The sequence below is a fragment of the Lonchura striata genome, chromosome 4 (assembly GCF_046129695.1).
Source record: "Lonchura striata isolate bLonStr1 chromosome 4, bLonStr1.mat, whole genome shotgun sequence".
NCBI classification, from domain to species: Eukaryota; Metazoa; Chordata; class Aves; order Passeriformes; family Estrildidae; genus Lonchura; species Lonchura striata.
Genome location: NC_134606.1, coordinates 3,230,604 through 3,374,782, shown reverse-complemented (window position 1 = coordinate 3,374,782; position 144,179 = coordinate 3,230,604). Strand labels below are relative to the sequence as shown.

Below are 144,179 nucleotides of genomic sequence, written 5' to 3'. Positions count from 1 at the left end.
GCTGTTAGCACCTGATTCATCCATCACTACCTCATTAACCACTCTGATTAGCGTGAGCTGTGAGAAAACCCTCTGATCTGTGCCTAAATGCAGCCATCATTGTGGTGGTTCCATATTGGAGCCACATGGATCATGCAATTGTTTCCTAAGAGAAAGGAAAGGGCAGCAGTGTCACCTCCTGCAGCATGAGCCAGGTTAGAGACACAGCAGCAAATAAACAGCCTGGGGGAGCTTTTATTAGCACTACTTCTAAATATCATAGAACCAAAGAATTATGGAATGGTTTTGGTTGGGAAGGACATTAAAGATCATCCAATTCCAACCCTCCTGGGCAAGGACACATCCCACTGTCCCAGGCTGCTCCAAGCCCTGTCCAGCCTGGCATTGGGCACTTCCAGGGATCCAGGGACAGCCACAGCTTCTCTGGGCACCTTGTGCCAGGACCTCACCACCCTCATATGGAAGAATTTCTTCCTAACATCCCATCTAAACCTACTCTCTTTCAGTTTGAACCCATTCCTCCTTGTCCCTCCTTGTCCCTGCTCTTGGAAGAAGTCCCTCTCCATATATGTATAGTTACATCTGCTGCAGCTGTAAACTGGGTGACACATCCCAGAAACAAGCTGCTCTTTGTCTTGGGAATATTTAGTGTTCCCAAAATGTGATGTGGCTGCCAGATTTCTTGATCTCAGTGAATTCTGGTTCCTCTTCTGCCTTTTTGGTTCAGAGTCTCTAAAAAAAAATATTTTGCTTGAAGCAACCTATTGCAAATCAATCAACCCGAACCAATATTTTATTTCTTTTCAATGCACACGTAAATATATATAGGTCTGTACATAAATCCTCCTTATATGCTTTGCTGCGATTTTCAGCACAGTGGTGGAGAGCAGGAATGATTCGTACTGAATTCAGGTTCTGCCAAGTTTTCATTATATTTTCTGGATCCCTGGATTGGAAATAGATCTATGTATGTGGTTCTTGACCAACTCTCTCTGAATCCCAGGCACAAAATTTTCAATAACCATGGAGAAACCTATAAAAAAACCAAGACAAAAAATTGCTTAAAATACTTTTAAATTGTTTGTGGACCAAAAACTATTTCAGACCACTCAGGTTGCTTCATCTCCTTTAAAATCCAGAGTATTTATTCCTTTAGCAATAGCATTTTTTTTCCCCTGCTGGACAGCTGATGTGTGTGATTTGTGTATCTGGGTTAAGTTGGTTTATCTGAGAATTTTAGAGGGAATCAAAGGGCAAAATGTGTTCTGACGCCTAGTTTTACAAGTACATTTGTCCTGCCAAACAATTAATTCTTTAAATTCTTCCAAATGGGAAATCATGCTTTCTGGCCCACGAGCAGACTCGTTATTTCTGACCATAGAGTATGAAAAATAACAGCCTTTTTTTGCAGCTATCAGTCCATGTGACACCTATAATTTACAGCATTTGTAACTACAAATGGAATTCATGCCAGGTGAGGTTTCCAAAGGGCCTGGGAATCGGATAGGCTTGCTGCTGAGCAAGGATCACAGACAAATCTGTTTAAGGGACTCACCTGGCACAGGGTCTTGAAAACTTTTCCTCACTGAGGTAGCGGAGCTGGACTCAGCAGTTTCACATGTCTGGGTAAGAGCTGGCAGGATTCACCCCTCCTTAAATTCCTGCGTTTTTACGGAGCTGTCTGGACATGTAGGAACAAGATCTAACTATAGCTGACTTCGTTCTGCTGTTCGTGCCAATCAAAACAGTCAAGGACTTGGGACATTAGCACCCTGTTATCGCTTTGTCCGTACATATTGAAATCTGCACAAAAATTGAAATCTGCACAAAAGGGGGAATTAACTCTTTCCCTCTTGCTTCCCATCCTTTTCTCTTTTCTTTCTTTTTTTTCTTTAATTATTCTGTGCTTGCAATTCATTCCCTTCAGCATCTTTAGCTTGTATCATTTGAATTTTTGGCTTTGAGGATTATCATAGGATCAAAATTATCTCGATATTCACCCCTTCACCCCCTCTAAAAAACCACTGGGAAAACAGTTGATAAAAGCAATTATCTTTCCATGAAGTTGTTCCAGAGCCATCTGGGCATGGCCCTGAACAACCTGGTCTAATGAAACCTGTTTTGAGCAGGGTGTTGGATTGGGTGATCTCTGGAGGCTCCTTCCAAACTAAAACTTGAAGTTGTGGTTCCATGAAATTCTGGTTGAACTCTCACAGCCAATTCCAGAGTGTTGGCCAGACATCCTCATTCCCAGGGGAGTGACTGGGACCTAAGAAATGTGGTCAAATGAATGTGGCACAGTGCCTAAATTCTAAATCCTTCTTCACCTGGAGTTTTCTGTGGTCCCCTTTGTTAGAAAAGTGGCACCACCCAGAGTCTAGGAGAGCCTCTGGCCAGCCAAAAATTTCTCGTGCGTTACCCATTACCATCAACAACCCTCTGTCATCTCCTTTCTTAATTAACAGAAGAGCTCATCACAAACAAGAAAGGAGTTCTGTGACAAAACCAACCATATCAGTAGAAAATCTTCCCATTGTCTCTCTATGCTCCTTCTTTTTGTTACTATCCAAATTAAACATGTAATAAGAGGTAATAACAATACACAAAACTCTGAAAAATCATAGAATGTGGAAATATTAAAATAATTTCCAGTAGATTTGCAGCAATATGATTACACACATTTTAAGAGTGTTATGTCATATTAAAAGGGTTTAAGAGAGAAAAATAGTTGTTATGAAGTTGATTGATTTTTATTTATACCCTGATGGATTCCCATCTCTGCAGGGCACTTTCCTCTTTCACAGCAGTGAGAATTCCTGACAAATGTTCCTCCTGTGCTGCTGTCATTCATCCATTCTGCTGCATCACCCAGCTGATTATTCCATCTGGGGCTGGAATTTTACATTTGGCCTAATTGAACATGACTTTATTTTTTTCCAGATGATTTTCCCAATCCAGACAATTTTGGATTTCAGTCTTGTCTTTCTGCATGTGCACATGGGTTGCAAATGTGATCAGTCTGCAGAATTTCTAACTCATTAATAAAAATTGATGACTGGTGCTTGCCCTATGGAGATTTATGTTTTTGTTTCTTAATACATCATTGTGGTCTGATACTTCTCAGAGAACAGTTATGAATGCTTTGCTGTTTTTCAGACAAATTCCAGTACAACAAATAGCAGCATTATCTAATCTTTAATTCTCAAAATTGCTTAGGACACTATTTAGTAAATAAAGTCCAGACCTTAAGTCATATCTAATATCTATGGGATTTTTTTTCCAAATCCTCCAGGCCTACTGTTTTGTCAAAAAAAAAAAAAAAAAGAAATCAAAATTCTTCAGCATAGGTTCTCCTTAAAAAAAAAAAATTAAATTTTGGCTGTTATTCATCCCTCTCTTGTCTTCTTCACACTTACCGATTGAGGATTTATTTCAAGATTATTCTGAAAACTGAAATGATGCTGACTCACTGTATTCTTCTTTCCAAAGACTGGCACCCTGTAACTCTTCTCCCACATCAGCCCCACCCCAAGTTTCCAAATATCATTTCCATAACTCTGTGGGATATTCCAGTTACCATCAATAACACACACAGGTGAATGGTGTCAAGTGCAGATGCTTTGAAACACCTTCTTAATACAAATTTTTTTCTCCCATTTAAGTTTGACTTATTGTTTCTTTTCAGTAATGCTAATTCTTAAGTAAGTTAAGTAAGTTTCTTACAACTTCCTTGAGCTGTTTTCCATGTTGCAATAGTCTGTATATTTTACTTTAACAGAAATTTCCTAAGGCATTGCCAGTTCTCCACAATTTTTCAGCTTAAAAATTTCTGTTCTGGGTCTTAAGTCCTTCCATTTGAGCAAATGCATTTTTCTGAAGACCATCATCAATATCTTGCCCTTTCTTTCCTAAGGCTCATTCATACTGATTTAGTTTCACATAGACTCTCCTCTTTTTTCATGTTCTCAGTCTGTTTCTACCTATTATTTTAAAAGTCATAACATCTTTTTTCTTTGCTTAGATTTGTTTGGCTAGTTGGGGTTATTTTGTTAGCTGCCCATCAAAAATTAGGGCTTATAAACATCCAGACTTTTCCAGCTTCTTTACACACCCTGCTGCACTCTCCTTTCCAGACATGTCAAAGAATTCCTTTCATTAGGTATCACTGTGATTAATTCAGCTAATTTTTCAGAAATGGATTCAAAGCTACATTTCACACAGAGTTGGAAGACGGTTTTGGCACTTGATGAAGATGTCCTAGAAACACAGAAAGGTTTGTGCTGGAGAAGACTTTAAAAATCATCCAATCCCACTCCCTGCCATGGCAGGGACACCTTCCACCAGCCCAGGTTGCTCCAAGCTCCATCCAACTTGGCCTTGGACACTTTCAGGGCAGCCACATCTTCTCTGGGCATCCTGTGGCTTTACCATCAGTTTTTGTTAAGCAAAGAGTCACTGCCTGTGAATTTTGATAAAATCCTGCAGTTTTTTGAGTGTTTTAGGTGAACCATGCTCCTTTCTTCACCTTGATTTGAGTGCATCTAGTTAAAATAATATTCCTTGAATGGGGTACAACACAAATGTACAAAATTAATAAGCCAGCTTGTGTAAGAGCATTTGGATGAACATCCCAGTAATCTGAATTTGTATCACACCCTGCTTTGGTTACACATCTCAATTCCATGACCATCACTGGGATCTGCCACTGAGGAGCCAACCCAGTTTCTGGAAAGAAGCTCCAATTAAGCAAATCCCTCAGTGATGTAGTTTTTCCTAATAGGAGCAGGCTGCTTTGAGCACATTGTTTGGAAGGATATAACTTTGCTTTGCTGACTTTGGGAAAGTCACTAAGTGCAAGAATCCACCCAGGCTGTCCAGCAGATACTTAGGAATTAAGCATGTCATGTCAGAAGGAAACAACACATTTTCTAATCTTTGCCAACCACAGGGAGATTCATCTCTCTTACATTTCTTGTCCTGAGATGATGACCACGATAAGAACTGACTTAAATCCCACAGACCTTGTTTTTGCCTGCAAATTGGCTTAAGCTCATCCCCTAATCAGGTAATTGAACCGTTTATGTGTCTTGGCTGAATCCCAGTCTGGGTTCATCTCTTATGAAATTATTCCAGGTCATTAACCAGTCTGGTGATCCTGAACCAGTCATTATGGGAAAATACAATGCTCAGGGCCAGAAAAGCGAAGAGGACCAAGGCAGACTTCAGTTAAGAGCTTCAGGCCCTTTTTCACAGTCTTGGGACAGATCTGTCAGTCTGCTTTCCAGAAGAATGTCCCAGATTCCCCTCCCCTCCTTCAGCCTGGCTTACAGAGCTGAGCACCCACTGAGCCTGCCATGGGGTCAGGAGTTGGACCAGGACTCATCCCATGGCAGGGCCACCTCCCTTCCTGCCAGTCCTGGCACCCACTGAGCCCATCACTCTTGTCCTAGACTATTGTTTGGGGTAGATCAGGGCATAGAAGGGGCAGCACAACCTTGTGACACACATCAGCCCTATCCTCAGACCAAAGTTCAGCTCTCTCAGACTTCACAACCTGCAGCCTTGAGGAGCAACTGAGCCTGGCTCAACAGGGACCATGGTGGCCCAGGAAATCTAAATATAGAAGCAAAAAATTTGGCTCCTTTCTCTGAAGGATCCTGGTTAATACCTTTGTTTCTTTGTCTTTAACTGTGGGAAAATATGCAAAATATTTCTGAAATTCTTTACAACTCCTTCCTTCCACGTGCCACCACGTGGCAGGGAGGCATCAAATATGTGCATTTTGTTGGGAAGGGCTCTCCATTGGTGATGTTCCTGGAGCTGACTTTAAAATTGTCTGCCTTGTACAGAGTCAGGGAGAGCCAGAACATGGCATGAAAACATGACACATCCTCCAGCCCATTCCCTCAGTCTACCATTGCTTTCAACTCAGAATTTCCTGATTTATGGAGTGCCACAATAGTCTGTGTTTGCTTTTCCACTGCTAACTTTTGTGGGGTTGTTATTTTACCCTATTGAGCCTATTGAGCTCTAGGCTGGTTCATAGAAATCCAATGTATTTATGGAATTACCTGTTACAGCTAAGAGTTTGTGGCATTTTTAGGTGTCCTGTGTGACAGGAGATAATTCCTTCAGTCCTGAAATTACACACCTGAAGGCATTGCTCCAGCTGGATGTATCACACCATTCTCACCACATTCAGCTTCACCTCTTCAAGCTGCTGTAAAAAAAAATCCAGATTAGGTTCTCTTTCATGAATCCAGCTCATTGCTTTTAAAGAATTAGCCAATGCCCATGGAACTGTTCAAAAACACTTACCTGAACTATGAACATGAAGGGATTTTTTACACTAAATTTTGCCATCAAGTCCCTTTTTTGTCAGTTCCATATGTTTTTAAGCTTCATTTCACCAATACCATAAAAAGAAGATAAATTTAGGAAGAATTTCTTCCCAGAGAGGGTAGAACAGGCTGCCCAGGGAGGGGGTGGCTCCTTTCAGCATCCATGGAAGTGTTTGAGAAACAAGCAGCGGCACGCAGTGCCCCGGTCTGATTGGCAAGGTGGTGTTTGCTCAAAGCTTGGAGACTTTTTCCAACCTTTAAGATTCTATGAAGCCTGATGGAAACTCAGAAGACCTGAAATCTGCTCTACATGTTATCTGAGTCCTGCTGCTTGGCTTGTAGCTGGTTGTGGTATCTCTGGTTTTCATTCAATAATTTCATTATTCTGTTTTCATGGGAAATTCTGGGGGGATGAGATTAGTGAATCATCACATGCAACAGCCTCGCTCCTCCTCTTTCCCCAGTATGAACATGAAGAGTGGCCTTGCTGGGATGACAAAAAAGTCTGGGGAATTTTCTCTGGCAGGGGCAACAGCCTAGGAAAGAACCAAGGAGCAGAGCAGGTATGTGGTCACACACCTGTATGCTCTGCTGAGTATTTACCACCTAAACTCTCACCAGAACATCCAAGTGCATGCTCTTCCTGCAGCTGGAGGCAGAGTTGATATCACAGAATCACGGAATCATAGAAAAGTTTGGTTTGGAAGGATCCTTAAAGATCACCTCATTCCACACCCCTGCCATGGGCAGGGAAACCTTCCACTAGACCAGGCTGCTCCAAAGCCCAGCCTGGCCTAGAACACTTCCAAGGATGGATCATCCACAACTTCTCCTGTTATTTATCTCTGTCTTTGGCATCCTCACCAGCCCTTTTGCCCTCCTTTAATACATTACTTGGCAATTTTGACTGAATTTTGCTTTAACAGCTAATCTGCAGCCAAAATAATATCCAACCTTAGATAATCATAATTTGGCAGCTGTGCCACAGCCATCATTGTCAAAATGTGTCCACTGTGCAGGAAAATCCATAATTTCTCACTAGTACGGTGCTGCACCCAACTGTTTCATAAAACAAGAAGTGATCAGAGGTGAGCCACTGTTCCACAAAGAGATTTTCATGTATTGTTGTGCTGAAAATACTCACCTGGGGGTTAGAGCTCTCCTAAACAAGTTATTTTCCCCCTCAGCACTCTGCTAATGTCACCCAAATACATGGAATTATCTGGAATGAGGAAGCATTCCTGGATGGTGAGGAGCTGAATTCTGGTCAGTGTTGGCTCTAGGAATTGGCTGTTATATTCTCCATAAACAAATAGAACTTAAGGCAAACATTTGCTCCTCACACTTTCTCCAGCAAACACAGCTTCAAACATCAGGAGGGAAAAACAAACTCCATGACCAGCCTCTCAGCTTTCCATAACATCTGTGTTCATTTTTCCTGTTTTATTTTCCCTCATCCTGGAAGCAAAGCAAAGCAGGAGAAAGCATTAGCATCTAACCACAATAATTTCCTGAATTCCAGAGAACTGCTGTCAAAACCAAGGATTCACTCACTGCTGGGACATCTGTATCAGATTATTGCACTTCCCTGTTCATTCCTGCATTGTGGAAATCAGCTGCTGCTCCAACCCAGAAGCTGGGAAAAAATGTGTAGGGTTCCTACTGTTTTTCAGCATATTCTAACTAATGTCCCTCTTCCTCACTTCCCAGGTTTCTGCCTCTAATCTGTACCATTTTCTCCCACTGGTTGTCAAGCTGCTGATAACACACACTTTTCCAGAAATCTATTTTAATTCTTTTCCTCTCTGTATATTTTTATTCTAGTCCCTTCCAAAAATGATGATGATATTTTTAATGATGACTGATTCTTTGGCCTGATTCAGCTCTTTACATAGCTGATGCAAGCAGATAATTCACTGTCTTCTCCAAAGCATTTTCCAGGAGTCTTTGGGAGTCACATCTTTCGTCTGATTGATTCATTAGATCTCAAGATCCCTGACCACCAAGATCAGGACTCGTTTCAATAGGTCCTTCTGGGAGTTCACTCCTGATCTACATATCAGGCCTGGATTTCTCTTGAGAAACCCTATGAATTAATAACCAGAAAAAAATCATGACCCTACCAAATGCCCTGAGATCATTTTTAATGTCCCTTCCAACCCAAACCTCTATGACTTCCAAGGAAATGCTTGACAGGGAAAAAGAGGGAGGTACGTGGGACACCTCCAGGCAAAGTTGGCCTCTGTTAAATGGTGGCTCTTTGCACATTGGTGTTGTCAAAATATCTTCAGACCAAAGTTCAGTTCTTTCAGACTTCACAACCTGCAGCCTAGAGAGGCAACTGAGCCTGGCTCAACAAGGACCATGCTGGCCCAGGAAATCTAGATGTAGAGAAACAAAATTTGGCTCCTTTCCCTGAAGGATCCTGGTTAATACCTTTGTTTCTTTGTCTTTAACTGTGGGAAAATATGCAAAATATTTCTGAAATTTCATTCTGACCCCTTCCTTCCATGTGGAATGTATCATTTGAAAGGCATTGGTAAATGAGGTTACTTCCTCACTGGTGTGAGATCTGATCCCACTTTTGGGGTTTGGATCTACCTGGTAAGTCAGGAAATAAGGTGTATGCTACAATCACTGTGTGGTTGCTCAAAAACTTTCAGCTTTGTGTTTAAAAATTCACCCAACAGTGCTGCCCAAGGCCCCTTGGAGCAGCAAAAAAGAGGAAGAGGTGACAATCTCCCCTTCTCAGCAGCCATTGGTAAGGCTGCTGCACTTCCATGGGATTTGGGAACCATGTGGATGCTTTCCAAATCCCAAAGTTCATTTGCAGAAACAGGACTTGTACCAAAATGCAAAACCACCTGTGAAGGAATTTGGAAGCTGCAGCTCCGTAACCTTTCCCACCTGAACAGCCATCCTTACACTGGTGAGTCTGACTCAAGGCATCTCATTTAAGCTTTGCAAGCCTTGCTACATCCTTGGAAGGGCATTCACCTGGAAAATAAATCTGCATACAGCCCCTGGCTCCCAAAGCAGCTGCTCTTCTGAGCTCTGGAGCCCCAGGCAAGTTTTTCATTAAGCACTGCCCGTTCTCCCCTCTCCAGCAGAGAGCCCTGCCCTGAAAGGCCAAGTTCATGGGCTGCAAGGACAGAGCAGCCCAGGATCACTGGAGAACAGCGCATAAGAAACTGATGCTGCCATCCAAATAGCAGAGCCACTGCAATAAGGTCATTCCTTCAGCAAAACGTCTCGTAATGGGCCCTCTCTGACCCGTTCACCTCCAGACCAGGGAGCTCTCAGTAATGTGGTTTTGCTTTTACTGGCCAGGACAAATCAGTTGTGCCCTTCTGGCTTCTAAAGCTGAAAATGCAGCCCTGCAGTAACTCGAGAGCCAGGGGAAAGAGAGCAAGGCAATCCCACATGTGCCCTGCTTAAAAACAAACATCTGGCTAATGCCTTCACATGGCCATTGCTATGCCTGGTGCTAAATTCATTGCTCTTTTAGCTCCGTGGGTTGCATCAGATTCAATATTCAGGCCAGCAGCTAGAGATATTATTCAAATACATCTCAAATCTGGATATTTACTCAGGTGCAATCTCTTTGTTGGAAATAATATTCCCAGACTAAGCATTAGCATCACTCAAGGGGACATTTCTTGTTGGATTAATAGGGAGATTTGCAGGACATGAGGGTTCAAGTGAAAAAAATCCACAAATGCATTTCTGACTTCCATGGGAACATCAGGGGAGGCTGAGCTATCAACAAGGTGCTGAAACAGGGATGAGAAGATGTTCTCCTGCTGCTGTCAGTGCTTCCATAGGATTCCACTTTGCAATGGAATTCATTTGATCAGAAATAAAAAGCCAGGCATTAGAGAAGAAATGGAACTCTCTCAACCCCTCACTGCCCATGTTACAGAGCCAAAGAGGCCCTGAAGATTCTGATGCAAAGAGATGGCTGAGCTCAGTCCAAATATTTCTGTAAAAAGAAAACAGAGAAACCACCACCAGGAAGTAGCAGACACACAAAGCTGGTGACTGAAGACATCAGTGCAAGAGAAATCATCTTGTAGGTGAAGTTTTCACAGGGAGACAACCTCATGTGCCTCCACCATGTGTCCTTGCCCTCAGGTCACCAGCTTCAAGCACACATTTTATTGACTCTAACCCAAGGTGGACATGAGGTGAGGAGCCCAGTCAGGGGGTGACCTTCCTTAATGCCACAGAAATAAATTAGTCTGAAATTTATGCCTCATCCTCTAGTGTTTTAGGTGGCTTGTTAAAAGCAACCCAAAGCCTCACACACACTGAACCCAGATCTTTTTAGTCTGTCACGAGGTAGCTCCTAAAGTAACTTTGGTTAATTCCAACTGAAGACAAAATTGAGGAACACCACCCAGTTTGCAGTCTAATTTTAGTCTGAGCCTGTGCCATTCATTTTTTTGTGCCATGTTTTAATATTTGCTGTTACTTACTTGTGTTAAATTGAAGCATGGAAGCCTGCAAGCTCCTTGTGTTCCCTTAAGAAAGCAAACAAGCTCCTGGGAAAAATTACAATGTGACTTGAACTTATAGAAATAGTACATATTTATTTATCTTTTTATTTATGCGTCATAAAAAGAGAATTACAAAAAGGCTTCAGTCTGTGGGGCTTTATCAGAATCAAGATCATGACTTTGTTTCTAAAGCACTCTCCTGGCCTAGACTAAAACTTGTGTCACCTTTTTGCCCCACCTCTGCCAGCAGAGCAACCCCTTGGCCACCCAGCATCACCCTGCAAGTGTCCTCTGCTTCTGATTGCTAAAGGCAAGCCCTCAAGCCAAACACTCAGGATCCTCTTTGCAAATCCTCCTCTCCTCCCAACACTTCCATTTCTCTAACTCCCTGTCCACCAAAACATCAGCTGTTGGGACAATCAATGGCTTTTTTGAGTTTTCTCGTTATCTTATGACTGACAGGATGGAACGATGCTTCTTTGTGGGCCATACAAGGAGGATATAAAGCTCTTAGAGAGTGTCCAAAAGAGGGATGTGAAGATGGTGAAGGGTCTGGAGGGGCCATGTGAGGAGTGGCTGAGGTCCCTTGCTTGGTTTAGCCTGGAGAAGAGGAGACTAAGGGTACACTCATCAGAGTCTGCAGCTCCTCCCCAGGGTCTGCTTTGATCTCTACTGTGACAATGACAGAACCCAAGGGAACACCTGGAGCTGTCCCAGGGAAGGTTTAGGTTGGATTTTAGGAAAAGGTTCTTCCCCCAGAGGGTGCAGGGCACTGCCCAGGCTCCCCAGGGAATGGACACGGCCCCAAGGCTGCCAGAGCTCCCGGAGAATTTGGACAACATTCCCAGGGATGCACAGGGTGGGATTTTAGGGGTGTCTCTGCAGGGTCAGGGGTTGAACTGAATGATGCTTGTGTGTCCCTTCCAGCTCAGGATATTCTCTGATTCTATGAAGTCCTAATTTGGTGTCCATTTCCAAAAAAACATTTCTTGGGCTTTTATTTATGAGACAAAGAATTAACCATGAGAGGCATGACAGAGGGGTGACAACTCAGAGGGGCTTTGGTTCAGGGCTCACTCCACACCTGCCACTTGAAGCAGCTGCTGGCCTGGATTTGTTATTGGTAGGAAAATGCAGAGCAATGGCAAATAAACGCTGGCATTTCGGTGAAGCGAAATTTCGCAAAGAAATAAAACTGCCAACAGAAATATTTTTGTGCGATAACAGAGCAATTCTTTGTTGCAATTTTTGACCTTTTGTAGCATTTTTATTTATATCTTTGGTTCTGCTGTGATTTATCTCTTGTGCTGTTATTTATTTCATTCTATACATCAGTGGCGGCTTTTTTTACACGGTCATTAGCCATTTTTCTGCTAATTGCTAATTCTTCCAGTAATTCTGAAGTAATTTGCCTTATGTTTTGCTCATTCCTCCCTGAAAAAAAAAAAGTGTTTTTCAACGTGGGTCTAAAATGCTCTGCCTGGTATTGGAGTGTTTTATTATATGGCTTTTAACAGAGCAAAAGGCAAAAAAAAAAAGAACATCCCTGAGGAATGCTTCATTTTGAGCACATCAACATTCCCACTGAAATAACAAACATGTCCCACCAGCCCTATAAACCACACTTATCTGCTTGTTCTATCTGCCCACCCCACCTGCCATGGCCTCCCAGGCAGCAGCAGGGCTCTCAGAGCTCGTCCTCCTGCACACAGCAGCTCCAGCCTCTCTCCTCAGCTCCTGCCCTCTGGATCAGGCTGGGGCTGAGACATGGGGTGGAGGCTGCACCTCCTGAAACCCACATTCCTTCTCGTCCATAGACACTCGTGGTCTGGAAGATGCTTTACCACCTCACTTTATGCCCTGAAAGGTGCTTTGTCACCTCACTTCATCCCCCTTTTTTTTTTTATTTTTGGAGTTCGGAAGGGCTCCAATTTGCCTCAGCCTCCCTCCTCCACTTGCCCTGTCAGCTCCTACATCCAGGAAGCCAAAATAATTTCTGGTTCTCAGAGAGCTCACTGTAAATCACAGCAGGGACCTGCCAAAGCACCTGCCCTGCACTAAGAGCTCGGAAAGGAGTTCAGGAGTTTGGCAATTCTTTTCCCAAGGGAGGGCAGCGAGGCCCTGCCTGCACAGAAAGATGTGGATGTGGTGGAGGGGGTCCAAAGAAGGCCATGGAGATTCTCCAAGGGCTGGACCACCCCTGCAATGGAAACAGCCTGAGAGATTTGGGATTGTTCAGCCTGGAGAGGCTTAGGGACCCTCACAGTGCCTCCAGGAGAGCTGGAGAGGGACTGGGGACAAGGGATGGAGGGACAGGACACAGGGAATGGCTCCCACTGCCAGAGGGCAGCAATGGATGGGATATTGGGAAGGAATTGTTCCCTGGGAGGGTGCTGAGCCCTGGCACAGGGTGCCCAGAGAAGCTGTGGCTGCTCCTGGATCCCTGGAAGTGCCCAAGGCCAGGCTGGACAGGGCTTGGAGCCATCTGGACTAGTGGAAGGTGTCCCTGCCCATGGCAGGGGGTTGGAAAGAGACAGTCTTTGATGTCCCTTCCAACCCAAACCATTCTGTTATTATTTTTCCATTTTTCTTTCCTATTCAGTTGCTCCAAAATTAAATTAAAAACCTGCAAGAGGAAGGTAATAAAATGCTCTCTTCATCAGTTGGCAAGGAGCAAAGAAAGTTTAGACTAGACCAGAAACCTTCCAGCCCAGAGGACAGGGAGTCTTCTGAAGGAGGAGAAAGCCACCATGAAGGGAGGCTTTGGAAAAGACAAATCCATCTTCAGGAAAGGGGCTTGGACCAGATCTCCACTGTCTGCTCTGGGATCACAGCACTCGAGTAGGGGAGCAAACAGTTAAAAACAAAACCATACCCAGAGCAGCCACATTCACATGAAAAGGAGAAAACTGGGAAAAAATAGTAAATGTAGTGAGATGTGATAGTGACTGGGATGGGTTGTGGGAGCAGGAAGGAAAGGGAATTGTAATCCATATCTGAGAAGGTTCAGGTAAATATCATTAGAGGATGCTCAAAGTTTCTTTTCCCCCACCTTTATCATTCAGTTAACAAAAGCTATTTGCTTCTCCTTCCTGCCTCATTAATTAAGCCATAAACATTCACAGCATTGCTTTCTTTTTCCTAGACTTAAATAAAACTGCAAGAATACAAAAATACGAACAAAACATGCATTAATCACAAGGACTTCACTTACATTGACAAAAAGAATCCACCCCAACAAAGTCAAAATAACTTCTTAGAATCATTTAGGTTGAAAAAGAGTAACATCACAACACCAACAAAGGTGGCCAATTTATCCACACCCTACCCCTCATTCATAATAAAATCAAAATTCCCCACATTTCTAATGCTCTGCAGCAATTGCCCCGTCCAGGTTTTGCTCATTACATCTCCCAGTTATTGTCCTGATCTCAAATTTCTCCAGATCCCCCATGTTTGGAAACAAAAGGCGCAGCAGAACAGGTTTGAACCATCCCTTGCAATCACTTTTAGCTCATTTTTAATGTGCCTGAAGACCTGGGAGCAGCCCAGGAGCCAGCAGAGCTGGACAGGACCTCAGAGGGACAAGCAGTGAAGATTGATCCTGGCTTTCCAGAGGATTTTTGGATGCTCTGCCCAAGGCAAGGCAACCCCACCTTTACAAACACTTAAATATTTTATAAATTTGCCTCTGCTCTGCATTGGCTGTGAGCAGGATCCATTTCTCCCAGCTCTGGATCCAGGAGATGGTGCAGGCAGATAAGGATAATCTTCCTTTGCAGAACAAGGGCAGAGTCACAGAATCATGGTTTGGGTTGGAAAGGACCTTAAAGATCATTTATTTCCAACTCCCTGCCATGGGCAGCAACACCTTCCACCCACACTACCACTCTCCCTGGTATAAAGCCCAGAGTGTTTGCAAATGTTGATCAAAATCCTTTAAGCTCTGGTGCTTGGAACCAAAAAATTGCCTTTCCTTTCTAAGATTTGGGCATGACATGTAATTACAGCGTGACAAACACTGTTCATCAGGAGCGTGCGTGTCTTTTTATCTAGCTAAAGAGCCCTGTTCACATCACTAAATGGCACTACCTCAATCCCAGCATAGCCTCTTCCCCAAAAAGGGTAAAAAAAGAGGGAGGAAAGGGATGAAAGCATTAAGAGGGAAGAGCTGTATCCCCTGACTGGCAAGATCCCAGGTGCTCACACACCCCTGCATGTGTTTACCTCCAATTCCTCCATGCAGACCTACCCCAACACTTTTATTTGGTTTAAGTGCATCAACACAAACCTGTTCCTCATTAGTTTAAATTAACCATAATGGCCCTGATTTGGAGAGAAACAGATGAAAAGCAGGGAGGTGACAGGATGGCAGTGAGCTCTGATGTGCTTTAGCTGAGCTGCACTGACAGCACAGGCTGTGATCTCTCCCTGCCCTGGTGGGGAGGGCAAAGGCATCAGTGCAACCTCCAGGCTTTTCTGTGTGGTTGGGGCAGATGTGACAGTCCCCAGGCTCTTAACCCCACCAAAAATTGCTCCTTGCTCTCTCCCATCCCATCCTTGCACCCCATTCTAACCCTGCAGTCAGTCCATACCAGCCCCAGCCTCTCAGCAGCAGGGACAAGTTGTGTTTGGAGATGTCAGGAGAGGAGGAGAGCTCACCCAGGGAGGGCAGGTGAGGATTTTTTTGCTTCTTTTTTGCCAGGGTCAGGATTAGATGTGTGAGATGGTATTTCCTGTTCAGACTCGGATGTTTGTTAGTTCTTGTCTCTGTTACAGTCTCACAAACCCTGAGTTCTGCAGCCCTTCACTCTGACAAGCTAAAAATGGAGCCCCATCTCTCTCTCTACAAGGCCTTTTAAGGATAAACTGTCCAATTAAGAAATGTCACCTAAATTATTTTTATTTTTAACCCAATAACCAACCACCTGTGTCCATGGCCTGCAATGTGGACTTTTTATCCAATTACACAAAACCACCCAAAACCATGGAGAAGGAGAAGGAGAAGGAGAAGGAGAAGGAGAAGGAGAAGGAGAAGGAGAAGGAGAAGGAGAAGGACCAGTCTCTGCCCTAAAACCTCCATTTTGCTTTATATATATGACTATATTCTAAAAGCTTAAACTCTAGGTTTTCCACCCTGTGATATTACACATTTCTATCCAAACTCCACACCCACAATCCCAGTTCCATCATTCAATTTTGGAAGCCTTCTCCACAGCCTGAGGCCAAATGCAGAGGTCTCCTGGGGGTCAGTGCCTGTCAGCACAGAAAGCCTAAAATTCTCATTCACCAGGGTTCCAACAGGCAGGATCAGGGCAGACACAAAATCTTCACCTCAGTGAACCTCTCTTTTCTTCCTACGTGGTTAAAATCCTGCTGTACATGAGAAGCTTCAGTCAAGCCTTCACTTTGGAGTGAGGCTCATGTTTTCTTTATCTCTGGGTGTCACTGGATAGATTAGATGAGATAAATATATCTCCACAGCAATCTGTGTTGTTGCAAAGATAGGGCTGCAAAATTCCATGGATGAGATCTTCCCATGCTGAGTTTAGCATCCCAGTAAGAAACAATCCTTCATTTTGGTGGCTGACATGTTTTCATCAAAATATAAGGAAAATTAATTTGACCTCATGTGTTGGGTGTTTGGTTTTTTGTTTGTTTTTTTTTTGGTTTTTTTTTAATTCACATTAAAAAAACTGTTAAGTGTTTGCCGGGTGTGTTATTTTGAGCAAAAGCATCCTTATAAACACTTTCCTTTTAAAGTATTTGCTCCTATTTTCTTGTATTTTCAAGTTCTCTTGTTCTCGGCAAGGCCAAAAACCCAGCTCAAGGAAGTTGGGTGAAATAATAAGGAAGAAAAAAGTGCATGAAAGAAACTAGGAAAATCAAAAATGTGTCATTTCCTGCAATGATTATCAAGGGAAATAAAGGAATAAAGAATCTATAATATTTTTTGTCCACTCTCATACTCAGTGAATCTACAGATCTCCCATGCTCTGACAGCACCAGTTAAATCATCCCACTCTCCACTTGGCCTGTCCTATAAAGCAACTATTTTTTTAAGAAAAATAAAGTTGAAAAATCATGGATAAACACACTCCAAAGAAATATTTCCTGTGTACAGTAGCAAGAAGCTGAGGGAGAGCCCCTGTTCACCAGCAGGGTCAGTCCCCATCACAATGTATGGAGGCAGGTCACTGGGAGGAAACCAGTGTAAACAGGATCTGCTTTTATCAGTGGGAAAAACCCTCAGCCCTGTTTAAATTAGCCAGAAACATGTTCCTATATATTATACTTCTATGTTATAGTCACAAGCTGCTGCATCCAAGCTTTGCTGCAGGGTTCAGTCATGGTAGGGAGCTGTCCCCAAATGCAAGACCATGACTGTCCCTTCTGCTTTGGGAAGGAGCTCATGATGGGATGTTTGCACCCCGGGGAGGATTCCTGGGCTGAGGGGTCAGGATTGGTTTGGCATGGGAGGGATGCTGGATGCAGGACCACAAAGAAAACCTGCCAAGGCATCCTTCTGCTGGGATGCTGGGGGTGAACTGCCAGGCTGGCAGGGCATTCTCCTGGTGGGGTGCTGGGCCTGAGGAAAGACAGGATAGCTGTTCACAGCATCCTCCTGGTGGGATGTTGGGGCTGGCAGGGACTTGCCAGCCATATAGAGGACATCCTTGTGGTGAGGTGCTGGGAGAGGGGCACTTCAGACTGGCAGGGCATCCTCCTGCTGGGATGCTGGGACTAAGGGAGGGCATGCCAGCCTGGCAGGGCATGCTGCTGCTGGGATGCAGTGCCGGGGATGCCGGCACGGCTGTTTTCCAGCGGGATGCTGTTTTCCAGCGGGATGCTGTTTCCAGTGGGATGCTGTTTTCCAGTGGGATGCTGTTTTCCAGCGGGATGCTGTTTCCAGTGGGATGCTGTTTCCAGCGGGATGCTGTTTTCCAGCGGGATGCTGTTTTCCAGCGGGATTCTGTTTCCAGCGGGATGCTGTTTTCCAGCGGGATGCTGTTTTCCAGCGGGATGCTGTTTCCAGTGGGATGCTGTTTTCCAGTGGGATGCTGTTTTCCAGTGGGATGCTGTTTTCCAGTGGGATGCTGTTTTCCAGTGGGATGCTGTTTTCCAGTGGGATGCTGTTTGTTTTCCAGCGGGACCCGCGGGCGGGCGGGACCCGGGCCCGCCGGGCAAACCCTGCGCTCTGCTGCCCCCCGGCGGTGACGGGCGGGAGCGCCGCACCCCGGTGCTGAGCGATGCTCCTGGGGGCTGCACTCCAGTTCTGGGTGCTCCTCCTGGGGGCTGCACCCCAGTTCTGAGTGCTCCTCCTGGGGCTGCACCCCAGTTCTGAGTGCTCCTCCTGGGGCTGCACCCCAGTTCTGAGTGCTCCTCCTGGGGGCTGCACCCCACTGCTGAGTGATCCTCCTGAAACTGTACCCCACTGCTGAGTGGCCCCTCCCGGGGCTGCATCCCAATTCTGAGTGCTCTTCCTGGGGCTAAACTCCAGTTCTGAGTGATCTTTCTGGTGGCTAAACCCCAGTGCTGAGTGATCCTTCTAGTGGCCAAACCCCAGTGCTGAGTGCTCCTCCTGAGGCTGATCTTTCTGGGGGCTAAACCCCAGTGCTGAGTGATCCTCCTGGGACTGCACCCCAGTTCTGATTGCTCCTCCTGGGGCTGCACCCCGGTATGAGTGCTCCTTCTGGAACTGCACCCTGGTACTGAATGATCCTTCTGGGGGCTGCACCCCACTGCTGAGTGATCCCTCTCGGGGCTGCACCCCAGTTCTGAGTGATCCTCCTGGGGGCTGCACCCCAGTGCTGCGAGACACTTTCTGGGGCTGCACCCTACTGCTGATTGATCCTCCTGAGGATGCACCCCAGTGCTGCGAGACTCTCCGGGGGGCTGCCTCCTCCCAGAGCGTGCCGGAACCCCCTCCATCATCATCTGGCTTGACCCCCTCCATCATCTCCCCTGCACCCCCTCCATCATCTCCCCCGGACCCCCTCCATCATCTCCCCTCTCCCCGCCTGCTCTGCTGCCGGTTTCACTCTGCCCCGGGCTCGCCTCGTCCTGCAGAGCAGCGCTGCCTCCTCCTCCTCCTCCTCCTCCTCCTCCTCCTCCCCGGCGGCACCTGACGCGCGGGGCTCCCGCCCGCCCCCGGCCCGTCCGGCCCCTCCCGCCGCTCCGGTCCGAGCGCGGAGCCGCCGGGCGCTGCCGGCCGTGCCCAGCGCTGCCCCCGGAGCATGCCAGGGCGGCGGGGGGGCTCTGACCGCCCAGCCGCCCCCCCGGGGCTGAGCGCCGGGCACCGCGGGCACGGGGGGCAGCGCGCACGGACGGCGTGAAGCGGGCGGGGGGCGACGGGCAGCGCGTCCTGCCCTCCCTCGCTCCGTCTGTCTCCATCCCTCCCTCCCTCCATCCCTGCATCCCGGCCGGGGGAGCGAGGTGCGGAGCGCGTCTTGGCGGGGGCTGCCAGCCGGGGATCATGCTGGGGGAGCTGCGCCTCGGCACCGCTTTCTCCTCGCCCTCAATGGAGCCCGGACTTTTTCTACAATGACTTTCCCCGAGCTGAGCAATGGCAGCTTGAGTGGGAACCGGACGGGACAAGGCAGCCAGAGCGCTGCCAACCGGTCCTGGGGGCTGCAAGGGGAGGAGACCCCCGAGGGCAACGGCACCACGCTGACTTTCGCCTTGGATGTGCAGGCGGTGGGCGTCGGGGTCTTTCTGGCCGTCTTCATCCTCTCGGCCATCGTGGGGAACATCCTGGTCATCCTCTCAGTGGCTTGCAACCGGCACCTGCAGACGGTCACCAACTACTTCATCGTCAACCTGGCCATCGCCGACCTGCTGCTCAGCACCACCGTGCTGCCCTTCTCGGCCACCCTGGAGGTGTTGGGCTTCTGGGTGTTCGGGCGCATCTTCTGCAACATCTGGGCAGCGGTGGACGTGCTGTGCTGCTCTGCCTCCATCATGAGCCTGTGCATCATCTCCGTGGACAGGTACATCGGCGTCAAGTACTCCCTCAAGTACCCCACCATCATGACCGAGAGGAAGGCGGGGGTCATCCTCGTGGTGGTCTGGCTCTCCTCCATGGTCATCTCCATCGGGCCGCTGCTGGGCTGGAAGGAGCCGCCGCCGCCGGACGAGAGCATCTGCAGCATCACGGAGGAGCCGGGCTATGCCCTGTTCTCCTCGCTCTTCTCCTTCTACCTGCCCCTCATGGTCATCCTGGTGATGTACTTCAGGATTTACGTGGTGGCCAGGCGGACCACCCGGAGCCTGGAGGCAGGGGTCAAGAAGGAGAGGAACAAGTCCATGGAGGTGGTGCTGCGCATCCACTGCCGCAGCGTGCTGGAGGAGCCTCTCTCCAGCACCCGGAGCAAGGGGCACAACTTCAGGAGCTCCCTCTCCGTGCGGCTCCTCAAGTTCTCCCGGGAGAAAAAGGCAGCCAAGACTCTCGCCATCGTCGTGGGTGTTTTCATCCTCTGCTGGTTCCCCTTCTTCTTCATCCTGCCTTTTGGTAAGTGACCCCATCCCAGCTCCGCTGCCTGGGGCTGAGCCCCTGGGGACCTGCTCCTTGGGACAAACTTTTCAGGACACAGCTCATGCATGGCAATGAGGGATAGGTGATTGACAGGTGAATAAACCAACGATGAATTAATTCAATTAATTAGCACTTATTCAATATTTATTAAGCAAAGCCATATAATCAATCAAAGATAGCAAGTGAATAAAATAGCAGCATAATAAGTGTTTTAATTAATTCATTCTGCGTTCAGCATTTTAACTAACGAAGTTTAGGCTAAGGAGGAAGCAGCTCTGTTCCAAACAGGCTGTTTCTTTGACACAGTGGTCTCCAACAACAGTTTTGTTATCTTCTCATTCTCCCAGTTTGGGAGCTGCCCCTGTGGGTCCAGGGCTCCCACCTCGGTTGCAGATGAGTGAGGTTTTATCCCTTCAAGGAGTGCATCAGAGCCTGAAGCACAAATATTTACTTCCCACTTGCTGTTGTTGTGCAGGGACCTGGAGCAGGACTGGGTGTTATCCATAAGGGTGATGGGTGAAGATCCCTTGTGGTTTTCCAGGACTGATCCACCACCCCCAGGAGCTGTGGCCCTGCTATAGTGCCCGTGTGCTCATTTAGGGCTGGCTCTCATGTTGTGCTCTAAAGTTTTGGCAAGTTGGATGTGAAAAGGACGCTCCCCCCTGCGTGCAGGGGAGGCTGAGCAGGCACAGAGCCCACCAGGGACCTGTGATGTCCAAAGCAATGTCCCCTTCCAGCACCAGGGACCCAGGATGTGCAAGGGAAGCCAGTGCTCCTCATCCTGACAGCAGGCACCCAGCTCAGGGGACCTGATTAACCCTCTGGAATGCTGTAGCTAAGCCTGGAGCTGGGAAGAGAGAGATTAAAATAATTCCTGAGTGTCAGCAGCAGCCTTTGCAGAGAGCTCAGCAAAGCAGGGAGGTCTGTCATTCCATCTGCCAGCTGGGACCCACGTGTCCCACAGCCCACGGGGGACTCGTGTCCCACCAACCCTGCAGCCACAGGAACACTCATCACAGCTGGGGCTGCACTTTTTCTCAGGGTTTTGCAAATCCTCTTGCTCAGGGCTGCCTCTCAAGTCAGAGCAGCATCTGTGACTGCAGGACAGATTTGGACCTGCTGAGGATCTGAGCTCCCTCCAGCACTGGGGCTGTTTCCCTGGGCTGTGTCCCCAGGGCTGTGGGATCCCTCCAGTGGGATAATCCCTGGGATCCGTGGTGCCTGGAGAGCTGAGGTGTCCCTGGAGTGGTGAATCAGGGCTGTGCATGTCTGCTCTCACCGTGCTGCTGCCTGGTGCCTCTGCTCCAGGGTCTCCTGTGGGTGTGGGTGGTGTTAGGGGGGTTTGGCTCTGCTCTCCATGGGGGTGAAATCATTGCAGTGAGAAATTTTCACCCCGTGGGAGCATTGCAGTTGATGGTATAACTCAGGCAAAGAGCAGTAAAACTGCACTGAACTCCTCTCCCTGCAAGACCAAGGATGAATTTTCCCATTTGACCGTGCCTCAGTTTCCCTTTCAGCAATCAGGTGTATTAGGGGGAATGGAGGGGAGGTGGTGTAACCTGCAAATAAACATTTTGGGATTCGTGGGGCTCAGGGAAATACCAGTCCTTGAAGACTGAGCTCCCTGAGCAGCCCCATTCTGATATTCCCTTTCTTGGCCAACCAGGGCAGGAACCAGCTCCAAACCTCATTTGCACCTTTACACCTTAAAATCATGAAATCAGGGAATGATTTGGGATGGAAGGGACTTTAAAGATTGTCTAGATCCAACCACCTGACAACCTTCCAGCTAATGAAGCTGGAAATCAGGATCCTGTTCCTCTGAGTTACTCCCGGTACTTTAAAATAGAGAAGGAACCTCAGGCAAATACTTTTCAGTAGAAAAAATTAATTTTATTTTGTTTTACCATATCTGTTCTGCCATGAGACCCTTGTGCTAGCTTCTCTGCTGATGTAAATCAGACAAGTCAAAGGAGGCACACTGATTTCCACAGCTAAAAATCCAAACTTCATTCTTTAGGTGCCTCCCACGAACCCATTTGCTTCCTCCGAGCTCACAACTGGCCAAGTCCTTTATAAACATGGCTTTGATCTTTACTTCCTGCCATATTATATGTATAATATAAACACGGCAAAAGTTCATTTATTTTATGACTACAAAATATGCTGCCTCTGATTTCCCCTCCCTCCCCTTTATTAATGGCAGTTTCCTATTCAAATCCGAGAATCGTTCAATGCTGTCAAGAAGGGAACAGAAACTTCTAATCTTGGATTTTACAGCTCAGGAGACAGGTCTGAAACTCGCAGAAATCAGTAAATTTTACAGTGAATCCACAAGATGAAACATGCTGGGACCAACTCTGCTAAAAAAAGAAAGTTGTAAGTGGTAAAGTAGAATGGATTTTATTTATTTCATAAGACAAAATTAGTTGTAATAACTCAGGACCAACTGAAAATGGTATTGATACACACTTTAAATGAAAGTGAAACTCCCCTGAAAAACAAAATAACTTTGAATTGAAGAGCAATGTATTGTTTCAACTTCAGAGTAAATTGGAAATTATTAAAATTCAGAGACATTTAAAATTGTGCCTTCAAATTGCATCAAAGTAAAATGAATAAGTGATCTATTTTCTTCTGAAAATATCCAAATGTTTTGACTTATTTTTTTGTCTCTTTGACACGAATTTGCAGGAAGTCATCATTGAGTCACACTGTTCACTGAGGTCTGATTATAATTTCTAGTAAAATTAAATTTTCCAAGTGACAAAATACTCTCAACTCCACTTTAAAGTCCTTCAGCACTCGGAAACTTCCGCACTCGCGCCGTCCTCGGTGTCTGAGTCTGCACACATCCTTGCCACTCTGCAGAGTAGCTCCCACATTTATTACACAGGAGCAATATTCATCACATTGGTGTCAAAAAGCTGAAATAACCCAAAATTTCAAATAGCAAGAGCCACGTGTGTGCCAAATGCTGTCAGCCATTTCTCCATGCTCAAACAATCTACAATGATTTTTCTTTAAATCAGCTCAAACTCCCCGATACTGCCACAGTCTATTTATCAGCTGAGTAATTTAACTCCCTGTTGGATGTGTGATCACAGTCCCTGAGCATGTTATCACCAGGAGTTTAAATACAATTAACAGCTTCTGTGGCTAATGAGGATCTTTAGCAGCGAGTTGTTCAACCCAAGATGAAATCCTGGTTTGTGGTTTGTGTTTGGGTCCTGTCTTTGCCGAGTGAGGAGAGCAGTGGAGCTCTCCTGGGCTGCTGCCTGGGTTTGCTGGGAGGTGCTTCTGGGGTTTGTGGCAGGGTTCCTGCTCCCTGAGCAAACACCTGCCGGGAGAATTTACCTGGAGACTTTTCAGAGATGTAGGGCCAGCAGTTTAGGGCTGGTTTGTAGCACAGAGTTCATCTCCCTTTGGTTGTCTCAGGCCATGGAGATGCTCCAAGGGCTGGGTCTGTGCTCTGCAGCCAGGCTGGGAGAGCTGGGGGTGCTCACTGGGAGAGGAGAAGGCTCCAGGGAGAGCTCAGAGCCTAAAGGAGGCTGATAAAGGGAGGCAGAACAACTTATATGGGCAGGAAGTAACAGGACAAGGGGCAGTGGTTTTAAAGGGCAGGGTTAGATGGGGTATGGGGAAGAAATTCATCCCTGTGAGGGTGGGGAGGCCCTGGCACAGGATGCCCAGTGAAGCTGTGGCTGCCCCTGCATTTCTGGAAGTGTCCAAGGCCAGGCTGGAGCAATCTGGGATAGTGGGATTTGTCCCTGCCCATGGCAGGGCTGGTGTTGCTGGTCCCTTCCAACCCAAACCATTCTGTGACTACAAAAACATGCAGGCACAGCTAATGAGCTGATGGTGTCTGCACTGCAGGTATTTGCAGAAAATGTGGGATATAGCCTAGTCTGGATTTTTTACTCTATGATCTCTGAGGGCTTTTTCAACTTGAACAATTCCGTGGCTTTATAGAGGTTTCACTGGTTCTTCTGCTAATGGAAAATCCTGTTAAAAGTTAGGTTCTGGATCTGTCCTTGCAGTAGGACCTCTATGCCAGGTGATCAGGGAACCAGAACCCCCTATAGGTGGAGAGTACCCTGCTTTCTGAAACCTGATCTAGGAGGACATCAGTAAGAGTGGGAGGAGGGATGGAGGCCTGATTCCCACCACTCTTCAGCTGGGGGGCACCTGAAGCTCAATGTGAGTTCCCAGACAGGACCATCCCAGGAGTGGAGGTCAAGACCTTCTCCATCAGCACCTCAGAAGGTTCTAGGAGGAACCAGCCATCCCTTGGGATCAAGGATGGACTAGCTGGTACCCAGGATGGTGATTTATGTACCTCAGTGCCTGTGTTTTTAAGCATGGTCTCCTCTGGACTCCCATAGTGGGCTCCCATGTTTGTTATCCTTTAGATTTGGTCAGAAATCAAGACTGGTGTGAGAAAGAAAGACACGTAGTGAGAAATGAGGAAACACCATAGTTAGTGCCACACAAGGGTGAAGGCCACAACCCGAGGCTCCCTTCACCCTGTCCATCCACAAGCAGCAGGTTACCCAGACCAGGAATACCTGGGCATGGATAAAACCCTCCAGACTAGCAGTCTAATCTTTCCCTTGGGTTGGTGACCTGCTGTGTTTGCAGTGGAAGCTGCTGCTCATTTCCAGGTACGTTTCAGAAGAACAGTGAACTGGCTTTTCCACCTGCACCCTGAAGGAAAGGCAGCTGCTACACCAGCCAGGCTCTGAAAGGTCTCCTTCAAGTCAAAATATAAATATATTTTTAGTTGCTGTTTGACATAGAGCAGGAGACCTTTCACAAAGCATTTTGCAGAGCCACTTGTAAAATAAATGATGGGGAAAACGCTGTGAAAGCATGTTTCATGTGATGTGAGACCATGTTCTGGTAGAAATTGAGAATCTAATTCTACTCTGATAAAAGAGCATTTAGCATGGTTTACTAATAGGAAAAGGGCTTATGTTATCATTCTGTGCCTGTGAGGAACTCACCATCTGATGAACTCTTTTGTGATACAATCACAGAATGGTTTGGGTCGGGAGGGACCTGAAAGTTCACCTCATTCCACCCGCTGCCATGGGCAGGGACATCCTCCAGCAAAGCAGGTGGCTCCAAGCCCCATCCTCTCTTCTGACCTGGTCACACTGCTCTGGGTGGAGCCCATCATCAACCCCAGCTGCATTTCAAAAAGTGCTAGAAGTGCTCTAGTATCCCAAGTTCCTATAAAAATGGACAGATGGGTGAAGGACTGAAAACTCCTATACTCTCCCTCACAGAAGGAAAGTTCAGAGCGAGCTCAGCACCTGGTTAGATATCAGAAAATACTGAAAATCTACCACAAGACGCAATCCCAGGAAAAACACAAATTTCTTTAGTGTTGTTGTGCACAGGACCTGATAAAAAAAAAAAGGTGATTTGAAAGAAGGATAAAAGATAAAAGGTCATTTAATTACTTTGACTGTCAGGGCATTTATTTGTATCTCCTGAAATTTTCAGAGTTATGGTGGAAGTCAGAACTGATGTAGAGAAAGGAATGTAAATTTCTCTGGAATAATTATCTATGGCCAAGAGCATCAGATCAAACTGGAACACGAGCAATTGGGATGAACCTTGCCATCTGCCACATGTCCCCTGTTGGTCCTGGTTCACAGGAACAATACCTTGATGAAAAACACCAGCAAAGACACTGGTGGAGTCAAAATCTGCTGGTACCAAGCTCTGGTTGCATTTATTGAGCATCATCCAGTCAAGAGGCACCACAGGATGTTCCCATCAAAGGGAACATCCAAATTACCATGCCAAAGTACCATAAATGTGTTAAATTACAGGGGATGGATGGATGGATGGATGGATGGATGGATGGATGGATGGATGGATGGATGGATGGATCTTCCAGCCCATCTCCCTTTCTCAAGAAGAGAACACTTGGCCCCAAACCATTCCTGAACCATTTCAGGACTATTCTTAAAGCATTAAATGAGGGGAAATCCATTGTTTTCCCTGACAAATTTTGGCTTTGCTTCAGCAGCCCTCAAATGTGATTTCTGCTTCTCTTTTTCCCACGCAATAGCATCAGGGCTGTGTAGCAGCCTGCCAGAGTGTCATTCCTGGGGCATGACAGGAGGGATGTGTGCAGTGGGAAAGGCACAGGGACACGTGGGGATGTGCAGCCCTCTGGAATAGCACTGGGGGAACAGTGGATTCACCTGGGGAATACAATAAACACAGGGATTGTGTCTGTCTAGAGAAACTCTGTGAAAAAGCAACCTGGGAGCTGGGTTTCCCTCCAGGGAAAACACATTTCCATCCTGCAGGAGGGGTACAGGAGACAATTCCAAGTAGGCACATGGATAAGGAGCCTATGAATAAATTATGCAGCCAAAGCATTAGACAGTGTTGATTCCCTCCACGTGCCTGAGAAGACACCAGGGTGCAGAAAAACAGGGAAACACTTCATGTTTGTTTGGAAATAATCAGCCAAAAACAATTATTTGGACCCCAAGTGTTTCCTACCTGTGTGGGAAGCCAGGGGTGGACAGAGGGGCTCAGTGCAGTTTCTGCTGTTATAACAGATGCCTTATTCTGGACCTCAGTTAAGGATTTGGACACCCAAATTTGAACATCTGCTCTGCTTCTGCCTGACCAAAGCAAGGCAGTGATTGGAAGCAGGACCCAAATATTCCATGACTTGTGCAAGGGATTATTCTGCTTCCAGCCCACCCACTACACCACCAAATAAAACTATTTAAAGCCAAATGTCCATTTTTATATGGCAGAGTCCTGACGCATCTCGAGGCAGTTGCTATAAGGAGTGTACCACAAACAGGGAAAAAATAGACCCTGAAAAAATTGAAACTACTGGGATTCAGTGAGCAAAATGTTACAAAATCTCTCAACAGGAGTTTTGGAGCCAGTACCAGAATACACCACATAACCATAAATTCATCTATATTAAGCTGGGTTTGATGGCTTCATTATATTTGACAAAACAAGTGTATTTCCTTGGGAAAACAACATGAATTATCTTCTGATGGATCAATAGGAGTTTCGCCTGCTGTGATTATTGTGCTGTATTCTAGGTAGGGCTGATAGCTCCTTTTAAGATTATGGGACCCTTCTGAGATAAAGTCTCAGTTTCTGGTGCTAAACATTATCTATCAGGTGAAATTTTCCATTCTCTGTGTCTGTAACAAACTGAGTTTGTTCTGCTAAATGTGAGACAACTTGAGATGAACAAACCTGTGAAAGATGACAGGCAAAACATGGATTTTGGTTCTTGGGGTCTCTATCCTTGCAGGTACAAAGGAGATTAATTTCCATCATTCCTTATGGGATAACTTGCTGTATTGATTCTATGACTGAGTGAATCAGCTTTTTTCACTGATTAGGATTTTTTCACTGATATTTAGGAAGAATTCCTTCATGGAAAGGGTTGTCAAACACCAGCAAAGGCTGCTTGGGCAGTTGTGGAATCCCCACCCTTGGAGGGATTTAAAAGCCATGTGGATGTGGCACTTGGAATGGTTGGATTTTGTGATCTTAGAGGGCTTTTCCAACTTTAATGGCTCTGTGATTCCCTGATTCTGCTTCTGCCTGCCCTGTGTTCTCTGTTTTGGTGCTCTTTGAACTGTCACATGGAAACAGAAGGCTGCACTTCTCCCTGCACCATAATTTATGGGTGAGAACAGCCCAGGGATGGATTAACTGGAGTGGCTGGAACAGGAGATGGTTTTGAGCTGCTCCTAATGAATAGCCTTTCTCCAAGAGGGCTCCTAGCTGATGCCTTTGGAGCCAAGCCCAAGAACCACCAGATCTGGTGGCAGAAAACCAACTGCCAGCTTGATCAAGAGAGGGCATTTCCTCCTCCTGGGCCGTTTCCAACCCAAGGCAATTCACAGCTCAGTCATTAAGGCCCTTGAAATGCATCTTTAATTTTACCCCCTCCAGTAGCTGGGCAAAAAAAAAAAAAAAAAAAAAAAAAAAAAAAAAAAAAAGAAAAGAAAAGAAAAAAAAAGAAAAAAAGAAAAGGAAAAAAAATGGGAAAAAATTTAAAAAATTACAAGGGATTCCTGCTGGGAGAAATCCATGCATTGGATAAATCCAAGCAGCCTTTCCTGTTTTACATAGTGAGCACATTGATGTCATTCATTTAAGGAAGATCAACAGGACTGGCCCCAGGCAGCTCTTTCCAACACAAATCTGCCCAAAAAGTGTGCCTGGAGCTGTAGGCACCTGAGATTGTTGCTGCCACTTGGTTTCAGGACCTGGAATCAAACTTGCTCCTCTTGTGTCCAGGTGTTTGCTTATTTGTTGTGGTTTATGGGATTTCCCCCAGTGAGTCAGAGGCTGGAGCAAATCACAGGGGCTTCCCTGTCTGATCTCCTGAATTAAAGAACTCCTGGCTGTATTCCCCTGCAAGGCTCTTGCAATGCAGGACTGAAAGTGCTGAGAAACCCAAGAACAAAGCTACAAACCTTCCAAAAAAATGTCCATGATGGGGGGGAAAAAATAGCCATAACACAGCCCTGCAAGAGCTCTCCAATTAAAAATTTGCATCAATTATGCAAACACTGAGCAGGGAACAGACCCCACTGCACAAAAATCCGGCCCCAGACTTTGCTGTGCCAGAGCTCAGTCTAGGAGACAGAGGCAAGACCTTGGTGAAAGCATTTAAGTGGGGAAAAGATAAAAGAGAAACTTGTTTGGAACTGGGGGAAATCATATCCTAAGCCTAAAACTGGTGGTTTGTAGCATAGAGACAGTGAGAAATGGGGGTGTCTTTGTGGCAATGAGGCAAGAGGGGGTTAGGGCAGCAGGACCAGGAAAGGGACAGGAATCCAGAAAAGAGACAGGCATTGCTGAGGGGAGGATGTCACCAGCACTTTGGGCTTGTGTCACATCTCATCCCTGGCTGTTTTCCAGCTCATGTTTTCCCCACAGCAGCTCCACAAATCACTGAGAAACAGCTCACAAGTAAGGATAGGGATCATGGAGGGCACTGACCCCCAAATCCAGGGACTCAGTTTTGAGCCCCCAGGTCAGCAGAAGAAGCTGGAAATGGTGTTATTTCCTGCCCTCTCACCTGAGTGCCCAGCAGGAGATCTGACATCTGTATTCCTTCCCCAGATGTGTCCTCAGGCAATTTGGAAGGGCGTGGGGCACACAGAAAACACAGCAGTGGTGGCACCACCAGCTGCCCCTGGTTCTGGTTTGAGAGCAGAGGACTTGGGTTCAGAGCAGCTTCCAGCTTTTGATCCTCAGCCTTTGAAGCCAAGTTCTCTCAGAGACACTTTCCAAACTGCACCAAAACAGTTTTTCAGCTGTGGGGTCTTTTTGTTCCCAGGGCTCCTTCCGTAGGAATTATCTGGAAAGTTGTGAGGATGCAGTGTGAAGTCCAGCTGGCAGCCAGCCACAGGCTTGTGGGGATTTGGGGAAACAAAGCAGAGTGACTTTACATCACAGGTTTTGTTTTCTGAGTATTCCTCACTTGGAGATTATCATACAATCACAGGTTGGTTTGGGTTGGATCCCAAATACCATCCAATTCCAGCCCCTGCCAAGGGCAGGGACACTTTCCACTATCCCAGGTTGCTCCAATCCATGTCCAATCTGTCCTTCCAGGGATCCAGGGACAGCCACAGCTTCTCTGGGCACCCTGTGCCAGGGCCTCACAACCTTCTCAGTAATGAGAAAGAGAAAGAGAAAAGTGGAGGATTTTCCAAATATTGCATCTCTCCCTCTCCTCTTCCTTGTAAAAGCTGGATTATTTGGGATTAAATCTTACTGTGCTTCACTTCCAGTGGCACCCCAGAGTGGCAGCACTCCTGGGCTCTTTGCAGACTGATGTATCTGAGATCCTTCATGATGCACAAGCCCATTAGTTAAGTGCTTCAGCCTCTTCTGTGCCAGGGGCTGTTCAAACAGTGTTATTTCTAGACTGGAGCAGCTCACACTAGGGGATCCAGATGGATGTGGGAGGCAGCACAGCACCCTGTAGTATCTGCGTGCAGGCAGATTGCAGTTTTGCCAGCATTTAGGCAAAGGAGCGGTGCAGATACTGGCAGAGAGCTTCTGCTCTCCTGGGAAAGCCACCCAGGAGAAAGGAACAATTCCCATTGCATCTGATGACCTCCTTGCCACCACCCTCCCTTCCTGAGTCCCCTTCCTGAACACCTCCTTAATCAGTGCTTCCCTTCTCATCCATGGCTCTGGTAGACAAGGAATGTGATCATTTCTGGTGTGCAGGTAGACAGAGGAATTGGGACCAGACCCACAGGTGAAAATTTCTGTGGAGAGTTTCTATGAGCAGGTGGATGTCTCATCTCCCATTATTGTCCATGCCTACCAAGCTTTGATTGCTCACCAGGCTTGGATTGCAATTTCCTTCCCTAAAATATTCCCAGTGCCATCCCTAAGGTAAATGAGGAAACCATGTGAGGTTTTGCTTGCAAAGCAGGATGGAGGGAAGCTCCATGCTCTTCTAGAAGGACAGTCAGGATCCAGGAGGGACATCCCAGGGCATTTATCTCCAGTGGTACAAGACACATGGGCAACCTCAGTGTCTGCTTTCAGATGACTGGATTGCACCCTGGATTGCTTTCCCAAAAAAAATTAAAAAGAAAACCAGACACCCTCATGGGAAATACATCCAGTAACCTCCCCACACTAACATTTCATTCTCTGTCCCAAAAACTGGAGTTTAGGATCAACCCTGCAGCTCGGCACCTTGGCATGTCAGCACCTTTCCCTCAGATGCACCTTTCCACAGCCAGATTCTGAAGCTGTGCCCTGAAAATTAAAATAAAGGGGTCACTGCTGCCTGCTCAGATGGCCTGAGAGGAGCCAGCCTGGCTTCCTTCACACTGCTGCCAAGCATTGAAGGGATCACCTTTGCTTCGGTGTAGGAAATATATATAAAATCTCTGAAGGAAGGGCTTAATTTTTGCTGATGGGCAGAAATAGAGAAGAAAAGTAATTTGTGTGATTTTACTGGTCTGACCTGACCGTTTCTTCTGTAGTTTCCATCACCTGGCTGTGCTCCAGGAAAGCAGGATCCCACTGACTTTCTCAGCAGATGGAAAACCTGGATTTGTCTGCCAGTTTGGCCTCTCCATTTAGGGCAGGTAATGACAGTAAGGTCTTGGACAGGGCGGTGGTGCACACAAAGTTTATCCTATCACAGCTTTAGGTCTTTGCCCACCTGCTCCTGCTGAGATGTGAGAACCAGAAACACACAAGGCCAGGCTGGATGGTGCTCAGAGGAACCTGGGAGGTGTCCCTGTCCATGGCAGGGGGCTGGAACTCAATGATATTAAGGTCCCTCCAACCCAAAGCACTCTGCAATTCCATGATTTTCTAACCCACGATGCTCAGACTCTTCCTGGGATTCATTAGGGACCCCAGTGGGCAGCATGGCTGCTGCTCTCCTACGGGAAGGATCCATGAACTTCCCCCAGAGGTCAGGGGAACGGGGACGTGGGCGGCTTTGCTCTCCTGCTGCAAGGACAGGGCAAGGGAAAGTGTTTACATTCAAAACAAAACTTTCCCAGTCTGTGGCTGCTCCAGTCAAAGGCAGCGAGGGAAGGGGGCTGAGTGGAGAGTGTTTACATTAAATGGGGCCATCAGCCTGTCAGGATGAATTCCACACGTTCAGCTGGAAAAGGTCTGTTCCTTCCCTGTGTACTCTCGCTGCACACCCCTCAGAGAAACCACAGGTGATTAAATTTAGAGCTTAATGTATGGAACAAAAATAATTTGCTCCAAAACCGAGCGTTTACTGCTCAAAGCAGAGCTGAGTGACTCACAGCAGAATTCAGATCAGCCATTGGAGAACAACACTGCAGAAATATGATCACGTCTGCCAGCCCACCAAGTGCATTGGCAAACCCTCAGGTGCCTTCTTCCTTTGTAGCTCTTCATCTTCTTCTCCCTTTTCCCGATTCTCCTCCTTTCTGCACCCCTCTGTGGCTCTGGTGGCAAATACCATGGGCAGTTGTCACATTTGGAGAAAGGATTGTCTGTCTCTGCAGTTCCCCATGGATCAGCCATATGTGTCCCAGTCCCTGAACCTCTGCTGTGTGCCTTGGGAGAGGCAATTCTGGATCTCACTGCATCCAGTTCTTGGAAATTTTATTCTTTGCAGTGGGAACATATCCGTGTCTCCTTGCAAATTGATTAGTTCTGTGTCCATGTCATCTTCTTTAAGTAATTGAATTCTTTCCTTGGATTTCACCCTTCTGGCAAACAACTTCTTAGAGGTCTTCTCCTCCTGTAGCCTCTTTTTGTTGAATCCATCCCACCTAATGAGTTGCTCCTGCCTTTACCATCCATATTCCCCCACTGATCCATCTGGATTTACTCCCCTTTAGATCACTGATGGTTTGGGTGCTTTGGAAGACCAGCCTTGTACTTTACACTCAAACTCTCGAAGATACAGCAGAAAAATGGGTGTCTGGGCAAGCAGTTCTGTGTGATAATAACCCTGATGTCCCTGTTAAGCAGTTCTGTGTGATAATAACCCTGATGTCCCTGTTAGCAGTGGTCCTGGCAGATCACGCTTCCCACCTGGAGAAGAGATGGGGAAGAGGACCACACACCTGGATTGTGTTGGTGGGTGTCCCCTGTGGCTGCCTCTGTCCAGGCTTTGCAGTTTGGTGCTCTGCCTTTGAAGCTGGAACTGGGTTTGGACAATTCTGGGTCATGCCACAGAGATCTCCAAGGGAAAATGTCCAAAAAATAAATGGTTGCTCCCTGCCATGTCCAAGCTCATGCTCAGGGCTGTACCAAAGGGTTAATTTCATTAGCCCATCTTTTTCACTGCTGTTTTGCTCCATAAGGGATTTTCCATAGGATCCTTCTTGCAAGCTCAGCTGGAAACATCTCCCCAGGTCACTGGAGGAGTCACACCTTGAAGCCCTGAGGTGCCCATCTGGCAGTGCTGAAATGGGGATGCAGAAATGCTGCTTGCCTGCCAGATGTGAGTCATCCTCACTCTCCAACACTGCCTGATGCTCACCATGGGGACAAGCCAACCACCTCAGCAAAATGGTCTGAGAAAGTCCATTTTTCTGTCTCCCTATTTATTTCTTGACACTTCTAAACACCTTCCTGTCACTCTTCTCCAGCCCAGGAGTGACTGCATTTCAGGTTCACAGGGGACTAAGGAAACTTTATTTTATTCCAGACTGCATTATCAAGGAGGTAGCACTACCACACACGTTTGGAAAAGGTGTCAGAGACTGTGAGAAATCACTTTGCTTGTGAAGATACAGAGGTACTGAGCCAGTTGTAGGTGAGGAAACCTTCTTCAGGGTCTGGCAGGCACCCAGGCAATGCTGTGGGCACTTTTAAGGACTCTGCAAAGCAAAACACTGAATTTAGGTGTCTGCACTGGGGTCACCACTATTGTCACCCTGGTACCTGTAGAGATCCTTGTACCCAGAGGTTATTTTCTTCCTTTTCAAGGAAGAAATCCTTAACTCCTTCCTCCTTGAGTGGTTGTTGGTCTCCACCCCACTCTGAATGTCTTTATTGTCCCATTCTGCTGGTGCTAGTCTGGTCACTCAGAAAAGTTTCAGTGCTAGCAGGTTTTTCCTTGTTTTCATCCTCTCCTTGGTTATCCCTATTGTTTGTTGCTCCATTTGATTCCCTGCAGGAAACAGAAACACTATGGCAGGTTTTGACAGGTAAACTGGAGTTTGGGCCCTGCAGGTTTCAGCAGAAACCACCAAGTTTGACGTCAGTCCTAAGCCATCATTCCCCCAAATACTGGCACGGAGTAAAACCAATCCCACTGGACAGATGCTTCCATTAAATTTGGGAATGTCCACAAAACCACTCAGAAAAGGCCTACAAATGAAAAGCAAATTGAGCTGTTTATTGCCATTAACAAGCAGGAAAAAAAAAAAAAACACCAAAAAACAAACAACAACAAAACCACCCAAACAAACAGCAAAACAACAAAGAATTCAAGAATGTGATCATTTGGGAACAATTCATTATTTGTTATTCCTACTAATAAAATCTATTTAGACTGCAGTTGCGTACAGGAACATGAGTGTGGAGCTGGAATTCCTATTGTAAAATGATGATTCCTTGCTCCAAAGACTTCACTGCTTTGTTTTTGTGAGTTTAATTGTGCAAATCAATGACCTCTGGGTACTATTAGGTTGTGGGGCTACCTCGAGTGCTCCACAGCAGATGCACAGAAGAATATCAAGCATTAAAATGTCGATATTTTCAATGAAAAGTTGGAAAATGAGGATGTGGAAGCACCCAGGGGAGATCCAGAAGGCTCATAATGGTCCTTTATCAACAGATTTAGAATCTACTGAGGGGACAGTTGGGCCAAAAGAAAATTAAACTCTCTTTTTCAAAATTACCCATAATGTCCTATTTCCTCTTGAGTTTTGATTAGGTTGGTTTGGTTTGTAAACTTAAATACAAGAAAATTTTAATATCAAGTACTTTGACATGTGTGTTCCTCCCTACCCCAAAAAGAAAAGTTTTGCATAGAAAAGTTCCAATATTGAAACTTTGCCTATGTTTTCCAAATTCTTTCTTTCTCTCTCATCTGCTTTGGCAAAAATAATTCAATGAGTTTTCTGCACATGAAAATTTGTTTTTGCCTCCTCCAATATGTGAAGGAGAGAGGCCACCAATAAATTTATGGCACTGAGTCAGGATCAGGCACAGGGACAAATCCTTCCCAGTGTGACCTCCCAATCCCTCTCTGGTGCTCTGGGCATGGATGGTATCACCCAAACCTCCTCAAGCTGGCCAGAGCTGGGACAGCAGCACCCCAGAAGAGCAGGAACAAGGGCAGGTTCATGACCTGGGAGATTCCCAGGCTGCAGGGCCAGTCCGTAACTTGGGCTGTTTCCTCTCTCTCAGTGGGAACTTCCAGGGATTTCTCAGTGCCAGGACATCAAAGAGGAGATTATAACCAGCTGTCTCACAGCCCTAATTGATAGCAGGCCTCTTTCTTCCATCAGGAGGTCCAAAAGAACAACAAAGGACCATGGATGTTCCAGGAGGACGTGTGAGGAGGGCACAGACCACATTCACCCCAGGGTCTCCTCCAGGGAGCAACCTCCCAGCTGGTCCAACACATCTTCTTTCCCTGAGGGCAGAGTTCTTTAGTGGACTCTGGATTGATTTGTCACCCAGGGGAATATTTTATGTCACCCAACTCCTTCATCTTGTGGCAGGGCAGGGCAGGATGTCAGTACAGGCTGGGGGATGGAGGGAGAGCAGCCCTTGGGGTGCTGCTGGAGGAACCAGTGGACACGAGCCAGCAATGTGTGTCCACAGCCTGGGAAGCCAGTGGCATCCTGGGCTGATCCCCCAGCGTGGGCAGCAGGGGAGGGGGATTCTGCAGGTGAGACCCCACCAACAGAGATGTTCCAGCCTTGGGGCCAACAGCAGGAAGATGTGGAGATGCTGGAGCAAATCCAGAGGAGGCCATGGAGCTGCTCCAAGGGCTGGAGCCAGGCTGGAAGAGCTGCGGGTACTCACCTGGAGAAAGGAAAGCTCCAGAAAGGCCCCAGAGCCTCTTCCAGTGCCTAAAGGGGGCTTTTAAGAAATATGGAGAAAGGCTCTTTACCAGGGCCTGTAATGACAGGACAAGGGGCAATAGTTTTAAACTAAAAAAGAATAGGCTAAGATTGGATTTAAAGACAAAATTTTTTACAGTGAGGGTGGTGAGGCCCTGGCACAGGCAGCCCAGAGAAGCTGTGGTTTCCCCATCCCTGGAAGCATCCATTTTCCCAGGCATTATTTGACCATCTCCAATAACTAAAAGAACTTCCTTCCAACAGAAGGTGAAATTGTCTGAGTGGAAATATTTTGTCCTCCGTTCTCATTAGAGACTAAAAAAATAAAAGACTCAATTTGCCATTGCTTGCAGCATTCCTGTTCTTCCAAATCAGTGGCCAATTTGGTGCTCTCCATGCAGCCTGGCTGGGGAGGGAAGTGTTGGCTTTTCCAGCAGCCAGGAGTGCAGGGCTGAAATGTCTGGTGGCATCCACGCTGCTGCAAAGCACAAACCTGCCTCTATTTGCATTTTCAAACCCTGAAAATGGCTATTCCAGCTCCAAAATTGGTGGTTTAGCTGCCTGCTAGGTGATTGATTGCATCTCTTGCATGAAATTGCTGGGAAGTGATGTGTTATATATGTAAAAAAGGAAAAAAAAAGAAAATTCATTAAGCAGATGTTAAAGTGGGAATTAAGCAGAGGTTAAAGTAGGAATGGAGAACAGATCCATCTGTGCAATCTCTCCCTTTCTCCTTCATTGATGAGTTATTCCAGAAGGTCCAGTGTCAATCCAGAGCCAGCAATAAATGCAAACCGGTCACTTTTGATCTTCTTGCTGTAATATCTGGGGCATGGACTCATCCTTCTGCACATCTGCAAAGCACTTGCCACTCTCCTGAGTGCAGTGGCCCAAAGTGGGTGAAACATTTATGCAGAATTTACGAGATTCCCACGTAGCTGGTCTGGATGCTGGCCAGCCAAGGAGGATTCCGTTGGGAAGCGCCAGTTGGAAAACCGAGCGGAAACATCCCAGGTTGAACAGCCTCCACTTCAATCACTCCTCGTAGCTCCAGGGCAGCCCTTCCATGCCAAGTTTCCATGGCTTTCTTACCATGCAGCCATCAGAGTGAAACCTTGGCAGCTCCGGGCTAACCCGGGATTGACTCCTGGATCCAACGCCAGGAACCTGGAAGCCCTGAGCATCCTGGCTCCAGAAAGGATTTTCTCCTGCTTCAAGGCTTCCGGCTACAAGTATGGTAATTTGGAGGACTTTAGGACACTCCAGATAGCCAGATCCACAAATTCCAAGGACTGCAGGATTTCCATTGCCTGAGCTCCTGTGTGGCTCAGTCCAGGGAAAGCCCAGGGGATGTGCTTTGCCAAGGACTTTGCATTTTCTGTACTCGGTGGCTATGGAAGCTTGGGAAAGAAGAGACAGCAGGCTGTCCCACAGTGCAGATCCATCTAGTGGTGGTGGACTGTTGCCATGGTTTTGTCCATGGATTTACAAGTGTTTCCATGTCAGCTGGTAGCTGTCAGGTTCCCATGAATCCCTTTTAGACAACAGCATGCACTGCAGGTTCTATGAATTATTTTTTTTTAATTCATAATTCCTCAGAAATTTTCATAGATTTTTTTTTATTGTTGCTGGGTTGTTTTTTGAGTTTTTTCTTTGAAAATAGACAAATATCAAACATTGAAATTCCCCCCAAACCACGCATCTGGATGTCCAGGTTGCTCTGTTCCTGAGCATGGGTTGACACATTCTGCAAAAGAACCAAGTCTTAACAATTCCATCTCATTCCATCTCTTAACAATTCCGTCACATTAAAATCACAAGGATTTGGGCCACTGGCTTTGTGGAAATGTAGATTATTGGGGATGGGAACTGTGTTAAAAGATTATCTTGTCCCTCCCTTGACCACAGGTCAATGAGCATGTGGTGGAGTATTTCTGTTACGTGGGGGTTTCTGGCTGTCCTGATGTTAGAAAACCGATTGCAGTGTGCAAATCTGCTTTTGCTGCTTCGTGTAATCCAGGCAGAATCTGCATCACTACAAGTCAGTTCTGAATGGGTTCTCACTGAGGGAAAAGTTTTTCCATCCTACAGCAGTGCAAGTATAGAGTGTGTAACATAAATTCACCCAAATTTCAATTCCTGATTAATACTTCAGCCCTTGCTGCCTCCTCTTTCCCAACAGCCCCATTGCCCCAACCTCATAAGTGACTTTTTTTATCCCAGATTCCCATACACACAACACACACCTTTCATCCTTCCAGCATCCTCACCCTTCCAACTCTCTGAGAACACAGCTGGCATCCCTAGAGCCTGTCCCTGTTTTAAATGGGTGTTTGTTATCAAGGAAGGACTCTGAGCTGACATTCCCAGTCCTTCACCAGGTCAGGACTGACATGTCAGCCTTTCATCTGTCCATGTTCTCCCCTGTGCATGGATAAGGCCACATCTGTTCAACAGCTTGCAGCTTTGCTTTGCAGAAGAGATTTTATTTGGGTCCAGGATGACTCCAGGCTCAATTTCAGACCTGACAAGGAGCTCCTCCTTTTCTCCTCAGATGTGGGTTTAATGGAATTGGGCAGGGTACTGATATTTTGTAGCCACTTTTAAGAGGTATTAAAGATGTTATCAGACATGGGCAAGCACAGCTCAGCTAATCTGAGCCTTTGAGCTGAGAGGAGAGTAGAAAAAAAGAAATCCACCTGGAAACACTCATCCCTAGAAATTCATCACTGGGCAGCCACATGGCTGTGTGCAGTTTGGAACAAAATAAGCCCCATGTTTGTGGAAAATTCGTCTGTGGAGTGAAGGGATTTGGGCCTTCCACGTGTAACAGGAGGATCCAAAAACACTCAGGGGTTCAAGGGAAAGCATCACCTCAAGATATCCAAGGTTAAAGGCAGAGGTGCCAAGCCTCAAATGCTCTCTGATTTGGGCTCATATCCAGGAACAGGAGCCCAGACACCTTTTTTTTCACCCCAACACACACAGAGGCACAGACAGGTTTTACGAGCTTGGTTCAGTGAGAAAAGCAATGGGGTTTTTATACAGCAGAAGAGATGTGTGCCTGCAAGCAGTAATTCCTACCCTGGTCCTCACCTCCTTGGGTCATGCACTCTGGAATTCAGACCACAGCATCCCCCTGATGCTGTGTGGACTGATAAATAATTGGGAGTGGCATCCATTGGCATGTGCAAGTGGAAGAGCTGGGATCAGGGCACTTGTGTGCTCTCCTCTGGAGGCAGATGGCAGAAGGTGGCTCTGCGTGCCATCAGGCTTAGCCCAACATCCAGGTGCACTGATAAAATAAATAAACTGCATTTATTAAAGGCATCCCCAGCATGGTGGCTTGGAGACAGCAGGACACATGGCCAGATGAGGCTTTGCAAAGCCCCTCAGAGCTGCAGCTGGCTCCTCAGCTCAGCAATCTGTTGTTGATTAGCTCTTATCTCTGTCACAGCCTCACAAACCCTGAGTTCTACAGCACTTCACTCTAACAAACTAAAAATGGAGCCCTATCTCTCTCTCTCTACAAGACCTTTTAAGGATAAACTGTCCAATTAAGAAATGACACCTAAATTATTTTTACTTTTAACCCAACCACCCGTGCCCACAATGTGGACTTTTTTTATCCAATTACACAAAACCACCCAAACCCATGGAGAAGAAGGTGAAGGACCAGCTTCTTCCCTGAAACCTCCATCTTGCTTTATATATATTACTATATTCTAAAACTTTAAACTGTAAGTTTTTCACCCTGTTACACACTTGTAATCAAACTCCACACCCACAATCCCAGTTCTATCATTCCATTTTGGAAGCTTCTCCACGGCCTCAGGTCAATGCAGAGTTCTCCTGGGGTCAGTGCCTGTCAGCACAGAAAGTCTGAAATTCTCAGCATCCCGAACTCCAACAATCTGTGTGGTTTCTGAGGGCTTTCTGTATCCCCTTTCCAGCCATCCAGGATGAGTCTGGCACTGCAGCTCCAGCTGGAGAGCTGGCACCGAGGAATGTTTGCTGGCCTGCAGTGCTTGTGAAGATATTTCCTGAAAAAGAGCCATCTCTTTTTCTCCTAGCCTTGTGCTGACCTGCTTCCCAGGCACTGCTTTTCCACCTTCACATTCAGGCTTTTAGCCCATCTCTTCTATATCTCATAATTGGCATCCTGGCCAATCTGTCAGGGTTACCTTTGTATTTTAATTCTTTCTGAATATTAATTTTGTTTTGGAAAGAAAGAACCATCCCTCAAGGATTTCCTTTACACCTTGCAGGGAGAGGCCCAGGGGATGTTCACCCCACCCAAGTCACAGGGGGGAACACCTCAGGGAGAGGAATCCTGTGGAGGGAATGGAGAAACAAGGTGATCCCCCTACCTATCAGAAGAAGTACTGGGATGGAAAAGCTCCCAGCCCCCAGTGCTGGAACTTGCAGGGCTCAATGCCACTGGCAGAGTTTTCCAGCTGCTTGCAGGCAGGGCTGCCCCGAAGTTGGTTTTCTTCTTTGGGGCATGGCCAGGGATGAGCTCGTGCCCTTTGGCATCTGTCCCTGAGAGGGAGATGTCACCACAGGGAGGAAAGCACAGGGGTGAGTCACTGGCAGGTGATGTTCCCTTGCCCCGACAGGGAGCAGAGAATATTCTGATGGGGATCTTCAAAGAGTGTCCCCAGAAAAAGCATTAGGTTTGAGAAGAAGGGAAATGTTTATTTATAATAAGTCTTCTGCTTGTTTGAGGGTTTTTACTTCTCTCGATCTTGGTTATCCATATTCTGCTGGATTGAGAGGGGAGAGCTCACACATCAGGAGAAAGGCATGTTGACAGAAAAGCTCTTTTTCAATATGTTTTCCATTAATACATCTACTTTTCCATCTCCTTGGAGGGTCCTTAGAACTATTCCCAGGTGAGCTGTGTGTCCCACAGCTACAAGGAGTCAGACATCCAACACCATGGGGACAGCCCAGGCTGCTCCCCACAGCTGTCCCCAGAGCTGCAGGACACTTTTAGCATCTCACAGAATCACCACAGAATGGTTTGGGTTGGAAAGGACCTCAAACATCATCCAGTTCCACCCTCTGCCACCATGAGCAGGAACACCTTCCACTAGCCCAGGGTGCTTCAAGCCCCATCCAACCTGTCCGTGGGCACTTCCAGGGATCCAGAGGCAGCCACAGCTTCTCTGGGCAACCTGTGCCAAGGCCTCACCACCAACAAAGAGAGAAATTTCTTCCAAATATCCAGTGCTCTAAATGTCACACATTGATTTCCTCAGCAGAACAAAAAAAAAAAAAAAAAAAAAAAAAAAAAAAAAAAAGAGCTTTGACATTGCTGGGACCTGAACCACTGCTCCCAGCTGGCTCAGGGCCCTGCTCGTGGCATTCACAAGGTCCTTGCAGTTCTTGACACCTCTGTCAGTGAGTGGCAGCAGCTTTCTTTGTGAGGAAGGGCCCAGAAAGCCCCTGCAGTGCTTGTTTCTTCCCAGCTTTGCTTGCTCTGGGTAATTATTGGCACACCAAAGGATATTAAGTCTGGACGTGAGAGCACTGCTCTCAAATACCAACAGTGCAGTTCAGTATCATTAATTAAATGCTGACATGATCCCCCAACAAGCAAAACCTTCATTATGCTCAAATTAAACCCCCTGACACAGATGCTTGACTCACTGTCAGTGCCTCCAAGTGCAATGAAGTGCACAGAAATGCAGACATCACAGCACACGTGTGGAACACCAGGAAAGATCTTACAGCAGGGAATAAAGGTCACTGCTATTCCTAATTAAAGACATTTCTGGAGCAGAAAAGCAGTTTCTTAAATAGTTCTTGCCCTTATCATGTCTGAAGTTCTCTGTGTCAGGATAATTTTTACAACTCTTTTATATTCAAGACCCACCACGCTTTGGGATGGAGTTCCAAGGTTTGGAAGGACTGCTCTGACTGCCTGCAGTGATTCACAGACACCTGCTGCCCTAAGCACCTCATTCAGTAATTTTTTCAACTCCTCCATAACTCAAAGACAATTTTCCTCCCTGAAGAGACACTCAGCATTAACTCAGGACTGCAAATAATGGAGAATCCCTGCCTCCAATTATGTTTTTCCCAATTGTTTTATATCCTTGCTATTACAAATGGCTGCTTTCTTCCCAGAGTAAATTTATCAGCTAGAACTTCAAGCCATTAAATTTTTCTACCGTTGGCCAGATTAAAGACAAGTTTGCTGTCAGGAACAGCTTTTCCTGTATTTCACCATGAAGTGTGAGCAAATCACTTCAGTTTCTCCTGTGTAATACAAATATACCAAAACCCTTTAACCTCATAGTCTAAGTTGAGTTTTCCAGACCTTTGTGTTTCTTTGTAGAGCTCCTCTGAGCATTTTCTGTCTCCTTGGCTCCTTTTCTGCTCTGTGGGCACAGAAAAGGGACATGATTTTCCATATGAGTAACCTCCATTTTTCAGTCTTTCTTGGTCTGGTTCACCTGCTCTCGTTCTTGGCATTTTCTGATCTGAGCGTGAGTTATTATTATAAATTCTCTGTGACATGTTGCTCCTAGGTGAATCACACCTGTGTTTTTGCCAACAGCCCTGACAGCCATTCTGTAAGGGAGGTGAGTGTAAGAGCAAGTCATCAGCTTGTTCCTGGAAGGAAAAAAACATTCCTCCAATGAATCATTTAACCAAAATATTTGAAACGTGCTGCTGTTCACATTGAGCACAAATACTGATCCAGAACAGACATTATTGCTAATGTATGGAGTTGATCCTGGGAACTCTCATGTTCAGAAGATATTTTCATGATTAATGCTCGTGAGTTTAATGAGAGTTCAGTGTGTAACAACCTCTGAAATCTGTGCCACAACCTTTGTGCTAGGGATCATCACACGGCTCAGCTTCACACAGTAGTACAGGATATTTAATTATGAACAGGTTGATAATATTGAAGTAGCAGGTCAGCAGTGTTGTCTGAGCCAGATGGCTTCAGTTACTAGGGAATTTGCTCTTTTCAGTGTTTTGGGTATCTGGAGGAAATTTGTAGGGGATCTGCATTGAAGGCAAGCTCAGTCCTGCCTCACAGCAAGAGTAGAGTCTCCTTACCCAGCCTTAAATGCATCACACAAAGAGGGGACTGAACAGAGATCTTCCGACCAAGACACCCTGGGGACCCCCCCCAGTGCCCCCCAGTATCCCCCAGGATCCCCCCAGATTTTAGACAGCACTGCTGGGGGAAGTGCACAAGCAGAGCCAGTCATATATGGCATGGGTTTTTTGTTCCCTTGAAATCAGAACACACCAAAGTGACCAAAGAGGGAGGTGGCAATTCAAGGAACTAGTTGGTGATGATGGAAAAAAGAGAAGTTAATAATTTCCTGGGATGATTCCTTTCTTTATAAGGGCTACCCACAAAAGCAGCACTTTATAAAAGGAGAGTTTGGAAACCTACCTAGAGTCTCTTGCCTGGAATGAGAAGTAAACACGCAAAATTTGAATATCCAAGAGCTAATTAAGAATCAAGGCTATATCAAGGCAGGGAGAGTACCCCACGTGCCATGTCTGATATTTCTGAGCAGTGAGTGAGGAGCATGGGAGCAAAGAGAATTGTTTATCCAAGGAAAAGGTGAAAGAGAGGCAGACAGAATCTCATGGGCAGTACCCAAAGTGCCATGAAAATGGAATGCAAATCTTCATCCTTTTCTTTCAAATTCAGAAATTAAAAAATAAATAGGGATAAGGCTGAGATGGAGCAGGGAGCATGTCAGTGGAGAGAGAGCCTCAGTATCATAATGAGACACTTTGAGACACTCTTCTCTCCTCAGCAGAGATCCCATCACCCTGTGCAGGAATTTAAACCAGGCAAATGCAGCCTGGTTTTTGCATTCCCTCTCCTGAAATACCTCCTTAAAACTCCCTGTGGCTGTAAAGCTTGTACAAAACCACTGTGATGGGATGGTTTGTCTGCTTCCACATTTCTTGGTCCTTCCCAGCATCATCTCTGTGCTTGTCCCAGGCTCATCTCTATGGAAAAGACAACCAGGCAGACAATTTTTGCCTCTTGTGCCAAAATACATGGCTTAAGTGCATCACTGCTGAATAACCAGAGAAGAGCAACCTGCTCTAGTGGTGGCATCCCTGCCCATGGCAGGGGGTTGGAATGAGATGATCTTTAAGGTCCCTCCAAACCCAAACCATTCCACGATTCTGTGGTCACACAGACAGGTGTGACCTTCCCTGTGGAGATGAGGGAAAGGACCAAGTCAGAGGGGTCCCCCACAGGCAATCAGTGCAGCATTTAACAAGAGAATTTATCCCTTCAAGTTAAGGGCTTCAGGAACTGTTGGGAGTGATGAGGATGTTGTTATCTCACCACTCCTGATGTATTTTTGGAGCTCAGTTCCACTGACCCATTGTTTTCTGAGAGGGGGAAAAATGTCTCTTTTTGAAGTGCAGTGTGATTAGAGCTTCATATCAGCTGACAAATGTCTTTCAGGGCTGGGGAGAGACAGAACAACTCTTTCCTATCTCCCCTGATATTTCCAGGTTGGGGGCCAAAGACGGAAATATGGTTTGGGGTTTTAGTTTCCCTTCTTATCACAGGAAAAAACATCAAGAAAGAGAAAGTGAATGATGAGAAACCATGGATTTTTCCATGCAAGCTAAATCCAAAAGGGCTGTGCCTTGGAGCCGTGTGCGGAAACAGGGCAGGCGTTGGAGGATTTTCCCCTCCAAGCCTGAAAAGAAATAAGAAGTTGGCTGACTGGTCTTGAATGACCCCTCCTGAGCCTGCGAAACCAGCCACAATTTTTTGTCAGAGCTGAAAATATCCACCTCCCCCATCCTTTTTTTTCCCCCCACCCTTTCCTCCGTGACGCCACAGTGCGTCTCTCTGGAGGATGCTGTCCAGCATCCATCAGAGCTGGCGATGTTGGGAGGGGACACGGGCTGCAGCCAGGCTCCACGGCCGGTGACGTCCTGTCTGCCCAGCTCTGGTACAAACAGAAAAGCCCTCGGGGCTGGCACGGTGGAAATGTGCCGAGGAAGCTCCCACACTTCCTCTCGATATCGTGTTTTCCCAACGCTGACATCCCGACGTTCTCCACAGCATTCCCAGCCATCAGCCACCACCGTGGCCCACTCTTTGGTCCTTCCAGACTAGAGGTGTCACCTGTGTTGGGGTGCTGGCCACACTCACCTGCCCCAGTGAGTTCTGCTCACCCCGAGCTTCAAATTGTAGTCGGGATTTGCACGTTTTGCGTTGGGTACAATTTTTTTTTTTCCCCTGAGCTGGGTTGGTCCCAATGAAAAATTGCCTTTTTCCTCTGTGCAGTGCAGATCTGGCCTCGCTGTACATAAAATGCCATGTGTTCCCAGCAGGATTCAGCCCTTCCAAGGCCTACCCTGCAGCCAAATCTGATCTACATATTTACGAGCTTGTAAACAGGACGGGGCGGGTGAGTTCACATTCTTAGAAAACCAAGTGCAGAGAAAAGAACTTCTGAGTTGGAAAAACAAAGAGTAGTCTTGGGTCCAACCCAGCAAACACAGTGGTTTTTCCAAGACTTGAATGGCTTGCTTGAGAATCATTCCCCTCCATTCCTTTTCCACAGGGTTTCCCAAGCTTACCTTTTCATTTGGGAAAAAAATACACATTCCCAATGTTTCTGAGCAGAATGTAGGAGGCAGTTTGATAGAAAAGAGATATTTTATCCTGGAGGTGAGTGAAAGCCAGACTTGTATTTGCAGAAACCACCAAAGAACCACAGTTCCTTGCAAAGGGAAGTTTAAGGAAGGTGTTAAAAAGGAGTTGAACAGCAGAAGGCAACTGGAGGGCTCACCACAAAGTACCACTGTCAATAAATGCAAGGAGTAGTCTGGAATGGTGATTCCAAAACTGTGCTCTCCAGATCCTGACAGTCCATGAAGGCCTGGTAAATGGTTCAAGGAAAACTAGAGTAGACGAGATCCAGACAGCAAAAAATTTGAGGTTTAATAGTTTGTCAGAATCACAGAACAGGTTGGGTTGGAAAGGACCTGAAAGTTCTTATTCTAGTCCTGGCCATGGGCAGGGACACCTTTCACTGTCCCAGGTTGCTCCAAGCCCCATCCAACCTCGCCTTGGACACTTCCAGGGAAGGAGCAGCCCACAGCTTCTCTGGGCAAGTGGTTCCAGAGCCTCCCCACCTTCTGAGCAAAGAATTTCTTCCTGGTAACTCATCTAAATCGCTCCTCTTTCAGTTCAAGAACATTTCCCCTCATCTCATCATTGTCCCTGTAAAGTCAATGCCTATTGTTGGACTTTAGCCCATGAGACATTCTACCTGTGGCTTATTCCTGCTGAGAAGGCAGCGAGTCAGCTTGTCTGTAAATGTTTTCCTTCTCCAGCCTGGTCATCCTGGCTGTGCTTCCCCACAGTGTGCTCAGGGAAGAGATTCCCAGGCTTGGGCACAGCACATGCTCAGGATGCTCCAGTTTGGAGAACGGAGAGCCCTGGGAATGCTCCTCTCAGAGCAAGCTCTGCACTGCCCTGGAGGGAGCTTAGCAACCCCACAAGGCCATTGTGTTCATTCAGGTCCAGAGCCAGATGGAAATTTTCTTTTTAAAGGCTGCCCCAAGCGTGTTTCCTCTGGTGAACCATCCCAGCACGGATCTCAGCCGTGCTCAATCCAACATCAGCACATGGATTCCAGTCTCCTTCCTGCTCAGACAGCAGGACAAGAGCTCTTGACATGCAACTCGGTTTCCCTGACTTTTTCCTTCTCTCAGGAGACTCTTTTTTTTCCTTTTTTCTTCATTTGCATCTGGTAAATAAGAACCTTCCTGACATCTCCCTTTGGATTTGCCAGACTGGACAATTTTGTCCTTTTTTTTTTTTAATTTTATTTATGTCCTTTTGCTGAGTCTCATGATTCTAATATTTGTTTTAAGCTCCCCTCTGGGGCTGGAGTCAGGCTATTATTTGTGAATCAAGGAGCAGGGAGTTGGACACACATCTATCTTTCCCAAGCATAAGGAACGCTGCAAAAAATATTACCTTTAAGGGAGTCTACTAAAAGTCAGATGTCAAACGCCTACATCTTTGTCTCCCTTTTAATTTTGTGATTAATTTCAAAGTCCATTTTCCTGTTGACCATGCTTTATTCAGCACTATCTGTGCCCTGAATCTTCTGCCCAGGCCTTCTTCTTGGAGGATGAAACAAGCAGCTAAAAAGGCTATTTCAGGACAGTGCTGAAGTGAATTAACAAGGCAGCATGATTTGAGGGTATGGGTTGGAATTAGATGGTCTTCAAGGTCCCTACCAACCCAAACCATTCTGTGATTCTACCATGAAAGCATTGCCTTAACAATTTAAAAGATTTAATAAAGAGTTTGGTTTGCAGTACCCAAGCCCAGGTCTGGTTTCAGAATTTCTCTCCCTTCCCTCTGCCTCATACTGCCTGGGTAGAGTCCACAGAGTTCCTGTTAAAAATCAAGAAGCAGGAAAAACTTGTGGAATCACAGAATATTGGGTTAGAAGGGACCCGAATGACCATCTGGTCCAACTTTTCTTGGCAAAAGCTCAATCTGCACAAGATGGTCCAGCATCATGTCCAGCTGAATCTTAAAAGTGGAATCCATCACTTCCCTGGGCAAATTATTCTGATGGATGTCATGGCAAAAAATTGTGTGCAATAGGGATATCCCTAGGGATAACTTGCACTCATGACTCCTCATCTTTTCCAGGTGACTCCTTCTAAAAAAAGAGCCACAATTTCTTGGTAGCTACACAGTGATAAAACCACCCCCTCAGCCTTCTTTTCTCAAGAACTTAGCAAGCTTAGTTCTCTCAGCTTTTCCTCTCATGGCAGCTCCCCAGTGCTTGGATCATCTTCCTGGCCACTCTCTGGACTCTGTCCTGCCTGCCCACATCTCTTTTGCCTGGTGGGGACCAAAACTGAACACACTGAGAAGAGTGGCACAATTCCTTCTTCATCTCTGCTGGTGATGCTCATGTTGATGCAGGTCTTCCTGCAGGGTGGCCCCCGCTCCTGAAGTGTCCATTTCCTCATTCTCTTTGGTATTGATGCCTCAGGTTTTGGCTTTTCTATTTTTCAGATTCTGTGCTGCTTTACTGTGCAGTTCTGAGCTTCATATCAGGGGATGGTGAGGTCTTTTCACAGAGTAGGGAGACAAAACAATTCCTTCTCCAGCTGGGGACCAAGGACAAATGATCCAAATCTCAGCCCCAAGAGCACAAACAACGTGGAATGAAGAGAGAAAAACAAGAAGGATGGGACTTCATAACCTAAAACTGGAATTGGACAATGAACTCCAAGATGCAAATGTATCAGAACTGATCCCAGTGAGAGACCCCGTGAGCAGTCGTGCATTTTGCGACCATTTTGGTTCATCCTGGCTGGGCTCTTGTGCTGCTCAAGATGGATCCATGGAGGAGATCCTTCTAATAAATCCCTACTTTATTCTTTAACTCCATCTAGTCTCAGTTCTAGGTCAGCCTTCACAAGGCATCAGTATCGTCAGGAAAATTCATCAGGATACACCTGATCCCATCATCCAGCTCACTTACAGAGATGCTGAACAGCGTTGGGAGTGATATTGATCCCACTGGTGACAGGTCTCCTGTTTGGGAAGAAGCTTTTTACCACCTCTCCCTGGGTGTCCCCTGTCAGCCAATTCCCCACCCACTGCACAGACCACTTTTCCAGACCAATATGCATCCATTTCTCCAGGAGACTGTGGAAAACCATATGGAAAACCTTGGAGAAATCCAGTCAGACAATCACTCAGAGCTTCTTTTGGTGGTATCCACTCTGTGTCACAGGTAATTTCTCTGTACAGACCTTGGTATCAACCCCTCTGCAGTACCAGACCACAATTCCAGAGTTATTCCTTTGTTTAAAACATGACTTTCTTCTTTAGAGATCCCTCATGAAAGATGGAATGTATTCCTTGCAGGGCAAGAAGGTTTTGTGCATGGGACATCCAGGTCTTTGGAAGGAGGATGCAATGGATGAAATGACATTCCGGGGATTTGCTGAGGATGATTTCAGCTGTGAGTCCCCAGGTGAAGGGTCAGTGCCCTCCCAAGAAAGGTGGTACATAAGATGATTTGGATTATTTAGCCTGGAGGAGAGAAGGCTTTGGAGTCACCTAACTGTGGCCTTCCAGCACCTGAAGGGAGAATACGAGAAAGATGGAGAGACTATTTACAAAATCATGGAGTGACAGGAAAAGGGAGATGGATTCACATTGAAAGAGAGTAGGTTTAAATTGGGTATTAAAATAAATTGTTCCCCGTGAGGGTGCTGAGACCCTGGCACAGAGTGCCCAGAGAAGCTGTGGCTGCCCCTGGATCCCTGGAAGTGTCCAAGGCCAGGCTGGACAGGGCTTGGAGCCACCTGGGACAGTGGGAGGTGTCCCTGCCATGGCAGGGGGTGGAATTTAAGTGACCTTTCAGATCCCTTCCAACCCAAACCTTCCCTGATTGTATGATTGAACCTTCTTTGATTGAACCAACCCTTGTTGGTTTTTGGTTTCTTTTTTTTACTTTTATTAAGGTTGGGATTGAAGGTACTTGAGATGACAGTTTGTGTTTAGACTTAGGTGTTTGTTTTTTCTTATCTATGTTATAGTTTCACGGCAGTGAGTTCTGTAGTCTTTTATAAACTACAGACTTATTTTATTAACTATGTTTTACAGATGTATTTTATTAACTATATTTTGTTAACTACAGATTTATTAACTAGTCTTTTATTAACTACCTTTATTAACAAGGTACAAAATGGTTGACTATTTTTTGTTATAAGGTCTTTTAAGGTTAAACTATTTAATTAATAAATGGCACAAATTATTTTTACTTTTAACTTAATAACTAATTACTTGGAGTCTGCAACGCAGACTAATTACAAAATTTTACTTAAATTTATGAAGAGGAAGGAAGAAGGTAAAGATGAATAACTTGTTTCTGCTCTAAAACTTACATTTTGTTTCATATATATATTATGATATTTTAAAACTCTCTATCCCCCTCACCTGTCTATAATCATATCAAAAAAGCACATTCCCAGCAAATATCCAGCAAATTACAAGTTTAGCTACAACTTGCTCAGGAATCAAACTAACTAAGAGCAGCTACACTGTCAAAAAAAAAAAAAAAAAAAAAAGAAAAAAAAAAAAAAAAAAGCCAGTTTATGATTTCAAGCCTCTGGAGCAAGAGCTGGAGAGCAGAGGAGAGCAGAGTAAATTCTTCACAGGATCTTGTCCAAAGCCTGTCTTGTGAAATTTGGGATCTCTGGCAGGGCAGGGGGTTGTGGGCTGTGTGGCAGCCCACCAGCCTGGATGTGCAGTGTGGAGCAGAGGCTCTGCATGCCATGCCCTGTGATGTGGCACCAGGACATCTGGAGGTGGTTAAGGGAGCAGAGTCTGCTGGGGCAATGCTGGGGGGCTGCAAAGCCAATTCCTTATATTCTTTTGAGGGTGGGCTCTGGAGCAAATTGTTCCCTGGACCAAATTCATCTGGAGGAGTCTGGCTGGACCACGCTAAGCAAATTAGCACTATGCACAATTCTTGAAATTACTTGTGAAGCTTCTGTCAGGGATCAGTGTAGATGAACCTGTGTGGCTTTTCACTTCACCTTCCACTGGTGAAATTTTTCCTGTGATCAAAGTCCTGTCCCACATACAGGAGAAACTGGTGCGTGGGAAGCTTTGGCAACTTCTCAGAGAGCATCAGACCACCAGATGATCATGACACTGAGGGTGAAATCCATCAGGAATAACCTTGGATGTGTGATGTGGTTGCCCATGAGCCAGGAGGCTGAGTCCAGTCATCTGAAACCTGCTGTGATCCATCTGCCCGGTAACTGACACTCAGGATGAGCTGGATCACTCTGCTCTCACCACAAAATCTGCCCTCTAAGCCAGTGACTGTCAGAGGAGCCCCAGGTGATTCACACAAAAGCCACACTTTTCAGGAAATTTGATGCCTCAGAAACATCCTCACATCAATTTCTCACACCAGTGGTCCGAATTCCCAGGATTACTCTGAGAAGATCTCCAATATTTGAGGGGAATAAAGGGCAGTTTTGGTCAAAGTCCTACTGATGTGCAGCACCTTAGACAAAAGTTTTGGGGCATCACTAAGTCCATACTCTTAAATGTTGTGAGACAGGTTTGGGGGCCATGAATTTGACAGTGAGTGACCAGAACAAGGCTCTGATTCATTACCCTCCTTTTCCTGACATACAAACCACACTCAGACCTCAAATTTGAGCTCCTGCTTGAGAGTGTTGGTGTTTTTTAGAGCCTTTGACTGGTTTCTCCTCCCTTTACAACCTGCCAGACAAACGTTTCCCTGATCTCCATCACACCTAAAGCTTCCCTCCCTCCCCACTAGGACACACACCAGGTTTGGCATGGCCAGGGGCTCTCCAGGAGCAACTGTCCAACCATGACTTGGGACAAAACACTGCCTAGAAGGTCAGCAGTGGCCAGGGGAGTGGTGGCTTCTCCCTGCTCCTCTTTGGGCCAGACCAGGATGCAGAAGTTGGACGTGCAGGCAGCAGAGAGACAGCAGGCAGCTCACTGGGGCTTTCACTGGGAAGCTGCTGCTTATCTGTGACATTGTTTATGGGGTTGGCTGGAGGGCTGACAGGCCTGAGGAATTCCACCCGATATCCCAATGCCATCGTCCTCCAGGGAAAATGCTTGAGTGGCTGTGAACATGCTGTCCTCCTCCCCAGGCCAAGCAGCTCTTGGATCCATCCTAGCAGGGCAGTGAACTCCCTGATCACTCCAAGACACACCAAGGAGGTGTTAACCCTCTAGGGACCCTGACATGCCTACAAATACCCAGTGGAGGTAGAGAAAGGAGGAGAAGGTCAGGAAAGAGCAGTCAGAATCTAAGTCCCACACACTGAGAGAAGTCCTTGCTGAAATCCAGCCCGTTCTGCATGGCTTGGCAGCTGCATCAGGGAGGTTGTCCATCATGGGGGTCTAGGAAGGAGCTGGCAAGGAGAGATACTAGCTGGGTATTGAGCAGAAAGGGGCAGCTCATGATTATTTTGGAGTAGATTTCATTAATTTACTTTGTGAGAGTAAGAAAAAAAAAATAAGGAAGAGAGTGAGGGTCGATTTAGGTTGCATACAAGGAAAAGGTTTTTGAGTATGAGGGTGGCAGGCCCTGGCACAGGGTGCCCAGAGAAGCTGTGGCTGCTCCTGGATCCCTGCAAGTGTCCAAGGCCAGGCTGGATGGGGCTTGGAGCCACCTGGGACAGTGGAAGTGTGGAATGAAATGGGCTTTATGATCCCTCCCAGCCCAAATCATTCCATGATTCCCTGACTTCCTTCGTCCAGGAGGACCCACAGTGAGCAGCTGTGGTACCTCCTATGCCAGGGCTTTTTCTCTACCAGCTGCAATTCTTTTGACTTGCTGCTCTGATACCTCCCAAGGCAGTCCTCAATGCCCCCCTGAACATTTAGGGCCACATGCAGGAGAAGCTCAGGTGATGACACACCTGTCCCCACCACAGTTCTAATCCTGCATATGGATTTCTGGAGCTTCCTAGCTCAGAAACAGAGTGGTTCACTCACTGGTAATTTTTTTTTTTTTTTTAATTTTCCATTATTTTGTCCAATCAATTTTTACATCTAGCTTGAAGGGACATCCACAGCTGAGCAACCTCCTGTGAGATGAACCATGGTCTTCTTAGCTGTTCACCTGCCACCTCCAGTGGAAGGTTTCACCTTCCCTCTCCTGTGATGACACCTGTAAGGTCCAGCTCTCCAAAAGCTATTTTTTTGCTGATACAAAGCCCACACTAAGCAACAGCAACACCTTTATCAGTGTTGAACAGTCCTGCTGGTCCTTGCATTTCCAATTTGGGGCAGCACTGGGACACAACTTTGTCCCTTTTTTCCTCCCACCTGCTGCCATGTCTGCAGCATTCCTGCTCCATGGACTATTCAGGACAGGCTGCAAAGTGGGGACCTTTTACAACAAAGATGCCCTTGCCAACTCAGCCTGCTCATGAATTCTGGCTGTACACTGAGAGCCAGGGCCAGAATTTAGATTGGACTGGCTCCATTTGCATCGGTGCATTTGTCTTTTTTTTTTTTTTTTTCTTGTTTTGCTTTATTTTTTGGACCGCTGAACACTGGGACCAGCAACTCTCAGAACAATCCAAGTGATATCACCTTCCAGTGAGTCATGGGGAGGGCAGGGTGGAGAAGGGCAGGCGAGGAGAGATCATGAGATTGTGTTAGCTCAAGCAACCTTAAAAAAATGGGATCTGTGTTTAGATACTTGGAGGGCAGATTGCATCCACTGCCACCCACCACAGAGCATCACAGTTTTGGGAAGTATGCCCATGGCTCCAGAGATTTTTACCTGCCTGGTTTTCCCCAAATATGAGCATGGTGACATTAACAAGTAATTTAAAATATATATATGAGCACATACTTTATTGGCTCGACTTTTGCATCCCCAAAAAACTGAAGTTCAGTCTTCAGATCATGTTTAGTCTGTAACTTCAGTCACTTTGCAAGGTGCAAGCAGGCTTTTCCTGAGCTCACATGCAGGCTTCTTAATTTCTGAATGGTCCTGAATGTAATTATTTAGGGTGACAACAGGACATACAGCCTTTGCCCTGACCCAGCTCTGTCAGATTCAGATCTTGCAAGATGTGGGATGATCTTTTCATAAAACAGTGGAAGGAATAAAGTCCCCAAATGGATTGTTAAGACCCCAGCATTATTATTATTATTATTATTATTATTATTATTATTATTATTATTAATTCTGATGGATGTCCCTAAGGTGGGTGTCACCATCTCCTCCTCCCTCACCCCATGAGGTGCTGAGCTGGATGCCCAGAAGAGGTGCCCAGAGGGCTGATTTTGACAGCTCCTCTTTACACAAGACCAGGTTTCCTGTTGGATTGTGACACAGATCCTACAGAAATAATGTTTCCTGTTCTTTGATGTTGCCCTGTACTGGCCTTGATGCTCCTGGGGCCAGATCACCAAAAATTGCTCTTACACCGAGATAACAGACTGAGGTGCTGGTCCTTCACTCTGTGTTGCTATTCCTGATCTTTTACTGACATTTCTGGACCTTGGACACATCCTTCTGTGCTTCCTGAGCTCTTCAAGTGTCCATCACTTAGTACTGACTTTCACTTATTTATATAGAAAATGTCACAAAGCCCAGCCCAAAAACTCTCAAGGTGTTGTTGCATATTCGAGTATATGAAAGCAAGAGCTAATTTCTTCGATTTTTTTTAAAACATTACCTAAAAAAAACCCCTCAAATCCTCATATGTGCAGCTTCCCAGTGCCCATCAGAATATTTTGATGCTCCAGCATGTGCAGAGGAGCTGTTCTGGGGATTCCCTGCCCAGTTCTGTTCATCCCAGCGAGAGAAAATGAGGAAACTGTGGATGCACTCAGGACACGTCCCTTCCAAGGGGCATGCTTATTTGCATGGTAATGAGGATGCTAATGGGCTCCTTGTCTTCATATGCACACAAGGTTCTCGCTGGGTGAAAACCAGCCAGAGTTAAAATTCAGAGAATTCATAGCTTCTTTTCCTTTTCAATTTGCGTTTTCTATCTGGATGCAAAAGACAAAGCACGTACTACAGAAACTGCATTGTGCCTTGAACTGCTAAACATCAGATAGAAATTATTATTTTAGCAACCATCAGGCTGTTTAGGCAAGCACCAATCTCTTAAGTAGCCTGGCTCAAACAGTAATTACCAATTGAATTTAAAAAGAGACCCTTCTTTTATTTGCTTTGTTACCATAGTTTTTTGTTTTCTTTTCCTCTCTCTCAAAGCTAAAAAAAAGCTCCACGGAGCTGCAACTCCTCTGAGAACCCAGAGCAAACAGGTTCACAGCAACACTGTGAAGAGTTTGTGGTAATTAACCCTTTCTCTGATGGGAAACTGAGGCAGGAAGGCTCTCCCTGACAAGGGATTAAGCAGGATTGCATGTTCAGTGAAGTCCTTCATCTTCCTAGGTCCCATTTCCTGACACATCCATGGTTCCTGTAGGTCCGGGGGGTGAGCTGGGGGCACTGTGAAAAAGGGGGATGCTCAAAGCCATGGTGGGATGAAGACTGGAGATGTTGTATGGAAGGCAAAGGGGGATGGCTCCAGCACTACTAGGGTCTTCAAAGCTCCTGGCTGTCACTCAGGGAGGTGTTTCTGATGAGGTTAAAATCAAAACTGATTCCAGCAACCCAGAGCCAACCTGGAGATCTCAGCACTGTCCCCAAGAGGATAAACTCCTTTGATCTAAAACAACCAAGGTGGGGTCGTTGCCTCGACAGAAGTGACCCCTGTGTTAAGGGAGCTGACAGGGAAGATGGTGAGAGACTATTTATGGAGTGACAGGATGAGTGGGAATGGCTTCAAACTGCCAGAGGACAGGGTTAGATGGGATAGTGGGCAGGAATTGTTCCCTGTGAGGGTGCAGAGGTCCTGGCACAGGGTGCCCAGAGAAGCTGTGGCTTCCCCTGGATCCCTGGAAGTGTCCAAGACCAGGTTGGACAGGGCTTGGAGCAACCTGGGACAGTGGGAGGTGTCCCTGCCCATGGCAGGGGGTTTGGGAGGAGATGATCTTTCACATCCCTTCCAACCCAAATCATTCCTTAATCATTGCTCCATTCAAAGCCACTGGCTGCACCACCAGCAGCTGCTCATCCAGCTGCAAACTTTCATTTCCAGGAAGGCTCTGAGGCTTCCCAGCACAGAGATGTCAGTCCTGCTCACTGTCCTTGTTCCTGACAGCCAGCCTGAGCTCCTGCCTGCCTTGGGTGGGCCCTTCAGCAGATATTTAATCTGCTTTGCCTGCCCAACCACCATAAAATGCTGGGATGTGTCTGTCTTCTCCCACATACCCGTGATGGAGCTGCCCACGTACCTAATGTTGAGTCTGGCTGGAATTTCTCCACTTTTTAGGGATGGGTGTACAAAAGCTTTGCTGAAACCAGTTCTCTGAGTTCCCTGGAGGATGGTTTTTCTCCAGCAAATAGCCCAGGGAGCTTTTATGTAGTATCAGTCATTAATTTCTGGCTCCTGGCACCTGTTTTACTGTTTTGACGCCAGGCTTAGAAAAATAATAATGATATCAGGAGTTAATGTTATTTACTAAAACACAAATTAATGCTCAGTCACATGGTGCCATGATTTGTCATCTGGAGCTAAAATTAAAAGAAATTAAGGCTGAGTCAGAAAGTTATTTCGGATCCAAGTGGGGAATGCTGTTCTGAAGCCATGTGGGAGCAACACTGACATCTTCTGGCTCAGTAAAAATGTGTGTCCAGCTTTTTCACTGACAAAAACACCAGGAAAAACCTAAGGAGGGACGGGGTGGACGAAAGTGTTTTAAAATATCAAGGACAAGCTTTGGGGCAGTGGATGTTTTCTGAGCCCACTTTAACAGCCCCCCTTAGCTTCACCACAGAATCTGAACAGAGGATATGTGGCACTGAAGACCCAAAATACACGAGAGGAGGAGGTGAAGGGGTGCTGCTCTTCTCTCACTGCAGGTGACAGGACTGTGGCCATACTTTTATGCTGAAGTCTGTAAGTCTGGAGGCAGTAAATTACCTGAAAGTCATATTCCACTAGGCCAGGTTTCCCCAAACCCCATCCAACCTGGCCTTGGACAGTTCCAAAGGTGAGGAGACACAATTTCTCTAAGAAACATATTCCAGGCTCTCACCACCACCACACCATCAGCCTTTTCGACACATCTCACCTCTTCCAGACTGCACTGACCGCCACCCTTATCACCTTACTCTGCCACATCCTTCCACTTCCTCTAACCATATCCCTCTCAATCTCTCCCAAGGTTCTTTCTTCCCTTCCCTGAAGCCCTCGGAAATTGTCTTCAAGATCATCTTCTGGCTGGGATACTTCAACAGCTGCGTGAACCCCATCATCTACCCGTGCTCCAGCAAGGAGTTCAAGCGCGCGTTCATCCGCCTGCTCAAGTGCCAGTGCCACCGGCGCCGACGGCCCATCTGGAGGGTCTACGACCACCACTGGAGAGGGGCCTCCATCAACAGCTCCGTGCAGGACTCAGAGACAGACCTAAGGCCCAGGATTAACACCCTGAACAGCTCCTTCATATTTAACTCCTCCTTCCAGGAGAGAGCCAGTAAGAGGCGAACGCTCAGCTTCAAGGGCTGGAAAATGCTCACCCCTTTCCAGAAACCAGCATCCACCCAGCTGAAGGAGAAGATGAACAGCCTTTCTAACAAAATCCGGGGTGGCTCCAGTAAAGGGGGGGCCACAGCCACCTACAAGACAGAGGTGGAGTCTGTCTCCATTGGGATCCCTCATGATTTCACGGAAACCATCGACTTCCAAACCCATGACTTAACAGACTGCTGTGGGCTGAGAGAAACAGATATTTGAAGCCTCTGGGGCAGTGTCGATGGTTTCTTTAGAGGTATCCAGAAGAAACATGGAGGGATACCACCTGTGGGTCTGTCAGGCAGGCTGGAAGCAGCAGTCAGGTATTAAATGCAGTTGCCCAAAGGTTGTCCAAGCATCCCCCGCGCGGAGCTCAGCCCCTTCTGTGGGATTGTGGGTTCCTCCAATTAGAGCCAATGGCATATCCCATTCTAACAAGCCACAGCAGGAGGAGAAGGTGTGGATATGACCTTAGGGCAAGAGCTGTCTCCTCTGGTGGATGGTTGGCTTTGGCTTTGGAAGAAGCTGTGCAATTAAGGGAAACCAGGATGTCTCCTTTGCCTTAAAAACACCACAGTGAAATCTAATGGAAAGATTGAACCCCAAAAGTTGCCGACCCTGCCTTAGTACATGTGGTCATGTTTCCATCCAGAGGCAGCACCCAGGAAGGACACTGCCAAGCAGTGGCTGGCAGCTGATCCTTTATGTGGGTGGGTTGGGAGCTTGGAGGTCCTGAACAGGACATCCAGACGAGGCCTTGGCTTTGGAGGGAGAGCAGACTGGGGAATTCCCAAGCAAGGTGGAGGGATCCCAGCTCTCAGTCATCATCTCAGCAGTGGCCACAGCTTTGGCCCTTCCACATCACCTGGTTTTAGGCCAGAGGAGTATTCCAGATGTGTGCGCTGTTGCCAGGGGGTGTGCAGGTCTCTCTCCTCTAATTCCATCCTGTGAAGCATTTTGCATTTCACTTTCCAGTGAAACACTTGCAACCCACCTTGCTTGAGTGAGCATCCATCTGTGGCACACAGAGAAACCAGCCCCTTTTGGTGTCAGTCATCCCCAGACCTTCCTGTCCCCTTCTTTGCTCTCGTTTTTCTCAAAAAAAACCACAAAAAATGCATCCCAGGGGCTTCACTCAGGACAACAGGAAATGGCCTCAAGTTGTGCCAGGGAAGATTTAGGCTGGATATTAGGAAGAATTTCTTCATTCAAAGGGTGGTCAGGCACTGGACCAGACTTCCCAGGGCAGTGGTGGAGTCACCATCCCTGGGAGTGTTCAAAAGACGTGCGAATGTGGCCCTGGAGGAGATGGTTTGATGGCGGTGCTGGGTTGATGGTTGAATTCCATGATCCGAGAGGACTTTCCCAAACATAATGATCTGTGATTCTGTAATGTGGGTCCTCAGCCAGCCTGTGTTTGGCTCAGGAAAGGTGGGATGGCTGAGTTGGGAAGTTTGCATTTCTACTGCCCATAGAGTCCAAGCTGAGGTGGAGCTGAGGTGCAGTTGGAGCTCCTTAAACTAGAGGGATCTCCTCTCCAGTCAGGGTCACACTCAGGATCCTTCTCCCAAGGGACTTCCCACATGCTTGATGCATCAAACGTTTGGTGGCTGCCAACGATTGCCTTGGTTGTGTCACAAGGAATGACAATTAGAGTGGGATTTTTCCCTGCTCACAGTCCCAGAGTGTGAGCAACCCTCGGGAGGGCACCATGGCCTCCTCCAGGAAACTCAAGGAGCTGAAGCCACGGCAAGCCCACCTTGACCAGGCAGCTCAGGAAATGGTCACCCAAACTCTACTTAGCTATGGATTGCAGGCACTGGATTCAAAATTCAGAGTGGTTTAATCAAATTTCAGATAATGAGCCCCAAGCAGCGATCAGGTTAAGCCACAAGCAGGAGACACGTAGGTGAAGGAGGTAGAGGACAGATTTGAGATGAAGTGCCTCAAGCCAGGGAACTAAAGAACAGGAATGGGAAGTCCTGAGGGGTGGAAACATGGCACTGAACGTGTCCTGGGTGGAAACACTCCACATCAGCACTGCCCCTCAAACCCATGAGGAACCTTTCATGGAAGTGCCTGCAGCACATCCAGCTTGTCCCACTAAGGGTGGCTGCCAAAGGAAGATTAAAGGCTGCCAGGCACAGCAAGGAGAATGTCATCTTTCTTTCTGATTTTCTGATCTGCTTTAAAGGAAAACAGAACAGGAGGGAAGTTGGATTTTTTTTTTTTTTTTACTCTTTTGTGCAGTGCATATTGAGACAAAATACCTGGAGTTGGCTCTGTCTCAACACCCTTTACTTGATGCAGGACAAACTGGAGCAATTATTGCACAAATACCAGCAGATTTTGTCCAGGTATTTTCCTCCCAGCAGCAAATCCCAGCCCTTACACTGAACCCAGACTCACAGCCACAGCTCTGCAAAACCAGCCTGAGGTTGCCATCTCTGCCCTACCAAAGCAGGGGACTTCACCCCATGGGAAGTTCTGTGGGAAAATACTTTTTTTTCCCCTTTTTATTTGGTTTTGAAGGGAAATGAGACCTTACAGTGATGATGGGGTGGAACAAAAAGTCACTTTTTAGTGTGAGGACTGCAGCTGCCACTGTTTTCCTGGGTGTTTTTGGGATCCTGATGGGAGGCACTGGGGGTGTGGCAGAGAAAGGACCAGGGAGAGGACATCCATGACCAGACAGACAGACATACACACTTCACTGTGTTTATATAAATGTGTCATTCCCAAAATACCAGGCATTCTCCTACAAATGGGCAAACATCCCTCTATAAATGAACATTTAGCAAATGCTGGCAAGCAGTGCATTCCCATAAATGAGCTGCTATTACTCTTCTCCCTGATCTTTTCAATATATTTTTTTCTTTTTTCAAATACTGAAATATTTATATTTACAGCCTCCAGCCCCTTGAAAGCTTTTTGAGAAGGAAAAAAAAAATATTAGTCTGGAGGTTTGCTGCCTCTCCATCCCAAGTCTTTACAGACCTACAAGGGAGAAAATAAAATCTGTTTAAGTACACACATCTCACACACATATAAATGCCCAAATTCTGGCTCAGTTACTCACTGTATTTGATCTGGCCCCAAGAGATGCCCTGGAAGATGCTGTAGGAAAGCCTTGAGCTCTGCTGTGCTGCATTCAGGCAAAATACTTGGTTTTTGCCCCCCTTTCATTTGGCATCTTGCATCAGAAGCAGTGCCAGGACTGGACTCTGAGGCTGCTCATGCAGAGCTTCATTTAGAGGAGACAGGGCTGTCTTTGCTGGCAGGGAGGAAGGAAAATCTTGTATGAAATATGACCTGAGTGTCTGGAATTGAGCATTTCTCCTTGAATCCCTTCATTTCCAAGCTCTCCCAAGTTTGGAAAAACGGGCTCAGACTTTCAGGAGGTAAATTCAGTCCAATCCCACAGATTCCCCTGGATCCACAAGGGTGGGACCAGCTGAGGGAATGGCTCTGTTCCAGCAAATTTTCCAGGCAGGCCATTCCCCAAAGCACCTGCACCTCAGTTATCCATCAGATCCCACCTCATTGCACTGGCGCCATGTCACAATTGCATTCTCAGACCTTGCTGCTTCAAGGAATCAAGGGTTGGGGGTGGAAAATGAGATTTTGTGTCACTGGACTCTCCCAAGTCCATGAGGGAAGGAAGGTCCCTGTCAGCCTGAGCTGGGCTGCAGCTGGGTTGCATTACTATTGTTTACAGCGTGTATATAAGTGTACATTTTCTTTAGCAGAACGTTGGAATTTTTTATGTATAGATTTTTATTTTTCATCCCCAGATGTATTTATTAGCTGGAGTATTTCTGTTTTGTGTTTCAGGTTCTGCCAGATTGATGTAAGCTCTATGAAACAGAATGCACATATTTTTGTTTGTTTGTACCAAATACATGCACAAACCTGTCTAAAACGTTGCTGTCAATTGTTGCTGTGTCTGATTTTTAAAACACGGGTTATAGGGGATGAAGGAGGGAGGAAGAAAAATCTGAAAATTACCCACTCTTGCTTATTTCTCTAAGACATTTTTTTTGCAATTTCACAAGGATAATCTTTCCCACTTGGAAGAATTAACGATAAAAGCAAGTCAGGAGAGGACACTCTCAGTTTCTTGATGCACAGGCAGGAAGGGATTGCACCAGCCACATCTAGAGAGAAGGTTTAGATTAGATATTAGGAAAAAATTCTTTCCAGACCTTCTGGTGAGGCCCTGGCACAGGGTACCCAGAGAAGCTGTGGCTGCTCCTGGATCCCTGGAAGTGTCCAAGGCCAGGTTGGACAGGGCTTGGAGCAACCTGGGACAGTGGAAGATGTCCCTGCACATGGAAAGGTGTGGAATGAGATGAGCTTTAAGGTGCCCTTCCCACTCATACCATTCTGGGATCTTATTTATATGTAGCACATCTGGAAAGGGAAAGGCAAAAGGGAAAATTAAAAGAAGATCTAGCATGTGAGATAGAGTAAAAATTTAACAGGGTAGAAATCTATTTGAGTTTAAGTGAAATGTACCGCTTTAAGCTTGCTAATGTGAGTAAAATATACTATTTAGTCTAATAACTGCAGCACTAACAAAGTTCTCCTAGCTAAGGAGGAAAAAATGCAAATTTCCACACTAAAAAGACAAGAGATAAAAAAAAACTCCTCAAACCTTGAAACAGACAGTATGAGTCCCCACATACATCCAGCGCTGTAATAAACATACCGTTCCCTACAAATCTTTATTAGAATTGTAAAGTTTTAATTTTTCAACCGTGTTTCACATGGAAAACAGTGGATCAATATTTGATAACAGTCCGAGCTGAAAATTATTTGGGGGAATTTGGGGGAAGAAATGGAGAATGGAAGAGATTGAAAATGACCTTGAAAATATCTTTGCACCTCTGAATATGCGAAATTTTACTCCTTTTTGCTTTTGTGATTATTCAGTTCAAAAAGTGTAGAATGGACTTAGAATGGACCAAAGTTACAGGGTCGTTTCCATCCAAGGAACATTTAAATCAAATGACACTCTGATGACTGAGAATCCAGGTCTGTAAAACCTGGGGTGAAGACAAGCAGTGAATGAGTGTTCACTGCCTCTCATGTACAAGACCTAAGTGACATCAAACCCAATTATCAAAATGAACCCAGAGAGGTAATTCTTCACACGGCTCATTTTTGAACGGTGGAACTCATCACCAGGAGATATTCCATCTGTCTGTAGGGGTTAGAAGAGCAATTAGGTGCCTTGGTGACAGATAAACCCATCAAGGGCAGTTGGAAATGTTTATATAATCTCTGAGCTGAGAAATCCCCGAGGCAGCAATTGCTGTCAGCTGGGAGGGTATTTCAAGGGATATTTCACTGCTGGCTTTTCTTTCCCTCTGCTCCTGCTGAATTTCCTGTGGTCGGAGAGGGGATGACCCAGGCTCTGGGAAGGTCCAGCCCTGTCTTTGTCCCTTCCCTTTGCACACTGGCAGCCCATCCATGCCAAAATTCCACCTTGCATTTCCCTGCCCATAGGCAAAAATAAGGGAATAAAAAAAATGGAAAACCTAAGTTTAGCCCCAAATGTACATCACGTCATCAAGGTCAAAAGATTTTGCCATCCCTGTGTGCCAGTTCCTGCTGGGAAATTTCTTTTGCCACTCAGAAATTGAAAACCATCCCCTCAACAAACAGACTTTTACACTCTTTTTGCAGGACAGGGATTGTAGTTGGGACTGGGAGCAGCCCCAGAGGTGTCCCAAGAAGCTTCAGCTTCTGGATGAAGGTTTCCAATTTTTTTTCCACTTTTACACCTCCAAGGGTCCCTCCCTGGAGACTCACAACACACAGAGTGACAATAAGGTCACTGACAAGTAGGTTTGGGTGGGGTTTTTGGCACCTTCTGTGGGATTCAGCTCATGGATTGAAACCTTTCCATTCCAATGAGGTGTCTGTGAATGAGACACGTTTAAATTTCATCAGAGAAAAAAAAATTAATTCTGGATTGAATATGGGCATTCCATGCCATTTGAGCCATTTTAGGCTATCCAAGAGATCTGCACACATGAGGAAACAGGACAGAAAACCTGGCTCAGGATCATGGCAGAGAAACTCAAAGTCTGAGCCTTCCTTTTCTCTTGGGAAAAGAGGACACAGGATATTTACTGTGGTTGAACTCATCACCAAAAGTCAGGTCAGGATGGACCACGCCACCCAGCCCCTGTGACATCCTGGGACACAGAGTCCTGGAAGGACAACTCAGAGAGTGCAAATGACACTGAGCTCCCAGGAGGCCATTAAAAATAAAAGTTTATAGCAAAAATGTTCAGTTCTATTGAGTTCAATAAACCAAACTTGCCCAGATTTAAAGATTTCCTGCATGCAATGCTGGTGGATGAAAGATGTCTCGGGGTTTGAGGGAAGGGTGCAGGCATCAAAAATAGGTTTTATGCACTTTCTGAGAACATTATTATTTATTGTGCCGAGATCTCCAATTTATCTTTTTATAATACAGCCTTGAGCAGGAGGTTGCTGGACTTTCTTCACTTCTCTCCTTTGCCTTCAAAAAGACTGAGGCAAGGAGGGACTCAGCCCATGGCTAAAAATCTCACTGAAATAAAGCATTTGCGATTTTCACAAAAATCAAGGCCTGAGCCAGCTCCTGTGTTGAAAATTTACTCTTCTTTCCTCCATAGTTGCTGCTTTCTGGATGAAAAAAAATTAAAATAATAATTTTTAAAAATATATCCCGAAGGGCTAAAGATGATTGATAAATCTCACTGAAATGTGGCCATAATTAAGTGGCAGCAGCACTGCTGAGAGGCACAGCACTGCCTCTTCCAACCCCTCTGCTCTCCCCTGGCAGATCCATGGTTTCTTTAAGACCTGGCAGAACAAGGGGTGGATCAGGAATTTGAGTTCAGCTGTGGCAGGAGAGTGGTTTTGGAAAGAGAAAATCCCAAATCTTAGCCCCATTCGTGGCCAGGAGGCTTCAACTGGAATTATTAGGAGAGGAACACCATGGTCTTTCTCCTTGTCAACAGAGATTTCCCATTCCCAAAGTTTGCAGGAGGTGTTTGAAATTCACAAAACTAAAACACAAGAAAAGACCCCCCCCAAAAAAAAACCAAACCCATCATATGCCAGCAGGAACAAAAAGCCAAACTTCACTCACGTATCCCAAAAGCTCTTCCTCATTTGCAAGTTGGAAACTGGAATTTCTCCACACATCCTTGGGAAAAGGGAACGCCTTTGTGTAGCCCTGTTTTTCTCACAGCAAGGTGGTTTTATGGGTTTAAAATATTTGATGCCTTGACAGCACAGCTGTTAATATGTGTGTAAATTGGTTTATGCCTGTTTATTACTGCAGCCCTCAGCAGGTGATTCACGGGGTAAATCCATCCAATTTCACTTGGATTGCTGTGGGGCTCTCATTTCTCAGCTGTTTCAGAGTTTCACATTTAAATGCTGTTTTTAAATCTTTAGGGGGCAGGGGCGGGGGGGTTGACAGGGTGTAAATGTGGTTTTATCCAGGTTTGTATTCATATATTTGTATTAATAGATATGTCTATTCAGATCTGCACATAAGCACAGATAAACGTGCAGAATATACCCTTCCAACACTCTCTCTGTGCTTTCTTTTCCAAAGCACTCATGGGCCTGTGTCCCATGTCCTCCTCAGACTCCCCAAAATCCCACGTGCTGCTGAATCACCGCCCTAAGTGATGCAGAAATCAATAATGAGTATTCTGATATTCCACTACTGACACCACTTGCCCAGCTAGGAGGTGGATTCTCCACCACTGGAGTCCAGGCAAATATTGATCACGGGTGGCATTTCTGATAGGAGAGAGTTTGAGCTGCACAATTCCATGTTCTGTACTGTTCCATGTGTTTGCCCTCAGCTTTTTCTTTTTAAGGAGCTTGTTAAAAAGAGGGAGAGCAACTTTTTAGATGTGTGGATGTATTGATAGGATATGGAGAAATGGCATTAAGCTGAAAAAGGGCAGGTTTAGATTTAATATTAGGAAGGAATTGTTCCCTGTGAGGGTGCTGAGGCCCTGGCACAGGTGGCCAGAGAAGTTGTGGCTGCCCCTGGATCCCTGGAAGTGCCCAAGCCCAAGTTGGTCATGACTTTATTCTTCACAACACACTCCCAAGAAATTTGAAACTGGTTTTTTTTTTCAATTTTTGTGCCTTGGCCATCTATTTTTGGTTGCACAACAGGTATTTATCCCACCTCCAGCTTTTCAAACTGAGCAAAGATGAATAATTGTGCCAACAATTTGCCTGTGAAAAGGAATAAACACACCCCTGCTGATTAATGTACCAGGAGACGTGATTTAACTTTGGTTCCCAGTCTCCACTTTGTCCAATCAGCCCCTAAATTATCATCTTTGCTCTGGCAAAGTGCAGTTCCTGAGAGTCTCACAGGCTCCTACTGATCCCAGCCTCTTGGGAAGCAGGATTCTGTCATTCAGCAGGCAAAGGAATAGAAAATCCAGTGGCAGGAAGATGAAAATTTTAAAAATTAAAATTAAATTAAAATTAAAAGCTAAACGAGCACAGGGAGTTATTAACAAACAGAGCAAATCTTCTCAAAAATGTGAGGGCAGGGGGGTCGAAATGCAAAACTTGGGAGAAAAGAGAATTCTTTTGCAATGCATGGTCTGGTTGAGGGAAAAGTAATGGGTTTAATGTAAAAATTTGTTCTCTTGCCCTGTTTATACAGGAGGTCAGGCTCAAATAACAAAATATGCTGTCTGCCCTTAAAAATAAAAGTTTTTCTGCCTGACTTGGCAAGTCCTGCTGAGCTTAAAGTATTATCTAGAGATTGCACCTGTTTTGCAAATGAGAAAATGATGTGCTGAGGCATCTGCCACTGGCCCAAAGGAACCTGAAGAGAAAAGTAAAGATTCCTCTCCTCTCCTCTCCTCTCCTCTCCTCTCCTCTCCTCTCCTCTCCTCTCCTCTCCTCTCCTCTCCTCTCCTCTCCTCTCCTCTCCTCTCCTCTCCTCTCCTCTCCTCTCCTCTCCTCTCCTCTCCTCTCCTCTCCTCTCCTCTCCTCTCCTCTCCTCTCCTCTCCTCTCCTCTCCTCTCTCTCCTCTCCTCTCCTCTCCTCTCCTCTCCTCCCTTTTTCCACCAATTTACTTAATTTTTACATAATTTTTAGCACCCATTCCCTTTGCATTACATTTTTCTACCAAGGGCCCCCTCAGCTATTTTTGCTGCTGTGTATTGGCCACATCAGTTAATTTATTTTTTTTTTTTACCCTTTTCACTTAGGTATTTATTTTGGAGGGATTTATTAGCAGAGAGAAGAACCTGACTGACAGCCTGAGAGGTCTCTCTCACTCCAACCTCTCTTTAAACCAAGGAATTGGATTTTGACACTCAGGACATGCAAAAAATGGGTCACCAATGGGCCTCAAATCACTGGATATTTGTAATTTCTTTTTCATCCCACATCTACTTTCAGGATCAAAGCCATCCTGTGGCAACAACTGCTTCCTATCTGCTGTCTGTGGATGTTTATTAATTAATTCACAAATTATAAACCATCGTGTCCAGCCTCACCATCCCTTTTCCAATGAAGGAATCCTGTCCCAGAATCCCAAAATTATTTGTGTTGGGAGGGACCTTAAAAATCATTGAATTCCACCCCTCTGCCATGGACAGGGACATCTTTCCCTGTCCCAGGTTGCTCCAAGCCCTGTCCAGCCTGGCCTGGAACACTTCCAGGGATGCAGATCCCAGCCTATCTGAACAGGAGATTTTTCCAGACCTCTCGATTCCCTCCTTCCCTTGACCTTTTCTAGGTCTGTTCCCTCCTTTTTAGGAATAAGTGGCCAAAGATAACCTGACTATTTCAGCAGCAGCTCCTCCAGGGATGTTATTACATTCATAACACCATCATGCACATGGAACAATGATATTTTTCTTTATTCACAATTCCTTTCCAAGCAATCCCTATGATTTTTTTTGGCTTTCCTGACCACAGAGATGAGGTTCCCATTCCAGCAGCCCTTCCCTGGGTGCTGCTGCCTTCTCCTGAGTGCACGACCACCTCAGCATTGAATTCACCACCTGCTGATCCAATGAGGAGACATCTCTCACACAAATATTCACAATTAGCATTAGCTTTATCTGCCCTGAATAACCAAGGATTGTCACCAAACTTCATTATTCACGCTTTTCCCCAGGTCTTTATGGAATACAGCAACAATTGTGAGACCTAATAAACTTTGTCCAGCGTCAGAAATTACTTTAATAATACTTTTTTTCTTCTTCTCTGTTTATTCCACCTGTTATTGAATCTTTATTCCACCTTTTACTTTATCCCGTGATAGCTTAGAGGGAGGGGAACTTTTTTAGGATAAACTGCTGAATGTAGAAACAAGGGTGTAAATACAAATAAACCTTTATAAAGGAAGTCAATATTGATTATATGGGAAAGAAAAGTGGAAGAGGAATAGGTAATAGAGAGGAAATAATATCACAAGAGAGGTTTTTCAAAGGCCATCAGCAGATGGCTACTGAGTACAGTAAATCTCACATTCCATCTTCTCAAAATCAAATACTTTTTTCCATGGGTGCAATGGGTAGTTTAATAGCAAAATCCAATGTGACAGGCAAAGGCAAAGTAAAAGAATTTGTTTGTTTATTTATTTTAAGCAAGAAAATGTTTGTGTCAATGTATTTCTGAAAATATCACTAGCAACATGGGAAAAAAAAGTTATGGGCAGACAGAATGAACAGACATGAACAGAACAGAATGATAGACATGAACATACACAACTCAAAATTAGTTTATATCTTTTAATAATTTAAGTAAATAGGAAAAAACCCAACCAAAATCCATAATTGAATTGGGTTAGAAATATTTAACACAGCTTAAAAATATTCCAAATCCCAGGTTTCTAGAAGAGATAATATCTAATGGAGGGATAAAGTATCAAAATAACTGAAAAAGGATTATGAAATATCTTCAAATGAAATTGGAATCTCTTGGCCGAGTGCAGAACAAAAGGAGGAAAAGGCTCCCAGCTCTGGAGCTCATTCTGAGACAGGTTGAAAGAGGATCTGGGTGAGCCTCTTACTTTGAGAGTCTCAGATCAAACAGAGCAGCCAGAATATCAGCGTGAGCTGAAAAGAAAAGGGGACAAAAAATGAAAGAGAAATAAAAAGGACCTTAGCGATTGCATAGGCCATAAATAATTAATCAATGAAAAAACAAAGTTAAAGCAGTATTATGCTTCCCTATCCAGGGCTTCCATCCTGGAGATCAACAGATCCAGGAGAAATCCAGGAGATTTCTTAGGAATAAAGACATTTTTGGATAAGGATTTCCTGGAAGGCCAGGCTGCCCTGCAAGGCGACCTGGACAAGGGAGACCAGAGGCCACAGTGGTGGTCAGGAGTTTGGAGATGCTGAGGGAGCTGGGTTCATCCACCCCACAGAAAAGAAGGTTTTAGGTGGATATCTGCTGCACTGCTACAGTGGGGGTGCAGAGAATACAGAGCCTGAGGCACTCAGAGGTGATGGATCAACATCCAACAAGGGGAATTACAAATAAACAAATAAAATGTATGTCCTGTGAGTCCAGTGCAGCCCTGGGCCAGGGATCCAGAAGAGCTGTACAGCTACACCTTGGAGATACCTGAAACTACCCAGAACAAGAGCCTGGGCAACTTGATATTGGCCCAGAGTTGAGCAAAGGACTGAATTAGACACCTCCAATGTCATTAATTCCTCAGTGCTACGATCCTTTGGAAAATAGATCCCATCTGTGTGAGGCCTCCAGCTTTAGGAGATGGGTTTTTCTGTAGGCCACCACTTGTCTGGACTGAAATTTCTCTGAGGCTACGGTGTGAAATACCATCCCTTCTTCCATGAGGTGCAGAGGGAAGAGCTTTACATTTTCTCCTGGAGAGAAAAAAACAGATTAGAGGCTCTGAAGAGCCTCAGAAGCAGCAGCTCTTATCAGGCCTCGGAGCAGCTGTTCGTACACTCCTCCAACAGCCAGACTTGGCTGGGCACAATTTTAAAGATACTTCATTGAGAAACACTGGCTGCCATCCAGGATATTAAAAAGATAACAAAAAAAAAAAAAAAAAAAAAAAAAAAAAAAAAAAAGTAAAGTGCTCTTCTCCCCTGCTGGTTTTGATTTGTTTGCAATCAGGAGCAGAATGCAGTGTCTGTTATTTCATTTCAGATGTGCTCTGGAGATCGGCACACCCTGCAGCCCGGCGGTGCTCATGAATCAAGGATGACCTAAGTTTTCATCACCCAAATTTGCCCTGGCTGGTCTGAGCTTTTTTGTTCCATCTTTCCCATCATCAGAAGGGTCAGAAGCTGAAAGGGCACCAAGGTCAAGTGATGTGCTTCCAAGGGAAAGACCCTCGCACCCTGATATCTCAGGATTTATGTTTGAGTCTCAGTATTTATGCTGGGTGCCAGGAGAGAGGAGAGGAGTCCATGGAGCACAGCGGGAGCTGCTTGTGACTCCCCTCTCCAGGACACCCCACCTGGGTGACATCAAGCTCACATTTCCAACCTCAGCAGGGTCTGGGAGCCATCTGATGGCACAAAGAGCATTTACCCAGGAAACAGAGAAAGTTAACCAAAAATGCATCCCTCGGCTGGATTTTTCTCACTTTCTCCAGAAAAACAACCAAAAAAAAAAAAAGTGAGTAAATATCATCAGCTAGGAAAAAAATGCTGATGACTGGAAGTGAAATTTGCCATTGAAAGTGGAAAATAAATGTGGTGCACTCAGAAGCATCTAGACTTAGAGGCTGAGTCACTTTTATGCTAATACATCCTCACCGCCTCCCCAGTGATGTGAAAAATGGTCTTATTTATTGTAATTGATGTTTATGCTAAAAGCACTTCCATATCCTCTATATACATACACAGTTACTCAGAAAGAAAATTTATTTTTTCTCTTTTTTTTTTTTTGTTTTCTATAAATTCTTCCTTGTTTTCTCTCTTGAAGGTGTGGTTTTCATGCAAAGCAAGCAGCAATATGTTCTCAGGTGTGTAAAGACAGAGGTTGGCTCACACAGGGACCACACTTCCATCACATCACCCTTGTCCCTGGTCACCCGGGGCTGGTGATGTGGCACCAATTGACTCTCACTGATGAGGTGCACAATTTCATTTTTCATGTCTTTATCCTCCTCCTTAATGACTCTGAGCTGAAAGTGGCTCCAGTTGCTGGAGGGCTCTGATCTAAGAGAGTTGCAGCTCAATAGAGGCCCAAAATGCAGCACTCAGCTGCGGAAAAATCAGCTCCAAAGGAAATAAATAAAAATCTGACAGCTGTTCTGATCTCTGGGAGGGTTGGCTGTGAACATCAGAGCTCACTGATCCTGATCTCTCCCAAAGTTTTGTGTCTCTCAGCTGTGGCTCAGGTCTTTAATTAGGAGGTTTGAGGCACACCAGCACCTTTCCTTTTCTCTCTACCTCCTTTCAAAACCTTGCTGGTGCTCAGATTGCTCTCCATTCATGCAGGGATTGGGAAAATCTCCCACTCCCAAATTTCTTCCCCAGCATCCAATTTATCTCTCACCTCCACAATAAGCAAGATCTGCTCCAGGCCACCATCCCTCCTCCACTCCTACACTAACAACCTGGAAATCATTAAAATGTTTTAATGATTTGGGGTCTCCTTGCATCCATGAGTACCTTGGCTCTTGCCCTGGCACTGAGGTGGAGTGAGGCCAGAGGACAAAGCAGAGCCAAGGATTGTAAAGAGATCTTGTATTTCCTGGCACTGAAGGACCTGCTGGAGAGCTGATGTGACATGGACATCCCAAAACCCCACCAGATTAAACCAGAGACACCCCGGAGGGGCCAGTTCCCTGACAGGTACATGAGAGGGAATTCAACATTTTGATTGCATCCCACACAGAACCACGGAATATCTCCACTTGGAAGGGATCCAGGAGGATCATCGAGTCCAGCTCCCTGCCCAAAGCCATCAGTGAAGAAAGCTGAATAATCACATGTGAAGGGACAAAATTGAGAGCAGATTCACCAGAAACTGCCTATGTCAGGAAAAAAAAATCCAGCAAAGAATATCTTTGCTCTTCCATGAATGATTCAAACTATGCAGAGAAGCTGCCAAATGTTTCATATGGCTGATGCTACCAGGGGTTTTGACTGCCTGGAAAAGGGCCAGTGCTGTGATCAAGCATCTAAAGCTTGTGTTTGGTCAGAGCAGCAGCACTTGTGGCTCTCAAAAGCAAACAGCCACCACCCCATGTCCCCCTGGCATTTTGAGATGACAGACACTGGCAGGAAGGGATGTGAAATAAAAAAAAAAGAAAAATACTATTTTTTAACAATGGAAGCAGAGGAGCAGGGACTGTCATTCCATGGACCAGGAGGTGCTGCATTGTGGCAAGCACATTTCTCTCCCTCTCAAGATTTTTCATAGAGGTGCACAGAGAGAAATGAAAGAGAAAACAATTTCTATTTCTGCTCCTTGTTTTTCCTATGTGGAATGTGTTTGGAGGATTGTTTACCTGGGGTGATTGCTTGGTTGGATTCTGGTGAGGATTGTTTGAGCTGATGGCCAATCCAACCCACCTGGGGCTGGACTCTCAGAGAGGGGTACGAGTTGTGTTAGACTCAGAGAAAGTAGTATGTAGTTTTAGTAACCTCCTTTTATATAACATATTAATGTATTTTAGCATAGTTATAATAAAGAAATAATTCAGCCTTCTGAATTGAGTAAGACATCGTAATTTCTTCCCATTGGGTTCACCTGCATTTACAAAACTGCATTACTGGAAGTAGTTAAAGGCAGCTTGTGAAAAAAGAGAAGCTTTTTAAACAGGCAGATAGTGGTAGGACAACAGGGATGGTTTAAAAGTAAAAGAGGAGAGAATTACATTAGATATTAAGAAAAAAATGTTCCCTGTGAGGGTGGTGAGGTCCTGGCACAGGGTGCCCAGAGAAGCTGTGGCTGGCCCTGCATCCCTGGAAATGCCCAAGGCCAGGCTGGACAGGGTTTGGAGCAACCTGGGTTAGTAGAAGATGTTCCTGCCCAAGGCAGGGGGTGGAATGAGATGAGATTTAAGGTCTCTTCCAACCCAAGCATTCCATGATTACAGAATTCTCTGGGTCACTGGTGGCCTTGGCAAGGCTGGGTCAGTGGTTGGGCTGATGATCTGAGAGGTCTTTTCCCAGCTGAATGTTTCTCCCTTGGTGGCACTGCAGGAAGACAGCTCAGGCTCCCTGCTGTGCTTGCTGGCCAGGTAACCTAACCCCAGGCTCTGGTTTCCTTTTGGATCTTCAGGAAAACAAGTCCCAGCACTCCTGTGATCTGCTCCATCCCAAGACATCCATCAGCCTGAATTATTCCATGTTCTTTTGCAAATTAACCCCTTACTCGTGGTGCAGGCAGTTCAAGTGTTTTCCAGTCTCCCCATGGCTCAGTTGTCTCAAGGCTCTGGATCCCAGTTGCCAAAAGCTGAGTGACCCTGATGTCACTTTTTTGAGGACAACACACTGATTTTTATGAGAGGGTGCCGTCAGTATTAGGCAGCACTCAGTATTCATAAACTGCTCTGGTTTTTTTTGCTTTCATGACTGCAGTTACAGAGGAAAAAGAGGCTTGTGTTGAGCTGTGATGCAGAGGTGCCACTCTCCACAGAGGTCAGATGTGAACTCTGGCCAGCTCAGGATTTTCTTGGTTTCTCCTCCGTGTTAATTTGCATTTTATCAGTCCCTGATTCCCTCTGCTCTGGTGATGCTGCTTCCCCAGGCTTGTTTATGTGTCTCTGAGGTTCCTCCTTGCTTTCCTACCCAAATTAACTCTAGGTCATCAGGAGGCTCATTGACCTCTATTTTCCAGCCATGGATCAGCCATTTACCAGCACAGCACACCTGAGACTGACCCCTGAGCTGGGACCTTCTGCCACAAGTGACCATTTCATTCTCCATTTCCCTTCTCCCAGGACACCTTAAACAACCACAATAGTTTCCCACTCACCCTTTGGCCTTTTTCTCCCCTGGGAAGCTCTTTAGACCTTCTTAAACATCTCCTGGGCATCCAAAGGCACCATGTCCTCCAAGTCTCCCCCATCCACCCCTTTCCTGATGCAGTCCTTGAGTCCTAATCCCTCTGTGAGACCTCTCTCCTCTGCTCTGTTGGGTCTGTGCTCTCCTGTTGCGAGATGTCTCCCTGAAACCTCCTTATCCTGGCTTTAAATACCATTTCAAACTAATTTCCTCAGAATATGTCTAAAGAAGGATGCCAATCTCTCTCAATTCCCAATCTCATCTCAAGGCTTTTTGATTATAAATGCAGCATTCCTCATATCCCAGTCCTTCATTCCTTTCCTTAGCAAGCTGATCGAGTCCTGCCAAAACAGCTTCAAAATCTGCCCAGGTAATCTGGACCCCAAGGAGAGCGGTGGGACTTTTTGTGCTGGAGAAGCTGAGGCTCCAGGGAGAATTCAGACCCCTTCCAGTGCCTGAGGGGCTCCAAAGGGGCTGGAGAGGGACTGGGGACAAGGGATGGGGGGACAGGACACAGGGAATGGCTCCCAGTGCCAGAGGGCAGGGATGGATGGGAGATTGGGAAGGAATTATTCCCTGGCACAGGGTGCCCAGAGAAGCTGTGGCTGCCCCTGGATCCCTGGAAGTGTCCAAGGCCAGGCTGGACAGGGTTGGAGCCACCTGGGCTGGTGGAAAATGTCCCTGCCATGGCACGGGATGGGACTTGATGGGCTTTAAAGTCCTTTCCAGCCCAAGCCCTTCTGTGATTCGGTGAAAATTTCTCGCTGAAATGTGGAGCAAGAACAGTGAAAAATTGCATTTCTTCCTGGTGGCATTTCCATCCAGCAGCTGATGTGACTGCCATTGTCTCCAGAGCTCCTGCCTCTGGAGAGCTCTCTTCCAAAAACCCATCCAAATTGAGAGGGAAATTCAAATTAAATTACCGTGTCATTTGCTCTCTCTCCCCTCACCCACAGAGGAACTCCCACCTGTGTTCCCTGCAAGGACAGGGGGAGTGGATTGGCACATCCACGGTGACCCAAATCCCCCAGGACAAGGAAACCTTTCCCAGCCCAGGCTGAGTGGAGGGGAGTCGAGAAGAACGTGAAGTGATTTATTAAAAAATATGGATATTGATCTAGTACCGATATCCAATTGTGATGGACTAAAATTCCCTAAAAGTCTTGAGTTGCAGAGAGCTCTGGGAGTGATATGTTTGTATTTTATCTATTTATATATTGGTATATTTGTATATTTTAATATATAATTTATATGTAGTTATATTTTATTATATATATATTATGTATAATTTATTTATATTATATGTTTTAGTATTTGTATTTTTATATTTTTATATTTTTATATTTTTATATTTTTATATTTTTATATTTTATATATTTTTATATATTTATATATTTAGATTTTAATATACTTATTTTATATATATATTTATATAGCTTTTTATATACTTATTTTATACATTTATATTTATATAGCTTTTATAAAAATATATTTATCTTATAAATTTATATTTATATTTAAATATTTATCTATTTTTATATTTATCTATAATATAGATATATATTTTTAATATGTGTGGGCATAATAATCTTATATTAAAATTTATTTATTCTATAGAAATTTTACATCAAATTCTACATATGACCCTTAAAATGTGTCTATATTTTAGATCAAAATATATTTCTACATTAAAAATAGATAAAGAGTATGAGTGTATATATACATTAGGAGTGTATTTATATATTTTTATATATTCTATAAAAATTTTACATCAAATTCTACATATAATACATATATGTATGTATATGTTTGGGTATATAATAATCTTATATTAAAATTTTATTCTATAGAATTTTTACATCAAATTCTACATATGACCCTTAAAATGTGTCTATATTTTAGATCAAAATATATTTCTACATTAAAAATAAAGAATATGAGTATATATATACATTAGGAGTGTATTTATATATATGTTTATGTATTTTTAATAGATTCGTAACATTTCACATTAATTTCTAGATATAATGCATATATCTATGTATAAGTTGGGGTATATAATAATCTTATATTAAAATTTTATTCTATAGAAATTTGACATTGAATTCTACATATGATCTTTAAAATGTGTCTATATTTAGATCGAAATATATTTCTACATTAAAAATAAAGATATGAGTGTAGATATACATTAGGAGTGTATTTATATGTATGTTTATATATTTTTAATATATTCTATAAAAATTTTACATCAAATCCTACATATAATATATGTATATATATGTGTGTGTACAATAATCTTATACTAAAATTTTATTCTATAGAAATTTTACATCAAATTCTACATATGATCCTTAAAATGTGTCTATGTTTTAGATCAAAATACATTTCTACATTAAAAATTGATAAAGAATATGAGTGTATATATACATTAGGAGTGGATTTAGATATATGGACGTGTGAGGGAGGTTCAGATATGCCCAAGTGAGCAAGGAAGGGGAAGCAATGGGCCAGATGAGAGAAGGTGGCAGGGAAGTGTCAGAATCCGTGGTATTGATGATTCTGAGATTGTAGAAAGTCTCTGTCTGTCAGCCCCGCTGCCAAAGCAGAAGCCATAATTGGTCTGTGCTGGTTTCCAGGTTGTTTATTCTGTTTATCTCTCACATGTTCTGCTGCCCTGCCCAGCTCTGTCCTGCAGGGCAGCGTGTGGGGCTCTGCCCTCAGTGGGATGTTACAAACATTAAATACCAGAAACTCCCTGGGCTGGATTTACAATAACGTGCCAATATCTGTCACCTACGTTGGACAGTGTGTCCCCAGCCTGAACCAACAGAAAAATGCCAACACCACAGTGAGACATGGAGGGCATGAAGAAGGAGAAAAAGGACAAGACACACCCAATTTCCTCCATCTTGTCCCCTTTGAACCCCTCATCTAGAATCCTAAAATTTTACTTTTGCACCCGTGCCACACTTAATTATTACTTATATCAAACACTCAGAGCTGGTAATTCATCCCGTAAGATTGAAAACACTTTTCCATGGCCAGAGATCACAGCCAGTGTCTCTGGGGGCTCTGTCCAGGGGGGTTCCTGACCCCTGCCAGGGTCCCAGGGCAGCCAGAGGGAAGCTCTGGATTCCCACAGGGAAGGACTGGATGGAGTCTGGAGAAGAGGACACTGAGGGGACACTCACTGGGGTCTGCAGCCACTCCTGAGGGACAGTGCAGGGACAGCTCTGATCTCTGCTCTGTGACAGTGACAATGACAGAACCCAAGAGAATGGCATGAAGCTCTCCCAGGAAAGGTTTAGGTTGGATTTTAGGAAAAGGTTCTTCTCTCAGAGGGTTCTGGGTACTGCCCAGGGAATGGGCACAGCCCTGAGGCTGCCAGAGCTCCAGGAGAGTTTGGACAACACTCCCAGGGACAGGGTGGGATTGCTGGGGTTTCTGTGCAGGGCCAGGAGTTGGACTGGATGATCCTTGTGTGTCCCAGCTCAGGGTATTCCATGATTCCTGCCTTTTGCAGGAATTTTTTGCTCCTACCACACGGGAGCACAATGGTTGTCATCACAAAAATTCAACCCAGTGGCCCGGGGAACAGGAGTGGGACCAGGAGCAAGCAGAGATTGCTACTTGTATTTATGAGCACAAGCACATCCAGGTGTCACCAAGATGCTCTGAACATCCCCAGGTCAGGAAGGAAGCATCCATTTGGATTTTGAAGCAGGAAGGAAGCATCCATTTGGATTTTGAAGCAGGAAGGAAGCATCCCTTGGGACTTTGAAGCGAGTTACCTGCAAGCAGGGACATTCAGGGCTGCAAATGAAGCGAGGCAGGGCAAGGAAGGGAAGATTTGCTTTGCTGTTCCTCTGCCAGAGTTTCCTGGAGATTTGCAGCCCTCAGCTGGTGACTTGGAGCACAGCCCCGCTGTATATCCCTGTTCCCATCTCCTGGCTAAGCCAGCATCTGCACCCATCCACATCACCCACAACAGCCAAAAAATCCTCCCCCGAGTATCCCAAATCCCCTCCCAGTTCCTGGCATCCACCAGCTCAGCCCTCACCCCCTGCCCAGCCAAACATGACATATTTAGCTCCACTATTTTTATATTTTTAATTTCTCTCCTTATAAATCAACTTTTCCAGCCCCTGCCTCTGCTGCTCTCTTTTCTCTTGGCAGTGCTCAGTTGCCAAATGCCTAACAAATGACCCTCAGGCAGCCACCCTGGCCAGGGCCACACTGCCCATGAGAAAATAAACACTGTTCCTTCTTCTCCAAGCATAATTCCCCCTTTTTGTTCTTTTTTTTTTCCTTTTTTTTGCTCTTCTCCCACTCATGTCACTCATCTTCCAGGCACTCACAGCAAACCACCTGCTGTGAACCCACCAGGATAACCTGGGTTGGGAAATCTCTCCCTGTGCTTCACAAAAGGATTTTGGAGGGGATTTTGCATTGGATCATGTTGTAGCTGCTGCCAGAATCCTTGGTTTGGAGAAGTTTCACACCAGTTTCTTGCCCCCTATGGTTTGTCCAGTGGAAGGTTGTTGAGTCAACTTCTTTTTGCTGGGGTAGGGACTAAACGTGCGAGACGGTATTTGTTGTTTGGACTCAAATATTTATTAGTTCTTATCTCTGTTACAGTCTCACAAACACTGAGTTCTGCAGCCCTTCACTCTAACAAACTAAAAATTGAACCCCATCTCTTTCTCTACAAGGCCTTTTAAGGATAAACTGTCCAATTAAGAAATGACACCTAAAACTCAGAGAAACCCTCCATATCCACCACATCACAGCTGGACCCTCACACAGGACCTGATTTATCAGTTATTTCTTCAAAGGGACACCCAAATTCCCTGGGGGATGGGAGGCTCCTGAGCCAGCAACATTCCCAACACACCGAGCCCTGGGTGACACAGGAGGGCTGCAAGGTGGCCAAAGCCTCACACACATGGGCTCTGAGAGGTGGGAAATCATCCAGCTTCTTCCATCCACCTTCCACAGCTCCTGCCAACCCTCCAGGGATTTCTCAGGCACTCTGGAGAGCCCACTGATAAAGGATAATAAAAAACAGAGCCCACTGATAAAGGATGGTATCTGTGCTCACCCCTCGGGGCTCCCACTGCTCTTCCTTCACATCCTCGTGTGTCACTTCACAAGTATTTCCTGGGAAGTGTCCGATTCTTTCTACTTTTAGAGAATATCTAATTTTAGAGACTATTGTGCCACGAGATGGCAGCACAAAATCACCTTTCCCGGGGTGTGCTCAGCTTGCAGAAGATGCTCCGGACCCTGTTCCACCGAGAACTCCGTGGTCTCACCTCAGGGGCCACTCCAGGAGGAGAAAGTATCCAACCCTTCCAAGTGCAGAGCCAGAACCCAGCTTTTCCATCCCTTTACCCACCTGCACTCATTGCCAGCACTGCTGTTCCACTGAGCTTGTCTCAGAATCTCCCCGTCTCCTTTTCTGCTCCTTTTCTGGGGCTGTGTTTGCAAATAAATCAGCACAGGGGAGTTCCCTGGGCACTAAACCCCATCCTTTATTCTATTTTATAATCAGAATCCCCTGGAAAAACCTAGCTGGTGCCCATTCTCACAGTTCAGAGCCCAGTATGGATCCTGGGACAATCCTGTCAGGGGAAAAGGGCTGAACTCTGCAAATATCCACAGCCCTGTGCCAGAAAATCCTGCTGGAGACTTTAAATGTGCTGCTGCAGAGTTTGGATGGTCCCCTCAGTGCATGGACAACCACAACCAGGCTGGATGAGAATTTAGAGCTCTTTTCCAACCTTAATTCCGTGATTCTGGGACTGGCCACACGGTGACACTAACGAGGGTCTCTGCTCACCGCGGATTTGGGCAAGGAGAGGTGTGAAGGCAGAAGCCAGGACCTGCCCTGTAATTCCACCACTCTCCTGGTGCAATGGGGGCTCTGAGCATCCACTTCAGCTTTTGTAAAAAAAAATTTTTTTTAAAGCATTTTTTTTGCTACGAGTTCAAGCAGCAGAACTACAGAATCGTTTAGGTTGGGAGATTCTGAGACATTGAGTTGAACCATTCCTCCCACAAGTGGCACCACGTCCCCAGGTGCCACATCCACGTGGCTTTGAAGTCCCTCCAGGGACAGGGACACCACCACTGCCCTGGGCAGCTGTGCCAGGGCTGGACAACCCTTTGCATGAAGAAATTTTTCTTAATAATTTTCTTAATGAAATTTTGTGGCTGATTTTTCCTGGCTCACCCAGGAAAAGGACAGCCGGGGACAGCCATGCCCATTTCTCCATGGCACCATCACCCAGGGGAGTTTGGAGCCCCACCTCTGCCAGCACCTTGTTCTTCCCACCTGCTGTCCTTCCCAGCCAGGAGGAGCAATCCCTAATTAATTCAGAGTCATTAGGTGCCTCTTACCTTCCCAGCACCCTCATCTTCCTTCCACCAAGCTTCATCACTGAGCTCTTGGAACAAACATGCCACAGGTCTTGAAGGGAGAGCAGCGTGGAGGATCACAGAGCTCCGTGGTGACACCACCTCTCCTTGTCACATGCTCAGGGTGGCCTTTGCTGCTAATTTTAAACACCTCTTAGCAAACAGCTGCTAAATTTAGTGTCTCTGGAACATGAGCATCGCTTTAAAGGCTGGATTGCTGGTGAGTGATGGCAGCAGAGGAGGGGGATTGGCCTGACTCAGAGCCCTGTTCAGCAAGGCCAGACACCATCATCATTCTGTCTGCACAGAGAGAAAAAGGAGCTCTGAAACTCTGACCACCAGCACAGCAGCTTTCTTCCCTTGGATGTCCCATGCTAAAGAAGCCACAGGAATCACAGACTCATTTAGATTGGAAAAGACATCCCAGGTCATCATGTCCAGCCTTTGACTGATCCCCACCTTGTCACCCAGACCAGGGCACTGATTGTTCCTTGAACACCTCCAGGGATGGGGACACCACCACTTCCCTGGGCAGCCCCTTCCAGTGTCTGACCACCCTTTCACTGAGGATTTCTTCCTAAATTTCTTCACAGAAGAGAAAAAGCAACTCCTTGTTTTTATCTGTGTCACAGCGTGACATGCCCAAAGGATTTGGTTTTCTCCACAGGTTCCACTTTGCAACAGATCTGGCTGCTGGGAAATCACTCTGACTCCTTGAGGCTGAGCTCTGAGTGACTGAAGCTGCTTTACAGAGTTTTTATTTCTCTTCAATCAAGTGTGCTACACTCTCCTCCCGCAGCCCGACTCCTTCTCCAACTCAGTAACAGCATGAAAAGAGATAAAATGGGAGAAAAACAGCAATAAATTCAACATACCACCATCCTTCCCAGCCAGGAAGGCATCCCACCTCCACACCACAGCAGCACAGCTCAGCTGAGCTTGGAGAGAAGCAGACAGAGCTGGTGCCTCCTCTGCAGACATTTATCTTGGGATGCACTGACTCACCCTCTGGAGGGAGATTTTTCCCTCTCTCCGTCCCTTTTCCTCCCCTCTGTAACTCATTTATCAACACAACTCCCACCCCACACACACACAGAGGGAAGGGAGGCTTCACATGGGGCAGCAGATGCCAGAGCAGACACATCCCTCACTCCTCACATGCAGCTCTGGCCAGCAGCCAGCCAGATGGAGAAATGGAATGCAAGGAGATAAAGCAGTGGCTAAACACCCATGGTCTTCACCCTGAAAACTTTTATTTTTGGAAACTGTTTAGATATCTTTAAACTATGCTGATGGCTACATTGTGTTCACTTGACTTTAAAGAAGAGCATGATTTATCTCTCTGAGGAAGTTAAAAAAAAAAAAAAAAAAAAAGCTTTTTCTCATTCCTGAAGGCAATTTCCACATGATGCAGACAAACTCTTGGGAGTCACTAACATCTGGACTTAGTGACACACATCTGCACAGTCCAGGGCCTGCCTGAAGAAATTTGCATGAAGAAATTGGATGGGGGGAGTGCTCCTGTTACACTGGAGGACACACAAACAAAGCATAAGGCAACAAAACAATACCCTGAGCTGGGAGGGACCCACAAGAATCATCAAATCCCACTCCTGATCCTGCACAGGGCATCCCAAGAATCCCACCCTGTGCTGAGAGCGTTGTCCAAACACTCCATGAGCTCTGGCAGCCTTGGGGCAGTGACCACACTGACCACAGTGCTGTCAGCTCTGCCCTAACCAGACCCTTTTTGGTCAGGATTGTATTGCTGGCAGAGGAAATCTCCACACAAACGCCATTTGTGTAATGTGTTTCTGACCTATTTTCAACCTGTTTTCCTTCTACTCTAAATTTTATAGGATGAGAAAAAAATCCTATTTTTGTATTATTAAATAAAAGAGTTGGAAGTTACCAAGTGAAGTGTCCAGGAAGTACCACAGCACGCAGTCTTTTTATTACAACATTTATTTTAGTATAGAAGGCACTTACAATACAGAAAGAAAAAAGAAATAAAACCAACATGATAGGCACCAAAAGTGAAATTAGAATTAAAATGACAGAGAAACAGTTTACCAGACCAAAAGGAGCACCCTTCCCTGTTAACAATACAGCACGTGAAAATGAAGCTATTGATGACTAACATTTTTAACAATTAGGGCTTTTTATTTTTTATTTTTTTTTTAATAGAAAAGATAAAAGGCTGTTCTACTGCAAATGAAATAAAACAGAACCCTTCCACACACCTGCAGGAGGATTTGGGAGGTGGTGGTGGTGGCCAGGCAGGGCTCCCTCAGGCTGGGCACTGCAGCAGGTCCTGGTACATCTCGATGAGCCGAGCAGCCTCCCTCTGCCCCGAGAGCACAGCACCGTGGGTGGTGGAGTAATACTTCCTGTGAGTGGCCTCCCCCGAAAACATCACCTGCATGGGCTGCAGGGCACAGCACAAGGGGCACAGATCAGCACAGCTTACAGCTGGGAGGCTAAAACGACAAACTTTCTGTGCCCTCCCACACAGGACGGTTTGGGTTGGAAAGGACCTGAAAGATTATCCAGTTCTACCCCCTGTCATGGGCAAGGACATTTCCTCTAGCCCAGCTTGCTCCAAGCCTCTCCAACCTTGACTTCCAGGGACCAGAGGTTTTAATCTGTTTTGGAGTGCTGGTTCTCAAAAGCCCCACAAGATGCACCACAAAATACCAGTTCCAAAAACCTGAACAAACCTGCATCTCCTCCCTTTGCTCCCCTAAATTACACTTCATCCTTTTAGGTATTAAGGGAATACTTCTGGACAGCAACTTCAGAAGAGTAACAGCCATGTCTCAAACCTTTCAGAAGAGTAACTTTTCAGAAGAGTAACTTTTCAGAAGAGTAACAGCCATGTCTCAAAACCCACAGGGTGAGACACAGCACTGTATCTCTCACACCAATAGTGAGGTGCTTGCTAGAACTGCAACTCGGATTTGAGGCAGGAATTTCTGGGAGGATCTCCCTGGGAACTATACAGGGAGATTCCTAAAGCTCCTACTATGTTTTCTTAAGTAGATTTCTGCGCTGAAGAGAATTATTTCAGGGCCAGGCTGTGGTGGAGGAAATGGACTGGGCAGCTGCTTGAAGGCTGCATTTTCATCAGCCTTTGGATGGACACATAGCCCTGAGTGATGGGGTGAGTTTGGCTTAATGTGAGCTCTGTAACCACCTCCATGTGTGCTCCAGCTCTCCTTGCTAAATTCAGAAAGCCACGGCAGTGCCTGGGGATAAAATTCATCGTCCCCTGCCAAGGACTGGGCCTCCCTCATCCTGTACTGCCAGCACAGAAAGATTTCCTAATATGCACCCCTGACACATTCAGACCTAGACATTAGCAGGGTCACAAAATAATAATATTTAAAACAAATTAGCACGTGCTTTCCTGAGGGATTCTGAACTGGACAATAGAGTCGATGGTCATTAAATGAACACACACACATGAGCAGCTCTTGATAAATTCAGGGAGAGATGAGGAAATCCCTGAGATGTTGGCATTCCAAACGTTAAAGAGGTAAAATCCTACACACATCATTTGTACATAGAGGCATCTCTTGTACCAAAAAACAATACACAAAAAAAAACCAGGGGGAAACAAACTATTGAAGGCCAAAACAGGGATTTTCTCTTTAAACCTCCCTCCCCAAAAACCTGCTGCCCAGTGTCCTGTCAGTTTTACTGCCCCAGGCCCCATCTGGGCCATACTCACAGGAGTTTTGGAGCTCTCAGCATAAGGCAGTGGTTTTGCCAGTTTCTCCACGTCAGCCCCACTAGACCCAACCTGGGTGTAGGAGTAGGATCCACGGAAGTAGGGATTGCTGCCCCAGGAGGACCGCAGGATCCGGCGAGGTTTCGGAATGTTTGGATTCCCTGGGTGGAAAGCGGAAGGCAAAAAGTCAGACCGTGTCCAAGAGGGAAGAGGGCAGTGCCTGAGCAAGGTGTGGGTGACAGGGATCATCTTATTTATTCAGCATCCATCCTAGCAGACTCCTCTTTCATTATTGAGTTTTAACTCTTTATATAACAGAAATTGCTTCCCTTTTCATCTCAGCTGTTCCATTTTCCAGGGAGGTGGGAGAGTCCCACCTGGGTGGTGTCCAAGGAACAACACTTGGTAAGTGCCCTGGCCTGCTTGAAAAGGTGAGGAATTGGTCACAGGTTGCTACTTAAATGATTCTGTGATTTGTTTTGCAAAGGACCATTAACATGTTTAGGTTCCTAAAAGACTGGCGAGCTTCAGGGAGCCTTGGACACAACCTGGTTTGGAAATACAAAGCATCTTCTGGTCACATTTGCAGTGGGGGCCTGGTGGTAATCAAGCATGTGATTGATCTCACCAAAATTTAGCACTGGACACCAATTATTTAATTGGTTTAAGTCTAAATTGGATGTTTAGGTAACCTTGTGAGAGAGATGTGCCTCCAAAGAGGAAAGAAGACAAATCCTTTGTTATGTGGGGGCACTGAAAAACCTGTCAGAAAGTTCTCAAAACCAGTATTAACTCATTCCAACAGCTTCCCATATAGTTGTCCCCCAGATGAAGCAAAAATCCAGGAGACTCTATTTATTTAATGAACAAGGCATGGCAAGGAGGCTTTTGAGGCTGGAAGTAGGATTTCCACTGCTAAGAGGATGTAGGACCTAGAGGTGAAGAATGCACCCACGACAGGGTCATCAGCCTGTCCCCATCCCAAAGATGATGGAGAACACGAGATCCAGGACTGCAGCCCACCAGCTGGTGGCACAAGAGCCTCAGGTACAAGCAGGGAGAGTGACACTTTGGAGATCCTCTTGCTAGGCTGGTTTTGGACCATTCTCAGTGTCACTGCTTTTGTTGGAGTCCCCTGATCGTGTCTGGCATGGCAGGAGAGAACAGGGGGACATGGAGAATTCTAGTGGAGAGAAATTCCCTCTGCAGGAGGCAAGATCCATCCTTGAGGGAACATCAGATATCCAGGCAAGGTTCAGCTACTTGGGTTGATGTAAATCTTCCACAGCAAGGGGAATGGGACTGGATGATCATAAAGGTCCCTTCCAACCCAAACCATTCCTCATGGAAAGGGCTGTCCAGCCCTGGCACAGCTGCCCAGGACAGACGTGGAGTCACCACCCCCAGAGGGATTTAAAAGCCATGTGGCATCTGGGGACATGTGGCAGTGGTGGCCTTGGCAGTGCTGGAGGAATGGTTGGGATCAGTCTTAAGGAGTTTTTCCAACTTAAGTAATTCTGTGATTCCAGAAGATTGTCAGCACAAAAAGTAGGAGTTTTGAGATGTTCACATCCTATGCCTGCTTCAAACCTTGGCTCTGTGACAACTCAAGATGTTCAGCCTGCCATGAGACAACCCAAATTCCCCTACTTTCTTCATCCCAGTTTAGAGGGAGACACCCAAATGTAAACACTGGTTAGGCACTGCATTATTTACCTTTCATAAACTATTATTTAGCTGTGCCTTCAATTCCTTAAAATCAAGAGTAGGTCCTGGTTCAGCTTCTGCTTTCAGGAGTATCCTGTCAGCCACAGCTATGGAATAAAGGGCTGGAACAAACGCAGAGGATGACCTGCCCAGAGTACTCTGTGAACACTTTAAAACCAGTCCCCAGATCAAAATATGGCACAGACTGGCAAATAAATATATCCCACAAACAAAACACATCCTACAAAGCCATGTTGTTTCAGGAATAACAGCTTTACGTAACAAAAGCCTCTAAAACATGTTCCTGCAAGACTCTTCAAAGCAGAAATGCCTGGAAGTGGAAAGCCCAAGGGAGTCTGAGAACTGGGAGCTCTCAGATGTGACAAGGAAATAAGTTATCGTGTTTTATTTTTGAGGGCTGTGGGAAAGCCCAGGAGAACACACCACGGAAGCTGTCAGAGAACACTCCCCAAGCAGGGCCAAGACAGCCACCCATCCCACTGCACAAAAACAGCACACGAGGGGTTTTCAAATAAAAGGAGTCTCTGCAGCTGCCTGGTGGAGCCTCTTCCACAGCTGGTGCATGTTTCCATATCCACATCCATTCCCATGAGCTCCTTCTGGAGTCTCCAGCACACCAGAACACGTTAGCAAGACCTAAGTGTCCACTGTGTAGCAACTGTGCCCCTGCCCTCTGCAATTCTGTACCTTTTCATGCAGGCAGCTGTTTCTAAGAGGAAAATCAGGAGACTCAGAGGGGGGTTTTGGCTGAAGGTCAGACAGGAGCATGTAGCACAAGCTCTGATTCTGAGCTGTTGCTTGAGGACAGGAACTACAAAGACTGAGAGCCACAGTCCTTCAAGGAACATGCTTCACTGGACTTTCTCATTCTGCTTTTAAACAGGGTAAACAGCCTTTGTCTACAGATAAAAGTAACAACACAGATGTGGAAACTTCTCAGTTTCCACCATCCAAAGAGAGATTAAATGGCTAAAGAAAGGATGTTTGCCTTCACTAAAACAGGAAGGCACATATCTTCATGCCACAGATTTCCACTTTTGAAGCTATGGAAGACGACTCCCCATGCCTCACACAATCCCATTTTTCTTCAGCTCCTGGGAGGTGTGGATACAGAGGTTTATTGGTTATGGAGCTGAATGAATTACCATAAAATCAACTCACCAATCTAAAATTAGGCACCCAAATTTATTTGCCTACCTGAGGGCAGAATGTAAGATTCCACCAAGGGAGATCTGTGGTACTGCCCCCACACCAGTGACTACAACCACCAGAATGGCTACCCCAGACACCCACACGGGACTGGGAGATGTGATGCAGAATCTAGAACAAATCTGTTCCCCTCCATAGAAATAGAGGACAGGGAAGAAAACTCAGGGCATCTCCAGCTGCAGCCTGCCAGGCTCCAGTGATCCCTTCAGGGAGCCTCTGGCTTCCTACTCTGGGAACTTATCCAACAAAGAAGGCAGAGCAAGGCTCCTAACTGCTCTGAGGTATTCCATTTAATCAGATTTGGAGGACACTGCTTTTCACCACTGAAAAGCAGTAATTGCTGATGGTTCTTGGGTTAGAACAATCTTCAGAGTTTTTCACAGCAAAGACAGATAATCCCCAACGCCGACCTGAGAGGAAAATTCAAGGTCAATTCTCAGAGAGATTCTCAGTGTGAGCCTAAAAGAATGGATTTAACCTAAAACTGGTATAACATACTCTGAAGCCAAAGGAAAGACCACCACCAGCAACAGACTGGGAAAACACAGTGAAAGATGGGAACCTAGTTGGAAATGCAAGAATTCTTTCTCAGAAGAATAAGAGCGTGGGGCATTTCATACCCAGAACATGAAAGCCACAAAAGGCAAAGAGAACATTAAAAGGCTGAAAGTATCTGCTTCATTACTGAATAGAAGGCTCCCTCTATACTCAGTAGAGAAAAGCTGTTTCAGAAGATGTCACAGAGCACCAGGTGACGTGTGGGAGATCTGAGCTGCCTTATGGAAGATCCAGGCTTTCCACGGAGGTCAGGATCCTGGCAGGACTAGGTTCCTGACTAGTTAGCTGACCTGTGTGAACTTGAGTGGTGGGAAAGGCTTTCAAAGCTGGGTTTGGTGGTGCTAACTGGACCAGAGGAGTGCAGCCGTGCTCAGAAGAGGCTGTAGGTGTATCATGGTCTAATCCCCTCTCACACTCCCCCTGGAACAGATCAGCAGGGAAGAAGGGAGGTGCAAGGAGAGCTGAGCACACTTCTGTTATTTCAGCCAGCCTGGCACCTGGCCCAGGTCAGCCCTGAGGTACTGCTCCTTTTGGGAACCTCTAGGGGAAACAGGAGCAAGGAAAACAGGATAAACCCAGCTCCCTCAGCCAGGGAATCCTGCAAGAGCTGCGAAAAGGTTTTTTACCAACAAGGGGACTGGGGGCAGAATGTGGAAGAGGCCATGTTGGGTAATGGTGCTCCAAGAACAGGTTTTCCTCTCACAGTTTTGAGCAGCTGCAAGGCCACTTCTCAGCTGATGCACAAAATGCTCATTGCAGGGCAAGGCCCTGGTAAATGCAGTCTGGAATTCTCCAAGGAGAGATAACCTGGGATTAGCTGTGTGGAAGAGCCTGATGGACAGTGACCAGGTGCAGCATCAGCTGGAACAGCAACTGCAGCACAGACCCAGGGCCCAGAGCCACATATCTCCATGCTGGGAGGAGAAAAACATCCAACACACATAAACAGTAAATGTGAAAAAGCCCAAGAAGAAAGATGGAGAGCAAACTCCCACATGCCAAACTACAACAGACCCAAAGAGCCAAATTCCCACTGGATGAACTGAAGTGGGATTTGGTTGTTTTTTTGGTTTGTTTTTTTTTTTTTTTTAATAGGCCTTAAGCAAGAAAAGCTGCAACAAACAAGGTTGTACATTCAGCACTGCAACAACTTGGCCTGTGAGAGAAGAGCCTCCTGCTTAGCTTGTGTTCCCTGCAGGGAAAAGATGGCACACGGGGACTGGTGTGACACAGCACATGGGGACACCCAACACCCCTGAACACCAACAGCTCAGGAGGCACAGCTGAAACAAGGATGCAGGCTTGGGCACCGAAATAGAGCTTTTCAATCCAGCGCCTCTACCCTACAGCTCCTGCAGAGAGTGGTAAAACCTCTTTAGGCTGTAGTCAGTTATGCAGAAGTCCTCAGATTCCAGGGCCCTTTCAGGAAAAAAGTTCTTCACCCAGAGGTGCTGGAAGAGGCTCCCCAAGGAATGGTCACAGCACCAAGCCTGACTGAGCTCAGGAAGCATTTGGACAATGCTCTGAGGCACAAAGGGATTGTTGGAGTGTCCTGGGCAGGGCCAGCAGCTGGACACCATGATCCTGATGGGCCCCTTCCAACTGAGGATATTCTGTGATTCTGTGACTCTGGATCTCCATGTTGTTGTTAGCAAATGGTCAGTAAGGACAGGGGAAAGCTGCACGTGTGAAGGCAAATTTCTCCAGTTAGCTGGAGCTCCATGGACAGGAGGTAAGGTTGGAAACCTACTGAGTGCTGAGATTGGGCTAACACCAGCTACCAGGAAGATATAAATCATTTAATCACAGAAGCCATCTCTAAAATAGCATAAACTACATCTAATCTTGGAGGATGCTCCTCTTATAACTGCATGTAGTTCTGTAAAAACTCAAATCCCTTATTTCAAAATTTTAAGTCCACGACTATTTCTTTCAGTGTTACAACCTTACACCTGCACTTGCACAGTGTCGCCCATCAGAAGATGTCAAAGACTTTCAGATACAAAAATTCCTTTTCCTGGGAAGGTGTGTGACCTCTAGAGAAGTGACTGTGGACAAGCTGAAGCCCAGCATCCAAGTATTATTGCTTTAAGTGGTTTCATTTGGATTTTCTCAGTGTAATACACCTAAGATTTGCATTGGTCCAACTGCTACCCTTAAAGTGATGTGTGATCACAAAACATGAAATCTGTGAAGTCCAGGAAGGTTTCAGTGACGCACCCAGAAAATGGGAACTCCCAAGATCAATGAATTGTTTGAAATTTGGGTCTTTGAGATTATTTCCATCGATCTGATACTGAATGGAAGCCAGATTCAACCACACCTCAGCTGATCTAAACAGGTTCAATTTCTGAAGGGGCTGTGCTGCTCTCCACAGCTGAGATCAGCCCTCAGAGCCTGACAGCTCCAGCTGCTGAAGAGTTATTTGTGATTCAATAAAGCAGAGGATGTGGAATCCTCCAGCACTTCTGCCCATCACTTCCTGAGCCGGTTTATCAGCCCCTCTGTATAAATAGCTCCCAGGCACACCCAAGCAGGAGCTATGCTGGAAGCACACACACATTTCAAAGGGACACAAAATGCCAAAGAACTAAAAATGACTTTAAAGCATTTCCTTCCTCGTGGTTATTTGATTCCCCAGCCCCACGCTCCCTCTCCCACCAGAGCACGGCTGACCTGTAAATTTACGTAGCATTTCGGTGCAGGTTTCTGCCACAGTTTCATCATCACACTTCTCCATAATCAAAGCCTCTTCTCCACAGATCCAGCCACTGAGGACATGGCCGTACCTCTCGGGTGGGTACAGCACATCAAAGCTGCAGATCTTCTTGTACCACAGCTCCTCAGGATAAGTCAGGCTCTCGCTCTCCGCCTCGTCCTCCCAGACAAACTGGATGCTGTTGCACTCAGAGCTCCAGAAAGGTTCTTCAAACTCCAGGAAGATCTTGTCAGTGGTATTGATTCCCAGTTTCTCAATGGCCATCACCTTCTCCTCAGGCAGGCGGGGGTGGAACAGGCTCTCATGGCGCTTCTTCAAGACTCCCAGGGACACGGTCACAATGACGTGGTCAGCTGGGATGAACTCACAGTCCTCGCACTCTACGAAGACATTGGAGCCCTTGTTCCCCTCAGGGAGGTCACTGTTGTGGTCAGCCACCCTCTCAATCTCCTTGCTGACCGACTGGTTCCAGTGGATGCACTTGACCGGCTTGCGGAGCTGAATGACAGACTTGGGAATGGAGCGGGCCAGAATCTCCACGATTTTAATGAAACCACTAGGAATGACGTGATGAGCCCCAGGGATTTCGGTCCATTCCCCAAATTCACTCAGCGAGACTTCATCCATGCTGTGGGAGCTGCTCTCACAACTCTCTACCTAAGGAAAAGCAACACAAAAGCAACATTGCCACAGAGCAACTCCTTTAGACACAGCACAGCTCTGCAAGGGCACAGAGGAGCTGCATGAGATGGGAGTGCTGAATTCCACTCTGAAACCAGAGTAGTTTTGCTAGTAAAGAAGTGCTTGGCCATAGGATCTGAACAAAAATCAACCCTCAGCCTTTCTTGCAACCAGAGAAACCATTTTGTCACGGTAAAGAGTTGGAGATGCATCATCCAGAGTGCAGAGAGCAGAGGGTTGGAGCCCCTCTGATCTGAAGACAAACTGAGAGCTGGGGCTGTCCAGCTGGAGAAGAGAAAGCTCTGGCAAGACCTCCTGACACCCTTCAGTAGCTAAAGGTGCTACAAAAGAGCTGCAGAGGGACTTTGGACAAGGCCATGGAGTGACAGGAGAAAGAATTACGGCTTTAAACTGATAGTCAAATTAAATTAGATATGAGGAATCAATTCTTCCTTGTGAGGGTGGTAAGGCCCAGCACAACTTGCCCCCAGAGAAGCTGTGGCTGCCACAGCCCTGGAAGTGTTTTCAAAGCCAGGTTGGACAGGACTTGGAGCAACCTGGGCTAGTGGAAGGTGCCCTGCCCATGGCAGAGGATGGAACTGGATGGTCCTTCAGGTCCCTTCCAACCCAAACCATTCTGTAAACCTGTAATTCCATTATATCTTTGCTTCTGCACAATTCTGGGTTAAAGTTCTGTTTTCTATCCTTTAAAACCCTCTGCAGTGGCCAGGGACCTGCTGCCTGGTGCTCCTACAGCAGAACCTGGAGCTGTGTTGATCAGATGCTCACTCCAATGCTAATAAACATTCCCACGAGGAGCCACAAAAAACTTCTGGCAGCTCTTTCTGCTGTCTGCAGCTTTCAGCATGCTGTCAAACAGTCAGCAATCAGCCAGCTAACAATCTGCCAGAGGTGAGAGGACCCTGCTCAGGAGGAACTGAAGGAGACGGGAAAGGGAAATGCCAAGATGTGAGCCACGTGTGTTTGATGTGATTACCAAAGCTTTAGATCCATTAACCTGCTGGTTAATGTTTGTAGGAGTATTAAGCATAGCTGTAGCTCCCAACAATCCCTGGAACAAAGGCAGGATGTTTGGCCTGTCTTGTGATAAGCTTCTAATGATAATCCTGATACACGGGACACAGTGATCCTAAAATCTTCACATCACCGGAGTCACAATCACTCGCGCACTGTAATTCTCTAAGCATTTTAAGGAATATTACAATTCCTTGCCTTGTCCTTTGACCTATTTTCCAGACCTTTCCACACTTTAATGACTGTTCTTTGAAGCCTGACAAGCCTAGACAGTCTCCCTGTGGAGCAGGCTGGTGCAGGGCAGGAATCTGTGCTGGGACAAAGCAAACGAGTCAGGGATGTACCAGCAGCTCCCAGGCTGCTCCTGTGCCTGCAGGGACCAAAGGTGCCTGCCCTGTCCTGGGCACTGCCTGATGACTCCAGTGGGGACTGTGCTGTAGTTCCACCCTACCCAAGCACTTCCCAGACCTCCCCCAGGGTCACACAGCACAAAACTCATGGCACACAGCAGGATCCTCATCCTGCCTGGATGCTCCAGCAGGACATTCCGCTCCTCATGATGAAGTTAAACACTGGTGGCTGTTTGACTCTTTCAACCATGAAGGCAAAACGTCAGGGGGGAAAAACAAGCAACTACCAAGACTCTAACCCAAGACAGGTTAATCCCCACTCTGTCATCTGATAGTCTTAAGTATGGAAGCTTTGTTGTTCTCAGGTATTTGCATGAGAAGAGATTTGCAAGACGTGCAGAAACAGCTCTGAACACCAGGAAACCCCGAGCTGTATCCAATGACTTAACCCTGTCTGCATGGATGATACATAATAAATAACTGAGCTTGACATGGCAGCTGTGGAGACACCCTGTGATAAAAGGCTTTGGGTGAGGATGCTGAGGTATCAGGCTCAGGACACCAGGGTTCAAACTTCAGCTTTATCTCCAATCTCCTGTGAGACTCTTTAGATCTTTATTCCTCTTTGCTTTAGCTTCCCACCTGAAAACAGTGAACACATGACAAAGTGCTGCTTGCCTCTCCTGCCTCATGTCAGAAGCTTTTAAGTCATTCGAAATGAAATAAAAATGACTGACACACTTTACTCGTGGAGTGCTTAATGCAGTGCCTCATCTCACAGAGAACTCATTTAGCCAAGGCACCAAGGAGATAAAAAGAACCATGGAAGCTGTGTGGAAAGCTGGCTTTACGCAATCTGTCTTGGATTTCATTGCTCTACCTTCAAAATGCTTTCTGGGGATTTCTTCAGCAAATTACTAGCATCAAAGTTACATTTCTTTTGATCTCTGAGAGGTAAAAAACACTCAGGCAGGATCAGGGGGTGCAGGTGTAAGTCACAAGATAAGACATTACTAAAATAACCTGAAAATAGAATAGCTTTAGGTGGCAAAAAAAATCTAAATCACACCAGAAAAACTAACAAGGTCTAGGAAAGCCTCTTCTATTAAGACAACTGGCATTTTAAGGTAAGGGAAAAAAAAAAAAAAAGAGTAAAGGCATTATTCCTTGCAGATCCACTGTCTTTGGATCTGCATCAGGAGAGAAAGTTGTCAACAGCAACACAAACTGCAAGAGGGCACAAAAAGCAATTTCCAGGGCTGGGCAGGGCTCAGCCAGGTGCCTGAGGCTGAGGATTCATTTGCACCCCAATGATGTGCACACCAACCTTCAGGTACTGCTGGATCATGGCCAGTTTCAGCCTCTTGACGGCCTCCGTGTCATCCGGGTCGGCCTTGACGCGTTTGCGCACGACGTCCCGCGTGAAAACGCCCACGCTGTTCTGGCTCTCGGCATTGACTGGTTTACCTCGTTGGAAGAACTCCTGAGTCAGGTTATAGACCTGCCAGAGACAGGACACAAGGATGGGATCCCCAGCAGGATGCTCCTTCACCTGTGCCAACCCAGAGCATTCGGATCAGCTCCTCCTCCCAGCACACCCCACAGTGATAAAAAGCACCGGCTCTTCTCCCGCCTCCGTGTCCCAGGTTTGAGAGCAGCCCTTCCACCCTCTCCATTATTTAGAAGGAATCCACCAGAGTGGGTGAATTCAGTTTCACAGCTGTTTTTCTCTTGTCCCATTTATGGGGACTTTTGAAGGATTTTTGTATGAGTTAGAGATGAGCTTTTTGAGTTTTTTAGATGATGTGATTTATTTTTCTTATCTTCTACATCAACAGGAGACGTGAGCTTGGCTCACATCTTTACTGCATGGTTTAGAAGGTCACAAGACCTCTAGCTTTAAGACCTTTTAAGGATTTATTGATTAATAAAACACTGTTAATAAGGATATTTATGTTTTTTAGTCAATCCTTAAATATTTTGTTTTATGGATTTATGCTACAGTGTAAGCTTTCTTAGTTAATTATATTATGATACATAAACCTATAGTAAAGTATTCTAAACTTCTTACTTATCATTGTAACTACTTCTATTTTTTCGATATCTTAAATTCTAAAACTCTAAACTTTCTTCTTTTTAGCTTAACATGTTTCTTCTTTAAATTATAAATCCACATTCTCACTTCTAGTATTTAAGTTTGGAAGCCTTCTCCAAGATCTCAGATAAAATCCTCTGTTTAATTCTAAGCTTTGGCTTATAGGCCTAAAGTTCTGAGAATTCCTTGCATTTTGGATTCCAACATCCCATGAAATCAGGAAGTGACAAACAGCAGAGGAATTCTGTATGCACACACATTTTACTTTTGCACAGGACATGTAGAAATCCATGGAAAACATCTCTAGAGCCCCTCACCAGGAGCCAGAGTAAAAAACCCTTGTAACAAATTGTTCTTTTTTGAAGATATTCCTGGTGTTTTTTAACCCCAGTTTTCCATACAAGCTACGTAAAGGCAAGGAAACACCATCCACCTCAGCCCTCTGCTTGTGGCTGCCTGGAAAAACTTGTATTTCTATCTACAGTATTGTCAGAAGAGCCTGCAATTGCATCAGGGATGTTCCTTTCTATGGAAAAAAAAAAAAAAAAAACAACTTCAAGAGGAATCTTTTAATACAGGAAAGCTTTCAAAATATGCCTCTCAGAAATGCAGCACATCCCATTAATGACTTGTTTGTCCAGAGTGTGTCCCCTACTCATTCACAACATGCCACAGGGTGAACAATAATCTTACAAGCACAGGGGATATCCCTGCTTGGGGTGTTTTTCCTGTCAAAGATGGTTTGATTACACCTTATGATCATTTTTTGGAGACAGATGATTTGGATATGTCAACAAGTTGAAGTCTACAGTAAATATCTGGTAGAAAGCTGGTAAAAACTGTGGCAACCTTGCCTTCCAAAAGCTCCTGGAGTTTTCCATTCCTTGCTGATAGGGCTAATCAACTATGGTTTATGTTCTTCCCACTCCAATTTTCCCCAAGAGCTTGATTTTATCTCAAGTTTTAAGAATAAAGTGAATTTGAGGAGGCAAAATAGAGGGAAGAAGAGGAAAGGGAGGAGGAGAAACACTTTGCAGTGGTAGGAGAGAGAGGAGGTCTGTGAGCAAATGGAGGAAGGTGAGTTGACAAGTAAGGGATGAGGAGGAAATTGAAGAAAATAAGTGAAAGGATGGAAAAAAAAAAAGGGGGGTGAAATAAACTATAAAAACAGAGAAGAAACAATCACAAGGAAAATGAGTGGGACTGGTAAAGATAGAAGAGAATTGCAGACACTGCCTGGGACACAGCCATTCCAAGGAGATTCTCAGACAAGAAAGGTGGGGCCCAACGTCCTGTATGAAACAAAGGCTTCCAGCAAAGGAAACTTTGGCAGTTCCAGCATCCCCTGGTTCTCAGGTCCCTGCGTTTCTGAGGCCACAAGCACTTGCAGCAGGTCCGGGCTGCACAGACCTTGCGTCAGCACAATCAGCTCGGCTTCCATAAGCTGATTGAGCTCTGTAAGCAGATAACAAACTCACAGGACAAGCAAAGCCCTGCTAAAACCCAGCCACCACTCGGCCCACAGGAGAAGTGAGCCTGACTATGGTTTTGTTAACCATTCTATTCTTCACTGCTCCACAGAGAGCAGGGCAGGAAGGCACAAATTCTCTGTGCTGTAACCATCAAGGAAAGCCTCTCCTGGAGGTGCCATCCCATTGATCAGACAGCAGGTAAATTTAATCCCATCAGGATTTCTTATTTCTCCTGTTATTTCCTTGCTTTTCAAGTTTAAAAAGCGTTTGGACAACACCCTCAGACACAAGGTGTGATTTTGGCAGTTTTCCTTTGCAGGCCCAGGAGCTGAACTTGATCCTCCTAAGTCACTTCCAACTCAGGATATTTTGATTCTTGGGGGTGCTGAACCATCCGAGGAAGAACAGGAGGCAAAGCTGTGGTAGGCAAGAAGCAAAAGGAGAAACAATAGCAGGTCCTACATTGAGAGATATATGGTCAGAATAAATGAATGAAAAAGATGCTTTAAATGTATGTTTTAATGAGTATGAGCAGCAAACATCCTGTGTAAGAAGCTATGGAAGAGCTTCGCTAGGACACCTCATTTAAGGCAGATTTCCAATGAAGCAGGAGCAAAATTGTGCTGTCTGGAGTTGGAATTATCCAGGCTTTCCATCCCTAGATGGGGAAAGCACTGTCATTCCTATGGGACCATCCCTCGGGTCACTGGGAACAGGCAACTGTAGTATCTGAAATCCCATACTCCTCAAATCGTTTCAGCATTTCAGCAGCAGGGTTCCTGAGAGAGTAGAAATGGACTTTCCCTCAAAGATCCTGGGGAAAGGTAACAACAAGAATGACCCAAAAGATTCCGCTGATTTTCTAGTTAACCCTACAAAATCTCCCTGCATCCAAACCAGAGCTCCATGCCCAGCAAGGAGAGCTACACCACAGACAGTCCATACAACCTTTGTTTTTCTATTATCACACACCTGATACAAGCAGAGAGCAACACCAAAGGACAGACTGCATCAACTCCCATCTCCTACCACTGGCAATCTCACATCCCAGCAGGATGACCTAAACATGTCTCACTCTAAAGTTTCTGTGAGCTAGGACAGAACAAGTGGCCCTAGAAGCCTGTCTGAAAAAATAGAAGTAAAAGACAGATTCTATTCTATGCAGTTTTCCTTCCCTCATTCTGAAGGCTTATACACAATTCTCCAGGGAATTCACAGAATCATGGAATAGTTTGGGTTGGAAGGGACCTTAAAGCCCATCCAGTCTCACCCCCTGCCATGGGCAGGGACACCTTCCACCATCCCAGGTTGCTCCAAGCCCCGTCCAACCTGGCCTTGGACACTTCCAGGGATCCAGGGGTAGCCATAGCTTCCCTGGGAAATCCATTCCAGGACCTCACCACCCTCACAGGGAACAATTCTTCCCCAACATCCCATCTAACCCTGCCCTCTCTCACTGGGAAGCCATTCCCCTTGTCCTGTCTCTCCATCCCTTGTCCAAAATCACACTCCAGCTGTCTTGGAGCCCCTTTAGGCACTGGAAGATGCTGGAAGGTCTCCTTGGAGCCTTCTTTTCTCCAAGGTGAACAAACCCAGCTCCCTGGGTCTGCAAGACAGAAGGGGTTGAAGGTAAGAAGTTTAAATGAGTTAACTGAATGTCCACAGTCCTGAAACAGTTTCACTTCAGCTTCCATCCTCTGTCTTCTTTCTGAACAGCTTTGGGGCATCCTACAACCAGGGTCTGTGCAGGGAACGTGGATTCCAGCAGGGATGTCCCCTCTGTTACCTACAGGCTTCCTCAACCACGTGTTTATTTACTACCTACGTGCTCCTCCACCACAGGAAAAGGCAGTTTCTTAGGAAGAACAAAGCTAAATAAAGAAGTTTCTCCACGCTGAAGGAGGTCAGGAAAGCACATCCCCATCCACACTCCTTCCTGTCAGCACCGCTGATGATGCCCAGCATTGTCTTTTGCTCACTTGGCTTAAAAATTGCTGTGACTTAATCCCTGTCCAGTAAAAAGCCCTGATGGAGATAGGGCTGTGCTGTTCCCAGGCCAGACATCTGCCAGTGCAATAGAGGCAGGGAGGGAACGGTGACTCTCGGTGGCCCTTTGGTCCTGCTTTCCATGATAACTGCAAGGCGAGGCACCGGAGCTTAATTGGGGATGGCAGGAAGCCCAGCACAGGGTGGGGGTGAGGAGGATGGAAACGTTGTCATTCTTTGGCATCCCTCCCCCAGAAGCTGTTGCAGCACACAGGAGAAAGCTGACAGATAACAAGGCCATTAATTAGCTGATTGTTAAAGGGAGGGTTCCTGGGAAGCAGCTCTTCAGGGACCACATCCTTGCTGAAAAGCTGAAGTAACAAGCAGGCACTCCTCCTAAATCAGGCTGGTGACGAACTGTGTTTTTTTGGCTGCTTTTAACGTGTCCAGTTCACTACTTCCCACCTTTCACTAATACCTGGGAATCAGCTTGAAACACCTCTCTGGAAAGAGAAATGAGGACTTAGAAGGGACAGAGGAACAGCTCTGAGATAAACTGAGATAAACTGTTCACAATTTCTGAGGCATTAATCACACACACAGGCCCCAAAGGTGCAGCCATTACCCTCACAGGTCCCTCTGGTCATTTGCCTGAGAGTCATGCAGATGTGGTAGAAGCAAAAAGAGCTAAAATCCTCTCCCAGCCCCAGGATTCCCCCAGGTATCCTAGAAGGAGTGGAGAGGAAGATGGGAAGATTACAGATTCCTGATGTGGGCATCACACTCTGGGGAAACCTCCCAGGTGCCTCTTTCCTTTTGGAGACTGACCAAATGGAGTGACAATGACCCTGAGCACTGCCAGCCCCACACAGCACACAGTCTAAGAAGGACAATCCTAAAAGTCCTGCCCTGTCTTATGGTGTTTCCCTTGGCAATGCACAGTTGGGAGACCAGGTAGATGCTCTGCAGGACTGGAGAGCTTCCTTGAAGGCACTGCCCTCCTTCCACGAGAAGAATTCAGGTCACCTCAGCCACAAGCTCATGACAGATCCTGACTGACCCCAGTGCAGGGCAACAGCCTCTCCCAAGAAACTTTCTGCTGGAGAAATGAAGAGCTGAGCAGTCTTCAAGCAGTCTGACTGCTCTGCTTCCTCATAACCAAATAAAGCTCTTGTGAGACATCCCTACAGCTATTAAAAATGCAGGCTACTGCAAACAAAAACGCAGCAAAACTTGTATTGAGGTAGAAGAAGCCAGCCAAAAAAGATTGGATAAGTGCCTGGAAAAAGCCTAAGGACTTTCCAGATGAATTAGTGAGGCAAAGCTCTAGAGGTACAGGGGTGCTTTGCCTTTCACTCCAGGAAAATTCAGCACAGAGAGATCTCACCTTGCTAAAATGCAGTTTCAGAGACTGCACATGGCCCAGTGAAACTGAAGGGAGACCCCCTGCACTTTGAATTCCCTCGAATTTGATATCCAGATGACAAGATAACCGGGGCCAGAGAGACCCAGCTGGGGAAGCAGAGCTGAAGGCACAGGCTGGAGCCCCAGCAGCAGCTGCAGGCACAGCCAGGCAGGGTGTGAGTGAGGGGGAGCGAGCCGGCTGTGCATGCAGGGCAGGACCTTGGAAGGGTGACAAATTTAGCCCTGCTCATTCAGGGATACATTTTCCACTGATCATGCCAGCCCTACATCCCTGATCAGGCTTTGCACCCATCATGGGTTGCTGGCTGTTTTGTGGGGGGAGCTTTCTTTTCAGCTCAGGACAGGGTGTGTCACAGCCTTTGCTGTCTCAGCTTCCTCTGAAGGAGTGAGATGACATGATGGTGGGATTGCTAATAAAAACCTCAGCAAGGCCAGGGAGCTCCTATGAGATAAAGGAAGACCCTAATCTCTGGATTTAGTGATTTGTAATATGACTTTTTATCCTGGACAATTGCAAAATGCTTTAACAAAACCAATCATAAAATCCACCTCTTTTAAAAAAAAAAAAAAAAAAAAAAAGAGATGCACAAGTGAAAATTCCTGCTGCTCCTCCCCAGCATCCATTTCACCACCTGTTAAAACAACAGACCTTTGGCCAAAAAAAAAAAAAAATCAAATAACCTCTAATGAACATGCAAAAACCCCCTCACAGAATCACAGAACGGGCTGGGTCAGAAGGGACATTGAGGATTGTTTTGTTCCAACTGCCCTGCCATGGGCAGGGACATCTTCCATTAGACCAAACTGATCCAAGCCACATCCAACCTGGCCTTGGACACTCCCAAGGATCCAGGGGCAGCCACAGCTTCTCTGGGCAGCCTGTGCCAGGTTCTCACACTCTCACAGTAATGCTGGGGAAGTGGGGGACACCCCAAAACACAAATCAGAAACTCAGCATGTGTGGAACACCCTCTGCACTTCAAGCCAGAGGAAAACGTCCCCAAAGCCACACACCTGCTCCTGGCTGCCCTCCCTCCAGGGCACTTGTATTTCCTTCAGCCATTTTAACTGTTTTTATGAGATCACAGAGCTTGCCTGAAGTCCCACTTTTCCTAGGCAGAGCACGGAATAAAATTCCACAGCCAAATGCCTCAAATCAGAACAGACCCTCAGCCTGGCACTCCAAAGAGGCTGGGACAAGCAGCTCCCCAAAACCATGAGCTGCTCCTCCAAGCAATTCCAGCAGGCTTTGGAGGAGGGCAGAGAAAGCCCCTCCCAGCAAGAGCAATTAAGGGGCTGCTGATGTCCCCTGCTTGGCTCCAGCTGCCCCTGAAGTAGTTTTTATCACCACGAGTGGCTGCAGACATTTTTACAATCCATAAATGTGAAAGCCTTTTCTGTCTCCTAGCGATACAGATCTCCTGTGGCAATGATAAGCTAATTAGGTGTTGTGTAAAGAAGATTAACTTTTAATGTGCTGCTCTCTCATGTCACTGGCTGCCCCTTTCTCTCCCCTTTAAAAGAAAAGGTAGATTTACCAAATTAATTATTTCTAAAACACTGGTACCTTGCTATGGCCTTTATCTTACTGGGTTTATCTCAAAACTAAGTGGCTCTCAGCTTTATATTCCCTTCTCATTTTGGAGTCTGCCCTTCCTTTGCTGGAAATTTTCCTATCATCTTCCAGACAGGATGATCACCGAGCCCTGCACACAGTTTGGCAGCGTTCCATTTACATAAATAATGCTGCACACTGCAGTATTTTCATTTACTCCTTCTAGCCCCAGTTGCTGTTAATCATCCTCCACACACATCTCACCTGTCTTCTTTTCCTGCCTGGAAAAAGTCTCACTCATTTTTTTTAACCCAGTAATATGAAAAACTGTTCAGATGAATTATATCCACCTGCATTTGTCCAAGACATTGTCCACAGGTTGGCAAATCCTTCCCAAAATGAGATTTCTTTGAAATTCCTACTACTCCTCTCTGAAACTGAAATGATTTTGTGCCATCCCATCACTTATTCCAGTTCAGAAACACAGGAAAGTGCCAAAAACCTTCTAGAAAGAAAATAAACCCTTTTTCTGCTCCCCACCCAATTCTTGATAATTCTTCACAGGCTACAGTGACGTTTCTAATGCTCCCAGACATATTTTTAAACAAAGTATGCAAGAGTAACCTGAGTCTAGTGAGTGTTCAGCCAAGAGTCAAATACTGAAGTTCGCTGTCAGATGAAAATCTGAAGGTTTTAGGCACGGCTACAGCCTGATGAAAATACTCATGTTTTGTTCCATTTTCTACAACCTACTGAGAGATCACATTACCTGGAGGGCCAGACAGTCTGCACTGACCCCTCTAAATGTACTTCACAACCAACATTAAAAAAATGTGGGGAATAATTATAATTAACTTTGGCAAGCAACAGAGTTTAAATAACCTTCAACTGAAATCCACACTGGTCTGAATCTCCCAGAAAAGATGTTCCTTTCCTTCTGATGCAAAAACACAATTCCTACAAAACTGCACTGACTTTGGCACACCACACAGCATTTCGTAGTATTTATAACCAATAAAAAGTCACAGGGATACAATATTTAGCTGGTTGTTGCTAAGGTTTTGCCTTCTACTTTGTTTAGCAATTTGATCCTTCCACTACTCTTTTAATTAGATACTGGATTAATTACTAGATCTCCCCAGCAAATTACTGGATCTCCCCAGAAATAGTTGCTGGAAGTGATTAAATAGATTACAAACACAGAAAAATGGTTCTTCCTCACCACAGAGAGTTAATCCCACATCAGAGAAATGGAGTGCAGTGAAGCAGATGAGAGAAAACATTGTTTTTCCAAAGAAATTCAAGACACCACTGTTTTTCTACCTTCATCCTAGAATGTTCTAACTGCCAAGGGGTCTCAGTGCTCCAGACAATTCTACCACTTGACAAAGCAGCTGGACACCACCAACCTCGTTGTATAAATCACTGAATTCTTCAACCACATCTTTCGGGATCCTCTGCCCGTTGTTGGTGAGGTGATAAGCCACCCCATTCTTGGAGTAAAGACTGATCCGCCCAACGCTCCTCTCGCTGTCAGTGGTCTCTTCAAGCAAACCATTGTCTTCTGCTAGATGATAGACTGGGTTTCCATGTGAACCATGAATCCACGTAGCTCCCAGTTCAAAAGTGGCATGCCCTGCAGGAGAGGAAGCCAAGCAAACTGGTTATGGAAGCCTGTGTTTTCCTGGAAGCTTCTCACGCTCAGCCCTGAATAAAATGTGCAAAAGCAGAATTGCCCAAGGACTGCACATGTTTGAACATCCCTTAAGGGAGTTTTCTCTGTTCGACACAATGCCAGCATTCTTCAAACTGGTCCTCTGGGATACAGGTTTGAGTTTTGCCAGAAGGATGGGATGTTGCAATAAAGATCCTTCACAGTCACACACCTTTGAGATTTAAGGAGAAATTCAGCCCTTCTCAGTTCCCAGTTCTCACCACAGTTGTTGCCAGCACTGAGATGTACGGAAGTGTGGATTGCAACATTGACCTGAATACTGAACCTTGTCATGTGACTAAAAATGGTTGTTATTTACAAAAACACCTCAGATTAACTGCAATAAAACATGCATTTCCATTCCCCAAATGAGTAAATAGGCTGCATTTTACTAGTTAAGCCTTTGGATATTTATATATCAGGTTCTTTAAAAAGAGGCACTGTCAGGCTAAACACCAAAAGCATTTTGTTTTCATCACCTGTACTCTCTTCTACTTGAAAAACATAAAGAGTTTGGCCAGCCCCACTCACCGCATCCTTTACAATATCAGGATTTGCTCCAGGGCTTTGTTCCCCCAAACCCAGCACTGCCAGACCAGGCTGAGAGTACAGGGGGATGCTCAGCAGCTGAAAGGAGGTGCTAAAAATAAGCTTGGGTCATGTATCCCTCATATTCTGACAGATTCTCAGAAGGCCAAAGCTAGTTTAAAGTCTGAGAGAGCTGGGCATCTCCCAGCACCATTGCAGCGATGTGAGAATACCTGATTAAGCAGGGTAATTAATAGAATCCTGCCTGATGAAGAAAGGATGGTGCAGTTCCCAGCTATCATTTGCTGTTTAAGATGTAAATGTATGCTCAGACAGAGAGGCACTGCAGCACTGAGCTGTGCTGCAGTCAGGTTTAAAGGGTGAAAGCTCCAAGGAATGCTGTTCCCTGGCTGAGCTCCTGCCTCTGAGGGAAGCTCCACAGATCTCATTTCCCAAGCAGCCCCTTTGTCAGTGAGAGCTGTGCTGCCTGCCCTTCAAAACCTGCAGTGCAGCAGGAGGTTTCTAGAGCACAGCACCTGCTCCAGAGAGCAGCAGCAACACACAGACCTGAACACTTCAGGTGCCACTGACTCCAACACACCCCAGAGCACCCAGCCAGGTGGAAATGACTGAACACTGGCAGCCAAAGGTAGAGAGCTCATCAATATTGCAAGTGGCAGTTCCCTGGTTAATGCAATCCTCCTGCAAGTCAGGCTGTTCCAAGCAGCAGCAGGATGCTGCCTCCTGCTCTAGGGCAGGAGTTTGGTCTCTGCTGCACAGAAATCCTGCTGAGACACCTGATTTTTCAAAGAAAACAATTTGCCAGCAGGTCCTGCTGCTGCCTTAGTGCTTGGTGACAGTGATGATGTGTTCCAAGTTCTCCTGTTGAGCTGTGTGGAACATAATCAAATACCAACAAATTAAAAACTAATTTTTGCCTGTAATATCCATGCTCACTATCATCACTACCAGATAAGCCAGCTCTCACCAGGTGTAAGTTAAATGATTAGTTATTTAAAAGTGTGAAATTAAATAAAGTTCTTTTAAACAGAGACAGCAAATTTACTTTCAGGGCCTTAAAGGATTTTAGGTTCAAAATTAATCTATTTGGAATGAATCAAGCCATACAGAAAAAGAAAAAAAAAAAAAAAAAAAAAGGCAGAAAAACACACAGATTGTCCATCAAACCTCCTGGATAGGGATGGCAACTTTCACATTTCCCTTTTCAGCCTTGGCCATCTCTTGGGTAATTGTGAAATAGCTGCAATAGCTGCACTGGATTCAGATGTTATAGGTCACATGCAGGAAACACACAATGCACAAAGACACAAACCCTCTCCCTTACCTGTGCTAGAACCAAACCCCTGAATATCCAAATTACAACCCTGGGCTGAAAAGCAACAGTCTGTGCACTTGAGAGAAAATACTATACCCTACAAGACATGGCTCAGTGAGGGGGAGGGATTCAGATATAACCCTGAGAAGGTGCCACAATGCCAGAATGGTTTAGGGTTTGGAAGGGACCTAAAAGATCATCTTGTTCCCAATCCCTGGGCAGGGACACCTTCCACTAGTTCAGGTTGCTCCAAGCCCTGGCCTTGGACACTTCCAGGGAACCAGGGGCAGCCACAGCTTCTCTGGGCAACCTGTGCCAGGGCCTCCCAACCCTCACAGGGAAGGATTTCTTCTGAATTATTAGCTCTGCTGAAATTTAAATCAGATCTTTAGTAAAGTGTGCAGACAGGAGAGGCCAGAGCCAGAACACAGATCCACCTTGGCAGAGAACTGCAGCCCACACCCACACCAGGCAACCTTGAGAGCTGGCAGGTAAGAAGATAAGAGAAAGATAACACAGTTTGGAGTTTTAAAAAATTAATAAAAAACTAAGACTTTGGATGCCAGCCTCTGCTCTGCGACTAACAGTTACATCTACAAACTCCGAGATTGCCTCCAGACTGAAACACCTGCTCTCCTCTCCTGTTAATTAAGAGGTGTTAATGAGGTGGAGGTGGATTCCCAGCAAAGGCAGATATGAGTTACCTGTGAAGGTGGGCAAAGGGAAGAGAATCGGCCTCAGTACCAAAACACCAGAACTATTTCACAGGTGCCCTGGGAGAATGATCTGTTACTCCCCAAAGATTTCAGCTCTTTCACACTTCCCTCCTCTCACAGGCATGATCCAGGATATTTTTAATACAGTGGACTGTGTGTAAAGGACACACTTCCCATCCTAACCTCTGTGCCAAGTCGCAGCAGAATGTAAAGTGCCCTACTCAAAACCCTGGAGATTAGATTTTTCCAACTGCCTTTCCATTGGTTTCCCTTGTATGTTGACCAAGTTCACAGGAGATTGCTGTTTATTTACTGTAGTGAGTTTATCAAGCAAAACACAGTAAGTGATGTAAGCACCTAAGAAATAAAAAGAAAGCAGGGCAGCAAGAGGGCAAAAGTAATATCCAGAGTGGGATCAGAACTAGAATTAGTTAACTGAAATCAGGAAAGCAATTCAGGAAAAGCAGAGAGCTTTATGCCTCCTGCAGAGAAGAAACAGGCAATGTCCCTCTGCATTACCAAGAAGAGCTTCAGTGACTCCTGTGCTTCAAAGGACAATGTTTGTTCCAGGAGTTTTGCCTGTAGAGATTTTTAAATTGACCTGGTATTCAAATATTCTGAGTCTGCACCTTTATTACACACTAAGAAAGGAGGCTGCAGAGGTAGGAAAGCTGATAATCAGGATAAAGTGATACACTGAAGATGTTTTTCCAGCAGCCTGATTCCCAGTGGGTAGCGCCCTACACAGTAAATTAGGTCTAGGGAAATGAATGGGGTTGTTTGTGAAGCAGAACAGTTCGGGGTTTCCCCTTTCCAAGGGCTCTAAGCCCTGAGAAACAGCCTGGAGATTTGGCTGCTCCTGGGAAGGAGTAAGGCTGGAAAACCTGGGTGGAAACTGTCTGCGTAGTCACTCAATCCTGTTACACAGAGCTCCTCCTGTGCGAGAGAAAACAATCACCCAAATCTTTCATTTCATGGGAACACAGGTTTGCAGCAGCCCTGGGTCACAACTGAGGCAGGAGACAGCACAGAACCACCTACTCACCCTGAGAGGCGCCCAAGGATTTAAATATTTATTCTGCTGACACCGCCACACCCCAAAGCATTTCACACACACACATAACCCCATTTCCAAGGCTCATTTGACCTCGTGGCCACACAAACCCCACCAGCAGCCCTCTGTAGGTGCTGCTTATCACCCATTGGGGGTCTGTACAAATCACCAACGGGATGGGACTGCTCAGGAACGCGTCTTGAGCTGTTTATTTTCCAGCATCAGCCTCATTACATGGTTATGACAATGGGAAGATGCCAGCAGCTCACATCCCAGGAAGCAGACAACTCAATGTTACAACATACTTTAAAAGCTTCCTGACCAATCACACAAAGCAAAAGCACATTGACAGTAGTTCTATCCAACCACTAAAAGCACATGTATCTTTGGTTAAAACAATGCTCGCTTATTTTGAATACAATACCTGCTTGTTCTCAGGGGTCTGGTGGTTGAGGTGACCCTGAGATTGTAAAAAGTCTTTTTCTCCCAGCCTGCACGGCCAAAGAAGTCAGAATGCGTAGGGTCAGTTTCTCAAGTTGTTTATTTTCTTGTATCTCTAACATGCTTTCTCAAGGAGCTGTCGGTTTGCGACAGACTCCTACCCCCCTGGGGTGATGTCACTATTTTATACCAAAAACTACGTGTACTATGTTTACAATAACATGCCAATATCTATCATTTATGTTGGACAGTGTGTCTCTACCTTAAACCAATAGAAAAGTGTCACCATCACAGCAAGATATGGAGAGCAAGATGAAGGCGAAGGTCAGGACATGCCCAAATCCCTCCATCTTGTCCCCTTGAATCCTTTATTTTAAAATACTAAAATTCTACTTTTTCATCCTGTGTTAATTCAAATACCACACTACTCAAACCCTTGTGACTTGTAATTCTTCATACAAAGTTGGCAGCTTCTTCCACGGGCTAAAATCAAAGCCACAGATGTTTTTAACTTCATGCCAAGGCCTCTGAACCTTAAGATACAATGCACAAAGTTCCATTAGTAAGCTTAGAACTTCCTAATATCTCGCTAGATACACTTTTCTGTAACTTAGCAAGTTATGCTAGCCAAGCATTAATACACAAACCATTCTTCTATTTGTCCTTACTTTCTACTTCTTGTGTAATTTTTCTGCTGACAAATCTTACGGCTAACGCTTAGCTCTGCTGTCTCTGAGGCCTGCCTTGCGCAACCTGCCCAAACCCTCCGATTTGAAGGGCTCCCAGAGCCGCTCTCACCGATTTGGACGCTCTGCACGCGGCCCCCGATGCGGTCGGTCGCCTCGAGGACTGTTACATCCGTGAATCCGCTTTCCAGGAGCGCCTTGGCTGCCGACAGGCCCGCGAGCCCAGCACCGATCACGACTATTCGAGGCTGTCGCTTTCTCCGTAGGCCACTACTAAGAGGATCATCCGTGCTGTCTGCAGATATTTCACAACTTTGCATGCCGTCCAAGCTCTCTTTCTAAGGAACCTGTAGGAGGAAGGGGACAGGTGTGTTCAGGGAGATCAGATTGAGCTTATCCTCTGCAGTTAAAAGGATCAAAAATGAAGAAATCCAGTGGAAAAGAAAAGCTTGGTGAGTTAGACCCAGCCTTCAACACGGGATGCACAGAAAGGATAACTGAGGTCAAGCTAGGATGCAAAACAACTTTTTAGCCTGGAGCACCAAGAACTCCAGAAATCTCCACCCCTTCATGCCATGTAGACTATTTCCAAACAAGTCAAAGGACTTTCAAAGACACATCTTTTTATGTAACCTCCAAAAGTGGTAATTTTGTGGTGAAGACTTTTAAAAGAAAGAGAACCACGTCCCCAGTGCTGACAAGCTCCACAACCCAGCAATGAAGCTGCACTTTGCCACTGTGGCAACCACAAAGCCTGAATTTCAGATCCTCTAAGTAGGGGAGGAGGTAAGGAGGATTTAGCTCAAAGCAAGGACATTGGATCTCAAGCCAGTCATTACAGAAATGGGACAGACAGGAAAATGTCAACAAGGGCCACTCCAAAATTTCACAAAATGCAGCCCCTGGAGCCAACACAGTCCTGCCACATCAGGGTCAGCCTCAGGCTTAGATGAGAGGTTCAAACCCACGCCAGTCCTGACTAGTCCAAATCTACCCAAATCTCCACCTCCTCCCCTGTTTTCCTTTGCAAACTCCTACAAGTCACCTTTCTACTGCTATCTACCCTTATTTCTCAGGTCCCACCACATCATTTTAGTAGGTGGGACCATGGCCTGAGCCCATGGTTAAGGTTCAACCCTGATCAGGGATGGGCAGTGTGGGATGTCTTTATCTACAAAAGCTAGTGTGTACTTAGCTGGTTCTGGGTGGTTCACACCTGCCCTCAGGAGCACAAAGAACAGGGTGCAGAGATTCCTACCCCTCCAGACCTGAGCTGGACATGAGTCCCAACTTGCAAAGGATAAATGCACAGCCCAGAACTTATCAGCCCTGGAATCAGCTGATGCACAGTGATTTGGATAAAGCACGCACACAATTCCTTGCCTCCCCCTCCTCCCTCTCCAGAGGTATCCAAGGAGCTCATAGTGTGCTGCCTCTACCTGTTGCCAAGCTGCTGGATATCCATTCTGAGTTCTTCCTCAATTCTCCCAACATTTGGCCACTGACAAAGACTCCTACTCCTCTCTTCCATCACCAGAAGGGTCGACTTAAAACACTGCTGGCCTACTGCAGTAAATCATCACAGGAACTAATGAAGCACAATGAAGCAGTTTCGTTTGAAGAGTCCCTTTTTCTCCAGGATTTTAGAGGATTTATGTATGTTGACCAAGCAATATCCACTCTCTGTAAGGGAGCTGACACCAGACTGCAGTCGGCAGGGATTGAGGCAGTGGTATGAAGAGGAGAGTGGTCCCACTGGAACTCTGACAACTCTTTTGAAAATGTTTGGCTTCAACTGAAACAGCTTCAGCTCAAGCCACCCTTCTGTGGACTCACCTGCAAGAGGGATTTGCACAGTGTGTGCAAACTCTGATTCTGCCACTGCACCTTGTCCCAGCTGGCCCTGCCTCAGCTCCAACTGCCACTGCAGAGTTTCCAACGGCCACAGCCCAACAGAAGGCAGATCACAGAATTCTGACGGATGGGACCTTCCAGCTCATCCCATTCCCACCCCCTGCTATGGACAGGAACAGCTTCCAGTAGCCCAGGTTGCTCCAAGCCCCATCCAGCCTGGCCTTGGACACTTCCAGGGATCCAGGGGCAGCCACAGCTGCTCTGGGCACCCTGTGCCAGGGCTCAGCACCCTCACAGGGAAGATCTTCATCCTAATGTCCAATCAAGCTCTCTCTAGCTTAAAACTGTTCCCTCCTTGTTCTATCACTGTCTGCCTGTGAAAAAGTCGCTCTCTGTCTTTTTTGTAAGCCCCCTTTAGGCTCTGGAAGGGGCTCTGAGTTCTCCCTGGAGCCTTCCCTTCTCCAGGTGAGCACCCCCAGTTCTCCCAGCCTGGTTCCAGATCAGAGGGGCTCCAGCCCTTGAAGCATCTCCATGGCCTCCTCTGGACTCACTCCAGCTGCTCCAGCTCCTTCTGTTGTTGGGGGTCCCAGCACTTCAGGTGGGGTCTCACTAGGGCAGAACAGAAGGGAAGAATTTCTTCCCACAGACATTCTACAACCCTCTCCCCTTCTCGTTCTCCTGAGAACACTTTAATCCATGTATTTTCATTGCCACAGTAAAGGAGCATCTTTTCTGCCATCTATATCCAGTAGAAATTGAAGGGTTTTAGCTCAGCCTTCAAGCACAGCTTTCCTCCTCCTGGCTTTGGCAAGCTCTTGTGAATTCTTCACATGAAAGCTCTAAGAAAATGTTTTCCCTCCTATTTCAGCATTTTAATACTGGATTAGATGGTTTGTCTAGACAGATGAGAAAGCAGGGTATTTTGCGTGTACAGAACCCTGATTTGGAAACCACCCTTAATTAGCCAACAACCTGTATCATACAACCAGCAGGGAAAGGCAATTAAAATTTAGAAAAAGCTTGAGCTTTCTAACCAGGATCCACATTCCAGAGTGGAATGAACAGGTGATATAAATACAGAAGGCCCCTGCTACACTTTATTTCAGTATCAATTATTCCCTCTTGTTTCATGAGTGAGACAAGCACATAAAACAGAATTCACAGAATGACCAGGTTGGAAGAGACCTTCAAGATCATCAAGTCCAACCCAGCCCCAACACCTCACCTAAACCCTGGCACCCAGTGCCACATCCAGGCTTTGTTTAAACACATCCAGGGATGGGGACTCCACCACCTCCCTGGGCAGAAAACTCCAGAACTTTATCACTCTATCTGTAAAAAACTTTTTCCTCATGTCCAACCTGTATTTCCCTTGGCACAGCTTGGGCCTGTGTCCTGTTTTCTGTCACCCATTGTGTGCTCTCCCTTCAGCACTTGCCAAGCCACCAGTCAGGGCTCTTGAGCCAGTGGATATTACCAGGTCCTCTGACACAAAGACAGTTTGGCTTTTTACTTCTTGATTGCCAAAAAGGCTTGTTTCTCTTTTATTTTGTTTTTTTCTTTTTTTCTTTTCTCTTTTAATCACAGGGTAAGAAGTGTGTTGGCTGTTGTGCTGTGAATCTCCCTCAGACTGTAATTTTACTTGGTGTACACCCTAGAGTAAGGGCAGCACTAAATCACAGCTTCATTCAAAGTAAAATTCCCCTGCTTTGTCTTGCTTACAGCTTTCCTGTGAGACAGCCAATAGACACTGGTTACCCACAAGAAGAAAATATCCAAATACACATCTTTCTTTGTCTAAAATATACAGCTTCCATCCTCTTAGCTCTTGTGCTTGTAACTGCTTCACTCAGGATATTTTAATCACTTGTACTTCTAGGCTTGCCTCCTCTTCTCAGTCTGTATCACCATTCTGTCCCTTCTCCTTAGGAGAAATTACTCTCCATTCAACCTCTCTCACTCCTGTCCATTTCCTTCATTCAAAAAAAACAAACAAACAAACACACACCTTTAAAAAATTCCTAACACTAACCCCTCCCAAAAATAAAATAAAATAAAATAAAATAAAATAAATCCTGAACATAATTTCTGTTTTCCAGCAGACAAATATTTGTAAAAATATCTCTTCTAAGATAGGCATCATTCTACCAAGCCAGAATCATGGGTTTCCATTCCTGGCATTTGTACCCACTACAAGTTCAGTGGGGTGACAATTTCATTATTTTTTCCCCATTATTCTGCAAGTAAAATCTTGCAGGTCACAAGGAAGAAGCCAGAGAATTAAGGCAGTTCATAACTGCCCTCCTTGTTACAACAATACTCTGTGACCAGACATTCTTCTAGGACCCCTCAGAAAAAGGTCATTATGGCTCCAACTATTTAAAAATAGGAAACCAAAATAAACAAAAGCATTTCTCAAGGAAATCTGCTATTCTTAGCTCACCCAACTCCTCCTGTGGCAGTATTGTTGTAGCCCTGGTGACACAAAGACTTGGGCAAGGCAATGCTCTGAAAACAAGGCTTGTGTGCTTGAAGGCTTGGCTGAGCGTTGGTTGGGATTTGGGGGTTTGTTTAGGGTTTTCCACCAGGATTGGTTAATCTTTAAAAAGTGACCTTCCTTCAGACTCTATCACACAGCAGGCTGTCATTTACCCATGAGCTGGGACTGCTGGCACTCCCACACCAAACTCATGGTTAACCCAGTGGGACCCATCTCACTCTGTCACTGTTTCAGGTGTTCAGCTGGCATTTGGTGCCCACAGCCTTTGAGGGCATGGAGAGGAGGAGAGATCCATCCTGCTGACCTCTGGCATTCCTGTCTCTGGCTGGCTGAGCTGGAAGGGAGCTTACAGACAGTTTTAAAAGGTCACCCGACCTTTCTGAGTGCTCTTAAATCGTGTTGAATCGACAGCCTTCACACTAACAAGTGTAACAGCCAGTCTGGAGGGTGAGAAATGCATCATCAACACAAACAAATTCCCTGCTGACTGCACAGACCAGCAAAAAAATTTACCAGCATCACTTTATTATTCCCTGTAGGTTTTTATTTGATGAAAGTTAAGCATCATCCCTAATCAGAAAGCTAAGCAATCATATTGCATGTGTTTGAAAGGAACTTTCAATAAAAGCAACAAGAGTCAGCTGAAAGACTAAATGGAAGCACAAGAAATAAACACACTACTATTTCCTCATTATTTTAAGTGCAGCTATTCAAAATACTATCAACACATGAAGGGGCACTGCACCCACGTGTTTATAATACAGGTTTGTCATCACAGCCTGAAAGTGTTTACAGAGAAAATCTAACACCAAATTAATTCAATCTAAGCAGACACAAAGTGAGATTGAGAAACCAAGAGCAGAAGCTAGGAAAAAAAATCACAACAAAAATAAAATATCTAATTTTAACAATGACACCAATCAGCTGTTGAAATACTTTTCTCTAAAGACAGAGAGGATACTGGTTGAAGCTTTCAACTCAGGATCCAATCTGTCATAAACATTTCCACTCCAGTCCCAGCAGAAGACTGGGCTGTGGTGCAGAGAATTATCTGCCAATTCAATGGAGATGGCCAGGTTTGAATTGCAAAATAAAATTTTGTGGCCTTTGCACCTTGGGAAATTACCATGATGAAAACAGTAAAAAAAAAAAAGAAAAAAAAAATAATGATACTAGTAAACTTTCTGATCCAGAGTTTCAAAAGCCTTTTTTCAATAGATGTAATAACCTCTATTATTTCATCAGCTGCATAAAGAGAAGTGTTTATCTGAAAGCACTGCTAGTTGAGCCCGAAGGCAAAAGCTCCACCACACAGAAAGAGAAAGGTGACTTATTCAGCAGATGTAAAGACCCTACACTTCCTAGGCCATTATCTCATTACACAACCCAGCACTCCTTGTACTGAGCATGGTTGTAGTGCAGAACACTCACCTAAGGAACTGCAATAACAAAATTACCAGTCATCATCTCTAATGCACCTTTTTCCCTAAGCAGATGGAGAAGTGCTTGGAAGGAATATTCTGGTTGGAGCAATTTTATCTCCTTGAACACCTTTGCAGGTCTCAGACTCAGGCTGTTCCCTGAGCACAGGTCAGGACACATCATATCTCTGAGCAGATACAGAACTGAAGTGGAAGGGATTTCTGGGCTGGCTCCAGCACTGCCTGTCAGTGCCTCCCAGCTCTGTGAGCTGTGGTTCTCCACAGCTCCTGGCACAACAAGCAAGCATTTTGTAACTTCTCCCTCCTTCCCCCTTTCATCAGCCTTCTCAGACACAAGCACATTAATCTTTACTGCCTGTTATTTCAAGATGCTCTTTCCAAGCTCTGCACGCTGCAAACATGTCAAACTGGAAGATGTCTTTTTTCCCTCTCCCTCCTTTTTAACCCAGCAGTCTGTATGCCAAACTCACAACCCTTTTCAAAATCACCATTTACACCCTTTCAGGAGTGTTATTAATTGATCCCATGTCCTCCCACGTCAGTCAGACACAGGGTGACACCAGCCTGCTGTTCCAAGCTGCCTTTGTGCAGGAGTTGTGCAAACACCAGTCCAGGCCAGCTGTATTTGTGGCTCCACGGGAGCTTTACTGCACTGGAAGCAGACACACCTTGTTTACTCAGCTACCTGCAGAGCTGCAGGAGCTGGCTGATGGTTCACAGTCTCCTCTGTACATGCCAGAGCCCTTCCCAAGCTCAATAAACCTGACAGTATAGCACCACTGGGATCAACTCGTGTTACACCTGCACGTGCTGGCAGCTCACCTCCAGCTCCTGGGCTGAAACCACCTGCAGAGTGCCACTTCCTTGTCAGCCTTGTGCTCAGGTTTTATCCAAGCCAGGATTTTGGTGTGAACAGGTTTGCCAGGTGGATGCAGCAGTTGGAAGGAGTCACTTGGTCCCAGCCCAGTTCTGCTCCCCTCTTTTGCAGGCAGCAGCCAGGTGTGGGCAGAGACCTGTTCTGACAGCTCACAGCAACTGAAGTGTGGGTCAGAAAGGCTCTGCTCCAACCTGCTGCTCCAAGTAGGACCATCACCAGCATGATCTCCTTGAACACAGTGTTTTCCAGTACTTGAAACAAAGGAGACAGATGCAAAATCTCTGCTTTTCCTATCAGTGAGACTCCATTCCCATAACCTCTTCCTGCCTGACCAGAGCAAAGAGCCTTGCAGATGCTGCACGGGGACACGTGAGCCTGAGTGAGCAATCCTGCCTGGTCTCAAGATTTTGAGTGGAATATCTCCATCATCTCTGCAGCACCGTCTCTGCTGCATCCCACACCATTTATCCTGCATGCCCCATCTCTGCCCACCAGCCCTATGATGGAAAGATGACCAGGCTCATCCTTCTCACCATGGTGCTACAAGAAACACAGACTCGCAGAAACAGGCCAGCATTCCTGTCCCAGCAAGCAACTTGTGTCCTGCCTTGTATTTCCACAAGCAGAATCTGAAATAAAGTGGTTTAATTTCCAGAGAGCTGCTGGAATTTATAGGGGTGGCTGTGAGACAAAAACAAGTTGGAATTGAAGATAAATGCTACCATCCACTACAATTTATCCCTGTAAAAGCCCAAGCTATCAAATGTGGCTCAAGGCACTGAAAATGCTGATCTCACATCAGCATCACCAGCTCCATTTACAAATTACTGACCCACCCCAGCGACTGACACCCAGGGAGTTCAGGCTGGATCAGACATCAAGGAAGGAAAGGCATTAATGACACACCACGTGTACTCTTGGACAGCAGCGTGCCAAAACGCTTCCCGTTTTCCCACACACCAAACCTGCAGCTTGCTCCCAAACCTCCTCGGCAGTGGTTTTTTGAAGACAACACGGACTTTTAGGCTGGCTCTGTGCTCTTCTTCCTCTGAACACATCCCAAAAGAGACAGGGAAATACAGCATTAACCTTTGCCTGTCCAAACTCAGGTCTCCTTTACTCTGAGATGTTGACATTACCAAGCCTAAACTTCATTTACCCCCTCACTTGCAGGAACATCTTCTCCCATCATCTCTGGAGAGTCAGGGAAGGGGCCATACTAAATTGTCTCTTCTTCCCAAGCTGGGAAGAAGCTGTGCTTCTTCAGTGCACACAGAACAAATAAACTCTGTGAACTACTCCAAAAGCTATGAAAGAGAAGAAGCCCAAAGCTGGTGGAGATTAAAGCTGAGGCCATAACACCTTATGCAGAATACAGGCTGCCACCACAGCACCCTGCTGTGTCCTGCACTGCTGGCCCAGAAAGTGAAGCAGAAATGTTTGAATTGTTCAACAACAACAAAAAAAAATGTTCTGAAAAACAGTATTTTTTTTTGCAAGTATGATCCAGGACAACCATCCCCTTTGCCTCTTTCCACAACACCATCATTCAGGAAAAATGCAGGGGGGAGGAAGAGAGTAAACCACAGCACTCAGAAAACCACACAGGCTGAAAAAGACCCTTAACCATGACATTTGACATTTTATAATTAACTCTCAATCAATGAAGATGGTGGAACAAGTTCCAGAATGAGATTTCCTGCTACTTTGGAGGCACCAGGCACATCTTTTGCCACTTCATTTTCCAGCAACACACTGAGTGGTCCCCAGAAACACTCGCCCCAATAAACCTCCTTCACTCTCCAAAATCACCAACTGGGAAAATCTCTGCACTTTTGAAGGTCTGGAAGAGATCAATACAAACCAAAACAAAACAAAAGTTCACTGGATGGTGCTTTTGATCAGGAAACCACTGCACATTTTTACCACTGTGATCCAACTTGTTTTAATGCCTGCAAATATCCCTTGAGTCAAATGAACTTGTTCAAAGCTGATTCACACCAAGGCTACTTTTTAAATTGGGTAGTTGTTGACAAGTAGAATATATTTAACAAGCCCCAAGCGTCTTGGCATGCAGTATAAAGACTTCCTATTATGAGCTGGGTTTTTTTCTTTTTTTTTAAAGGGAACATATGGGCAGAGCAGGTTGTCTGCCACGGGGCACTTCCTTACAGCGCTTGGCACTGTCAGAACTGCACGGATATCCAAAAAAATAAACCAAGGAACGTCACAGAGGATGAATCACACCATTTAAAACTCGCTGATAAAATGCACCATTATGTGTTTTTCAAATCCTCCTCATCTGAGGAAAAAGAAATGAAAATAATTGTGCTCCTCTGGCTGAAGGGTACTGTGAGAACATGGCAGGCTCTGTCAGCTCCGAGGGGCTGGGATGGGAGCTGTTACCAGGAACACAACTTGGTGAGTAGGGCAGCATCTTAATTTACAGTGTGGGGATAAAATGAAGGACTAGAGGATTCTCTCCACCATCACAAACTCCCTCTGGAGGCAGTCATCATCCCCAAGTGATTCCCAGAGAAATGGGATGAGAACGTAGTGTGGGCTACAGAGCTACTCCTGTCCCTGCCTGCAGCATGAGCAGAACTGCAACGCTGTGGTTCTCGTGCCTGAGGCTACAGTATTACACAGCTGAAAGGAGTTCCACTGCAGGGACAAAAAGAACAGCTTTGGCATGTTCCTTGGGCAACAGAGGAGCAAATCCAGTACATCCACTGCTCTGCAAATCCTCTGCAGACTGAAAAAGCACGTGCTGTAGCTGGCACATCAGCATCCCCTTGTTTGGAAGGCTGCAGATAGGCAGAAGGTCCCACCTACATCCCAGAATGCTTCCCAGAATATCTACCCATCACAGAGACAGCTGTTACTGCCACAACACTCTCCTCCTTCAGCCAGGAGAAGCTGAAGAACAGGAGGACACCAGTTGTACTCCACCTGCTGCAGTGAACAGGATACTCCCATCTTAATCCTGGTGACAAAAATTATGATCTAGCCAAGAATTCCAGTGCCTTTGGTCTCCAAATCCTACTGACCACCAGGGATCTAGGAACAGCTGGCCAGAACCTAAAGCAGTGCACCAAGCTGCAGTTTGGCTCTGTCAGCCTGACAGGACAAAGGGTTGACAGCTCAGGAACAACTCAGAGTTGTTGAACTAAACAGGACAAGCAACAACCAGTCCCAAACTGGCCTGCCTTTTCCTGTGTCTTTGACAGCTTTCCAGGCTCTGGTGGACCCATATAGGATTTTTTTCCCTATTTCCAGCCCTGCTGACCTCCGTTTCCAGCTCCTCAATCACACTGAGCATTGGGAGGTATCTGCCCCTCCTACACTCCTGGCAGAAGCAAAGCTTGGTGTTTCAGGACTGTAAAAGGAAGGAAAGACAGACAGTAAACTACAGGAAAAAAAAAATGTTATAAGCTAAAAACACTGGCATAATTAATAGAACAATGCTGCAAGCAAGTTTCCCGCAGAAGTCATATTTCAGCTGCCAAAAAGAGCTGTACCTTATCCCATCTGCACAACCTTGAGATCTTATCTCTTTCACCCTCCTTCTTTCTCCAACTGTTTGGGAATCTTAATTCATAAAATGAGCCTTAATTAAATAGGAAATATGCCTGTGTTTGCACAACTCAGAACACAATCATGTCTCAGTCAAATAAACATTGGTGTCCATATTACACTTGGGAATTTGCTGTGGTTTGGGGTTTTAAATTCGTCGCAGCAAGCTTGGGAGCAAAATTTCAACAGAATCTTTTCTGCTCCTGCCATCTTCTGTACCAGGAGGGTGAGACAGGGAGCAAATCCCCATGCAGAGAGGCTCAGTACTGGTTCCAGCTCTATGTGTACATGAGGATCATTTCAGGACACACCATATGAGACATGATAGCCAAAAGCAATTATTTTTTTCTCACCACTTCTCAGAACCCAGACCTACCAAACTGCCCTGAAATAGCAGCACAGCTCTTGAAATAGCATTATTTCTTCTCTTTTTGAAAGCAACACCCACACTGAATCTTTGATTTTAAGCCATCCCCAAGCAGTTACCACATCTTTACCATTCAAGCCACAGGGAAAATCATTAAATCCAACAGCAACACTATGGGAAGAGAACCACAATTAGAAAAGCCAAACACCGCATGGATTTACTCCCACAGTAACTGGATTGACTTCAGCCTGGAACAGACTAGTCGTGACTCCAGGAAAAATATGTCTCTCCAGGTGCAGCTGTATCAAGGAGACTTTCCCTGGGCTCATGCTTTGCTGGAGCATTAAACAAACCACATGTTCCAGCTCTGAGGCAGCAGACACGTACCCAGGGCTGGCCTCAGCACGCTGCGATTCACGCAGCCTTCTCCATCCTGCTGTCTGCACAAGCACGCCCCAGAGCAGCACAGAGCCCAGGGCAGGGGAATTCAGGTGGGGAAGGAAGTCCTGAGATCCTGAGGGCTGGGTTATGGCTGACAGATTGGCTGTCTGGTCCCAGCAAAAGTTTCCCTTGAAGAAGATGGGGATTTTCCCCATGGGTTTGAGCACGACAATAAGAAATATTTCAATACAAAAGCAAAGAGATCTACTCACTACAGACTGTCTGCACTCAGGTCGTGCAGAGATATCCAAAGGAAATCAGTACTGCTATGGAAAATCTTTTATACAGGGACACATTTTTGGTGTAAAGCGACAGGAACAATTCCCTCTGCTGAGTGATTTTCCTCCTGAGTGCAGAATGGAGCAGAGAGCAGAAACAGCTCACGAATCATGGAATCACAGAATAGTTGGGGCTGCAAGGGATCTTTAAAGGTCAAACAACACCGAAGACAAGAAACAGAAGGGTGGGTGAGGAAAGAGATGAAAACACAACAATGACACCTTCGCTTCTGTTCCCATCTTGTTGCAAACTTCAAAACAAAGCCCGAGGATGAAATTTTGTCTGAAGATTCCAACAGAAAACCTCCTCCAGTCGACTTCTTGTGCTTTGAGGTTTTAAGTGCCTTGCAGGTAAAGTGTAGCCTGGAGTGCTGTGGGATGCACTCCAGTGATGGATTACCACTGCTGCAAGGTGCCTTTCATTTCTCCCAACACACCTGAACTCAAAATGTTTCTTCTCTGTGACAATCAAGACATTTTACCAAAACAAAGGGAAGTTTACTTTGGTATTGATCCTCTGCATAAATTGTGCCTCAAACAGCTTCACAGAACTGAGATAAAACGTCGCTCAGAAAGAGAGTAATTAAATACCACAGGCTGAGGAAAGAAAAAAAAAAGATGTATTTTGGATCTAAGACATTTTTCACAGAGCAGGAAGATTTGTCATATGGTAAACAGTAGAAACTGTGAATTGGGACACTTGTGATTTATCTCTGTTTCCACAGCCTTCCCATGTGACTGCAGTAAAAGAGCGACAATCCAACCCGTAACTTGCTCAAAATAAAGCACAGTTTCAACGTGTTTAGGTGGGAGCTCATTTTATTCAGCACACCACGCTGGACCCTTTCAGTACCTCAGCTCCACCAAATGTAAAACATCACAAGCACCTGACTGTGCCAGAAAAGCATTTCCATTAATGCCCTCTGAAAGAAAAGGCATCAGTGTAAGGTATTAAATCCCTTCCAGGACAGAGCTATGTGCAAGTCGGATGAGATAACAAGCCAGTAAATTTCAAATCACCCCTTGCATCCATCCCATAACTACATGCTGAAATCCCTGCAGCTAGGCTGGCATGTTGGCAAGGAAAAAATTGTCATTTCTAAATTGTCATTTCTAAATTTAGCAGACACCTCAATCATTGTGTGATGCTTCAAAAGCAATGGAGATGTAAAGTGAAATTTGTAGGATACCATTTAAACTGAAATGAGAGCTCCACTCACTGAGCAAAGGCTTTTCTTAATACCCTTCCTGTTTGGACAATTTGATCCACTTCTTTTTTTTCTTCTACAACCACAAAGGTCTGTCCTGCAGTGAATGGATAGGCTTTTTTCTGGGATAACTTCCAGGTTAAAGAGAAAGGATTTACACTTGAATGAAACATAGGCACTGTATTTGGAAAATTTGTTTTGAAAACTTGGGAAGGAAGCAAAGCCTCCTTCATTTAAAAAGGGACTCAATTAACATTCTCCAACAAGTCTTCCTATCGAAAGGACAGTATTTGCTGGGGAACATGTGATCTGAAACTTGTTCTCCTCGCTCACAATGTTCCTTTCTGAAATACAGGGCACTGCTTTGGAGAGACACGAGGATCTTTGCACAGCTTTCCAAAGGACTGCCTGTCACAGGCCAAGCCTTGACTCCAGACATCAGATCTTCTGTGACTTAAGCTCAGGAAACTTAAAATAGTGCTTAATGACCCTAATGAAGACCTAGAGTGACACAATCCTACTGTGGCTCCCTCTACAAGGACAGCTCATCCATGCTCAGCCACAAGGGCAAACCCACAGCGTCACAAATCTCACCTCCTCACTGTCTGTTAAAACACATTTTTAAAGCTTTCTGCAAAGAACACACTAGAGACCAACCAAGCAGGTGTTCTGCTTTTGATTCCTGCCTGTCTGGGTGTGGGTTTGATCTGTAGCAGGCAGGGGCCAGACAGGACCAACCTAAGGGTTATCTTGGCTTTGAAAAACAATCATGCAAGTGCATGTCTAGAAACTGCCCACGCAGGAGGAAGAAAACAACACATGCCATTATTTCTTTTCCACATAAAGACGGGAAAAAATGCTACTGACAGTTTAATATGCACTTTTATTTCTAAATTCCCTTATCAACTGCATGACAGAGCCTTCTTCACTCTTTAATAAGGACAGGTTGAAGTCAAGCCCAACTTGAAGTTGATGACGGATTGAGTGAACATCAATACCCAGCAGATTTGGATGGGAGATAAAGGCAATATTGGTGTGTATAGCTACAGAAAACATGCTATCAACACATCCAACAGTTTGGGGAGACCATCTGTAGCAGCCCACTCTCATTTCTTTTGGATGCCTCCAACTGCATCATGACCCAGGCAGAAGCAGCAGAAGGGAAGAGTTACCTGCAGCTACCCCCAGCAGTGCCTCAGAGGGACTACGTAAGAAAAGCAAGGACACAGGCTCTCTCCAAAGCCTGTCCCAGGAATTTGGCTGCTGAGATGTGAGCTACCGTTTGGAAAAAAATACTATTTTTCTTTGCTGATCACATTTTTAGTGCAGGCACTAGATCAGGTGTGGATAACCATAGAAATTCTTCTTCATTCAATCACTATTCTTTAGTTCCTCCATCTGGGAGTTTGTCTACACCAAAATGGACCAAATGCCCCACAGTGTCTTCCATTCATCCAAAATAAAAGCAATTTAGGGGTTCTGGTTTTAAGTGACATTTTCCACGGGAAGTCAGCAGGCTTTAAATTCACAGTACAGTGGAACAGTGCCCTCACACTTAACCCTTAGTGACAAGCACCTTAGTGCTTAGCCTTAGTGCCTCACTCTTAACCCTTGCTGGCCACAAACACAGATGTTAGGACAAAACAGAAGAGAAGCCTCTGTACATCCCATACAAACTAACCACGAGGTGCTTTGCACAGCTGGGAATCAGGTGCTCAGTGATAAACACACTTAATGGAGTTTACATTTGCTTAAGACACTTACAGATTAAGAGGTTGGCTCCTGTCTCTCCTACCAGCTACAGGCAGATGCTGGACATCACAAGGTGAAGACACTTTTCCGATGAGGTTAAGCAAGAAATTAATGAAAAGCTGTAGGGACCTCACACTGGATACAGGGCCAAAGGCTGGGCTCAATTTGGGGTTTCTGTGAAAACACTCCACCAGTCCAAAAGGAATCCAGAAAAAAAACAGATAGGACACAGTTCACAGTCACTCTCCCATTACTTTGAGCTAAAGATCTCCTTAGCAGATGCATCTTTTGCACCCAGAAATGTCCTTTGCAGATCCCTTTTCCTGAGAATAGAACAGGTGGTGACAACTCACAAAATGTGTTCATACCCACATCTATAAGAATCTGACGTAGGTTTCATTGCACCTTTGGAAAGAGGCAACCCACTCCAAAAGTTTAAAACTGGGTAACTGCAGTAACTGCATTTTTTCAGGAAAGAAAGGGAAGAGTATTTAATATTCAAACAGCTTCTCCTCTCCATGTACAGAACCGTGGAAGCTTTCTGATCCTGTCTGTACTGGAAACAAGCTTTAGCACCAGGAATGTGCTGCAAAGCCCAGTATCACACAAACACACAGGATGCTTCTCCGTTCTATCATGTTGGATTTAAAAACAGGCATTAAGTTATACCACATATTTTATTTCAAAAATTAGAAAGGGATTTAACTACTAGGAAAACTGTGCTTTTGGAGGTGAAGTTGCCTGGCCAAATGGGTAAAGTCTGAAAGTCTCTGCTCTTGGGACTCCAGCACTGATGCACATGCAGCAGACACACAGAAAGCTACTGGGACTGAAGTGATGGGGACACAGCCCCATATTTACACCCCTGCCCCACTGTGCATCTTCTTGTGTCCATTTGTCACCAAGCACATCTTCCCCTCCCTGCTCCACAGCAGATTAAGCTTAATATACTTATGCAGTTGTGAAGTGTCCTGCCTATTATCCAATTAGGCAGCTAATGAGATCTGAGTAACAGCACGTAGGCACTGATAACTGCTGCCTGATATCAGCACAGATTAGACACGTTCTTTATGTTCCCAGCCCTTGCAGAAAAAGGGTTGGGATCCGTTCAAAGGCTGCTCTGAAGGCTGGAGTCAGGTAATTGTTTAATTTTGTTTGGGATCCATAAACACATCACGTTTGTTTCCTCTTGATCTGCTGGAGCTGCCATGTCAAAAGTGTCCCGTTATGAAACTCCTGATCAATCTGGTGTGACTTGCTCAGCTGAACTTTCAGTGTGGACAGGGGCAGGTCTCATCACCTCTACAGTTCCTTCAACTTCAGAAATCTATGGAGCAATAAAGGATCTGTGCATCACCAGGAAAAAATGTACAGGATTGATAAGGAGATTCAGAAATGCAATCTGTATTAGCTCTGATGCTGTTCCACATGACATTCCCGTAAGACCCACATAAGAAAACATTAATTAGATGTTATCACCATAAAATGGCTACATGACAGCATCCTTCTCAGAGCATAATTATCAAGGGTTTGTTATCTAATTGGGAGGGCACTGGAAAGCGGGTCTAGCCAGGCATAAGAGCTGTGTAATATTTTCATTACCAGTCGGGATGACAGACTGGAATGTATGGCCAGAAACCCAACAGATGATTCAGCTGGGAGGATTTGCAAGCACCAAGGTATACAGATTTCAATTTCTAAATGATCTTCATGCACTGGTCCAATATCAACATCAGGAGATAATTAAGAAAGAAAAGCCCCAGGTAAAATACAAAAACAGGGAGCAATTCTATTCAGCAAGGCTCCAGAAAAGGTTCTTAGAGGGTCAAGGCAAAATGGTGACATTCAACAGTGTTCCACAGGTACATGAAGGCAAAGCCCAAGGGACTAGGTATGGAAAGCACTCAGCTACGCCTTGCAAAGTCCTGACCTGAGCTGCTCACTGCTGTGCTTTTGGGAACAGCAAACCTGAGATTACCTGGTGGAGCACAGCAAAATTAAAAAATGCCAGGTGTGAGATTTAGCTGAAGTCATTTAAGCCAGAAATGTTCCTAAGAACAGACTAGTGCAGGCAAGCAAGCAGGACACAGCCTGAGGGGAGACCTCTCCTTCCAAATCCAGCAGGAAAATAAAGAGTTTGGTTCCCTTGAATTGAACCCTCTGGCTTTAATCTCTGTTTTAAAACAAGGCAACAGCCATCACTATGGGTGGAAAGAACAAACGTCCATGGCTTATCAACACAGAAAAATGGGGAGATTCTGGATGGGTGAAACACACAGCTTTAAACTGATAGAGGGCAGGGATAGATGGGATACGGGGAAGAAATTCTTCCCTGTGAGGGTGGGGAAGCCCTGGCACAGGGTGCCCAGAGAAGCTGTGGCTGCCTCTGGATCCCTGGAAGTCTCCAAGGCCAGGCTGGACAGGGCTTGGAGCAACCTGGGATAATGGAAGGCATCCCTGAACATGGCAGGAGGGTGGGACTGGATGATCTTTATGGTCCCTTCCAACCCAAACCATTCTGTGATTCCATGACTCTGTGGTCACCAAATTTTCTTGGATCACTGAGCTGGAAAGGCAGCAGCCAACAGACTGGAACACCTGATGTGAGAGGGGATGAGGGAACAGGGGTTGTTGAACTTGGAGAAGAAACAGTGGCCTGTGGAAGATCCAGTTACTGTCTTCAACTGCTTAACTGAGGTTTACTGAGCAGGTGGAGCCAGACTGCATAGTAGAAACCAAAGGACAAGAAACAATGGGAATTACTGGCAGCAAGGGAAATACTGATCAGACAGGAGCAAAATATTCCTCACCATGAGAGCACGAAGCATGGCATCAACCTGCCACTCCTGACTAAAAGAAGTCCAAAAAAGTTCACAAGAAACCTACCTTTGATCCTGGCCCTGTCTGGAGCAGGAAGTCAGATGAGAGAGCTTCAAATCTCCTGTGCCACTTCACTCACTCTTCAGTTCTAAGAAATCTTTATCAAGGAACACTGGAAAAGGGATTTTGCCCAAGAATCTACATCACTTTACACCTCTTCACTGCTATCAAGTACTTCAGACTCTAAAGCTGTCAATAAAATACCTTCCACATGACTAAAGATCCCAGTGTCTGCAACTGACAGAAAAAAAATAAGGAATGAAACACCAGAGCTTTCACTGCAATTGGAAAGAGAACAAGAGAAACTGGAGACTCAGATTACATAAGTTAACATACAAAAATTCTGCAAGAACATTAAGGATGCATAGTGATAGTCCAAACAAAAAAAGCCAGACTGCTCCTCCTTGCCTCCTCTTCCCACAGCAATAAACACAAGGTGATGCCAAAAGATGTTTCAGACCTGTCCAGACCAGCCTTCATTTTGATGAGAGCTTCTTCAGTTGTCTCAGGACAAAGGCCCTCTGTGTGCAGACCAACCTTTCACATACACATCCTACTCTCTCCCACTGAAAGGTATAATAGAGGTGTTAAGAGATCCAGAGAAAATGTCTGGAACAGTACACACAGGCAGGTTTTGGGGTTTTTTCCCCAAAAAAATAAAGTGAAGGAGTTTACCTTAGCAAATAACGCTTCTAGGACTGGCTGATCTGTTTTCTGTCATGTTTTATATTTGAGTGCTACCTTTCAGAATAATCTTCACATCCACTTTTTACCAGCTTTAGAAATGCATGAATAGCTGAATCCTTCAGGGGAACAAAGGGACAGCAGGTACAAAATCAGATGCACAGAGTGTAATCACGGCAGGGAGGGAGAAGGGAAGGTCACTCCTGAGCTACAGCTGGCAGGTCAGAGCAGGAAAGCACAATAGCTGAGCTGTAATCAAGCTAATCACAGGGAAAACCTTGGTCAGGGCAGCTGGCAAGGACTTCCTTCACCTTAGAACAGTGAGGAATTATTCTAGAACAGTCAAAGATCCAGATCACATCCCTGTGGAAAAGATAGAGCTTGAGGAAGAAAAGCACGTGCTCTGTTCTTATAGTTGGTTAAGAGAAAAGCCATAATAAAACCTTCCATGACACAACACTTCACCAGCGCTTTGTCCAAACCTGAAATGCATTCACCACACGCCAAAAGTCTACTTGAGAGTCACAAAATGGTGTTTGTTGGCTCAGTACATGCAGGTATCAGACACAGCTCTCCAGGGAAGTTTTGGACGCTGCAGCTCAAGGAAGACACGGCCCAAAGATTCCCAAAGGCAGCTCCAGAGGACTGAACAGCTCACTCTGTACAGTAACAAAAGGGCAGGAGGGCAGCAATTCTCAACTGCTGCATAGAAATCAAAGTCAGGAACCAGGAAAATCTTGGTAATGGCAAGAACAATGACAGACTTTCTAGGACCACCCAGGGACGATGAGGAAAGTCCATCACTGAAGATCTTTTAACAACTGCTTTGGACAAACATCTGCTGGCAAAGTTTGGATAGATCTGACCCAGCCTTGAGGCAGGAGGTCAGATTAGACAACTTAAGGTCCCTTCCAGCCCTGCAGCTCTTTGCTTGTAACAGAAATATGACAACAGAACACGTCAGCAGCAGCCCCAGAGCATGCAAGCCTCCCTAATATTTCCATCACACATTGGAGAAACGCTGTTAAGATCCCATATGCAGCAGCTGCCTGTTCCCATATGGTACCTCCTCCCTCCACTCCTGGAGGAGCAATACAGGGGCAACACAAAAAGCTGGACTCACAAAACAGGCAGGGGAAGAGGAGCTCCCCAGCACAGCCTTCCCAACAACACATGGGACATCATCCCACAGCATGGCAAGTTATTAACAGGAGCCCATCCCTACCATCCCTCCCATTTGTCCCCTTCCCATCTCACCCTGCAGTCTGAGCGGTTCTTTCTTCTCTTTAGGCCTTTCTTGTGCTCCTCCCTGGAATATTTTCATGTGTTAAGATCTCCAGGACTGGATCCCTGCCCATCACACAGCCCTGGATCCCACCCCAAAGGGAATCAGGGAACAAAAAGATTAATGACCCGGTGCTTCACTCCAAAGCCCGTGGTCAGTCACACTCAGCCCTTTGTCAAGTTCTCACAAAGCCCAAACAGAGACACCAGATGCCACTGTGACACTGGAGCGATGGTGTGAGCTCCCCACGACTAGAAAAGGACATTTAATTTAGTCTGCTGGGAGGACTTCATGCTCCTGCAAGCATTAATGAATGGCACAAAGTGTCCCATGGGGTCAGAGCATCCCAGAAGCAGAGTGTAAACTGTAAACTCTGAAGTACCAACCTTTATCTCCAGGTTACAGCTCGACCTATCAAAGCAGTTTTAAGAATTTTTGCTTCCTTGCGTGCCCCCCCACAATCCCCTTGGCTTATTCTTGAAAATCCAAAGTCAACCTCCAAGCTCCGTCCATGAAACAAGGGAGGAAGATGACAGAAGTGGTCCCAGGGAGAAATACTCACATGTGTGAGTGTCTTTCTGAGCACATCCCAGCTATAACCACATGTGTGTGTGCTTGTCAGTACACCCTGGCACATCTGAGGGCACAGTTATGCAATCCCAGACAACTTAGATCCCAGTTTGTACTGTCCTTAAAGGACAGCCCTGACTGTACATGTAGTGCTGACAGCATCAGTCATGCGACAGGCCAGGGATCGAATCCAATTAAAAAATAACCCTATCAAAAAAAAAAAATCTTCTGCCAGTGCTCCCTGACCAAGATCCCACACTCACAGTCACAACAGAACGTGCACAGGAATAGGATGACCCCTTTTCCTAGAAGTAGCATCTTAAATCTGTGTAAGTCACCCGTCAGCCTGTGCTCTGATGGCTGGAAAAGAGTTATGCAAGAGAGGAAACAAGCAGTCAGAGACAGGACAGCTCAGAGAAAACATCTCAGAGCAGCTCCACTCCTAAAGCCAGGCTCTTGCAACACAACTCTCGTGCCAGCTTGCCAGGCTTTCCCAAAGGGTCCGTGAGCTTCAGGAGTTCAACCAAAGCATTACCAGACACATCTTCTTGGCAGAGTCCTCTGGGATCACAACAATGACTGATTTCAAAAGAGAAAATCCTGTTAGAAGAAGACTGGAGATAAAAGCAGGAGGTTACATCTATATCCTGGAACATACATCCCATGGGGCAGGAGAATTTTTAATTCCATTTCAGACTAAATACTTGTCCACCAGAACCATCAATTGAGCATGCTTGAATGCTGCACCTGTGCAACCTTTTGAGGAGAAAATCCATTCCCCACCTGCCCTGAAAAAATAAAGAAACTCCTTCTTTCCTATGCAAATCCCAGTTTAAGGATAGGCTAGGACTATCTTCTTTGCCTAGTACAAGGCATTTTTTGCCTACATCAGCTACAGAGGAGCTTGAGTAAATACTTCACAACACAAATGATCCAAAACCAACGTGCTTTTTCTTCCCTCTTCTCAAAATTTGCCAACATCACCATATCCTGTCCAATGTTTCAGTCATTCTGAGCATGCCAGCAGCTTACACTATTCCCTGCCACTCAGTTCAGTCTAGAGGATACACTTAGGAAAATCTGGCATTATCAAGGATAATGAATGGTGAAGAAATGAATAATTAAGTTTCCATTATTTAACAGTTATCTACATCCATTTAGTTTTCTACTTCATCAGCCAGGAAAACAAATATTTTCTTTATTTCTTAAAAGGTAGTTCCTGCCTTTGAACTCAGTAAGCACACACACACACTAAAAGTGGAATTGAATGAACTTTTCCAGCTATTATAAAGGCTTTGCAACCCTTGAAAGACCTATTGGATAAAAGAAATGAAAGTTACCAAACCAAAAATTCCCTACAAGCTGAAATGGACTGAGTTTACCTTAGTTCAGCTCTTTAGGGACCTCCACAGCAGAGATCTCCTCACTCTCTTTCTGCCACTGATCTGTTCTGTGGCCCCCAGTGCTCCCTCCATCCTTCTACTCCAGGAAGTGAGGGAAACGTGGTCTCACAGCATGGTGTGGAAAACTGCCCCAAAAAGGGAATATTCAACAACAACCCTGTGTAAATCACTACTCTGGGGCTGCAAAATCTGTCTCCCTCAGACCCAGCAAGCTGCCAGCCATCACTTGGAATTAGAGAGCACCAACAATAAGTGCCTTGTTTCACTGAGACTTTAAAGCAGGGCCTGGTAGCAGAGAACTACCCGAGAATAGCTCAGGGATCAAACTCCAGCAGGAAAAGCAGGGAGGGGATTTTTTCACCCCTCTTGCATTATATTCCTGCTGCTGAGTTCATCACCTTCAGAGCAACCAAGGAGTTCCTCAGAGCCAAACCACTCGTGCTGCATCCTCACAACTTCCATCCCATCCCCACAACCTCACGGCCCTGGCCCCAACATGTCACACAACAAAAACTTCAAGCCACCATGAAAAGTAGCACCAAAACTGCACTTAAAACCAAGGTCATAATTAAAATTCACCAAACACCGCCACATTCACTGCATTTAAAGATTTCCAGAAGAAAAGGTCACCGGAATATAGAGCACATCTCTCAGCTCAAATGTCATTGTCATGCTGCTGTTGGGTTCAGACAGCAAATACATTGCCATAAAAACCCTGTGTGCTGGGTGATCAGGGCTGCTGGCTGAATCACAGAAGGGTTTGGGTTGGAAGAGACCTTAAAGATCATCTCATTCCCACCCCCTGCCATGGGCAGGGACACCTTCCACTAGCCCAGGTTGCTCCAAGCCCTGTCCAGCCTGGCCTTGGACACTTTCAGGGATGAGGCAACCACAGCTTCTGTGCCAGGGCTTCACCACTGTGACTAAAGAACTCCTTGCTAATATCTAATCTAAAAGTCCCCTCTGTCAGCAGGAAGCCATTCCCTCTTGTCCTGCCACTCCAAGCTCTTAACCAGACTCCTTCTCCAGCTCTGTTGGAGCCACTTTAGGTACTGGGAGGTGGTCAAAGGTATCCCCTGAGCTTTCTCTTCTCCTGCAGCCCAACCCTATCCCAGGGCCCCTCAAGGGCACTGGTTCTCATGGAAACACAAGAACAGGACCTCAAACTAAGGTTCCTCCAAAGCAGAGCCACCCACCACCTGCACCACACCAACGCGCTCATGGTGGTAACTGGAGTCGCCATGAAGATTTATTTTCCAAGTGGTTCATATTCCCACCCACGGTATTTCTGGAATCTTTGTTAAAACAAGAAGAAACCACTGAAACTTTAGATTAAAAAAAAAAAAAAAAAAAAGTTAAGCTTTTCAACTAATTTCCACAGTGACTTCTATAAACTCAAGATTTATTACAGTGCACACACCCATGTGCCCTCAACACAGAGCAAGGAATGCCTGGACACAGCAAAGCCAACACAGCAACAGAGCCAATGAAAATGGGACACAAAATCAAGGTAGCTGAAAACCCTCAACAGGAAGACAACAAAGATGACAACACGGTCTGGAAATAAAATAAAGGTGGCTTTGAAGTGTTACTTGTAAAACTGTTTGTGTCTTAGGATTCCATAATTTGACGAACTAGTTGCATTTGGGATTTTTTATGGTTATGCTTCTATTCCCTATTCTCATGGTGGGTTAGCATCTCCCTCCCACTTTTCTGCTGTGCTCAGATCAGTTTCTGCATGCAAGCAGAGCAGGACAGATCCCTCAGCCACATCTTAAAGCCAGAGGTTTAGACTCTCCAGAGAAAGAAAAGTTCAAATCCATTCTTCACCCACATCAATTCCAAGAGGAGATCTTTACAGCTCTTTTATTTATTATTTACCACTCTAGCACAATGTTTTAGCTCACCAACAGAACTAAAAAAAAATCAGTTCTTTAATTTCCATAGACATGACTTCATTAACTTCTGTAGAGGACTAATGTTTGTGGCTAGTGGGAAAGGGTATTTCTACATTTTTCCATTTTCTGGTCTGTTAATTACAATTACTGAGAGAAGGAGACAGCGGTGAGATTTGTGAAACACAGCAGGCTGCGTTTTAATGCTTTTGAAAAAAACAGGAGAAAATTTCTCTCTCTTTTTTGTATAACCCGATCATACAAAGTAATTCCACATACTCCAGAAGTCAGCATCACAAATTTCCTTAGACACTCACTTGGGCCAGCAGGAATTTAGTTGGAGAACCTCAGATTTGATTAGAAGGGATTACTTTTCAGTGAGATGACAGGAACAAAAAACATGAAATGATGGAAATGGGGTTGAGAGACAGGCAGATACACCCCTAAGGCTGGCAGCAAGATGCAGGAACACTCCTCCAAGTTTCTGAGGCAGAGATGAGCAGGGGTCCGATAGCTTTTGAGGATGGTGAGTGAGAAAAACCCAAATTACACTACTTGGCTGAGGTGGAGGTCAGTAAAAGCACCATCACACCTCTCAGATGCTGTAGGGAGCCCAGAAACCATGCCTGCTGTTTGTAATGAATGTCAACAATTTGACAGAGTTTTCCAAACTCTACCTGAACCCCTCCAGTGCCACCAAGTCAACTGAGATTCCATCATCCCAGAAAAACACTGAGTTTCAGAGACACCACAGCTAACTCGTGACACTTTGGTGGGAGAGACACAATGGGGAGAAAGCATTTCCAGCTCAAACCAGAGAGGGACAACCACGAGTGCCAGCAGCAGGGCCGAGGACACGGGATCCCAGGACACGTGCAGTGTGTTTGTGGTGTTCCAGCCACACGCTCCAGCGTTTCAGGGAAGCGTGGCACAAAGCAGAACAGCTCCAGAGCCGCTGTTCCACGGAGCCAAAGGATGGAGAGGGATAAACGACCACAGCACCCAGCATCAGCCAGCATTTTTAGCATTTAAAGCCTCAGACCTCCACACACAGCTTAGCCAAAATACCAGCTGGATGCTGCTCCAAACCCAAAGAAGTCCAGGTGAACATCTGATCGGCCACACAATGGCTGAGGATCCAGGCAATGAGTCAGACCCAAGCCTGTTGGATTTTTCTGCCAGCTCAGTAGTCATCCAAACAGGCTTCCTAGTCTGGCTACCCACTCCACAACAGTGGCACGAGGGAAAGGCAATGCTGGTTTTTTTTTAGAGGCAAAGCCAGCTGAAACCACAGAGCTTACTACTCCCTAGAAAACACGGTACATCTGTTCCACAGCAGTGCCATAAATGATTAGTAAGTGCTGGCCTAACAATCTGGAAAGGGAAAAGAACCTAGGAGAGCAAAATGTTATCACTAAGTCAATAAAACAACATCTGTAAAGGACTGAGAACATAACAGCATTCTTGCACAACACAGAGAAATGCTCCTGGGCTGATTTCTTGGTCTCCACTAAACCTGTCTGGTAACTCTGGGAACAGGACTGCATCGTACAGGCTACGGGAAACGTGGATCAACAGGGTGAGCTAAGGACAGGGCTCTGGGCTCGACTTTGTTTGTGCAGGATCACAGAGTGGACATGTGTTAGGCGATACATATGGTTTCACTTTTATGTAAAGCCAGTGTTTACATCTAATATATCAGGCAGTTACAGCTGGTCCCGGCACCAGGTCTGAGACAGCGTTGTCTATAATCCACAGAAAGCACTTTTTGGGATGAGCAGAGCAACAATGCAGCAGAGTAGCTCTGTGTACGGGGTTGAGAATGTAAATAAAAGCTTTGTTTTGAGTTTCTGTAACTGACAATTGGCTTTGTGCATTCCACTACCCGGCATTCGGAATTTATCCCTCATCTACCACACCGATCTCGAAGAAGGAGCAATTCCACACAAGTCGATGGATTCGACTGAAAATGCCGGTGCGAGCCGCCAAGCCCCCGGTATTGTAACAGCTTTGTGTAAACACGAAAACACAAAAACACAAACAAGCCGGGGGCGAGCCTTCGCCGCTCGTCACTCACATCCCCAGCACGGTGACTTCCCCACTTAACCTCTCCTCTCGGTGTCATCACCGGGAATGCCGCGGGGAATGCGGAGGCACGCGCGGACTCGTGTCACATGCGGGAGATTCACCGACACGGGAGGGGGGAAAGAAAACACCCAAACCACCCCAAAATCCCAAAACAACCATGCGTGTTCTGCCCGTAGCTGAGAGAGTGATCCTTTCTCCCACGGTCCCCATAAAAAGCGGCGGGGATGACACCTGCTCTGCACCTGGACTGGGGTGTCAAGGGGTGGAGGAAGGAGGGACAGCAAATTCCTTGGGGTGTTTTTGGGGCGCTTGGGATGGGGCACAGCAAACGGCCCCTGGAGTAGTTTGGGGAGGTGAAATTGTGGGATGGGGCACGGGGAACAGCCCCTCAGGGCGGTGTGTGGGACGGGGAACAGGGCTGGCTCCTCTGGGATCATGAGCTGGATGGGACACCGGGCTGAACCCCGAGGGTGGCGTTTGGGATGGGGAACAGGGCTGAACCCTGAGGGTGATGTTTGGGATGGGGAACAGGGCTGAACCCTCAGAGTGGTGCTTGGGATGAGGAACAGGGCTGAACCCTGAGGGTGGCATTTGGGATGGGGAACAGGGCTGAACCCTGAGGGTGGCGTTTGGGATGGGGAACAGGGCTGAACCCTCAGAGTGGTGCTTGGGATGAGGAACAGGGCTGAACCCTGAGAGCGGCATTTGGGATGGGGAACAGGGCTGAACCCTGAGAGCGGCATTTGGGATGGGGAACAGGGCTGAACCCTGAGAGCGGCATTTGGGATGGGGAACAGGGCTGAACCCTCAGAGTGGTGTTTGGGATAGGGAACAGGGCTGAACCCTGAGAGTGAAGTTTGGGATGGGGAACAGGGCTGAACCTTGAGGGTGGTGTTTGGGATGGGGAACAGGGCTGAACCCTGAGAGTGGCGTTTGGGATGGGGAACAGGGATGAGGGTGGTGTTTGGGATGAGGAACAGGGCTGAACCCTGAGAGTAAAGTTTGGGATGGGGAACAGGGCTGAACCTTGAGGGTGGTGTTTGGGATGGGGAACAGGGCTGATCCCTGAGAGTGAAGTTTGGGATGGGGAACAGGGCTGAACCTTGAGGGTGGTGTTTGGGATAGGGAACAGGGCTGAACCCTGAGAGTGAAGTTTGGGATGGGGCATCGGGCTGAACCCTGAGGGTGGTGTTTGGGATAGGGAACAGGGCTGAACCTTGAGGGTGGTGTTTGGGATGGGGAACAGGGCTGAGGGTGGTGTTTGGGATGGGGCACAGGGCTGAGGGTGGTGTTTGGGATGGGGCACAGGGCTGAGGGTGGTGTTTGGGATGGGGCACAGGGCTGAACCCTGAGGATGGTATTCGGGACGGGCACAGGGAACGGCCCCTCGGGCAGGTGTGCGGGACGGGGCACAGGGAACAGCCCCCAGAGCGGCTGGGCGAGGCGGGCGTGTGGGACGGGTGCCGGCTGCGTGCCCCCAGACAAAGCCCCCCGCCCTCTCCCCGCCGCCGCCCGCGGGACGGAGCCGGGCAGCCCCGCCGAGCGGCACCGGCCCTCCCGCCGCAGGTGCCGGCTGAGGGGGCCGAGGGGACCGTGCGAGGGGCCGCTGGGAGGGGAGCGGGGCCGCCGCCCGCCGCGTACCTCTCTGTGCGGTGCCGGAGGGACTGTCGGGGTCGGGGCGCCCGCCCGGCTCTCGCCTCGCTGCCTCCCGCGGCTGAGCGGCTCCCGGCGCGGCTGAGCGGCGGCTGCGGGCACTGCGGGCCGAGAACCAGCGCCGGCCTGTTTTCCAGCCGCCTCCCCTGCGGCCCGCCCCGGCTCCGCCTCGAGCATCCCCCGCCTCCGCCTCCTCCTCTTTCCCCTTCTCCGCCTCCGCCGCCTGCTCCGCCCCGCTCGTGATCCTGAGCAGCTTGGACGTGGAGCTCTAAAGGATGTCGGCGCCTCTTTGGTGAAGCGAGCGTGTTAAACCTAATTTTCTTCCTCAGCGAAACGGGTCTTTTTCACCTTTTGCGGTTGCCGCTGTACTTCAAGGCTGCTTTGATACCCCTGCTCAAGGGGCGTTCACCAAACCGCTTCACCAAACTACAGAGCGGACCCAGTGTGGAAAATAACTTCATTCCTGCACGAGATTTTTTTCCTGTTCCTGTCCAGACAATGAAATTAATCTCATCGGAGTCCAGCTCACAATTAAAGCCCAGCCTGTGGTCCAGAAAAACACAGCCCTCCAAAGTCCTGCCCAAACACCATCCTGCTTTCTTATCTCTCACCATCTGGTTTCTGCCACTCACTGATACCAGTGTTCACGCAGTTGCACGGGGTAGTGTCATATACTGAAAAAAAAGTTATAGAAAATCAAAGATAGCCGTAGCTTTAAACTTTTTTTTTGTTTGAAGACCCCTAAAAGCTAGCAAAGGACCTTCTCCAATATATATATACACTGCAATATATAATGTATATGCTATGTAAATATATGTATCCATAATATATATATATTTATGTACTACATATATATTGTAATAACATTTATATCTGTATTTATAAAAAATAAACATTTTATGTGTATCTATATATATATATTTTGGATGCCCCAATCATGGAAGTGTTCAAGATCAGTTTGGACAAAGTTCTTAGCAACCCGGTCTAGTGGAAGGTGTCCCTGCCCATGGCAGGGGGTTGGAACAAGATGATCTTTAATGTTCTTCCAACCCAAGCCATTCTGTAATTCTGTATATAATAAGAATACTCTTAATTGGCTCTGGGCACAGAGCCTATGCCATGGACACTTCCTCCAAATGGAGGGGAAAGCCAAAAAATCCAATTCCAGTGTCAGAGTTTGGGAGTTGGCACTCAGAGCACTAAAGCAAAGGGAAGATGTTCCTTCTGAATTTGATGCCTTTCATGCAGCTGCAGGGTAAAAGTCTCCTCTCCAAGCAGCAGCCCTGTAAACACAGATTTTATTAAATTACAGCTTCTTTCCAAAAAAAGTTTGTGACCAGGATTGAGCAATGTGTAACTCACGGGATGCGGGTCCACCACGGAGCAGAAGCACTCAGACGTCCCGCAGCCTTCCCATTAAATGCTGGCTGAAATTGCTTTTGGATGCCTGGAGGGAAAGTCTGGAGGAAAGACTGTGCCTTGGATGGAAATCAGTCATGTCTGCACGCTGCCTTCAAGCATTTTAAGGTTTTATAAAACACACTCAGCCGCCTGCCAGAGGTTTGCACCTGCACGGCTGGGCTGAGGTTGCTGAGCCAACCAAAACATCTGGGGCAAACAGCATGAATAACATAGATTTGGGGTTCCCAGCTTCCATCAGGTATCAGACAACTGTGTAAACTTTTCAATTTCATATATGCAGTGCTTGCAGGTTGTTTTTCTCCAGATTTTGACCTTCCCTGACTGCCTTTCAGTGCTGCCATCACCACAGGAATTAAAACCCTTCAAAGCCCCTTGAAGCACCCAGATGCTGAAGCTGCTGTAATGTTTGACAATCAGTATAGGACAAGGGGCAATATAAAAAGGATATAAAGCTTTTAGAGAGCATCCAAAGGAGCAGCATGAAATTTGGGAAGGCTCGAGAGGGAAAGCCTTACAAGGGGTGGCTGAGGTCCTTTAGTTTGTTCAGCTGGAGACTGAAGAGAGGCCTCACCATGGTCTGCAGCTTCCTTAGAAAGGGAAGTAGAGAAGCAGCTCTGATCTCTGCTCTCTGCTGGCCACTGACAGGACCCAAGAAAATGGCATGAAGCTGTTTCAGGTGGAGTTTAGTTGGATATTAGGAAAAGGTTCTTCCCCCAGAGGGTGCTGGGCACTGCGCAGGCTCCCCAGGGATTGGGCAGAGCCCCAAAGCTGCCAGAGCTCCAGGAGTGTTTGGACAATGCTCCTACGGAGAGGATAGGATTGTTGGGGTTGTCATGTGCCAGAGGAGCCAGAAATTGGACTGGTTAGTCCTTGTGGGTCCCTTCCAACTCAGAATATTCTATGATTCTATGGCCACACGCTGTTTGGGATGTGGTTTGTGAGCCTGACAGCCATCAGGGTGGCTGTCCCCATCCAGCACACCCCAGGAGCCAGCCTGTGCCTGGTGGTGGGCTCTGCCCTCCCACACCTGCCTCACAGCCTCAGCACTTAGGTCTCCACCAAGCCTACAGATGGAAGCAGAGCTTTGCAAGTTAAAGGACTCCAGGGAAATGAGCCATATCCCTGTTCTAACCAGCTATATCTGGGAAAGAGAGGAATTGGCAAACGAGGCTGGAAAGAGCAGCCTCTCCCACCAGACTGGACAAAGTCAGAGGTGATAAGGAAATAGGGACAGTTTGATGGTCCAGCTTGGAGATCCTTATCTGCAGAGGATGGAAGGGAAGCCAGGATTTCCTGCCTGGAGTCCTCAGCATCTCACAGAGCAACACCTGCCCCTCAGGGCTGCTGTCGGAATCTGAGGTATTGATGATTCTGAGATTGTAGAAAGTCTCTGTCTGTCAGCCCCGCTGCCAAAGCAGAAGCCATAATTGGTCTGTGCTGGTTTCCAGGTTGTTTATTCTGTTTATCTCTAACATGTTCTGCTGCCCTGCCCAGCTCTGTCCTGCAGGGCAGCGTGTGGGGCTCTGCCCTCAGTGGGATGTTACAAACATTAAATACCAGAAACTCCCTGGGCTGCATTTACAATAACGTGCCAATATCTGTCACCTACGTTGGACAGTGTGTCCCCAGCCTGAACCAACAGAAAAATGCCAACACCACAGTGAAACATGGAGGGCATGAAGAAGGAGAAAAAGGACAAGACACACCCAATTTCCTCCATCTTGTCCCCTTTGGACCCCTCATCTAGAATCCTAAAATTTTACTTTTGCACCTCTGCCACACTTAATTATTACTTATATCAAACACTCAGAGCTGGTAATTCATCCTGTAAGATTGCAAACTCTTTTCCATGGCCAGAGATCACAGCCAGTGTCTCTGGGGGCTCTGTCCAGGGGGGTTCCTGACCCCTGCCAGGGTCCCAGACCTTCCAGGGCAGCCAGAGGGAAGCTCTGGATTCCCACAGGCTGCCTCAAATCCAGGCCATGTTTGTTCCTAGGCAAAGAGGAGCCACAAGGACAGACTGGTGCCCCCTGTACCCACAGGAAAGCTGAACCATGAGGGATGGTTGTCATCCAGCAGCTGGGAAAGCTGGGGAGCCAACTCCTACTGAATGGCACTTCTATTTCCTCCACAGCAAATAAACAACTGTGCTGCAGGGCTGCACCAGCTCTGAGCTCGCCTGGCTGCAACGTGAAGGATTTGAACTAAATCTAGAAAGCTCTGGGTATTAGGAGTCCCCTGGGCTCTACCCTCTTTCTCCAGTTTAGATTTGGCAACAGATCCAGCCCCTAAACCCTAAGAATGCTTGTGAGGCATTTTAAGGGTAGACAGAAATGCCATTACCTGTGGGAAAATAAAGCTAAAATACCTTGCAAGCCCATGTTTAATATAGTGTTCGATGCATTTAGGAAGAGTAATTGACAGATACAACTGGGGCTGGTGCCTTTTGCAGGCAGTAGTCCCAAGGAAATTTGATGAAATCCTAAAATCAGCATTTTTTATGCCTTTGACATTTGTTTTCTATAAGCAGACCACACAGTGAATAAAGCATCTTTCCTGGGAAGCGCTCTTGAAGGACAGGTTTATGACTGAAATGTAAAGCAAATGGTAAAAGTCTGGAGAGCCTAACCTAAAAAAACCAGGGAGGACAAAGACCTTCTGCAACACACCTGAAAAGATTGCCCAGAGCTGCAATCCAGAGACATAATCAATGTGAAGAAAGAAAAGTGAAGGATTGCCTGGAAGGTCTCTTTTGGAAGGGTTTTTTGCACCACAGAATGGACAGAAATAGCTCAGGTCTCATGTCCTTCAACGCACACCTTCAGAGGGGGAAGGAATTCCAGAAATCAAATCAGGAGAGCTCATGGTGAGTGCGAGGGTACCTGGGCACTCAGTGAAATTGTATTTCTGGGTTTGGAGTTTGTATTTCAGGTTTGAAGTCTGGCCAAGAAGATCTATTGGATTGACTGATGCTGCTTTTTTTCTATTTCTGCCAAGCAAAATAATGACTTAAAGCCATTAAGTGATTGCTATCTAGATTTCTATTGACCCACATAATGCCCCATTCCTAGAACTGTCAGGTGAGATGAGCATTAAGTCTGCAATGAAGCTTTCTTTAGAAAAATAAGGATCCAGCTGGCTGGAAAAGAGAGCAGAAGTGGCAGATAAGAACAGGAAGCCCAGAGTACCCCTCTGTGCTCCAAAACACCACATTCCTGAAGTTTGACATAAAAATGTTTTGCCTTTTACTGTTGTTGCACAGCAATTTTATCCTCAAATTTCAAATTTTTGGGAAAAGTGCTGTTATCTACTTGAAGTCAGGAATCTTAACACAAAGAGCCCTGATATGAGCCACAGGGTGTTCTGTGTTCAGAGGTTGCTCACTCTTGCCAAGATTTGGCTTTGGCATTAGAAGCATGTCTGCAGTGAAAAGCCCTGATGAGTTTGACTCAAGTTTTTGGGGAATCCACTCCCACTCTGACATCTGGTAGGACCTTCATGAAGTTAAAATGTTACTTTAACAGAAAATCTGTGAGTCAGAAGAGGGGTTTCCAGTTTTCTACCCCAGGAATTATTATCCTAAGGGTACCTGGGTAGTGATTTTGGCTCCTGCTCTGGGCAGGGTGACACACAGTGACAAAGTTGCTTGTGTTTCCCCAAGCAGGACACCACATACAGTCTGAAAAAATCACCTGTGTTAAATAACTACAGCAACTCCAAACAAGCCCAGCTGGCTTTTCCATCCTCTGCACTGTTTGTTTACTAGAGAAAGACTAATCCCTTTTACCTGCAAAGCAAACTTACCATGAAAGCCCACATATTATGCTTTATTATCTTTCCATCCGTCCATAACACAAAATTTCCATGATTCATTCACCCACTTGAGGAACACTTGAGCACTCAAACAAAAACATACATTCCCAGGAGAAAAACCAAACCCACGTCCGGTGCAGGAGACAGAAATATTCTAACATAAATACAAAATCCCACCAGAAATTTTATCTGGAGCAAGGCTGTGGCTCACAAGCACAACAAGGAAGGACAGAGATCAAACAGTATCGCCTCTTTTGGGTGTTTTCCCCTTTTTCCCCACAATCCCCTGACAATAAGTCAATTAAAGGTTTTACCAAGACTACAAAGGGAACCTGAAAGCTCAGCAGCCTCCCTTTGAAAGCAAATCCAGGCTACAGGCAGTTTCAAAAGTCACTTCAGAGAGTCTGCCCTTTGCTAAAAAAGCCTTTGTGACCTTCCAGTCATCCCAGTGTAGCTGCAGTAGTTCATGGGAATGAGTAACAATGACCTTTGCTATTTGACAGGCTATCCAAGTGACAGGGAGCTCTCTCATAAATATTTCCCCTTGATGATGAACAATCTGGACACAGAACAGCCACCCAGCTCACCTTTGTGGTTAGAAATAAAACTAGTCCAGGTGAGGGGAAATTCCCCTCCCATGTTTGCTCATCCTTATTCCCTTCTAGGAAGGCAATTTCTGGAATGAGACTGGTCAAGCAGTAATTTCTTCTAATATCCTGAGAGCTACAAGCTTTGACACTTTCCTACATGGATTTCTGGAAGGATATAGCCGCTGAGAAAAGTATCCAGTCTCAACAATGGGAAAAAAATCCATGTGTGGAAGATGCTTTGCAATCCTCAATAAATTGGGGTAGCAAGTACACACCCTGAAAACATGAAATGTGCTGCTCTTCCTGGCTTATATCTGTCAAGCTTCAATCCTAATTACTTATTCTTACCACAAATTTCTCTCTGCTAAATTAAAAATCCTTCATGATTCCATTTCTATGAGTTCTTGTACCTAAAGTGCCCTTTTGGTTTCATTTGGATAAGGAAAATTGGAAATGCTTTCCCTGGAGCACAGGCAGGAAGCAGATTAAAAAGTTGGCACTATCTTCTCCACACACCTGTGTGCTGGCCAGGGAACAACCTGAGTCTCCACAAGTGGGAGAACAGGACTCTCAGCTCCCAGTTATTTTCTGTCAGGGGCTTTGTGGGGTAGGCATGGTTCCTCTGTATTTAATAACCTTCTTTGGATTTTGTTTCCATGAATTGGCCTGTTTTCTTCAGGTAAATATTGACAGTGAATCAAGGAATAATATCAGTGGCACATTCTTTAATTTGCATGGAGCTGGCTATTTCCATTCATCATGGAGTCATAGATTCATGGAGCGGTTTGGATTGGTAGGGACATGAAAGATCATCCTGTTTCAATCCCCTGCCATGGGCAGGGACACCTTCCACTAGCCCAGGTCATTGCAAGCCCCTTCCCACCTGGCCTTGGATATTTCCAGGGATGAGGCAGCCACAGCTTCTCTGGGCACCCTGTGCCAGGGCCTCCCCACCTTCACAGGGAAGAATTTCTTCTTAATATCCCATCCATCCCTGTCCTCTGGCAGTGGGAAGCCATTCCCTGTGTCCTGTCACTCCATGCCCTTGTCCCCAGTCCCTCTCCAGCTCTCCAGGAACCCCTCAGACACTGGAAGGGGCTCTGAGTTCTCCCTGGAGACTTCTCCAGGTGAATACCCTCAGCTCTCTCAGCCTTTCCTTGTAGGAGAGGTGCTCCAGCCCTCAGTGCTCTCATGTCCTTATATTGTGTGACACAGTGACCAGCTGGATTCTCAGCAACTTATCACTATTTTGTGCACCTCTAGCACATCCTTCACAAGTTATTCCCAGGAGATCCGGTCTTATATCACTTCTTGTGAAAGCAGCTATGAACACTCACACCCTTTTGTCACCAATTCAGCACAGTTTGCATGAAACCACAATCACCTAAACTATTCTGAACACAAAAAAAATCCAGGAAATGAAAATCTGGCAGGTGCAAAGGAACAGGGTTGGATGTGGAAATCTGGGAGGAGGCTTTGCCAGCACAGCTCCTGCCTTTATCTCACAGCAGGTAGAGGAAAGAACGGTGGGAAAATGCAAACTAGTCCCATTTTGGATCTCCAGCACTGGTGAGGTGTTTCAGATCTCTTGTAGGCATTATGTTTCTGGTTTGGATAGCTCCATTCAAAAGCCAAGGGCTGATACCTGCAAAAGCCAGAGAATGATCCTGAGAACCTCCCCTGTTTCCATCCCAGTCCCTGCAGCCCCTGCCTGCCCTCCTCTGCCTTGGCACCGCGGTGCCCACAGCAGCCTCAGCCCTTCTCCCTGCCCAGAGCAGCTCTGCTTTCCTGCTGTGCCCTGCTCCCTGCCCGTGCCTGGCTCCCAGCTCCTGAGGGTGCCCAGTTCTGCAGCCCTGAGCACAGAGGCTGCCTTTGTGCTCCGCAGGCATTCGCTGCCAAGGGCTGTGAGCCATCCTGGCACTGCGCTCCCTAAAAATAGCCTTGCCCCACGGGTAACCTGCCTCCTCTGCGAGTGGCAGGTCTTAAAGATAAACCCTCCTAGAAACCCACCAAAAATGAGGTGAGGAACACTCCTGGGGTGGAGGGGAAAGCTCTGAAGGATCGGCCTAAGAGGGGTAATAACTCAGTACTGCCACAAAAGCAGTGCCAGGGGGCCTGGGGAGCAAGTGTTGTGTATAACCTGCACACAGACGTAATGCGACAACTGCTGAGCTACAGGGGGCTCTTTTACAGCCAGCTCCAAGTTCTGTGTGTGAAGGCACAACACTGCCAGCAAAAGTAATCCAAAAGAACAGCAATCCATCTGAAAAAGCTGAAAAAAACAATTCTTCTTTACATAGGGATACCTATTTTGGATACAAAATGCACCAAGATAGTATTTTTGCCCTTCCACAACTTGCAATATATCCATTGACTCTTTCACCTTTTATTTTAATAACAGGGGAGTCAAGTGAGCTCGATTGACAGGCTTGTTCCCAGGGAAACATGAGCAACTTATTTCTCCTAAATAGCAGGCACAAATGTTTCCTGTGTTAAACTGCACAGCCTGCTGTGACATTCAGGTCTCCAGGATATAATCTCAAAAGAGCAGAATGTGCTTGCCTGGTTCTGAGGTGGGAAAGGAGAGAGGTAGCAGCACACTACAGCTGGTGATGGGTGCTAGCAGAGATCTGGCACCCAAATATTTTTTTGAGGAGCTAAGTCCCTTGTCCCAGCCCCTAGAGGAAGGGCAAAACAAGAGTTTAACAAAAGGGAAAAAAAAAAAAAAAAAAAAAAAAAAAAAGAAAGAAGATAAAATAATAGCAAGCCTTTAAAATCTCAGTCAAAATGCCAGGCTGGCTGCCCAGTGTTGCTGTGTTGCTGGGACACATTAGGAGAATAAAAAGAGCCACAGTGCTCAGGCTCCATCCTGCCTAGGAAGCTGCTTTGGCTGCTGCAGATGAAGGTAGGAAGGGAATTGAAAAAAAAATGTAATACAAAGCTGAACATCCTCATCAAGTGCTCTCATTTGGGGCACCTCAAACCTTTAAAGGACACTTTCCTGCCCCTTGTGCCCAGGGATGCTGTTCCCAGCTCTGCTCACATGGTGCAGAGTACCATAGCTTTAGTGGCCAAGCTTATTTTCCTTCCTGCTGCTTCATGTTAAAGTGATGAAAAAAAATAAAACCATCAGACACGAGCTTGGTTGGGTCTGTTGGAATTTGAAATGCAAGGAACTCTCAGAACTTTGTTCCCCACAAGTAAATTATCACAGGGTCACACAAAACACACCTCCCCAAAGCTCTCCTTGCCTTCTTTATATTCACCTCAAGGGATGTCCTGAGCTTGATGGGATTTATCTGCTTAGTGAATCCCAGAAAATATCTCTCAATAAATTCCATCATCTCTCAGTTGTCCATTTACCTCCTGAACCTTTTTGTATCCACAATATCCTTCAGAAAGATGTTTCCAGTTCAGCTACCCTTTGCATGAGGACCCACCTTCATGGAGGTATCCCACTAATTTCATTTGCTGACCACTAGTTCCCATAGAGTCAAGACACTAACTGGCTGCTACCTGACTACCCTTGAACACAGGATTTTTCCAGACCTCCTTTGTGTGCTCCTTCATTTCTCCTTTTACTTATCTGAGCCAATATTAAAGTGAGCAGGTGATAATGTGGCCCTGGAACAACTTTTCCCCCCTCCTTTTTGGTTGAAAAGAAAAAGAAACCCTGAACTTTTTTTCCCCCCTCTGTTTCCTTAGAATTCAGAAGGAAAAAAAAAAAAAAAAGTAATGGAATACAGGTTTTGCTTGCCAAACTTTCCAGGTGCCCAAAGTCTTGTTACTGGGATGCTGAACAAACAGCCTTCAAACACGATCCCTGCCTTTGTTCTGCCAGCTGGAAACACAGGTCACTCTGCACCCAGACACCACCTCAGAGCAGAGATATTCCACTGAGAAAAATTCTCCTTTCATCAGGCAAAGAACGCCAGAAAGGAACCTGGATTTTTTTTTTTCTTTTTTGGACTGAGATCCTGGAGTAGTTTGTTCACCGAGGAATATTTTCTGTGAGGTCTCTGTCCAGGCAAGTGACTCAGCTCAGCAAACAGCACCGGTGAGTCACGGCTCCAGAGCTGTGCCAGCAGAGGCTGGAGACCTGTGTGGTGCTGAGTGTGTTCCTCAGCAGGAAACAGCCCTAAGAAATTACATCAGCAGCGTGATTCAGTCAGCAGCACCATGGACTGCACGGCTCCCACTCAGATTCCCCTTCCTCATCCAGCTTTTTCTCTCCTGTGCCCCTCAGCTGTTGGCTCCCATGCAAGGATTGGCTCCTGCTGCACAATTAAGTAGTCTCTGAGCTGGGCTGCTATGCAAACCCCAAAGTGACTGAAAGAAGGAAGATTTAAATGGATATTGGAAAGGAATTTCTCCCTGTGAGGATGGTGACACCTTGGCACAGTTTACACAGAGAAGCTGTGGCTGCCCCATCACTGAAAGTGCTCAAAGCCAGGCTGGACAGGGTTTGGAGCCACCTGGGATATTGGAAGGTGTCCCTGCCCATGGCAGGGGATTGGAACGAGATGATCTTCACGGTCCTTTCCAACCCAAACCATTCCATGATTCTACAGTTCCATGACTGCATGGTGAATTCACTCAGACAACAGAATTCAAACCATTTCCCTGAACTTTTCATGAATACACAGTAGAAAAATAAAGTTGCCAAAAGGAAATGAAGTGGACTGACCACCAAAGGTAACAGACAATCCTTCATGGAATTACTTCTTCACATGTGTACATCTCCCAGTCCACCTCCAGCTGGAAGCTTCTTATGAGCTCATTGAAACAAATCAAAGTGGGAGATGAGGCAGATTTTTAGTGCAGTCTGAGAAATCGTGAGAGTGCATTAAAAAGTCATTCCTTTTCACTGAATTCAGGACAAACACCCAAATACCCAACAGCTCTCCATGTCCTGATGTTTCAGATTTGTCTGATATTTTCCAAAGAAGCAGAACAGTTGTCTCAAATAAAATAACCACAGCCTTACACAACTTAACTCTTCAGAACTAAGAATGCCTGATGG

General features: G+C 46.0%; 2 protein-coding genes and 1 long non-coding RNA gene across 3 annotated transcripts; 1 reads left to right on the top strand and 2 right to left on the bottom strand.

The window, feature by feature from the left end:
• Window positions 1-764: 764 nt before the first annotated feature.
• LOC116183543 (uncharacterized) lies at window positions 765-6,219 on the bottom strand. The gene is made up of 2 exons (XR_013339789.1): window positions 6,152-6,219; window positions 765-1,033 (listed from the first exon to the last, which is right to left on the bottom strand). It is a non-coding gene; the product is annotated as an uncharacterized LOC116183543 (long non-coding RNA).
• Window positions 6,220-19,124: 12,905 nt separating this feature from the next.
• ADRA1D (adrenoceptor alpha 1D) lies at window positions 19,125-61,049 on the top strand. Its single transcript, XM_021535756.3, has 2 exons — window positions 19,125-20,351; window positions 56,781-61,049. The coding sequence occupies exons 1-2, from the start codon at window positions 19,385-19,387 to the stop codon at window positions 57,347-57,349; spliced, it is 1,536 nt and encodes a 511-aa protein (XP_021391431.1). The 5' UTR covers window positions 19,125-19,384; the 3' UTR covers window positions 57,350-61,049.
• A 20,455-nt stretch (window positions 61,050-81,504) lies between these two features.
• On the bottom strand, window positions 81,505-133,467 carry SMOX (spermine oxidase). Its single transcript, XM_021535757.3, has 7 exons — window positions 133,320-133,467; window positions 106,691-106,925; window positions 101,513-101,739; window positions 92,898-93,071; window positions 89,462-90,161; window positions 83,291-83,451; window positions 81,505-81,985 (listed from the first exon to the last, which is right to left on the bottom strand). Exons 2-7 carry the CDS (start codon window positions 106,896-106,898, stop codon window positions 81,848-81,850), a joined length of 1,608 nt encoding a protein of 535 aa, XP_021391432.1. The 5' UTR covers window positions 106,899-106,925; window positions 133,320-133,467; the 3' UTR covers window positions 81,505-81,847.
• Between the last annotated feature and the right edge of the window lie 10,712 nt (window positions 133,468-144,179).

Bases quoted from the DNA above. Each gene is read 5' to 3' on its own strand.
- ADRA1D (XM_021535756.3), top strand. From the start codon at position 19,385: ATGACTTTCCCCGAGCTGAGCAATGGCAGCTTGAGTGGGAACCGGACG. The intron at 20,352-56,780 runs GTAAGTGACCCC...ATCTCTCCCAAG, and splicing joins CTTCTTCATCCTGCCTTTTG to GTTCTTTCTTCCCTTCCCTG.
- SMOX (XM_021535757.3), bottom strand. From the start codon at position 106,898: ATGCAAAGTTGTGAAATATCTGCAGACAGCACGGATGATCCTCTTAGT. The intron at 101,740-106,690 runs GTGAGAGCGGCT...CCTCTCCTGCAG, and splicing joins CGTGCAGAGCGTCCAAATCG to GGCATGCCACTTTTGAACTG. The intron at 93,072-101,512 runs GTTGGTGGTGTC...TGTCTCTGGCAG, and splicing joins TCAGTGATTTATACAACGAG to GTCTATAACCTGACTCAGGA.